This window comes from Microtus oregoni, unplaced genomic scaffold, assembly GCF_018167655.1.
Source record: "Microtus oregoni isolate MIOR12 unplaced genomic scaffold, Mior012 000007F_ref0000211, whole genome shotgun sequence".
Classification (NCBI taxonomy): Eukaryota; Metazoa; Chordata; class Mammalia; order Rodentia; family Cricetidae; genus Microtus; species Microtus oregoni.
In genome coordinates this window covers 11164807-11287477 of record NW_024543066.1, presented here as the reverse complement: position 1 = coordinate 11287477, position 122671 = coordinate 11164807, and the positions used below count along the sequence as shown (strand labels likewise).

The following is a 122671-nucleotide window of genomic DNA, read 5'->3' as shown; positions in this document are numbered from 1 at the left end:
TGTGCAGGATGGATAACATGTCTAAATGATGTTACCCTGACAGCTTGAGGTCAGGGACCCCACAGAACTCTCTAGATGTGCATCTGGTGTTTTGTCAAAATGCAGCATGGAAACCCTGCAGGCACCCGAACCATGGAAGTTTTACATTTCATTCATATAACTAAAGTTTTGTTGACCAAAAGTGGCTGAGGTGTTCCCAAGGCAGTGGTTTGACAGTTTGGTCTCCCCAAACTCACCCTTCACTCTGTGTCTGACTTCCCCAGGGCAGAGGCGATTCAGCCACCCACACCAGATCTGTATCACTAAGGCTGATGGTCCCTCATCCTGGAAAACAATTTTCCACTTTACAAAGCACTTTTGCAAGCGTTTATCTCCGGAGCCACAGCCCTGTGATGGAGGCAGACTGTTTACTGTTCTTATCTATCCTTTACAGATGAAGAAACCCAGGCTCAAAGAGGTTACCTGACTTATTAGAGGAGGTGCAGGCATGGCCTGATGAGCTGGGCTAGGAGCTTTGGCTTCTATCAGGTAGAAGATGCACTCCCTCTGTCTGCACCCTCCCTCTGCATCCTTCCTCCCTCTGCACCCTCCCTCTGCACTCCCTCCTTCTGCACCCTCCCTCTGCACTCCCTCCCTCTGCACTCCTTCCCTCTCTCTGCATTCTCTCCCTCTGCACCCTCCCTCTGCACTCCCTCCCTCTGCACTCCCTCCCTCTGCACTCCTTCCCTCTGCAGCTCCCCCACTCTGCACTCCTTCCCTCTCTCTGCATTCTCTCCCTCTGCACCCTCTCTCTGCACTCCCTCTGCACTCTGCCCTGCCTGCTGCTGGCCCAAATTCTTAAAGAGATCATGGTGCCCCTGAGCATCTATCCCTCACCAGCACCGCTACAGAAATCACTGCACCTTGAGCAGAAGTCAAGGACTGCTGAGAAGCCAACATGATGTCACTGTGTCCAGGCACTGAGGCACTGCATGGCTTTCAGAGATCCTGTCTGGCATCCTAGGAGCTGGAGGGTGCTAGTTTTTATGTCAACTTGAGGCAGCCTAGACTCATTTTGGAAGAGGATTCCTCAATTGAAAAAAAGTGTTCACCAGTTTGGCCTATGGGCAAGCCTGTAGTATATTTTTATTAAGTAGTGATTGATATGGGAGGGCTCAGTGCCACCCCTGAACAGGAGACCCTAGGCAAGAAGGCAAGCTGGCTGGGCAGTGGTGGTGCATACCTTTAATCCTAGCACTCGGGAGGCAGAGGCAGGCAGATCTCTGTGAGTTTGAGGTCAGCCTGGTCTACAAGAGCTAGTTCCAGGACAGGCTCCAAAACTACAGAGAAACCCTGTCTTGAAAAACAAAAAACGAGAGAGAGAGAGAGAGAGAGAGAGAGAGAGAGAGAGAACACAAGCTGTAGCTAGATAGTGGTGTGCATGCCTTTAATCCTAGCACTTGGGAGGCAGAGGCAGGCTGATCTCTGTGGGTTCAAGGATAGCCTGGTCTACAGAGCTAGTTCCAGGACAGCCAGCACTGCACAGAGAAAGCCTGTTTGGAGGGAAGAAGCTGAGCAAACCCTGAGAAGTTAGCCAGTAAGCAGCACTCCTCCATAGCCTCTGCCAGCTTCTGCCTCCAAGTCCTTTTGTTCCTGCCCTGACTTCCCACATGCTGGACCACAAGCTGTAAGATGAGATAAACCCTTTCCTCCACAAGTTACATTTGATCATGGTGTTTTAATAGACATCCCAATTAAGACTCTCTACCTGCCCTCCAGAGTAGGAATTATCACTTCTATTTTACCAAGGAGGAAGCAGTTTCAGATAACTAGCTTGCCAAAGTGACCTGGGTACTTGGAAAAATTACTTGTGCTCAGTGTGTGTGTGCGTGCGTGTGTGTGTGTGTCTGTGTGTGTAGACTAGAGGTAAATACTGGGGCCTCTTCCTCAAAATTGATCTCTACTTTTCTTTTTTCTTTTCTTTCTTTTTTTTGTTGTTGTTGATGTTTCCATTGTAAATTTTCTTTTTTTAAAAAAATTGTTACTATCAATGCATGCATGTGTGTGCACATTTGAATTTCACAGTATGCTTGGAGAAGTTGGAAGATAACATGGTGGAGTTATTTTCTCCCCTTCTACCTTCACGTGAGTTCTGGGGGTTGAACTCAGGTCACCGATCCTGCTGGCAAGTGCCTTTAGCAGCTGAGCCTCTTCCTTCATCTTCGCTGAGCTTGGAGCTTCCTGATTCAGCAAGGCTAGCTGGCCAAGGAGACCCAGGGACTCTCCAGTGCTGGGATTCCAAGGCTGCACCGTGACACCCGGCTTTTTGTGTGGGTTCTGGGAGGTTCCCCTCAGGTCTTCATGCTTGCACAGCACATGCTTCACTCTTTATTTATTTTTTATTTACTTATTTATTAAATGTACATTGGTGTTGTCTTAGGGTTTTTATTGCTCTGAAGAGACACCATGACCATGACAACTCTTATAAAGAAAACATTTATTTGGGGTGGCTCACTTATAGTTTTAAGAGGTTCAGCCCATCATCAGCATGGCAGGAAGCATGGCGGTGTGCAGGCAGATGTGGTGCTGGAGCTGAGAGTGCTACATCTTCCTGGTGACAGGAAGTCAATTGGAGGTCACACTAGTGAAACTTGAGAAAAGAGACCTCAGAGCCCACTCCCACAGTGTCAAACTTCCTATTAGTGGCTCTCCCTTTAGGGCATTTTTTTTCCAAACCACCACAGGTGTTTTGCCTGCATGTATGTCTGTGAGAGGGCGTCGGATCCCTCAGAACTGGAGTTACAAACAGTTGTGAGCTCCCATGTGGATACTGGGAATTGAACCCGGGTCCTGTGGAAGAGCAGCCCAGTGCTCTTAACTGCTGAACCATCCCTCCAACCTGTTAAATACTTTATTGACTCCATCATCTCCTAGCCCTAAAAATTTCCCAGCGTTGTTGGGGATGGTTCATAGTGCCTGGGTGCTGGCTCCTCCACCAGCTGGTTGACTATGACCTGCAAGCCCAGAGTCTGAAAATTCTGAGGATTCATGTCAGGGTCAGCAAAGGTTTGACTGACATCAAACAGATCCAGGAAGTTCCTAGAAGGTACCAAAGCTGTAGTGGAGTAGGCAGAAACTGCACTATGTCTGTATGTCCCATGATGCCCGAGGGAACCATGCTCTCCTCCCAGTATTCCTCCCTTTGGAGGTCTTGGCAGATGAGGCTCACCATCTCTTATGACGGACTTCAGAAAATAGGGTAAGGGACTGGGGGGTGGCTCATTTGGTAAAATGTCTGCTGTGTGACCATGAGGGCCTGAGTTCAGATTCTGCACACCTATTAAGAGGAAAGTTGACTCTAATTCCTGCACTGGTAGGAGAACTGAGGCAGGAGGATCTCTGGAGCTAGCTGACCCACTAGTCGAACTAGATTCAGGGGAGACTCAGTCTCAAAAACTAGGTGGAGGGTCTGGGGAGATGGAGGGGCTGGAGAGATGGAGGAGGGGCTGGGGAGATGGAGGAGGGGCTGGGGACATGGAGGGGCTGGAGAGATGGAGGAGGGGCTGGGGACATGGAGGAGGGGCTGGGGACATGGAGGAGGGGCTGGGGACATGGAGGAGGGGCTGGGGACATGGAGGGGCTGGGGAGATGGAGGAGGGGCTGGGGAGATGGAGGAGGGGCTGGGGACATGGAGGGGCTGGAGAGATGGAGGAGGGGCTGGGGACATGGAGGAGGGGCTGGGGAGATGGAGGAGGGGCTGGGGAGATGGAGGAGGGGCTGGGGAGATGGAGGAGGGGCTGGGGAGATGGAGGAGGGGCTGGGGAGATGGAGGAGGGGCTGGGGACATGGAGGGGCTGGAGAGATGGAGGAGGGGCTGGGGAGATGGAGGAGGGGCTGGGGAGATGGAGGGGCTGGAGAGATGGAGGAGGGGCTGGGGACATGGAGGAGGGGCTGGGGAGATGGAGGAGGGGCTGGGGAGATGGAGGAGGGGCTGGGGAGATGGAGGGGCTGGAGAGATGGAGGAGGGGCTGGGGAGATGGAGGAGGGGCTGGGGACATGGAGGAGGGGCGGGGGACATGGAGGAGGGGCTGGGGAGATGGAGGAGGGGCTGGGGAGATGGAGGGGCTGGAGAGATGGCTTGGCAGTGAAGAGCACTTGCTGCTTTTCCAGAGGATCTGAGTTCAGTTTCCAGCACCCATGTCAGGCAGCTCACAACAGCATATAACTCTGTTTTAGGGGATTAACCCTCTTCTAGACTCTTCTGGTAATCACACATACACATAAATAAAAATTTAAAAATGGGAGCATCTTTGGCCTCCCTCCATACACATATGCACACACCCACATAAACATATACATTGTACACACACGGAAAGAAGGAAGGATGGAAGGAAGGAGAAACGGGGTATAGCTTGCTTAAGGTTACATAGCCCTGGTAATGGGGGTTCTTGAAGCCAGTTTTGTATCTCCTGGCTACCAGGCAACCTGTCTCTCCTCTCTTCCTTTTTCTCCATCCTGGCATTTACTAGAGGATTCTACAGACCCAACTCAGATTCTCCACATCAATAAAAGCCCCAGGCCTGCAGGATGAAAACAAGGTTAGAGCCCAGAGCAGCCACGTTGCGTCTGCTGGAATGTGCTAGATATGAGAGATTCTGCTCCAACTGGGGAAAGCATAGCACGGTTGGAATGGAAATGCACAGTCATCCAAACAACGAGTATTGGGTCACACCCTGCTCCCGCCTGAGCCCACAGGCAGGGCACACTGTGTACTGAGCCTTCTAGCCAAGGGCAGTGCTTGCCAAGTTGAGGCAAGGGTTGCTGTCCCAGGAACTTACGCCATCTCTTGGGTGGATCCCAAGGTTGTCAAGGGGAATAATGTATGGGTGGGCATAGTGGGGCTCAGAGTAGAAGACAGGCCAGACTATCAGGAATCTAATTCCCTGAGCAAGGTGTGGACAAGCCACCTGGCTTTTTATCGATCCATCGAGCAATTTATTCTCACATATCCACTCGACGGCAGTACTGACTCCAGGCTCAGTGCTGAATCAAACTTACCCTCATGGAGCGCCCAGCTGGCTGTGGGGCCCATCTGCCTTAGCATCAACTCCTTGCCTACTGGATGGTTCTGGATGGGGCCATTCATCTACAGTGTCAGTGACTGGCAGTGTATGTTGGGTTCTGTCACCACCCTCTCTTCCATAGCTCTCCATTTCTCTTGGAAGTTTTGAGAAGCCCCGTGAAGGTCCTGGAGAAATGGCTCAGCAATTAAGAGTACTTGTTATTCACACCAAGGATCCAGGTTTGATTCTCAACACCTACGGGACAGTTCACGGCTGCCTCTAACTCCAGTTTCAAAGGACGGATGCCCTCTTCTGGCCTCTATGGGTACTGCAGATACATGCAGGTAAAACACCAGAACACAAATAAACCTTGAGAATAAAAAAGAAAAAGTCCGGTACAGCGTCCTTCTCATCCACCTGCTCCCTCTCACTTTCTCCTTGCTGTCTGATGGCCATGCTTCTTCCTGTCACAGGGCCATTACACAGGCCTCTTTTTTCCTGGTTGTTCCTTTCTGGCAAACAGATATCCAGGTGAAGCTCAAGATCCCTCCTCCTGTTGTCACACCCTTAGTGTGGGTGATGTGATGTCACACCCTCAGGCTTCTTCCTAACCAATAGAATGCAGCAAAGGTGCAGGAGGCCATTCCTGTCCTTAAGTTACATTAGACTTTTTATGGTCAGTCCATACTCTGCTCATTGGGGGGGGTGGGGGAGCGGAAATAGATGTTTCCTTTATATCTTCCCTAAAAAAGTCGCACAACAAGCTCAGGAGCAGAGTGTTCACCTAGAAAATGCTGTAGTCCCGTGTCTGTGTCCAGTCCCTGCCTCCCGGTCACTGACTTGGAAGAAGGAAGCTAGCTGCCAGGTGAATGGAGTACCAGCACTGTAGTAGCGCTGGCCTTACACCTTGCTTCAACACTAGGGGGCGCTCTGAACCAGGTTTGCCTGAATTCTGCTGTAGACTTTGAGCCACATAAATTAGGGAGCTTGACAGTCAGGGATGGGAGTTTTCAAAAAAACGACTGCTCTGAATCGCCTACGATCCTCCAGGTCACTGGAATAAACTCATTCGATCACCAAATTTGAGCCATCAGACTATTTCTTTGGTCTCTACCTTCCTCATTTAGGGGTAAATAGATGTTTTTTTTTTTTTTTTCTGTCTCTCTGTCTCCCTCTCCTCTCTCTCTCTCTGACAAGATCTCATGTAGCCCCGACTAGTTTCTAACTCCCTCTGTGGCTGAGGCTGGCCTGTAACTCCAGATCCTGCGGCCTCCACGTCCTCAGTGCCAGGCTTGCAGGGGTGACCACTATGGCTGTAGTTCGTTTTCTTGTTCGTTGGTTTTTGTTTTGGAGACAGGATTTTACTGGAGCACAGGTTGTCCTGGAAACTCACAGTCCCAGGTCAGCTTTTTGAGCACTGGAATTTTAGGTGTGAGCCACCAAGCCCAGCCCAACAAATGTTTTTGTTTTTAATGTTTCCTCAAAAAAAAAAAAAATCCTGAAACAAGTTCAGCAGTAGAACACTTACCTAGCAAGTATAGGCTCTGGAGTTTGGTGGAGGTGTGTGGGGCACGAACCAAACCATGCAGCAAGGCACTTGACTCCGTGAGTCCTACATCTGCCAGGAGATTTAATCCTGCCAACAACCAGAGTGAACATGGAACTCATCCCTCCCCCGTCGAGCCTCCTGACTGGCGCCTTCTCCGACGCCTTGCAAAGGACCCTCTGTGCAGAGACAGCTGGAGTGTAAACTGTTTTTGTTAAGTGTATTGCCCTCTCATCTTCCAAACGCCGTGTGAACTTGGCTCTTCGCCCTATAGGCCGCTCAGGAACCACCCATGCTCCTCTTTCTTCCTTCCTTGTTTCTACCCCATCTAGAGTCCTTTCCTGGGCAGCTCTCAGGGCACAGGAGCCTGTCCCCAACATGACCAGTTCTAATTGTGTCACTGTTTATCCACCATCTAACTTGTCACCAAAAGTAGGATCCTATGAGAGCAGGCTGTGTCTCTGCTCTGCACTGCTGGGGCCCAGCACAGTGCCTGGCATGTACAGCTACCCATCTTCTCTCTTTCTCTTTTAAAATTACGCCTGTCTGTCTGTCTATCTGGAAGGAGATAAACATGCCATGGTAAATTCACAGGATTTTCAAAGGTGAAGTTCAAAGGACAGCATATATGTGTGTGTGTGTGTGTGTGTGTGTGTGTAACACACACACATATTTCTTTCCTTCTATCTTGTGGGTTCAAGGATCAAATTTAGTCTTGGCAGCAAGAACCTTTACTCACTGAGCCATTCTGTCTACCCTAATTCCCTCCTTTTGTTCTGCTTTGAGACAGGTCTCACTGTGCATACCTGGCCAGACAGGGACTTTCCATATAGATCAGGCCAGCCTCAATTCAGAGAAATCCACCCACCCCTGCCTCCAGAGTGCTGGGATTAAAGGCGCATGCTACCATACCTGCCCCAATGGCTGCTTTTGAGTAGATATGTATTTATCGCGCAGGGCATTCTGGGTGAGACGGGGTAGAGATTGACTAGGGGCAGTTAGAGGCTACAATGGTCTAAGGAGAGGCTAGACCACGAACCCTCAGATTTGCCTTTACTGCGTGTGGCACAGGTGAACACGTCAAGTGTGCTTAGGGTCGCTCACGATCGTGAGAATTTACTTTTGGTAGAGCAATGGCCCTAAGCCACCTCCCGGGCTTGGCAGGAGCGTGATTCCATCAAAAGTTCCAGGCTCTTTCCTCTAGCACAGGAACACCTTGTATTCAGATCTGCAGGCAATACACTTGGCAATCTCTCATTATTGCACCTTCAGGGTCAGAGGTTGGAAAACTTGGAGGGAGAAGGCAGGCTGCAGGGAGGAGGAGATAGTCCCGGTGTGGCCATCTTAATGAAGGCCCACGAGTCAGGCTAGGGGGACTATGCCTGCAGTCCTAGCCAATGGAAATGCCGAGGTTAGAGACAGACTTAAGCCTAGAAGTTCCAGCCAGCCTAGACAAGAGGAAGACACCTAAAAAAAAAAAAAGGAGAGAAAAAAAAGAAAGGTCCAGGAAATGCCAGTACGTCAGAGTTCAGTGCGTGGGTTGTGTGGACCGGCCCGTGTCTCTTCAAAACTATCACTTGTGTGTGCTTGGCGGTAGGTGGGTGTACCTGTGTGTACACATGTGTGGCCACAGGTCAACCCTGGGTGCTTTCCTCAGCCCTCCACTTCTAGAGTTAAGATCTTTTTTGTTTGTTTGTTTTTTGTGAGACAGGGTTTCTCTGTAGCTTTGGAGCCTGTCCTGGAACTCACTTTATAGACCAGGCTGACCTCGAACTCACAGAGATCCTCCTGCCTCTGCCTCCCGAGTGCTGGGATTAAAGGTGTGCGCCATCACCACCCGGCTAGAGTTAAGGTCTTTTCATCATCCTGGAGCACACTGATTTGGTGAGGATGACTAACCAACAAGTCCCAGTGATCTTTCTGCCTCTGCCTCCCCAGTATTGGGATTCAAGGCATGAGCCATGAATTCTAGGTGTCTTAGGATTTTATTTCTTTGAAGAGATATCATGACCACAGCAACTCTTATAAAGGAAAACATTATTTTAAATAATTTATTTTTATTTTATGTACAAGTGTTTTTTGCCTGCATGTATGTCTGTGTGAAGGTGTCAGATCTTGGAATTACAGAGAGTTGTGAGCTGCCATATGGGTACTGGGAATTGAATCAGGGTCCTCTGGAAGAGTAGCCAGTGCTCCCAACTGCTGAGCCATCTCTCCAGCCCCATAAAAGAAAACATTTAATTGAGGCTGGCTTACAGTTTCAGAGGTTTAGTCCATCATTGCAGGAAACATGGCAGTATGCAGGAAGACATGGTGCTGGAGAAGGAGCTGAGAGTTCTGCATCTTGATCCACAGGCAGCAGAAGGAGTCTGAGTCCACACTGGGCATAATCTGAGCATATAAAACCTCAAAGCCTGCCCCCTTACCCCAGTGACACACTTCCTCCAACAAGGCCACACCTCCTAACAATGCCACTCCCTGTGGGCCAAGCATTCAAACACATGAGTCATTGGGGGCCATTCCCATTCAAACCACCACCACACTAGGCGTTAAAACACACTACCCCTTGAGATTCGTATGCTGAAGCCTGGTATCTTTGGAGACATCTATAGGGCCAAATAGATTATGACCAATGGACTCCTAGGGAAAGACTCTAGCTGGCGGCTGCTGCTCTGAGATCAGAAAGATGCCAGACTTCTCTGTTCCGGGTGAGGACACAGCCAGAAGGCCGCTGGCTACAGCCAGGAAGATGGCCTTCCACCAGGGGCTCCATCAACTCGAACTGACCACGGCCTTCCAGGACCTGGAACTGTGAGAAAATGATTTCCATTCTCTAACTCACAGCCTGTGGTTTTTGTTATGACAACCAAGTAGACTAAGACAGGAAGGTACAAAATCTCTATTTTTACCAACATTTTTGTCTGTTTCTTGAGACAAACTCATGCTATAGTCCAGACTGTTCTGGAGCTTGCTATGTAGCCCAGATTGCCCTTGAACTTATAAGAATCAATGTTCCTCAGACTCCTGAGTGCTGGAAATATTGGTGAGAGCCGCCATGTGCATGCTGGGAATTGAACCCTAGTTCTTTGGAGGAGCACCCAGGCTCTTTTTGTTTGCTTGTTTTGGTTTTGGTTTTAAAACACAGGGTTTCTCTGTGTAGCATTAGTTGTCCAGGAACTCACTCTCTGTAGATCAGGCTGGCTTTGAACCGAGAGATCCTCCTGCCTCTGTCTCCCTAGTGCTGGGATTAAAAGCAGCACCATCACGCCTTGCATCCAGGGCTCTTAACCTCTGAGCCATCTCTCCAGCTCCCACCTGGTAGATTTCTTGCCTCAAAAGAAGAATGAGGTTCAGGTGCAGACCTTTATCAGCCAACAGTAGCACTGGGTGATTTGATGTTCCCACCTCACAATGAGGATTTGAGTCTTAGGAGCTCTCTGAGCATGCATGTGCAACTCAGCCTCACCGCTGGGTGGCGCTAATACAGCAAAAATCAGGAAGGCAGCCGGCTGAGAGAGGGCAACAAATGCTTTTTCATGGTCCGTTTTTTTGGTAAGAATAAATCGAGTGAATCTTAACTTTTTTGTTTGTTTGTTTGAGACAGGGTCTTTCTACGTAGCTCATGCACTACCGCCCCCAGCTGAATCTTAATTTCTATCCAAAAGGGCAAGCCCTTTGTGTGTCGGCGAGACAAACTGCTCACGTGAGGAATTCCCTGCTTGTGGAGCCGTGTTGGTGCTCAGAGAGTTCTGGCATTTGTCTCATTTCAGATTTTGAATTTTCCGGCTGGGGACACAACACTTATGTGCCTTTTCCGACAGCCCCTATAACAAATGGACACAAAGCAGGCACTTAGTCACTTTTCACTTTGGGATGAGGTCTAGGTAAGGGGGACTCTGCAGGTGGTCATGGTAGGTAGGGGAGCGAACCTTGAAGAATGGAGAAAACTCAGTTCAGATCGACTGTCAACCCGGATCAAGACTTCAGGGGTCTGATCCCAGGCGATTCATTCCCAACAAACTTAAATACAGTATGATATGGAAAAAAAGTTTCGGGTGTAATATAGTCCCTGGTGAACAAGGAAGTATAATTACATGGAAGCCCCACTCAGGCTACGTGTCATTTCTTCCAAGAAGACGGGTTCTAGAGCTAGGCTACTTATACTAGCTTAAGGACCTAAGGAAGGGTCTGGCCCAGTCTCAATCATATCGAAAGCGTAGAGGTCATTTGAACCGTTAGCCACTTGGGTCCTGGTTGTAGGACCTGTAGGTTGATACGGCGTGGCCCAGCAGATAATACACATCACCAGGCTGTCAATCATCTCCAATTCTAGCTTTCTGGATGGGAGAGCAGGTTTTTTATCTTTCCTATTGAAAAGACAATCCCAGTGCTTAGCCTTCCTGGTTTCTCTGGAGATCTGTGGGCACACGGACCTTCGTGCTCTGCTCCCAACATCTAGGTATGTTGTCCAGTCAGTTCTTGAACTCGTAGGCTCAAAGACATCAGACGCCCTGAATAGCTAGGATAACAGGCATGCACCACTGTGCCCTGTGGGTGCTTCAGAACAACAGATACCCATTCTCTCACAGCTCTGGGATCTGGAGGTCAGAGATGAGCTTGACGGGTTGACAGGATTCGTTCCTTCTAGGAGGATCTGAGGCCTGAAGCTCTGTTCTGCCTGTTGCTAGCTCAGGTCCACCCACTGTCCCTGAATTCCTTGGTTTGCAGGAGCATCTCTTCATTTCCAACATCATGGTGTGCGGTACGTGCCCCTCCTCCCCTTGTGGGCCACCAGTCACACTCCGGTGTGACCTTACCTTCACTAATGAGACCTACAATGACCCTATCTTCAATACGACCATGTTCTGAGGTATTGTGGGTTAGATTTTTCTTTTTGTTTCATTTTTAACTTTTTCTTTTTAGAATGGTCTTATGTAGCCCAGGCTGGTTTGAATCAACTAGGTAGCTGTCTTAGGGTTTTATTGCTGTGGAGAGAGACCATGACTATGGCAACTCTTATAATGAAAAACATTTTTTCTTCATCTATTTATTTTACATCCTGGCTGCAACCTCCCCCCATCCACTTCTTCATGTCCCTCCCCCATATCCCATGCTCCCCTCCCCCATTCGCTCCTCTTCCGTCTCCATCCAGGAAAGGGCAGGTCTTCCAAGAGTATCAATAAAACATGGCATATCAAGTTGCAGTAAGACTAAGCACCTCATGTATTAAGGCTCGGCAAGGCAACCGAGTATGAGGAGTAGGGTCCCAAAAGCCAGTAAAAGAGTCGGAGACAGCCCCTGTCCCACTGTCAGGAGTCCCACAAAGAGGACACAAGCTATACAACTGTCACATATATGCAGAGTGCCTATGTCAGTCATAGCCTATGCAGGCTCCCTGGTTGTCTGTTCAGGCTCTGTGAGCCTGTGAGCCCAGGGAAACTGGCCTGGTCTCCTGGGATCAGATTGGTGCCTTGCCCAGTTGTCATCAGAAAGGTGCCATCCAGCCACTGATGGAGGCAGATGCAGAGACCTATAGCCAAACATTAAGCAGAGAGTTTGGAATTCTGCAGAGGAGGAGAAAGGAGTGTAGAAGTCAGGGGGGTCCAGGGAAGGCTCACACAATCAAAGGAAAATATTTAATTAGGACTGGCTTACAGTTTCAGAGGGTTGGTCCCTTATCATCATGGCGGAAAGCCAGGCAGCATGCAGGCAGGCATGGAGCTGGAGCTGAGAGTCCTACATCTTGAACCACAGACAGCAGAAGGAAAAACTGGCTAGACTTAAGCTTCTAAGACTTCAAAGCCCACCTCCACAGTGACACTTCCTCCAACAAGGCCATACCTCTAATAGTGTCTCTGTATATGGGTCAAACATTCAAACACATGAGTCTATGAGGTCATATCTATTTAAACCACTACAGCAGCTGAGGATGATCTTGACCTTTGAATTTCCCACCTCTCCCTTCTGTGTGCTGGGACCAGGCATACACTGGCATGCCTGGATTTTGAAGATCTGGGGACCAAAACCTTGCAAGTGCAAGCACTCTGTCAGCTGAGCGACACTTCCAGCTCCAGGAATTAGAATTAACATCTCTTTTAGGTGGACACAAACCCTAAGGCCCTAGAGCGCTGCCTAAGCCCCCTTACTGGCCAAATTCAATATTCATTCTCCAGACCTCCCCACAGTTAATGCGTGTATGCTTGTTAGAGAGTGAGACGATCTCATCTTGTTTGTCTTCCCCTATTCCCAGCAAAGGGTATGTGGCGATGTCAGGCAGCCATGTAAACGTTAGCAGGCCTGGAAGACACTGGGGCGGACTCCTTCCTCATACTCAGCAGTCTGGAAAACCAAGGACTAAGACTGCAGGACTCTATTGGCTGGTCAGAGGGATGAGACCTGAGTCCTTTGGCCCTGGGAGATGTGACAACGTGAACTGTCTGGAAGGTTATTAATAGACCTAGTCTGGAAATCCCAAGTCTCATAAGGTCCCTGTCTAGCAGGAGGCTTTCTGACAAAGTCTAGCGTATATAGCAGTGAGCCCGAGGTTCTGTCTCAAGGCAGAAGGTGAGGACAGACAGCAGAAATTGTTCTCTGATCTCATTTACGTGTGCATATGCCCATGTGCCTGCACTTACAGGTGACACCACATACACAGACACACAGAGATACACAGACATGGAGATACATACAGACACACAGAGACATACACAGAGATAGACAGACATACAGAACACACACAAACATACACAGACACACAGGCACACACACAGAGACACTATTTTCTTTTTCAATACAGGGTTTCTCTGTGTAGCCCTGGCTATCCTGGAACTCACTCTGTAGACCAGGCTGGCTTCTAATTCATAGAGATCTGCCTGCCTCTTCCTCTGAAGTGATGGAATTAAAGGTGTGCACCACCACTGCCCAGCTATTCTTTTTAAGTAAATCCAAAGAGGCACCTGAACAGGACAAATTCACTCAGGAAAAATTACCTGTTCTAGAGACTTCACAAACAACATAAGCCCTGCCTAAAAAGTAGACAGGTGAGTGGCCCTTGGGGGCCATTGTTTACTCTCACGCCTTAGGAGTGTGCTCTGCTCCATTTGGCAATAAAGACATCATTCAGCAATGTGTCTTGTCTCTTTACACAGAGCTCTCAAGGATGGAGAAGCAGAGGTGACTCCAAACCAAGATCCCAGGGCAGGTGTATCCCTAAAGGAAGATGTTGTATGACCAGTTTACTGCTTACTCTGGTAGGGAAGAGACTAGTGAATCTGGTCAGTTTCAGGGACTTCCTGAATTTATTTGTTTACCTTCCTGTTTAAGGAGGGTCCTGAAGCTATTTTGAATTGCTTATTGCTTAAGGAGGTTCCTGCAGGATGGGGTGTTTCAGGGAAGTTACACAACAGGAGGTCTGTGAGGTGGTTACATTTTAGAAGCTGTGGTCATGGTGGCTAGTCTGGGCATGGTGAGTAAAAATTACTGAAAAGAACTGCACCTTCTGCTAGACTGGAGCTTTGGTGATACAGAGAGGTTGGAATGTTGCTGGTCCAGAGCCAGGTTATTTTGTGGCATCATTATGCCCTTGAACAATAACTGAGACTGCCTGCCCTGTTCTATCTGGCCTAATATCTTTGTAGCCATCCCATAAGTCACTTAGGATGCCTGAACAGACCCATCGTTTCCAGCCAGCCAAAGACCTGATTGTCCTCAGACTATCATTTTAGGCCTACAGCTGACAGGTTTTTTCTCCCTCCTTTGCTGTAGCCTGTTTTTTTTTTTAAATATTTATTTATTTATTATGCATACACTATTATGTCTGTGTGTATGTCTGCAGGCCAGAAGAGGGCACCAGACCCCATTACAGATGGTTGTGAGCCACCATGTGGTTGCTGGGAATTGAACTCAGGACCTTTGGAAGAGCAGGCAGTGCTCTTATAACCTCTGAGCCATCTCTCCAGCCCCTGCTGTAGCCTGTTTACCTGGAAGAATTTATACTTGAAAAGCGCCTTGATTTATGATTTGGTTCTGTTGCTATAAAACCTTCATCAAGAGGCTGGAGTCAAGACGGCTCAACAGTTAAAGAGTATTTACTACCCAGACAGAGGACCAGGGCACAGTTCCCAGCATGTACATGGTGGCTTACAATTTCCTAGAACTCTAATTCTAGGGGCTCTGACCCCCCCCTTCTGGCCTCTGAGGGCACCAGAAACACAAGTGGTGCACAGATACACATACAGGCAAACATGCATAAATCTTAAAAACAAACCAAAAACGAAGCAACACAACTTCGTCAAACTGTTATCATGTTGGAACATGGAATAACCTATACCTGTGTTCTAGGGCTAGGGCTGCTCGTATTTAGCCCGAGGAAAAATCATCTCTGACCCCCCCCCCCCCTTTGAGGTGAGAGTTGTAGTTTTTGCGCAGCAGCTGCGCGGCACTCAACAATGCTCACAATGACTCCGTGAGGCCGGCATTTATAGACTTTAATTCCATGTATTTTGGGCTTTGGAGAGATGAAGTTTCAATGCGGCCTCAATTAGTATTTATGTTTTTCAAAGTTCCCTGATCTGGTGAACTCAGCCCCATCCGGAGAAAACTCAGCCTGGATCAGCATACAGAAGGTGTAGGTGCAAGCGCCCGCCCTAGCGCTCTGGCCGGGGTTGAGTCTACTCAAAGCGGTTCCTCCCTAGGTTCCTGAGCGCGCAGGAGGAGCTGGCGGTAATTGGTTCGCGCGGCCGGAGCTCCGGCTTCGCCCCGCCCTAGTTCTCATTTCACTAGAAATCTATTGGCCGAACGGCCGTGCGCGCAGAGCTGGCTGTCCCTTGGGCTCCGCCCCTCGAGCTCCGCCCCTCGGGCTCAGAACTTGCACCGGGTACCGGCGGCTACTGAGGGAGCGTGACTGCTGGGCGCAGGGTTCTAGGACGCTTTGTCTCCGTAAGTGCAGCTTCAAGCGGCCCACAGGCTTCGCGCCGCGCAGAGTAACGGTGGCCAGAGGCCGAGAGTGTCGGGCTAGGGAAGAAGGGAAAGCAGGGTCCCAGGCTTGGCTGCGTCCTTTCCCCTCCCCCAAGGCACCTGGTAGCACTGAGCCGCGGCTCGGACCGTGTTCTGAGTCGTGGACTCGCCGGTCTGAGATCGCTCGGGGGAGTGGGCGGCTCGTGGTTAGCGCTCCCGGATAGCCCACTTCCGTTTCTCCAGGGAGACGCCCGTGCCCACGGGGAGAGGCAGCTGCGCATGTCGCTCCCGGAGTGTACCTCTTCGCTCCTGGCAGCGTGGGACGCCCCCGGCTCTGTTTGCTTTCTTTGCCCCAGTCCCTGCCTGCCAGGCCAGCGCGGGGCTGGAGATGAGCAGCCACTGGCAGCGGTCGTGGGGTCCCTGGGAATCCTGTCTTTGGCCACTCTGTACAGTCATGGGCAGGTACGATCCGAGGATGCTCCTGCGGGGCTACCCAAACCCGAAGACTCGGAAACCAGGCGCCGACACGTCGGGCTCACTCTCCAGCCTGCCTGCTCTTTCTCCTGGGTGGGAAAGTGGGTCAATTCTGTTCTGGTCTCCAGTGGACCTTTGGGACTGCTGGGGTGAGGCTAAGCACTGTGCCCCTCACCTCCCCACATCAACTCTTGGCCTTGGCAGGGTTCCGAAGGCTGGCTGGAGCCAGCGGTGGGGCAGCTCATACGCATGGCTCCAGAGGCTCTGGTTGCTCCGCAGAGCGGCTGCCAGGCTCTAAAGTTCCCGGTTGACCACAACAGTAACTAAATATAGGACCATCTGGTGCGGCCGGAGTGTCGCAGTGTTTTCTTTGTAGAGATCTCAGGGCTGCAGATAAGGTGGTAAAGTTCTGGCCCTTAAGGGCTAGGTCAGTACTATAGTCAAGGTTTAAGTACCCAAGCCCCCATTTGGTGATCTGGCAGAGAAATCGCACAGAGCTCATAGTAGTCCAAGCTCCATCTAAGCAGAATACCATACACACCTTCAATTTATTATGTGAAGACTTCGAGTCTTTCTTGTTTGATTACCTATTGATTGTCATGCCTTAATGTGGGAAGCCCTTAATGGCTTGCAAAAACGCTTCCCCAGAAGTGATTTATCACCAATTAGTTTTTCTAACAGCACCGTTGAGGAAGGTAATGTTTCCTTCTTAGAACTGGGGCTGCCCCACGGCATTGAACACTTTGCAGAATTCTTCTCGGGTTAGTTGTGCCCCTCAGAGAGCAACCTTCTAGGCTTTCTCTGGCACGTCTTTTTTTTTTTTTTAATATTTATTTATTATGTATACAATATTCTGTCTGCATGTATGCCTGCATGGCCAGAAGAGGGCACCAGACCTCATTACAGATGGTTGTGAGCCACCATGTGGTTGCTGGGAATTGAACTCAGGACCTTTGGAAGAGCAGGCAGTGCTCTTAACCACTGAGCCATTTCTCCAGCCCCTCTCTGGCACGTCTTTGCCTCCCTGTTGCTGGCACCCAGTGATTCCACCCATGGGGTCTTGCCTCAGGCCTTCATGCCCCCCCCCCATCCCAGGCCATAACTGTACTGTACTGGCCTGTGACTGGCTCTTTCTGCTGGCCTGTGGGAAGCTTGTTTATCAGTCATGCCAATCTGTGGCCTGGGGGGCCCATTTGTCCCCGGGGGAGCTATGCCCATGTAGATGAGAATGCCATGTTGCAGTGACAAAAGGTGGTGACGCCTCTAGTCCCTATCCTGTCTCTGTCTTTTTGTTGCCCAGTGTGGATTTAATAGATGGTGACGAGAAGATTTCAAATTTAAGCATGTGCTGGGTTTGTATTACAAACTCGGGGGAAGGGCAGATGAGCAGTGGGAAGAGTTGATTCTCTGTCCAAGCACCTTGGGCTTTGGAGTAATTGCTTTGGTGATTTTGTCCTCCTCTTCTGTTTTTTTTTTTAAATTTATTTATTTATTAAGCATACAATGTACTGCTGGCAAGGAAGGCACCAGGTCTGATTACATTACAGATGGTTGTGAGCCACCATGTGGTTGCTGGAAATTGAACTCAGGATCGCTGGAAAAGCAGCCAGTGCTCTTACCTTCTGAGCCATTTCTCCAGCCCTCTTCTGGTTTTCTTTTTCCTCCTTCCTTCCCTCCCTCCCTCCTTCCCTCTCTCCTTCTTCCCTTCCTCTCTTTCTCCCTCCCTTTCTCCCTCCCTCCCTTTCTCCCTCCCTTCCTTCATTTTTTTGAGACAGGGTCTTGCTCTGTAGCCCAGGCTGGCCTGAGACTCACAATCCTCCTACTTCAGCTTTTCTCATGTTGGAATTATTGATACGTGTCACCATGGCCAGTCTCCTTGAACGTTTCCAAGTCTCTCCCACACAGTGGCTGGGATTGGTGGTACCGAAGCAGCCCAGGCCCCTGTGGACTATAGCTCCTGTTTTCCTCTGACTCTTGCCACCACCACCACTATTATGCAAAGGGTTGACCAGATCTCTGCTTCTGAAAGTCTACAACCTAGACCTGTGGGGCTGGCCTGGGGCCCATGGTTTGTGCTGGTTCCAGAGAGATGTCTAGTGCCTTGATTGTTCAAATAATGCTGATGTGCTGATTGTGAATGAACTCAGATTGTTTATATAGATTGGGGAGGGGGCAGCCCACTGTCCTGCCGCTTGTTTGGCTTGGACAGTTATCTGCTTCTCTGTAAAAACCTGCCTGTAAAATTGCCGGTCCTGTAGCCCTTCCCTATAGGACCTGCTATGCAAGCTGGGAACTGGCCTGGAGACTTAAAATCTCATACACACACAGATACAGACAGAGTGACTGAGACACTGGTCATCCTTGATACAACAATGCCAACTTGATTGAGCTCAGGGGCAACTTATATAGGGCTCTGGCCACGCCCCTGCTCTCAGGATCTTTCAGCTGCAAACCCATCAGAACTCACGCCCTTGCCATCAGGGTCTCGTGCTCAGAGCAGCTGCAGCCTGCTTAGAGCAGAGGAAAACAAGTTGTTTACAGGAAATTCAGGGTCTACTAGCTCCCAACACTTCTCTTTTTAAAACATTGAAATGGAAAGAAAAACAAAAACCAGTTATGTGCCCCATCCCATGTTTCCCATTCCTCACCAGTACTACTGGGATTAAACTCAGGGCTAGGAGAAGGGTCTGAATTGCCCTTGAACTTGCTTAACAGTCCAGGCAGGACTTGAACTTATAATTATCCTGCTTCAGCCTACTGAGTAGCTGGGCTTACAAGACTACGCCACTAGACCCAGCAAGGACAAATATGTTTTTCTTGTCTTCCATCCCATCCTTTGTCTTTGAGCTTCCACTAGATATTAAATAAATCCGTTTGTTCCAGCCTTTGGGGCCACAGGTGCCAATAAGCGCCATTGGATCATTTTCTTACTGCTTCTTGGTAGGGCAGGAGTCCACTCCAGCCCCCTCCAGCATGTTCTCCCTCGGCTCTGGAGCCCTGGTACCCTATCTTCGCCCTTGTACAGAATGTGACCTGCCATCTCTCCATCGCACAGTCTTGCCCGTTTTGTCATCTGGATTGGTGGAGCAATTCTCTCTTGTGGCGAGAAGAAGCTTTAGGTGACGTGTGAGTGGCTACCGGGCCAGCAGTGAGCATGGCGAATGTAAGTAGCTGATGTTTTAGATTTCCTTTGGACAGCCTAGGATGTATCTGTGCTGCACCCAGAGCGTCCTTGAAATAAGGGAGTCCTTCTTCCTAGTAAGTCTGACCCACACTGTGGGGTGTCCGAGTTTCTATTCCTGGTGGTTTTCCAGGAACTTCTTCCATCAGTAGCCTGCAGCAACATCGCCACCTGGTAGCATCTGATAGAATTGCAGGCACAGTGGTTAATTGACCGCTTAGTCTCGTCTTCTGGGAAGCACAGGCCCTAGGCATCTTGGCAATTTTTCTTTCCATCTTTGTTTTTGAGTCCAGAATTGTCCCGGTGCTGTTCTTTAGCAATTTCATCTTCAAAAGAATCACAAGTCAGAACTAAATCCTGTCATTATTTTTATTCTTATGTCCTATATACCTAACATAAATATCTATGATTGTTGGTCATGAGTATTGGAGAGGCGAAAGGAGAGAATCTGCCACAGCAAGAATAGCTAGCTCCAGGCTAAGAATTAGGAGACTTGGGATCTGGTCTCTGTTTCCATCTAGCCTGCTGGCCCCCCTTCCTTGATCCTCAGTTTCCCTGTTAATGAAGAAGTTAGGATAAATGACCTCAGAGCCAGCGAAGTGGCTCAGTAGGTAAAGCACTTACTGTCACACCTGATGGCCTGGGTTTGATCCAAGAACCTACAGTGGAGAGAACATTCTTTTTTTTTTTTTTTTTTTTTTTTTTTTTTTTTTTTTTCGGTTTTTCGAGGCAGGGTTTCTCTGTGGTTTTTGGAGCCTGTCCTGGAACTAGCTCTTGTAGACCAGGCTGTTCTCGAACTCACAGAGATCCGCCTGCCTCTGCCTCTGCCTCCCAAGTGCTGGGATTAAAGGCGTCCGTCACCACCGCCCGGCTTGGAGAGAACATTCTTTTGGAAGGTGTCCTCTTCCCTCCAAATGTGTCCCACAGCACACTTGTGCCTGCATTTACACACACACACACACACACACACATACACACACACGTAAAATTAAGGCCCTTCCAGAGGTCCTGAGTTCAATTCCCAGCAACCACATGGTGGCTCAATACCATCTGTAATGAGATCTGGTGTCCTCCTCTGGTTTGCAGGCATACATGCAGACAGAACACTGTATACATAATAAATAAATAAATCTTTAAAAAAAATTAAGGGCTGGAGAGATGGCTCAGTGATTAAGAGCACTGGCTGCTCTCCCAGAGGACCCGGGCCTCAATTCCCAGCACCCACATGGAAGTTCACAGCTGTCTATAACTTCAGTTCCAGGGGATCCAACACCTTCATGCAGGCACCAATGGCAAAACACCAATGCACATAAAAAAAGACTAAATAAGAAGTAAGATTAAAAAAATAAAGACAAGTACATCCCTTCAATTTTGGCAACACTAATTTATGCCCGGGGGTTTGGAGTAAGAGGCTACATATTGAAAGTGATGGGGTCCAGTTTGTCACAGTTCTTCCTTCACTGTCACTCACTGGTCCGTGCCATGCAGGCTACTTAGGTATCTGAACTTAGGATCCTTGGTAACTTGGACTCTGTCTTGGCCATGTTGGAAGAGTCATTTGATTTGCAGCGAGACTTGAAACCTACATTGTGTGTGTGGACCGTCAACATTGGAGGTACTCTCTAAGCATCTATACTGATGAGAGTGTGAAGAAAAACGTAGGGTGGATGTGTTCACAGGCCAGTGAGGGAAGGGAGATTTTTATTTTTTTATGTTTTTTTTTTTTTTGAGACAGGGTCTCTTTATTATGTAACTTGACTATCCTGGAACTCACTGTGTAGACCAGACCAGGTAGGCCTTGAACTCCCCTATTGTGGAATATTATTTTAAGATGTGTTACATTTGTTTCTGCTCTGTAACATTTGTTTTAATGATGCAAAGATGTGTTGCATTCTTTTTTTTAATATTTTTTATGGTTTATTTAACTTTATTTTATGTGCATTGGTGTGAAGGTGTCAGATTCCTTTCAGACAGTTGTGAGCTGCCATGTGGGTGCTGGGAATTGAACCCGGGTCCCCTGGAAGAGCAATCAGTGCTCTTAACCTCTGAGCCATCTCTTCAGCCCCGACGTGTTGCATTCTTTTATGTTGCATTTGTTGAACTCTGTGAAGCTGTGTTACTTTGCCAGTCTAAAACACGTGATTGGTCTAATAAAGAGATGAACGGCCAATAGCAAGACAGGAGAAAGGATAGGCAGGACTGGCAGGCAGAGAGAATAAATAGGAGAAGAAATCTGGGAGGAAAAGATCTAGGAGGGGGTGGTGGTGGAGGGCCTGCCACACAGCCAGATGTGAAGTAAGAAGGAAAGATATACAGAAATAGAGAAGGGTAAAAGCCCACAGGCAAAAGGTAGATGGATGGGACAATTTAAAGAAAAACTGTCTAGAAACAAGCCAAGCTAAGGCTGGGGACTCATAAGTAAGAATAAGACTTCATGTGGTTTATTTGGGAGCTGGGTGGTGTGCCCCCTAAAGAGTAAAGAGCCAAAAAGAGTAAAAAACAAACAACTACACTCCCCAGTGCTGGGATTAAAGGTGCATGCCACCACACCCAGCTGGAGAGAGAAATTTTGTAGCTCACAAACAACCCGAGTGACTTGTGCTTAGTCATTTAAGTACCACTGATGCTCAGGGGGAGAGAGAGCAGCCAGGGGACACGTTCTGGGAGTGGAGGGATGGGAACCACTCATTCCTCAAGGATGAGTTCTGCTGAGGTGTTTGTTCAGAGCCCCGTGGGTCATACCTAAAGCACGCGGCGCCCGTGTCACACCGGCCCGTGTCCTCCTGAATCCTCTTCAGCTGACTTCTGTTGAGTGTTTATGGGTCCTGGGCTCATCAAGAGAGGTGTTAGCTAGGCTCAGTGCTCAGTGAGACCTCCTCCAACACGTCCCAGCTACTCAGAGGTAGAGTTAGACTTGGGGACTTTCCCATCGTCAGTGTGTTCCAGCCCCCTTGTGTCAGCCTCTTGGCGGGACACACGCCATTGATCTTCTGCTTGGCCAGCTCTGGACACAGTCCCCACATCTCTGCTTTCTGTCCTTGTCACTCTTCTTCCTCTGACCCCTGACTAGGGTGGGTTTGCCGAAGCTCCTTTGCTGGAGTGACTGCTGAATTCAGGACTGGGGACAGGGCCAGGAGAGGCGAAGAAGAGGGCCTTTGGTCTTGACTTTGAGTTCCTTCTTCCTTGTGGGGATGTGGGTGACATCTGTGAAGAAGTGTGGGGCTACCCAGGCCTGAATGTGGCCCCCTTGTCTTGAGCTTGTCCTCATTACCTGGTCCTTGTGCTTTGATTTCTTTATCTGTAATAACAGGGTTTTGGAGACATTTTTTGATGACTTTTTTTATTTCCTTTTTATTTATTTATTTTTTACTTCTTTGCTTATTATTTACTTGAGGCAAGGTCTCATGTAATCCATGCTGGCATTTAACTTAGCCAAGGATGACCTTGAAATCTTAACCTCTAGCTCCCCAGTGCTATAGCTATAGGTGTGTCCCACCATGCCTGGTTTATGTGGTGCTGAGGATCAAACCCATGGCTTTTGTGACTGTTTGGTAAGCAGTTTGCCAGATAAGCTTCACCCCAGCCTATTTTTCCAATGCCTTACCAATTGCTTTTCTTACTTGTCTTTAGTTATTTTAAGTATCTGGTGTTTCGCCTGTGTGTGTCTCACATGCATGTCTGGTGCCCGATGCCTGAAGAAGCCAAGAGTATGTATGGTTGTGAGCTACCATGCAGTTGCTGGGACTTGGACCCAGGTCGCTGTGGAAGAGCAGCCAGTGCTCTTAACCACCGAGCCATCTCTCCAGCCCCACACTTCTTTAAGCATGTTCTCCCTAGTTCTCCACTTTCCCTTCTCACTTGCAGTGCTTCCTCTTTGCTCCTAGGTAAACTCCACAGCAGGCTGAGAGTGAGGCCTGAACGCTGACACTGTCCCCTTCCCTCCGCTCTGACAGACATGCAGGGCGTTCCTAGAGGCCACCCACCTGCAGACTCCAAGGTCCATGTGCCCTGGTACTGCCCTTCCTGCCGTGTTGTAGGAACCTGGTAGATGGGCAGCAAGCAGGTAGCTGGCCTCGTTATGTGGATTGAGCCCTGGCTGGGAGGCTGCAGAATAGACAGGTGCCTTTCCCTAGCAGTTAGCTGGGCCTGGCCTCTTCCCCAACACCCCACCCCACTTGCTGAATCACAGGCCATCTGAGACCTCATACCTGCTTGGCCACTGGTTCAAGATCTGTGTATGGTGAGGTCACATGTCTTGATCCTCTCAGGAAAGGAGTCAAGCCCAGCTGCCCTCACCCTCTGGGCGGCAGATTAGAGCAGCCCCTGAAGAAGCTAAGCTGGATGTGGCCTGGGCTTTGGAGGAGGTGAGTGGCCTGGGGACTTCCTGTTAGCTGCTGTTGCTTCTTTTTTTATTGTTTTTTTTCCGAGACAATGTTTCTCTGTGTAACAGCCCTGGCTGTCCTGAAACTCACTCTGTAGACCAGGCTGGCCCTGAACTCACAGAGATCCACCTGCCTCTGCCTCCGGAGTGCTGGGATCAAAGGCGTCCATCACCATCGTCCACCTTCTTTTAGCTTCTTAATGGCCTGGGTCCCTAAGGAAGACAGTTCTGGTCATGGGACCCTGACTGGCAGGTGGGTGCTTCATGGTCCTGTGTCTTCCCCAGGCACAGACCCCTTTGTGAGCAGCAGACCAGCCTGAAGGCTGGGAGCCCGACACCCACGTCTGCATGCTGAGGAAGATGGGTGAGGCCGTGGCCAGAGTTGCGAGGAAGGTCAACGAGACGGTGGAAAGCAGCTCAGACACCCTGGGTAAGTGGGGCCAGGCTCTCCTAACCTGTGACTTGCTTGTGAACTCAGAGATGGCACATAAGGAGATGAAGGGGTCATCCATGTGTGGCCAGGAGGACCGGCGCTTCATGGAACTTTGGCCACAGTTGTGACTGTTGTGGCTAGTATGTGTCTCACCGTAGACTTTGTTCTTTTTCTGGGTCTTGGTCAAAGAGATTGGAAGAGGTCTGAGCTGTGGATCCTGGCTGACTGAATGTCAGTGAGTTCTCTGTGTGTGTGTATTCCCTTGAACTGCTTCAAAACATCAAACTGGCCACGCTTGATTCATCCCATGTACAGGCCCCATGCCTGGCGCCTCTTGAGTGTTATGTAGTTGAACTGTCACAGTCTCCCTGGGGTGAACAATACTTGCCAGTCATGGCTAGCCTGTGTGAGCTTCTGGGTTCACCCAGCTGGAAGATAGCATCACGCTCTGCTGTTGTGACATGTATTTTTTTTAAATTTGAACTGATAATAGCCTTTTAGCCTTTTATTTACCCTGAGATGTCAAGCATTTAAGCAAGCCATCCTTCTAGTCGAGTTCTGCAGATGTGAATGAAAGAGGAGCCAGGGAGACCAAACAATTATGTCTGCATATGCATGAGTTTGTGTATGCCTTTGTGAGCATGAATGATTCATGTGTTCTGTATACACACGAGAGTGTGTGTGTGCACGTGTGTGTGTGTGTAAGCTCACAGGAGTGTCAGTGCCACTGAAGAGACAGAGGCATGTTGGCACATTGCAGGAACCCAGAGGGCTGGAGCACAGCCCTATATTGGGAACGATAGTGCATATGGCTTAGATGGGGTTTATCTGTGGAGAGGCATTTTCCAGACATGTGAGGGTTTGTGTGCACATGTGTCTGTGTAAAAGGGCAGCATTTTGGTGGTGTTTACTGCTGGATAGAGACCCAGCTGTAAGCTCCCCATCAGGTGTGTCTGGAATGCAGGCTCCACGTCAGAAGGTAACAACCTAGGGATTAAAGAGATAGTCAGCCTTCAGATGCGCCTTGCTCACTGCCTCTTCCAGGAAGCCCTCAGTTTTATCCTGTTCACCTTTCCTCCCTCCCTTCCTCCTCTGGAGTGACTCATCTGACATTCCCAGAGGGCAGGAACACTGGTCTTTTTTTTCACCCTGTCTCTCTGGCTGAAGGGGAACGCTGTGCAGCTCAAACTGGCCTTGAACTCACAGTGATGCACCTGTCTCTACCTCCTTAGTGCTGGCGTTAAAGGCGTGTGATGGACCATCGGCTCTGCCTCCCCAGCTCACCAGGCACCCTTGTGAGCGCTTTGCCAATCCTGACTCATTTAATTGCCATGAGAACTTGATGATGTTAATATCCTGTTGTAAAGATGATGAAACAGGCATGATGCTTTTTGTTTTGTTTTGGTGTTTGGTTTTTTGAGATGATCTTTGGCTGTCCTGAAACTCGCTCTGTAGACCAGGCTGGCCTTGAACTCAGAGAGATTCTGAGTGCTGGGATTAAAGGCGTGTACCACCACTGCCCCACTGACATGAGTATTTTTTATGTGTTGTTTCTAGCGTTCTGCTGTATAAAGGTGCCCTCTGTAAGGTTGCTTTTTGTTTTTTAGTTTTGTGACAAGGTGTCAGAGTAGCAAACTCATTAGACCCCAGACTCATGTAGCTTAGGCTGCCTTTGACCTCACTGTATCGCCCAAGATGGCCTTGATCTTATGGTGACCCTCCTACTCAGCTTCCTGAGTGCTGGGATAATCATGTATGACATCATGTTCTAAGCATGTGTCACATCATGGTACAAGCATGTATCACATCATGTTGTGGGAGTTTTACAGAGCTCAAGCTAGACGAAGTGTGCAGGTGACTTGCTGATGACCCCAGTGAGTAGAACTAAAACCACAGCTCGTCCAGCCCTGTGTGGTTCAGACTCTGACACAGCAAACACCCTGATGCCCCTGTGGGGGATGCAGGAGATGAAGAGCTGGGCTGAGAGTCAAACAGCTGGAGGCTACCCTGCTCCAGACTCTCTCCTCTCATGCCTCAGAAACACCACGGTGAGCCTGCCTTTTCCTTTCCTTTTCATTCTTTTTGAGACAGGGTCTCACTATGTGGGCCTGACTGGCCTGGAGCTTGCTCTATAGACTATGCTGGCCTTGAACTCACAGGGATCCTCTTGCCTCCTGTCTCCACCCTCCCAAAGTGCACCACTATGCTTGGCTTATATTTTTAGTTATATGTGCTTTTGTGCACATGAATGCAGATGCCTTCAAAAGCCAGAGGAGCACATTGGGTCCTCTAGAGCTGGAGTTACAGATGGCGGTCCTCTGAAAGAACAGCAAGTGCTCTCAGCGGCTGAGCTATCCCTCCAGCTCCTCTCCCTCACCCTTTTCATTTTTGTTTTGTGATTATCTCATCAAGTTGTCTAGTGTGGTCCTGAACTTGGAACCCTTCTGTCTCCCACGAGGCTGGGATTCCAGACAGGCAAGCCCACGCCCACCTGAGCTTTGCTTCCCTCTGTAGAACCTGTGTGACTCTCGTCCTGGCTCGTGAGAATCCACGCCTTGCTTCTCTCTCCCCTGAGTAGAATAAGTGATGCAAGCGTGTCTCTGTCTGATTGCCTCTTCCCAGGCAGGAGGACACATGGGCGATACCTAGGTTTCCCACGTTGTTAATGAGCCCATCAACACTGTCATGAAGGTTTTTCGTGCGAATTAGTGCCAGGAGCAGGGGCTGGGCTGCGTGTGGTGAGTGTGAACAGCCCCTCCCATGCTGAGAGTGCTGGTTTCTGCCTGAATTCTTCAGCACTCAGTACAGTTTTTTATTTAGTCTGGCTTTTTAGGGGTGAGACAACATCTCTTGTTGCTTTGTTTACAGTTATTTGATGACAAATGATGTTGAAAATCTTTACATGTCCCTCTTCGCCTGATCTGTCTGTCTTTGATGAAATCAGTCTTCTAGCCTTTTACTGACATTTTTAAACAAGCAACTTTTCTTGTTAAGTTTTGAAAATTCATATGTATATATATATATGTATGTATGTATGTGCATATATATATATATACAGATTTTTTTTCTTTGCGTAGCCCTGACTATTCTGGAAAGAGATCTGTTTGCTTCTGCCTTCTGAGTGCTAGGAATAAAGGCATGTGCCACCTTGCCTGGATCTATAAATATATATAGTTTTAGTGTGTTATACTTATTACTTATTTATTTATTGGGTGGGGTGCACACTTGTCATGGTGTGTTTGTAGAAGTCATCATGGTGTGTTTGTAGAAGTCAGAGAACTTTAGGGAGTCAGTTCTCTTCTTCAGCCATGTGGGTCCTGGGGTTGGAATTCAGGTCGTCAGGTTTGGTGGTTAATGCCTTTCCCTGCTGAGCCATCTTGCTGGTGCCCAGTTCTTTACACATTCAGGATCTGAGTTTTGTTTCACTTCTTAAAGTTTGAGTCAGGCTGGACTCCCAATGCCATCCACTGCCTCAGCCTCCTAAGTGCTGGGGTCCTCCGGCATGTGTTCTCCATCGTGGCCTGGCCAGATGTGTTTTGCTAATTCAGTTTCTAGGCTTTACCTCGTCTTTCAGCCTTTTAACAGTGCCTTTTGAGAAACAGATTTTTTAATCTTTTTTTTTTTTTTTTTTTTTTTTGGTTTTTCAAGACAGGGTTTCTCTGTGGCTTTGGAGCCTGTCCTGGAACTAGCTCTGTAGACCAGGCTGGTCTCGAACTCACAGAGATCCACCTGCCTCTGCCTCCCGAGTGCTGGGATTAAAGGCGTGCGCCACCATCGCCCGGCCAGATTTTTTAATCTTGATGAAGTCCAATTTATCATTCTTTTCTTCTAGACAGTACTTCTGGTGGTGCATATAAGTTAGCTTTGCCAAACTCAAGCCTGCGTGTTCTCCTCTTGGGACAGTCTGGAAGCTGGGCAAATGTTTGTGTTCATGGGCCCCAATGACTGTGAAATGGCAAGGTTCTCCCAGGCAGCACGTAGAGGGGATGCTTGTGAGAGGCCCTTCTTCCTTGAATTTCTAAGGTCGGAGCAGGCTCGTTACCTGGCCAACCTCTGGATATATATGAACGGTCACAGCGGGAGACTGAGCGTGAGTTGGGAGAGGCCGCATCCTAGGTAGAGCAAGGCTAGGGAGAGAAGGGATGCAGACCCCCGCCCCCCAATTCCCTTTTCCCTGGCTCTCCAGCCCCTAGCCACGTCCAGCCACACTTACCAGCAGATGGCACCCTGTCACCAGCAGGCCCGGCTGCTGCAGGATGTCAGTCCCACCGCCTGACAAAGGCCTCTCCTCAACCAGCTCAGCTTCTGTAATGTGTAGTTTGTCTGACCCGTGTAGGGACCACACGATCTGGACCCCCCTTCTTTCTTTCCTTCCTACCTCTCTCGCCCTTCCTTCCCTCCTCCTTACTATCCTCCCTCCCTCCCTCCCGTTTTTGTTTTATTTTGAGAAAGAGTCTCCCTGGGTAGCTCTGGCTTGCCTGGAACTCGCTCTATAGTCCAGGCTGGCCTCAAACTCACAGAGATTTTCCTGCCTCTGCCTCCAAAATGCTGGGATTAAAGATGAGTGCCACACAGCCAAGTAGAAACCCCTCTCTTTTATAACAGTATCTACCATGCACTTAATGTGATTTTCCACTGCTCCGGGGGTTTGGTGTGGAAACTGAGGCAAATCTCCCTCCACGTTCCTCTCTCCCTCTCTGTATACATACATGTGTAGGATAAGGGAAGCACCCTGGACTATAGCAGGAATTGCTTCTCTGTCCTGGCTGGGTGGTAGCCCTGGCCTTAGTTGAGGTTTAGTAACCTATAGTTCCTGTGGGTTTAGGGGTTGTATGTTTCACTGTCAAGTTTCTAGCCAGGGAAGTCCCCAGCGTCTGCCAGGTTCAACCCTTTCTGAGGTCATGCAGGTAGAGACAGGCTCCCTAGGCATCCCTCAGACTCCCATTTCTGCTCGCTCAGAAAGCCAGAGCTTTTGTCCTGCTTTCCTGGCCCCACTTCTGATGGGACAACAGGCTGGTTGCTGACTGGCTGTCCACTGCCAAGCTTCCAGCTGTTCTCTGTAGAGCCCCTGAGTTCCTGTGTGATGAGGAGCCTCCTCTCGGTCCTGCCTCTGTATGATGCGATGTGGAGGGGGTGTGAGAAACTTTCTATCTAAACTCCCGTTTCTGGACAGTCTCTCCAGATTGCGGGGTTTGGGAAACCAAGCCCGAGCCTTCCTCCAGGCCAAGAAAGAGCTTCCCCCTCCGGAGCTCAGGACCTTTTAATAGGAAAGCTTTGTGTCCTGGAGGGGGCACCCGCAATCTCACGCTGTTGACCGCTGAGCTGACCATTTCTCGGGAGTGTGGCTGCCCAGTGCACATAGAGTTCTCCATCCTCCCCGGCCCTGACCCAGAGTTGCCAGTGCCCTAGTACATTCCGACTCCTGAGATAGAGCACTGTAGCCCAGCTGGCTTAAAAGCAGCAGAAATATGGTTCAGGGAGAGGGCTCAGTGGGCACCATGCTGGCCATGCAAGCATGAGAGTCTGAGCCTGGATCTCCAGAACACACACAAAGCTGGTTGCTGCAGCGCAGATGGAGGCAGAGATAGAAGGCCCCAGAGCTTGGAGGCCAGCTAGCCTGGTGTATGCAGTGGTAGATAACAAGATACCCTGTCTGCAGGAAGGTGGAAGGTGGGGACTGACACCCAATGTTTGCTTACTTGGTCCTTTCCAAGAACAGTATACACTCTTAACTGCTGAACCATCTCTGCTGCCTCCTGCGCATGGATTTTTAAAGAGAGGTTATTTGTTTGTGTGTGCGAATGTATGTGCAAGTGTGTATTTGAATGTATGCACGTGCAGGCCCAAAGAGGATGTTGAGTGTTATGTAGCACATCACTGGGATCTGAACTGCGGTCCCCATGATTGTGTAGTAAGCATTCTTTCTCATTCATTCATTCATTCATTCACTCATTCATGGTTTTTCGAGACAGAGTTTCTCTGTAGCTTTGAAGCCTGTCCTGGAACTCACTCTGTAGACCAGGCTGGCCTCGAACTCAGAGAGATCCGCCTGCCTCTGCCTCCCGAGTGCTGGGGTTAAAGGCGTGCGCCACCACCGCCCAGCACATAGCAATCATTCTTACCCTGAGCGCTCTCCCCAGAGCTGTGTGCATGAAGTTTTAGCACACACATCTTTGGTTTTGTTTCTTCACTACTCAGAATCTTCCATGTGTCTGCCTGTAGATGTCTGTTACATGTATCCTTGTGTTATATTCCACTGCATACATGTGTTCCAGTGTGTTCACCAACACCACTGTTCATGAATTCAGGGCTAACAACAGTTCTCATATGTATGTAATTCTGTAAGGAGAAACCCAGGCTGTAGGCATCCTTTCTAGGCAGTGTGCGGCTCTAGAGCAGATACCGTTCAGTCTGACAAAGGCCTGGTTGTAGCACTGACAGGGAGGTAGAACCAACAAGTGGGACATATCCAGAGTTCCTATGGCCCCTTTCATCCGTCTTAGGATAGGCCTGTTGGTAGCAAGAGAGTTAGAGGCTTGAGCCTTGTCTTAGGGTTTCTGTTGCTTTGAAGAAAAACCACGACCAAAAAGCAAGTTGGGGAGGAAAGGGTTTATTTGACTTACACTTCAGCATTGCTGTTCATTTCTGAAGGAAGTCAGGACAGGAACTCAAACAAGGAAAGATCCTGGAAGCAGAAGCTGATGCAGAGGCCATGGAAGGGAGCTGCTTACTGATTTGCTTCCCATGGCTTGCTCAGCCCTACCTTCTTATAAAACCCAGACCAGTAACCCAGGGATGGCTCTACCACCATGGGCTGGACCCTCCCACATTGATCACTAAACGAGAAATTGCCTTATAGCTGGATCTCAAGGAGGCATTTCCTCAGCTGAGGCTCCTTCCTCTGATGACTCTGTAGCTTGTTTCAAGTTGACACACAAAACCACCCAGTACAAGCCTTTAGCTCAACCCTGACCTTGCTAGGTGACCTTGGCAGTCATTTCCCAATTTTGGTCTGAACTTCTGTCAGTTACACAGGTGCTGAGATACCAGCCCACTCTCCAAGGTGCCTTGGGCATGTCCATTGCCTGGCCCGGGGATCTAAGAAAGCAGGCGTGTGTGGGCAGGCTGTGGCGGCAGCGGCTGTCAATAAGCTTCCGAGAGTCTGCGGCTGGTGTCCCCGGCAGGATGTGCCAGCGTAGGTGGAGTCCTGGTAGGATGCGAGGGTATAACTCAGAAGCAAATAACCGGCTTGAAAAGGAAAAATCAATAGATTCACAGAAACAGAAACAGCTTTACCACCGGCAAATAGGCCTGGCGCCTGGGCCTGCTGGGCTTTAATACAGGACCCAGGCCTGGGGCGGCTCTTGTTTCAGAGGCTCGTGATTCGTGCCCGTCCTCCTGGGGTCCGTGGAGCTTCTGAACTGGTGTTAAGTGCAGCTGAGGCCCAGAACCATGAGTGCAAAGTCCAGGCAGTGGGCGGCAGGAGAGGACTCAAGGTTCCAGTACACCTTGTCTGCTGTCCTTTTCTTTGTGCCCAGGTGGTCCTGGGGCCCACCTAGACCCCTCGGCTTCAGGTATAGTGGTCCTCGGGGACAGGAAAGGGACCACTCCGAAGGGAAGCAGCCCCCATGGTGCAGAGTGTGGTCTGCCCCCGTGGTGCAGAGTGTGGTCTGCCCCCGTGGTGCAGAGTGTGGTCTGCCCCCGTGGTGCAGAGTGTGGTCTTGCTCTAAGGTCTAGCTGTGACTTTCACACCTGGAGGACAGCAGCAGACATGCTGGGAGGTAGCTCAGCCCGGAGAGCGTTTGCCTAGTAAATCAAGCCTAGTGATATTCTTGTAGTCCCAGCACTTGAGAAGTAGAGGCAGGAGGACCAAAGTTCAGGGCCATCCTCAGCTACGTAGTAAGCTCAAGGCTAGCTTGGGCTACATGAAACCCTAACTCAAAAAACAACAAAAGCCACTCACCAAACAACAGCTACAAAAACAGGCGCTAAGCACGGTAGTAGCTCCCGTAATCGCAGCGCTCTGGAGGTGGAGGTCATGAGTTCCAGGCTAGCTAAGGCTGCAGGGTGAGACTTGTCTTAAAAAGCAACCTTCTACCTTACCCCCACCCCAACCAGAAAGAAAAAAATCCAAACCTAAGCACAGAAGAAGCTGTGGGTAACTGTAAGCCTGGAGTGCTGACTCCAAGGCGGGGAAGGGTAGGTAGTGGGTAACCTGACTTTCCTTCCCTGCACTCTGGCCCCGCCCCTAGTCCCTTCCTCTCTGGCACAGTGTTTTGTGGGACCAGAAGAGCACGAGGCTCTTGGGGTCAGACTGGCCGGCTGTGGGATTGCTGGGACAGACAGTGGTCAGCTGGGGTCCTAGGCTGCCCCAGTTCGTCGCAGTGCTGAGAGAGGCCCCAGAGCTCCGTGGATGGGTCTCTCCCTCCCTTGGATGGCTAGATCTCTTGGAGCTCTGAAAGTATCGGTGAATGAGCCTCATCCACCCCATTTGGACATCACTGAGGCTGAGAACTTCAGACTGCCACACTTCCAGATTCCAGATTCGGTGCCCCAAGGACTTAATTGCCTGACCCCCTCTGTACCATGTTGCCCAGTCAGAGGACTTGTCCCAAGCCAGTGCCTGCACTGGAGAAACGAATAAGGCCCCATTCCCTTGTTCTCCTCCCCTCCATCCTTCCTCTTCGTATCCTAGTGCTGTGGAGATGGCTTGGGCGAGAGACTTGGTCCCTCTCAGGGTTGTCTCAAGGGAAACGGGGATGGTGGTGGTCCCTCTCTAGCCAGGACACTAGGGCCCAGATATGGCAGTGATTTGAAATGCTGCGGTCCATGGAGATGGGGCACCAGGTGGAGAGCTGGTCCTGTGGGCTGTACAGTCCTTGCAGAGGAGGGAGGGAGTGGAATATGAGCTCTGCTTTTATTTACACGCAGGACCGCAGCAGTGCACCTGCGCCGTGGACTGGGCATCAGTGCTTCTGAACCTTAAGGGCTAGTCGGGGCCAGGTGTTCCTGGTTAAAGGTGGGCGGTCCCTGCCAGGAAGGACAGGGCCACACAGACGGGTGGAGGAGCCAGTTAGGAGGTGAAGTGCTGTGACATTGTAAATAGCTGTGCAGTGAGGTCTCACCTTACACAGGGCCAAGATCTAAAGAGCCTGAAGGTAGAAGGGTCCCTTAGGATCAGAATGACTGTCAATAGGAAGACACAGCCACTTCCTGTCAGCTGCTGCACATACTCCCCGTTTCATCCTTAAAAGGGACCTGTTAAGCCTCCAACTCCTTATGTAGCTGAGGAGGACCTCGAACTTCTGGTCCTCCTGGCTTTGCCTCCAGAGTGCTTGGATTACAGGCTTGCACAGCTGTGCCAAATTCGGTTTTGTGCGTCCTAAGTGAACACTGACCAACGGTAACATTCCAGCCTCTGTGTTACAGAGGAGAAAACTGAGGCGTAGTGGCACTGAGCCACTTCCCAGGCCGTACCTCCCTGGTAAGGTGGGGAGAGTGATTTAAACCCAGCCAGAGTTCTCTCCAGGGTGCAGCAAACATTGTTACTTCTGAGGAGACAGTTGATTCTGTGTTTGGGAGCACTGGAGGCCCCACCAGAGGCCAGTAAGCCCATGTTGTAGGGAAATGCGTATCTTCAGTGTCAAGAGGCGCTCGCCGCCTCTGAAATCAGCTAAATGAGTACGTGAGCTGCCTCTGCTTTCTCTGATCTGGGTGTGACAGAGGTCCCTGGTGGCTTCTGAGCAAGAGAGCTGCGTGACCTGCTCAGGTCTGGAAAGGTTACCACTGGGCATAGGGCACACATGAAATCACCTAGGGATCCCAGGGGAGAAGCAGCTTGGCACCTTTGTGGGTGACAGGAAGGCCCTTAGGGGTGCTCTGTGGAATCTGGTTAACAAACTGGAGCCTGGGTTATTTGGAGTTGGTAGTGTGGGGAGTTCTGAGAAGTTTGGGTACCTTTGTGGGACACCATGGAGAGGCTCACAGCAAGGAATTGGACAGGTGGCTCAGTCAGCTGGCACTGGGGATTTCTGCAGAAGAAGCCACCGTTCCAGGAGCCCAGCCCACCTGAGGTTGCTCCCTCCCTTGATGGCAAATCTTTGAAATTGCAGGGCTAATGATGCAGCTTCAAAGAGTGCGTGCTTGCAGGAGAGTGAAAACGCCTGGCCTCAGAAATCGGCAAATAGATAATTTCACAGTATCAAAAGCTCCCGTTGCTCAGGCACGAAAATGTTAGCCTTGGGCAGGCAACTTAATGAGCAGACTGAGTAGTATATTAAAACCAAATATTTCCACAAATGCACATGTGACACTGGCTGCTGAGGTGGCCAGGGATGGAAGTCCAGGTTGGAGTGGACAGGCCAGGCGTCCTCTAGGCTCTCAGGGTCAACGGGCACGTGCCAGAAGCAATCTCTTGCCTGATAAAGTTGAGAAATTGTGATTGCTCACAGCGATGGTGCTGTCCAGACTCATTAGCCCAGAAGATGAGGGTGAGGTTAGGCCCCTTTGAATCGCCCTAGTTGACTGGATTGCCCAAACGTCTGTTTCTGTCACGCTCTGGTTTCTCTGGGTGGGTTCTTTGTCAAGTCCCCTCTCCTGAATGGTGTCTCACCCTGTGCTGTGTCTGTGCTCATGGCTCTGCAGAGGGTGGACTGGGAAGGTACCGAAGGGAAGGTATGATCAGGGAACCCTGCAGGTCCCCAGTAGGCTGCTGCGCTTGCTCCTTACTCCCACGCTGAGGCTTGCCTCACCCCTCCCTCTGTGGCCTGCTGTCCCAGGATACCCTTTTGTTTCTTGAGGACAGGTATAGCTAGCTGACCACCCTCTCAGCTCTGTGTGTCTTTTTACTAGAGCATGAACTAGCTCCGAATTGGTGGCAGTTGGGTCTAGCTTACCATTGTGTCCTTAGCCAGTATTAACACAGTGGCTACCCAGGAGAGACTTCTCAGATGAATGAATGAGTCAGATGAATTAATGATAGCTTTCAACAGTACTTGGTACTTCTGCATCACACAGAGAAAGAGAGTCAGATATGGTGGTATAGCTCTCAAATCCCAGCACTCAGGAGGCTGGCGCAGGAAGGTTGCCAGTTCGAGGCCAGCCTGGGTTATATAGAGAGAGATTTCTGAAAAATAAGTCCCTCAAAGCTCCCAAAGTTGGGGTGTAGCTCAGCAGAGAGTTGCCTAGCATATGGCAGGCCCTGAGTTCAAATTCTGTCATTGCAAAAAAAAAAAAAAAGGAAGTAGGGTTAGTTTTGACTCTCATAGCCAGTAAATTTGGTGTTGGAATTTGAACCTGAGTTTGTTGGCCTCCAGTGTACTCTTTTAACCTGCAGCCTGCCTCAGTGGGACCTAGTTCCTACTGCAGGACTCCAGCAGGCCTGAGCATGGCAGATATGGTGCCAACAGTCTTTGCCTTCTCCTTCTCCTTCATTCCCTCTCCCTTCCTAAAAAACATTAGATTACATTCTTCTTTTTCCTTTTTTATTTTTAAAAATTATTTATTCATATATTTTATGTACCTGAGTGCTCTGTCCTCATGCATACTAGAAGAGAGGGCATTCAATTACATTCTTAAATCTAGCAACCAAGGTCTGTTCCCTTATTTGGCCACTTCCTCCTCCTGAGGCCTACTACCAAGGTCCAGCTACCAAAGTATTAAAGTCCAGCAGTCAAGAGCCCCCTTTGGCTCACCTAATAAACATGCCCAGTCAAAATTAACCAGCTCACCTGTGGTGGTTTAAATAGATATGGTCCCCATAGACTCATATGTTTGAATACTTGATCCATAGGATATGACATTATAGGAGATGTGGCCTGGCTGGAGTAGGTATGGCCCTGTTGGAGGAAGTGTGTCACTCTGGGGGCAGCTCAAGCTATGTCCAGTGTGGACATAAATTCCTTCTGCTGCCTGTGGATCAAGATACAGAACTCTTAACTCCTTCTGCTGCACTATGTCTGCCTGCACGGTCCCATGTCCCATCATGATGATAATGGACTAAACCTCTGAAACTGTAAGCCAGCCCCAATTAAATGTTTTCCTTTGTAAGAGTCACTGTGCCATGGTGTCTCTTCACAGCAATAGAAACCCTAACTAAGATATCACCCTAACACAGGGTTGTCCCCTTTCCCTTTATAAACTGCCACATCTGTCTCCTCTATCCAGAAGCAGTCCTTTGTCCCTCCAGATGTTGGCACAGGCTAGGCAACTGGGTACCAGCATAGAGAGATGGTTCAATGATTAAGAGCACATACTACCCTCCAAGGGCACTTCGACTTATGTGCACATACCTGTACACATTCATGCATGCATGCATACATGCATACATACATACATACATACATACATATGAATAAAAATCAGATAAATCTTTGAAAAGAAATTGCTTTAGCAGTACACACCTGCAATTCCAGTTCTGGTGGGTTGTGGGGAGACAGACTGTCCAGTCACTCTAGCAACTTGAACTCCAGATTCATTTACAGTGATATCTGTAAAAATAAGGTACAGTGTGATAGAGTTAGAGACATAGGGGATGTGTGTGCAGGTAAGTGTGCACTTACACATATGTGCATGCGCATACATGTGCATGCGCATGCACACACACAGTGTAAGAGTCTCATGGGTGGAACATTGACCTTCATTGAGAACAAGAGCATTTATAGTCAGAGATCTAGAGGTGAGAACTAAAGAGCGACCTGCCCATGTTCACTGGTGAAGAGCAGCCGCAGGTCAGGAATTGAGTCCCCAGATTCTGCAGGGCCGTGAACTTCAAGAGGAAGACATCGCACCCATTCCCTATTTATGGTGTGACCTTGAGAATAATCTCAACTTGTCTGGTCTCAACTTCTTCATCTGCAGAGGGAATCCCTTTCTTCGAGGTGGTCATCAGGTTTAGTACAGTGATGTTCAGTCAACGCTGCGTGCCATGCCTTTGTGGAGGACCCTGGGTTCTGTGCCGTCCTCCACAAGACCACATGGCTTCTGCCGTGACCAGCTGAGGCCCCACAGAGCTCGTGGTGTCTGTGTTGTCAGCATCATCATGGCTGCTGTTCTGACTCCTGACTGTGGCTGGGATGAGTCATTGACTAAATTAAAATAATGGCTGTCTCAAATCAGAACCTCTGTGTCATTCATGGATTCTATATTTGCAAAAAGAAACTTTATTTTTTAATTTTTAAGTGAGTATTGGTTTATTTTTTTTCTTAAAATAGCAGGCAAGCTTGTTAGCAAGGAAAAGGGTTTCTTTTTTTTTTTAAAAAATGATGTTTATGCTAATTCTTTGAGAATTTTATTCAGTATATTTTGCCATATTCTCTTCCCTCAGCTCCTCCCAGATCTTCCCCCACTTTCCTGCCCATCCAAGTTCATATTCTCTCTTCCTCCTTCTCTCTCAAACCCAATCAAGTCCAGTTCGTGTTTGTGTTGGCTGACTATTCCTGACTATGGGGTCTGCCCTGCGGTGTGATCAGTGAACCAGATGTCACATCATTGAAGAAAACTGATTCTTCTTCCAGCAGCCACCAGATGCCAGTAACTCCTCCGCTGGGGGCGAAACCTTGTACTCACCTCCCTTCCTTTATGTTGGGATTTTGTCTGGTTTGGGATCCCTCCAGGCCTTATGCTTGCTGTCACAATAGCTGTGAGCTCATACATAACATCTGCTCTATTGTGTCCAGAAAACACTGTTTCCTTGACTAGATCCCTGTGCCTTTTGGGGAGGGGGGATAATACAGATGTTCCATTTAGGACTGGCCGCTCCAAAGTCTCCTACCCGCTGCATGCTGATCAGGTGTCGGTTTCTGTGCTAACTGCCGTTTGCTGCAAGAAGATACTTCTCTGATGAGGCACTGACCTATGGATATAGCAATACGTCATTTAGAGTCACTTTCCGTGTTATGTCCATTAGGTTCTCCCCTGGGGCCATGACCTATCTATCCACAGGTTCTTGACTAGGTTGGCAGGGTCAGGTATAAATTCCATCCTGTGGAGCTGGGTTAAAAAGTGGTTGGTTACTTCATTTACCAGTTGTGCCATTGTTGCACCCGTTGGCATATCTTGCTTGCAGGGATCATAGTGAGGTGAGATTGATGGGTACCTTTCTCCTCTGGTAGTATGTGTAGCACCTTCCAGCCCTGTGAGAGCTAGCCATGAAGGGTGAAGCTTCCAGTTGGGTACCAGCTGCATTTTTCCATATTCTATGTATGATGCAAGTATCTGATATCTTCAGCAACAGGGTCTTCTTCTTACCATCGAGTTCTAGAGGGCAATTAAGTGTTGGCAATAGCTTGCATTGTTTGGGGAGATTGTATGGGGTCCCACTGGCCAGCAACTCAAAAAGAAATAACTCATTCCTGGTAATAGGGTTTTTATTAGGTAGTGTATGGTTTCTTGTTGGGAGTATTGCCCCTCATTATAGGATAACTGCATTTAAACTTTTTTATAATGTATATATTTTAGTAGTAGGTTTCTATGACTTTTTCTTTTTAAAATATTTTTTTAAATGTTTACTTTTATGTGCATGTGTTTTGCTTGCATGTTTATATGTGAACCGTAAGTGTGCCTCATGCCTATAGAAGACAGAAGGCAATGGATCTCCTGGAGTGGTAAGCTATCAGGTGGGTACTGGGAGACAAACCTGGGTCTTCCACAAGAGCAACAAGTGCTTTACACCATTGAGCCATCTCTCTATTCCTTCATTTGGCTTTATACAAAAGCTCTTCAATATTCATGATTTCTCCCTCTATCCCACCCTCCTCTCCTCCACCTCATTTAATATCTCCAATTTCTCCTTTATCTGTTCTAACACTGTATTCTATTTCCTCTTCCTTGAAGCATCCCCTCCCCCTGCAACCCATGGACATCACAATCCATCCCTTGTCAACTTGGCACACAATCATATATTTTTATGTCATGATTAATTAATTTCCAAGTGGAAAGCAATAACCAGGCCATAATAATGCCTTAACATAATAACTATCCCATGTATAATCACAAACATGCTATATATTTAACCAGGTCATAATTACACCTAATGTGATATAACTATCCCTTGTACAAATGCAAATGCGTTATAAATTGAGAATAGTTGTAATGTTCTTGGGAGACATCTTTCTAGTATCTCAAATATGCATATGATAACCTTTTAATTCTTTTAATTGATGTTACAACATGATAAGGAAATTGAAAGAAAACACAGATATTTATATAAACACATTCTCAACAAAATAAAACAGAAGCACTTCTATCGGTTACAATCCTCTTCCTGCAACTGGTTATGTCACCTTGGCTGGTATTTAGAGCTACCTTCTTTTGCTGCCCATTCTGTATTTCCTCCACCCTCTGCAAGCACATCAGCAGGCCTTGGCTCTTTTCCTGGAGGAGTGACCCATCCCTTCATTCCTGGTGGGTCTGTGCCCTTTGTCATCCTGCCTGGATTAGGCTGTTGTAGCTTCCCATTGACTTTAATCACAGGGCATGGAGCACCAAGAGATGCCCTAAAGGATCTCTGGCACTCCAGACATAATCCTTCTTACCTCCATTGTGGAGAGGCGAGCCAATTTCCCTGTGGTGATCTGGATCTGTCACCCCTCCTAACACTGTTATTACCTTTTTGACATATTGGTTTAAGGGCATTAGAAGTCCAAAGTGATGAGCGTGTGTCTGAGCTTCCAGTTTGTGGAATGTTTGTTGTGGCTCCTGAAAGGAGCACTCTCCACTCTGGAATCCAAACTTCTGGCTGGGAGAATTTAGGGTTGTGGGAACAGGAAGCAAAACCAAGTGGGTCACTAGGGGTGACAGTGAGTGGAACTTTTCCCCTTTCCATCCCTTGCATCCTTGGTCTGTGGATCCTGGCTGTGGGAGAAACCGTACCATGTATTGAATGCTGATTCAAAGCACATACAGCCTTCTGGAGACTCCTGCCCCAGTCCCCCATGCTGCTGCCTCATAATTGGTCCTGTAACTGTCTTCAGAAGGCTATTCCATCTTTCTATGAGGCCAGCTGCTTCAAGATGGTGGGGAACATGGTAAGACCAGTGAATTCCATGACCATGGGCCCACTTTTGCACTTCTCTGGCGGTGAAGTGAGTTCCCTGGTCAGAAGCAATACTGTGTGGAACATCATGTTGTGAATCAGGCATTCTGGAGGAAGTGGTCCAATGTAGTCAGCCTGCCAGCAGGTTGATGACTGGTCAACCCGGGGAAATGGTACCATATCTGAAGCTCAGTGTTGGTCTCTGCTGTTGGCAGATCTGGCACTCAGCAGCAGCTGTAGCCAGTCAGCCTTGGTGAGTAGAACTCCATGTGGTTGAGCCCATGAATAAGCCCCATCTCTGCCACCATGGCCACTTTGTTCATGGGCCCATTGGGCAATGACAGGAATGACTGAGGATAAAGGTTGGTCCACAAACCATTTCATCTACTTGATTACTGAACAACTCCTCAGCTGAAGTCATCTTTTGATGAGCGTTTCTGTGGGACACAGTATCTCCACATCCTTTGCCCATTTAGAGATCTATCCACATACTTCCTCAGATGTCTTTCTCACCAACTTTCCGATCATGCTCTTTCCAAGTCCCTGACCATCCAGCGAATTCATTGCCAACAGCCCGTGACTCAGTGAACAGACAGACTGCATGACCCTGTGGACTGCCTGAAGTTCTGCCCACTGTGAAGATGTCCCTTCGGCAGCATCTTTCAGGATTGTCCCAGAAAGGGGTTGCAGTGCTGCAGCTGTCCACTTCTGAGTGATGCCTGCCTAGCATGCAGAACCATCACTAAGTCATTTCTTCCCCAGTCAGCCAATCATAGGGAGCCCTCCATGAGGTTATAGGGGCACGCTTGGCAGTTGGCGGCATTGTAATGGGAGTGGAAACTGTGGGCATTTGGGCAGCTTCTTCATGTAGCTTGCTAGTGCCTTCAGGACCTGCTCGGGCCTGGTCTTGCATATACCACTTCCACTTGAAAATTGATTGCTGCTGTGCACACCAGACTTTATGACTGGGTGGGTCCAGTAACACCCAGCTCATGATGGACAGTTCACGTCGCATGGTAACTTGGTGGCCCGCTGTCAAAAGTTCAGTTTCTACTAAGGCCCACTAGCAGGCCAACATCTGTCTTTCTAGGGAGCCTAGTTGTCTGCAGATGATGACAGAACCTTGCTCTAAAATTCCAAAGGTCTCTTCTGTCACTCACCTATAGGGGCCTGCCAAAGGCTCCAGACAGCATCCCTATCTGCCACTGACATCGCAAGTACCATGGGGTCTGCTGGTTCATATGTTCCGAGTGGTAGAGCAGCCTGCCCAGCAGCCTGGACCTGCTGAAGAGCCTTCTTGTGTTCCAGGCCCACACAAAGCTCGCAGCTTTCCGAGTCACCTGGTACATGGGCCGGAGGAATACTCTCAAGTGGGGAATGTGCTGTCTCCAGAATCCAAATAGATCTACTAAATGTTGTGCTTCATTCTTGGTGGGAGGGGCCAGATGCAAAAACTTACCCTTCACCTTAGAAGGAGCATCTCTCTGCATTGCCCCACATCCCCGAACTCCTAAGAATTTCACTGAAGTAGAAGGTCTTTGGATTTTGGTGGGATTTATCTCCCATCCTCTGACGTGTATATGTGTTACCAATAAGTTCAAAGGCTCCCTCCTGCTCACTTGGTTCCATAAGCATAATGCTATCAGTATAGTGCACCAGTGTGGTATTTTTTGGACGAGACAAATGATCAAGATCCCTTCTAAGTTATAACACAGGGCAGGAGAGTTAATACATCCCCGAGGTAAAACTGCAAAAGTTTACTGTTGGTCTTGCCAACTGAAAGCAAATTGCTACTGGTGGTCCTTATGGATAGGAACCAAGAAAAAGGCATTTGCTAAACCAATAGCTGCATACCATGTACCAGGATATGTGTTAATCTGCTCAAGTAAGGACACCACATCTGGTACAGCAGCTGTACTACCTGACTGAGTTTTTGATAGCTGTCATTCTCGTCAGTTCATCCGTCTTCTGCACTGGCCAGACGGGAGAGTTAAAGGGAGATGCGGTGGAAGCCACCACCCCTGCATCTTTCAAGTTTTGATGGTGGCACTAATCTCTGCATTTCCTCTAGGGATGCAATGCTGCTTTTGATTCACTGTTTTCTTTAGCAGAGGCAGCTCTAAAGGCTTCCTATTTAGCTTTTCCAACCATAACAGCCCTCACTCCACATGTCAGGGAATCAATATGAGAATTCTGCCAACTTCTAAATACATTTATTCCAATTACACATTCTGGAACTGAGGAAATAACTGCAGGATGAGTTCAGGGACCTACTGGACCTACTGTGAATTGTACATCAGCCAAAACTCTGTTAATAACCTGGCCCCAAAAGCTCCTACTTTAACTGGAGGGCTACAGTGTTTCTTGGGGATTCCCGGAATCAGCGTTAATTCAGAGCCAGTAAACCTAGAAGATCTGATTGTTTCCTTTTCCCCAGTGTACAGTTAAAGGGTTCAGATCCCCCTGGGGAAGAACTGTAGGAAGGCTAACTGTAAAAGTTTTAGTTATCTTATCGGGGTCCTTCCCCAGGGGAACCTGGCTACCCCTTCATTCAGGAGGTTCTGGTTCTGCAAACAGGCTCAAGTCTGGAAATGAATTCACTGGCCGACACTGTCTTTTGCCATGATCCAGGGCGGCCATTCTTTCACTTGAGACCTTTTCTGTTTAAACAGATGAAACAAAAATGCAGTAGGCTTATCTATTTCATACCTGGAAACGCTACGATTAGTCAGTACTGGAGGTCTGTACCAGTCACGCTGCTGTAAAATTCACCTTGCCTGTACTGACCCGTTAGGGGTTAGGCCATTATGAACATTGTTTTGTCTCGGCTGCCCATTACAGTCCCTACAGTCACCTTGCCTCTGGTAAACCCATTGCCCTTAATCCATCCAATTGAGCAGCAGCACCTCCAAGCCTAAGGTCAGGCACGAGGAGAAGGGAGACAACAAAGCTCTTCAGAGGTGCTGGTGCCCCTCTCACCATTGTGTGTCTTACAGGATTAGTGAAAGGCGTGCGTGTCTTCTGGGCCTTCCCACTGTGGAGGATTAGGTTTACAGGGTGCTGTAGTCTCTCTAGCATTGCAATCTCCCTGAGCCTGAGCCTTAAAATCCTCTCATTAGCACTAAGCCAAGGAATATCAGGCACCTCCAACTCCTTTATTCACTAGGCCATCGTTTGATAAGCACACCACCCAATTAACTTTTCACACCTTTTTTAACTGCATGCTTTCATACTAAACCTAGACTCTCCACTGAAAGGGTCCATATCAATAAACTCAGCCTAGTTTTATGTTTCTTCCACCATTATCCCAAACCCCCTTTATTTTTTTAAAAAAAAACTTATTTATTATGTATATATATATGGAAGAACAGTCAGTGCTCTTAACCTCTGAGCCATCTCCCCAGCCCCTATTCCACATTCCTAAGATTCATTCCCACACATATTCCCTAGATTTTTATTTGAACACATTAGCAAAATCGTTAAGCTGCTTAGTGGTGTAGCGCACTTCCTCATGGACTACACTTTCTACCTCTCCTCTAGGAGCCTGCTTGCCTTGAGCCTGGTTGTAGGTCTAGATGGAACTATTGGTGGGACTCGAGGGACATTGGTGTTGTCTTGCATGGCATTTCCTCCAGAAAAAGTCACTGCTGATTGAGCAGACCCTGATGGATTAATTTCCTCAGTGAACGGTGGAAAAAGTGGGGCTTCTCAAGGGGTGGGGCGGAGAGTACTACTTCCTCAGGTGAGATGAACCCTTGAGAATCTGAGGGTTAGGGGTGGGGTGAAGAGTCCTACTTCCTCAGGTGAGAGAAACCCCTGAGAATCCGAGGGTTCAGAGTTCTCAGCTTGAGTATGGTCCTCCCATGTATTCACATCCCAAGTGATATAGGATATCATCCTTTGCTAATTAATGCCCTTTAGCCGCTGACACCCTCTGAGGCCGAGACTTGAATTTTCGCTGTAATTTAGCCAACTTTTTAATGAGGGCTTCAGTTGGATTTTCTGAGCTCTGTGTCTGCTGGAGAGTAGATTCTCTCTTCCAGGGCACACTTAGAACCCTTGAGACGGTGAATTCGCGTCCAGAGCTGGTCAACTTTATCACTAAGGACATTGGTTTTCACCATATGCTGAGGTTCGTCATGGAGCTCACTCCTCTCCTCAGCAGTGTATCCAGAGATACTAAGAGCAACCAACCAGCAGCGTCATTCCCTTGTTTTTCCCCAAACTGTCAGAAGTTTCAAATTTCATGTCACAGAATCCATTGCCACTCACTGTTGATGAATCAAGGTCATCAAAGCCATTATCTCTTTAATATATCATTTATACTATGGGTTTTCAGCACTTCCCGAGCTCCCAGGAGAGAGAGACTGGAGAGGCTTTGGTAGCTGATGGTGCTGGTGAATTTGAAGGAAGGTGCAGGCAAATTAAGAAGCCAATCCCAGATACCTAAAAGATTCATCCTTGTACATCTGCTTCTCTAGAACCACTCTAGTACCAAAATCTGCGTTAGTCAGGGTGCTCTAGAGTCACAGAATTTACAGAATGAATCCTCCCTATCTATCTATCTATCTATCTATCTATCTTACAGGATGCAGTCCAACAATGGCTAATTATGAATGGGAAGTTCAAGAATCTAGCAGCTGCTCAGTCCCACGAGGCTGGCTGTCTTAGCTGGTCTACTGGGATCTGGAAGAACGAAATGAATGTGTGGATGGAGGTGAGGGCAAGCAGATGAAGAACATGCCTTCCTTCTTCCTTTGCCCTTATATTGGCTTCCAGCAGGAGCTGTGGCCCACATTAAAGATGTGCCTTGCAGCCTTCAGGTCTGGATTAAAGGTGTGTCACCCAGCCTCAAAATCCAGATGGCAAGTGCCCTCCATTTCTGGATTATAGTTCATTCCAGATACAGTCAAGTTTATAGCTAGGAATAGCCATCACACACATATTATGTATATATTTTTGTAGATGGATATTATTTACATGTATGTCCACACATTAGAAGATTGTATCCTATCCCATGGAGCTACAATTATGATGGTTGTGAGCTGCTATGCCAATGCTGGAAATTGAACTCAGGATCTCTGGACAGACATCTAGTACCCAGGCCGTGGTGGCGCACACCTTTAGTTCCAGCACTCAAGAGGCAGAAGTAGGCGGATTGCTATAGGTTTGAGGCAAGCCTAGTCTACGAGAGCTAGTTCCAGGACAGGCTCCAAAGCTACAGAGAAACCCTGTCTTGAAAAACAAAATAAACAAAAACCCCCAAAGCATTTAGTGCTCTTACTGCTAAGCCATCTCTCCAGCCCTGCATCTCAAATTTATAAGCTAACTTCACATATGAAAGAAAACATGTGGTGTTTGTCTTTCTAAGCCTGGGTTACTTCACTCAGAATGACTTTTTCCAACAAATAATATGGGCTTTTTTCTCCAGAAGTCCCATATCCCGGGGCCTGGGGAGGTGTCCATCAGGTAAACTTTCTGCTATGCCAACATGAGTCAATGCCCAGAACTCTAATAAAATGCTGGGAGTGGTGGCGGCTTGTTTGTAATCCTGGTTTTAGGGAGGCAGAGATGGGCAGATGCCTAAGCACACTGGCTGGCCAGCCTTGCTGAATTAGTGAGCTCCAGGTCCAGTGAGAGACTGGTTCAAAAATAAACAGTAGAGGACTCTCGAGGAAGACATACCCTACCTTTAGCACCTAGGAAGTGAGGCCTGAGCTGTCTCACAAGAGACCTTGTTTCAAAAACCAAAGGGGTTGGGAAGAGGACTCAGTGGATAAGGCCTTCTCGTGACTCCCCCCACCCCTACCCATTTAACGTTGAGCAGATGTGGCCACTTAGAAGTCTAGTGCTCGAGAGGAAGCTGTGAGGGTGGGGTGGAGTGTGGGAGAAGCGTTCCCTGGGGCAAGCTGGCTAGCTTAGAATAGCCAGAATCAGTGAACTCCCAGGTCATCTGGAGACCCTGGAACTTTGAACTTCCACGTCGATGCACGCACATACACCCATACACATATGAGCGTGCACACACACACACACACCCATACACACGTGAGCATACATCCACACGTGCCTTCACACTACACGGGCAAGAACAGGAAATAAAAGGAAAGAAAAACCAAACCAACAAGCAGATGAAGACCACCCCCAATATACATTGGCACGCACACACATGCATGCACACAATGCACGCGTACACACATGCTTGTAGCTCTTCATTTCATAGCAATGAATGCTGTTTATTGAATGCAAACTGCCTGATAGGTACTGTGCCAAACACCTTCTGTCAAATGCATTTCATTCCATGCCCATAAATTGGTGGTTTTTAGTGTAATTACAAGATTGTAAAGCCATTACCACTATCTAATTCCAAAACATTTTCATTACTCTAAATAGGAGCCTTTTACCCATTAGCTGCAGGCCCTCATGTCTCCATGCCCTCTCTTCTGGTCACCACAATCTGCTTTTTGTCTCTATAGACTGGCCTTTTCTGGACATTTCATGTAATATAGGACCATATATTGTTTATCCTTTTGTGACTGACTTCTTTAATCTCTTAAATATTTTCATGGTTCAGCCATGTTGTAGCCTGTGTTGGAATTCTGTCCATTTTTGTGGATGGATATTTTTTCCATTGCATGGATATACCTTGGTTCTTTCCTCTGTTCCTCCATGGCTAGGCATTTGGGTGCTTTCCAGTTTCAGGCTGTTGGAAATGGCTCAGCTGTGGCCATTCACAGACAGGTTCTGTATGGCTCGTGTCCTCACTGTATTGAAGAGGGGTCTGAGATAGAGTTAAGCTTCTGACCCAGCAGCACAGCCAAGAAAGAGCTGGCCCCAGAACAGCTTTGGTTTGGGCCTGAGGAGCTCTTCCTTCTTGGGCTTCTGTCTCTGCTGCTGTCTTCAGAGAGCATCCTGATGGGTACAAAGCCCTTTGCCTGGATCCACAGCCAAGTGTCAGCCTTTGAGATAGGCACCTACAGTCACCTTGCTCCCCAGTAGGGAGGGAACTTTGCACTGTCCAGTGCCTTAGTTCGGGTTTCTCTTGCCGTGAAGAGACACCATGACCACGGCAACTCTTATTAAAGATGATATTTAATTGGAGTGGCTTACAATTTCAGAGGTTTAGGCCATTATCATCATGGTGGAACATGGTGACATGCTGGTAGACACAGTGCTGGAGGAGATGAGAGTTCTGTGTCTTGATCTGCAGGAAGTGAGTTGTACTACACTGAGCATAATTTGAGCAAAGGAGACCTCAAAGCCCACTCCCAGAGTAGCATACTTCTTCCTAAAAGGCCATACCTCTTAATAGTATCACTCCTTTTGGGGGGCCATTTTCTTTTAAACCACCGCATTCCATCCCCTGGCTCCCAAAGGCTTGTACCCATATCATAATGCAAAAATGCATTCAGTCTAACTTTGTAAGTCCCCATAGTCTATAATAGTCTCAGACTTATTTAAAAGTCTAAAATTAAAAGTCTCTTCTGAGATTTATGCAACCCTAGCATAGCACCAGAGGCAGGAAGGCCAAAACTTCAAAATCAGCCTCAGCTGGAATCTGTGTGTGTGTGTGTGTGTGTGTGTGTGTGTGCGGGGGGGTGGGGAGGGGTGGGGAACACCGGACTGAGAAGGCATCAGTCTGACCAGGCTCTTAGCATCCGCCAGGGTAAAGTCACCACAGCTGGAGGGAGACCTGTTTGCTGTGATTCTCAAACTGGGCACCAGACACCCCTTGAGGCTGCCGAAAGCACAAGTGCCTGGGCTCCATCCCCTGTAGGTCCCAGAGTGGGGCCTGGGAATTTGCAGGACGATCAGAAGTTCAGGGTTATCCTCAGCTACACAGGAAGTATGAATCCTGCCTGGGCTACAGGAGACCCTGTCTCAAAACAGAAGAAGAAGAAGAAGAAAAAAAAAAAAAAAAGACGTAAAAACCAGTGCTTCAACAAGGGGCAAGAAGAGAACCCTGACTCCAGAAGGCTGTCCTCTCTGATTTCCACAATACCTTTAATTATTTTTAACTAAAAAGAAAATAAAAAATTTAAAAAGAACCAATTTTCAGTGTTGCAGCTCTGTGTGTGTGTGTGTGTGTGTGTGTGTGTGTGTGTGTAGGTCAGAGGCTAATAAGTCAGTTTTTTCCTTCCGCCATGTGGGCCCTGGGGGTTGAACTCGGGTCCTCTGGCTTGGCAGCAGGCTCCTTAACTTAATGAGCCATCTGGATGACCTGGGAGTTGTTTGTTTGTTTATGTGTCAGTCATTAATAAGTCATTTGATTTGAGCACGCCGCTTCCTCTTCTGTTTAGGGATAAGTAAGCACACTGCTGTGCCGACAGAGTGGAGCTGGTGAGTGTGGTGATAACAGGCCCAGAGCACAGAGCGGTGCTCAGCTTCAGTGAACCAAGGCAGTAGTTAATGTTGGACAGAACCCTGCAGGAGAGGAGCCAGAGTCAGAGCCAGGCGGCTTCTGCCTGTCTGAGAGGAGCGTCGGGAACCATGGCAATGCTGCTGCCTGGAGAAAAGTTTCTGATTTTCTCATCTTCCAGGGAGCCAGCAGCAGGTGGAAGGTAGGAGGCAGGTGTCTAATAAGAGCATAGCTTCAGATTTGCAAGGTACAAGCATTTTAGAGGTTGATGACATAGCACGTGACCTTACTCAAGGCCACTGAACAGCAAGCTCCAACATGGTTACATTGGTTTTTTTTTAGTGAGGTTTTAAGTTTATAGCAAAACAGAGGGGGATTTGGAGTCTCCACAAACCCTTCTCCCCTCAGCCTCCTGCTTTGATCCACATTACCAGCCAGCACAGTCCATTGGTCCGCTTCCTTTCTTACCACTGTGAGGAATACCTAACAGAAGCACTCAAGAAGAGAGGGTTATAAAGCTCATGTCTGAGGATACAGCCCATCATGGTGGCCTGAGCTTGAGCCTGCTAATCACACTGTATCCACGGTCAAGGAGCAGAGATTGATGAACACTGGTCCACTGCTTTCATCTTCTTCAGCCCAGGACCCCAGCCTTAAGGGTGGGCCTTCCCCCCTCACTTAACCTAGTCCACAAAGGCTCTCATGGACACGCCCAGAGGATTTTTTCTCCTGGCTGGTGAGGAATGCTGTCATGTTGGTAGCATTCACCATCACAGCTGTCCGGGTTAACTGCTGACCCTGCAGCCCACACTTTTACGTCCCACGTTGATTCGCTGGAGAGAGTGCATTCTCTAGTTTTGAGCAGGTATACGATGGCATCCATCTACCATTGCAGTACCAGGCAGTGTGTTCCCTGCTCCAAACACCCTCTGTGCGCTCCATCCCCCACCCCAGCCCTGAACTCTGAAACAGCTGCAACCCTGAAAATTGGTTCTTTAAATTTTGTTTTTTTAATTTTCCTTTTAGTTAAAAATAAAGTTATTGGTGCAGGGTGGAGGTCAGAGAGGCCAACTGCCAGGGTCGGGCCTCCCTTCTTGCCCCTTGTTGAAAGACTATTGACTTTTTTTTTTCACCCCTATCTTTTTGAGACAGGGTCTCCTGTAGCCCAGGCAGGATTCATACTCTCTGTGTAGCTGAGGATGACCCTGAACTTCTGATCTTCCTGCCTCTAACTTCCGAGCGCTGGAGTTGTGCAATAGTGTACCCAGTTCGTGCCTGCTGGGGGTTGAAGCCAGGGCTTCCTGCGTCTTAGGCAAGCGGTCTACTGACTCGGCCGTCTTTTCCAGTGCCGCCTCTGCTCAGCACACCCGACTCCTAGCTGCCACTCTGCCTGCTTTATGTGTGTGTCTTGGGACCCGTTTCTGCTCGCCGTTATGTATCACCAGGTCCTCACTAAAGCGAATGTGTTGGGTGGCCTTTCATAAAGCACCAGGGCCTTTGGAATAGAAGGCTCCTTTATTAGCACTAAGTACTGTTTTAATTAGAAGTTTGGGGTGTGCATTTCAGCCTTCTCGCAGTACATAAAATTACACGGCTAATTATGCCTGGTGTTCCTTGGTACAGTCTTGTAAGGAACGTCTCTATTGAAGCTTAAGTAGGTACAGCTGGGAGTGCTGGAGAAGAACACTGAGGTCCAGGTGTGCTCCAGTACTGATGTAGGAGCCCAGGGTTGACCCTGGCGCTTCATTACCCTCCTGCCTTCCCAGCCTCTGGTAGCGATCTGTGGATAAGCGCCACCAGGTAGCTCAGGATTTGGGCCGCAGGAGCCTTCATCGCTGAGCATTTATTTATGGGGCAAGGTGAAGAAGAAGAAGAAGGTTGACCAGAAGGTGGAGGTCTCATGGAGCGAGTCCTCAGGGCCTTTGCTTGTGCTGTTCTACTCCTAGGTTGCCCTGCTCTCTTCTCTCTGGACCAGTCCCCATCAGTTAGCCTGAATTGAGGGTGACTAAGCATCCCAGGGTGAGGGGGAATGCAGGTCTCTCCATAGTAACGTTGGGGAAGTCTTGAGCAAGTGGCTGTGTTGGTTGCTCTGCTCAGATCTCTGGTCTGGAATCGTCATGCTGATTTGTGAGTGGCCCTGTCTTACTGGAGTGATGGTGGATGATCTGCCTAGCAACGCAGCCCTAATCTTCCTGTTGAGGGAAGCTCATAGGTGGTTACAGCACAGCACAGCACAAGTGCTCAGCTCTGTAGGCAGCATGTGTTTTGCACTGGGTTGAATGGGACCTTTGAGTCCGTGTGTGTGTGTGTGTGTGTGTGTGTGTATGTGTGTGTGTATATATATATATATACATATATATATATGTATATATATACATATATATGTATATATATATACATATATATATGTATATATATATATATATCTTCTTTGCTGACCCTGGCCCAGGCCTCCTATTATGTGGTATATCCTTCCTCACTTCCTCTATGACATGGTGAACTCTTAACCCATCCTGTCTCATTTGAGGCCCCTTGGAGAATGGGATATTTTTCTTTTCTAAAAACCTTAAATTAGATTTTTACTTACTAATTTTGTGTTGGGGGGTGGCACATGCTACAATGTGCATACAGAAGCCAGAGGACAACTCTCAGGAGTTCCCTTTCCAATGTGGGCCCTGGGGACTGAACTTGGTCATCAACTCTGGTAGCTGCAGACTTTACCGTGCCAGCCATCTCCTCGGGCAAAGATATTACCAGTACACTCCTTAACACAGTGTTTGTAGGATTTTGTCTTTCTTTCTACTACTGGAGATTAAACTAGCCTCACTTATGCTGATCAAGTGCTCTGCCACCTGAGCTACATTCCCCAGCATTAGAACCCTCTCCTGAGGATGGCATTCTCTGTGCAGCCTACATTAACCCTTTCCTGCTTGAGGACCCTTTAACTTGTTCTTAATTGGGCCTGGTGACCATCCATATCCTGGCCGTATCTCTGGAAGCAATGTCACGCGTTCACATAATCAAAGACCCAACATTGAATTTGCCTTAGCTTATGGAGACCTTTAATTCCACACAAAACTGTAGAATGTGCTCAGCTTCTAAATTAAAACTTCAGAAAAACTCCATGAGAACAGAAAGTCAGGAAAGCCCGAGGGCCTTTCCTCAGATGTGCTGAGGGATCACAGACTTTGAACTGGCAAAGCCTCCAGGAGCTTGTAGCCACAGCTGCAGTTTCCCATTGGAAGCCCGACATGGATTTCTTTCTGTCTGCCTGACCCAGAGGTGGGTACCTGGACATAGCCTTGACCAAGCAGGTAATATAGCAGAGGGCTTGGAATGCAGGTACCCACCTCCCATCAAATGTAAATGTCATAAACCAGGCATGGTGGCCCTTGCCTTTAATCCCAACACTTGGGTGGAGTGTGGAAGGGCAGAGGCAGGCAGGTTGCTTTCTGTGAGTTTGAGGCCAGCCTGGTCTGCATAGGGAACTGCAGACCAGCCAGAGTTTCATAGAGAGACCCTGTCTTAACAAACAAAGCCAAACAAAATAAATGTACTAAAATCTTAAAAAAGAAAAAGAGACTCCATCTGCCTAACCTGGGTCCAGATTCACTACCCCCAACTCCTAGCCTTATAACCACCCCCAAGCTAAAGAATGGAGGACGGTGAGCAAGATGTGTGTGTGTGTGTGTGTGGTCCTAGTAACTGAGCCATGTTAGACAAGCACTCTCCCACCAAGCTACTCCCCAGCCCTTGAAAAAGTCACTTAGCAGCGGTTTCCTTATGTGAAGGGGGGGTTGGCATATGTGAAGTAATAAAGTGATATTACTTATGGCCATATGGTCACCATCCCTAAAAGCATAAACTCCAAGAATATTGCGTCTCATGTACTGATGGAAAGGTGACTAGACAAAGTGGAGGTTTGTTCCAGGATGCCTGGGTACCTGGATGTTCATGTTCTTGTCCAGAGAACATGACTTCTTCGCCTAGCAGGGATAATACTCTGTGCAGTGTGGCTGGAGATACAGCTGGATACATGCAGTATATTTGTATCAGGACCAGTGGACCTGTTGAAGGAATCCGCTGTCAGTGGCAGCCAGAATGCCCTGAGTAGGTACCCCACGCCTCTGGTAGGCAGTTTGGGGTTGCAGGATGCAGGGAACAGGTGGGAGTCCCTGGGAATAGTGACAACAAAATCACAGGAATAGGATACCTCTAGATGAGGGCCTGGCACTTAGATGAGCCTCCTTGCAGGGCCAGGATGGGCGGTCCAGTGACTTCCAGCAGTTGGCCACAGCAAGCTTCAGACACTTTGTGTGTTGTTTAACTCAGACTGGAAGAGTGGAATGAGATAATTTTCTTCCCTTCCTGTTGGTTAATTGTCTGACCACGGAGAATCAGTGGACCTACAACAAAGGGTGAGCGAAAGAAGGAGGAATTTCATTCGTGTGGGAGTGAAGTGGAAGGCTCTCCAGGGGCTGTGCTGGCTGACAGGAAGCTGCTTTGTCAGGGAATAGTGACAGCTTTGAGCCCTCACAGGCTGTGGGGCGCTGACTAAGAGGGACTAGAAGTGGAAGAGATGCTCTCTCGGTGGCCTTGGGTTGCCAACTAAGAGTGAGTCACCAGCTGGTTGCCTTCAGGAAGCTGGAGTCTCCCTGCTGAGAGCCACAGTAAGCCAGTTGTTTGAAAACAGGAACAGGTCTCCCTAAAGGCCCTGCCTAAGGATTTATCTAGACTCAGGTGGGCTGTGACTGGCTGGCCATCTGCAAATTCTGTGAAAAAGTGAAAATCAAATCATTGGATCAGTGGAGAGCTGGCCCGAACTGGGGGAGATTCTCAGTTATGACTGCTGCTCAAACCCGTTACCCCTTTTGATACTGCAGCAGAAGTTGAGCAAACGAATTGAAGAAGGTGGGTAAACACCCCCACCCCTACCCCAGAGCCCATGCTTCTTCCCCACCCCCTTTCCAAGTCTGTGTCTGCCTGCCAGCTCTGGTCACAACTGACTGGGGCCCTCACATCATTTTTAGTGGGAAAATACCTGTCGTAAATAAGTACATGGAGAATGGACTTACTCTGGCTTGTGGTTTCAGAGCATCCTGGTAGGGAAATGACATGGCAGAGCAGCTGGTTCTGGGAAAGAGAGGGGAGGACCACAGGTGTGCTCTACTAGGCTTTCTCCTTTCCCTGCTTTCCCTCCATCCAGGCTTCCAGCACTGAACTAGAGCATCCCCTTCAGCATCTCTCTCCCTAGCCGAGCTCCTCACTCAGATGTGTTTGCTAATCCTAGGCACCTAGCGAGCCCATCAAGCGACAGTCAAGATTGACGGTAACAATGGTGTGCGCCACCACGACCAGGTCTATTATATTCTTTTATTTGCTTATGTCTGCGTGGGTGCATGTGTGCCATAGCGTATGTATGGAGGTCAGGACAAGTTGCAGGAACTGATTCTCGCCTTCCATCAGGTCAAACTCAGGGTCAGACTTTGGTTGTCAGACCTGGCGGCCAATGCCCTTACTTGCTGAGCCATCTCAACAAGCTTACATGACCATTTTGAAACTCGGATTCTTTGAGTTTGCTGAGTCTTACCAGCCTTGCCCCCTTCCTCCAGCTATACAGAAGGGTCATGAGTACAGGCATGATGAGCAGGATGTGGGCTGGCCACTTCGGGACTCTGCTCAGGGTGACAGCCTACTTTGAAGAGCCTTAGAAATAACTTGAATGGCTTTATGGCTCTTCTCTGTGCCCACTTCCCTCACTTTGGGGACTGATGGCCCATTGTGCACTCCTCTACCTCACAGTTGCTGCCCTGACACTGTTCAACTGTTCCCGCCTATCTTCTGGGGGTCTGCTCCTCTCTGTTCTTTTGACCCTTTTTATTTTAAATTTCATTAAAAAGAGGAAGACGATGGGGTTGGGAGATGCTCAGTAGGCCGAAGTGTTTGCTGTACGGCAATAGCTCTGTGTCGGTGACCCTCGCGTGGAGGGTAGAGGTGGGCACATTGCTGGGGCTCACTGGCGAGCCATTTTATCAAAAACAGTGAGCATCAGTTCACTAAGAGACCCTGTCTCAAAAAATACGGTGAAGAGGGACTGAGGAAAACACCCAACCTTGACCTCTGGCCTCTGACCCACTTGCACACATACACACATACACACAAGATTACGATACGGTAAGTGTGGGTGTTGGAATAAAAATGGTTCCCATAGGCTCATATATTTGAAGGCTTGAGCTCCAGGGAGAGGCACTATTCGAAAGGATCAGGAGGTGTGACCTTGTTGGAGAAAGCATGTCACTTTGAATGGTCTTTGAGGTTTCAGGATCCCAGGCCCAGGTTCTCTCTCTGCCTGTCAATCAGGATGTAGCTCTCTGCTCCTACTCTGGGGTGTGCCTGCATGCTGCCATGCTCCCTGCTGAACTGTAAGCCAGTCCCCAGTTACATGCTTTCTTTTATATAAGAGTTGTCGTGGCCATTGTGTCTCTTCACAGCAACAGAACAGTGACTAAGACAAGTTACTGAATTACATTTTTTAAAAAAATCTGTCAAATGGCCTGGCAGTGGTGGCACACTCTTTTAATCCCAGCACTCGGAAGGCAGAGGCAGGTGGATCTCTGTGAATTCGAAGCCAGCCTGGTCTTCAAGAGCTAGTTACAGGACAGCCAGGACTATTACACAGAGAAACCCTGTCTCAAAAAAAAAAAAAAAAGAATCTGTCAAATGCTACAGAAATGCAAGCATTTATGGGCACTGTGGTATGTTCCTGTAATCCTTGCACTTAGGAGATAGAGGCAAGAGCTTAGGGAGTTCAAGGCCAGTTTCAGTCACATAGCAAGTTCAGGGTCATCCTGGGCTACATGAGACCCTGTTTCAAACAATAATTTTTTTAAAGCTTAATGTTTGTAGACATACTTATAAAATCGTGCTTCAAATAGAAGATTGTTCATGGAACACAGGAGCTCTGAGGACAACGCGGTAAGATTCACTTCTTTCTTTCTATCTTTGCATAGGTTCCGGGCTCAGATTCAGGGCATCAGGCTTGTAAAGCAATCACCTTTACCCATTGGGCCATCTTGCTGGTCCCATGATGCCCTATTTCTGATGCCCAATAGCTTTGCTTGCCACCAGCACCTAGTTCCCAAACCTGGGTTCTCACCCTTAGAATGGCATGCCAAAGTGATCTTACTGCCTAATTCCCGGACAGTCCTTCCCCTATGGGTGCCCTGGCTCCCTAACCCTGTCCCAGCAGAGGCAGGCATCCTGACCTGCGAGTAGATGGAGCATACCAGTGGCATCAACCAGCCTACAGTTCACAATCCCAGAGAACGTAGACAACAATGAGGACCCTAAGAGAGATATACATGGATCTAAACTACATGGGAAGTAGAAAAAAAAGGCATGATCTCCTGAGTAAATTGGGAGCTTGGGGACCATGGGAGATGGTTGAAGAGGAGAGGAATGGGGGGGGGGGCAGAGAACAATATGTAGCTGAATAAAAACAATAAAAAAAAGATGCACATGCTTATAAAGGTTAGACTGAACCAAAGGTGGTAGAAACTGGCTGCAGTGTAACAGAACTCTTCCTCCCAGGGAGACAACACGTGCCTGCTCACCCCAGATAGGAGGTCCATGACAGATCACAGTAAAGATGCTCCCAAAGTCCAACTTGGTGAACCAATGAGTTTTACTGAGGTTACTTGTAGGGAGCAGAAATAACTAAAGACAGCTGTAGGCCCACCCTACCCTGGGCAACAGCTCCCAGAAGCTGGAAACCTGGAGCACACTGATTCACGGTTGATCAATTTCACTCATGGTTTCCCAAATCAACAAACTTCTCTGCGAATGGTATATTTTTGTAATCATATCTAATGACTCCGGGCTTTCTGGTGGCATATACCAGAGTGTGTTTTTGGATATGGTAATGGGCAGTTCCCCGTAACTTCACTGTGACATTGTATAAAAAGTACCTCATTATAAGTCATTCTGTCTGCCTTAGCACTAATGACATCTTCCTAGATGCTTTTATTCAAATCATTCACATCTTCTTGAATAGGATTTCAAGTCTGCGCCAATTGAGAATGCCACCTAAATGGCTGTAAACTTGGGAGGCTAAACACACCATCAGTTACAGACACTGTGGAGGAGTGATTACCTAGACCGTTCCAGGATGCTTCAGACAGGCCTTGTTTTTCTGGCCTACCTGCTGCATGCGCCCATCCTCCCGCTCTGGCAGCTGGGCGCCGTGCCTTGTTTAGTCTTACACGAAAGTGACTGCCTAGGTCATCTTTAAATTTGCCAGGCTTTTTTTTTCCCCATGAAAGTTCATTTTGTGATACATAGATTTTTTTTTTCAGTCCTTGAAGTGCTACTGGATATTCCTGTCTTTGACAAATTGTTTTGTATAAATACATAGCAGTATTTTACTTAGTAAAACAAACATTGTGACAGTTCATGGTAAGAAACAATCAAATACTCTGAAATAATGGCTGTTAGAACTCTGGTTACTTTTCTTCAGATCGTCTTTCCCAAGCCTGTATACTTTTTATCTAGTTGAAACTGCTGTGTACATAGATTTTTTTTTTTTTTGAAGCACCATCTCTCTGTGTTATCGTGCTGGCTTTGATCTGCTAGGCTCTGATTGTCTCCCAAGTAGTTGAGATGACAGGCACACATTTTCACAGTCAGCTTAGTTTTAATATTTTGTTTAAAAAAATCGCCGATCTTGGGGCTCAAGATGTAGGTAGAGCCTTAGAGCCTTGCCTAGCATGTGTGGAACCCTGGTTTTCATCCCTGGCATAAAAGCAGGCCTGGTGGCACTCACCTGTAGAGGCAGGAGGATCAGAAATTCAAGGTCATGCTCAGCTATACCGTGAGGTAGAGGCCAGCCTTGCACTGAAAAAGAAAAAGGAAGAAAGAAAACAAGTATCCAATCTCTGTAATGTGAACTATAAAATTGGGAAGGCGTTGTGTGAACTCTGAAGTTGGGAAAGCGCGGGCTGTTGAATGTGAAAATAACCAACAGACGTGGGTAGACGGTTGTTGACGACCGAGCTTTACTCGGCTTTTAGTGAAAGCACTCCGGAACACCAAACGAAAAAACAAAAGATGTGAGCAGAATGCTCCACGGGGGAAATAAAGATGGTTAATTGACTATGAAATGTAATTAGTGTCATTACCCAAAGAACTGCAGAGTAGACCAGTGGATACCATTTCCCCCGATCGTATTAGCAAGGTATGTTTGTAAAGCACGGGGCTATTGTTCAGTAGATTTATAACTCAGCATAATGTTCTGGGGAGCAGCTTCAGCCCACGTAAGGCTGTGCATTTGTTTATGACTTATGGTTTCCCTTTGTAACTGTCTTCTGTTTATTGAATAGTTTTAATTTTTCTTTATACTATTGTCTTACGCATTTTCATTTTTCTTTATCTTACTTATAAACTCTCGCATAATCCATTGTTTGCCTTATTTTCTTTAAAAGATTTACTTTGTTTCTTTTCATTTTTTTCAAGACATGGTTTTCTCTAGATAGCCCTGACTGTCCTGGAACTCACTATGTAGACCAGGCTGGCCTCAAACTCACAGAGATCCCCCTGCCTCTGCCTCCCACCACTGCCTGGCCAAAAGATCTACAGACCAATTTTGTGTGTGTGTGTGTGTGTGTGTGTGTGTGTGTTGTGTATGTGTCTTTGTGTGTGCCATGTGTGTGCAGTGCCCCTTGGAAGCTTACAAGGACATTGGGTCTCTTGGTGATTATGAGCTGTCTGGTGCCGGGAACTAAACTTGGGTCCTGCGGTAGGTTAATAAGCACCCTTAACCACTGAGTTATTTTGCCAGTCCCTGCCTTGTTGTTGCTATTATTATTGTTACTACTTTATATATTTTTTGTTTTTTCAAAACAATGTCTCTCTATATATCCCTACCTGTCCTCACTCTGTAGACCAGACTGACCTCTAACTCTGAGAGATTCCCCTGTCTCTGCCTCCTGAGTGCTGGCATTTAAAGTCGTGTACAACAACCGCCTGACTATTTTTTTTTTAATATTCAGTGGTCTATCTTTTATGCAGTTTCTGCTCTGTTCCTTGTTCCTGTCCCTGTCTTATATGCGCCTTATGTGAGGTCACATAGACACTCTAACTCGGATTCCTTCTGAGTTGTCTGGTGGAGATAAAGAATTTGATTGTTCAGGGAGTCTCTTTTGTTTTCCCCAGCTATTATGTGAGGGAGCCGATGAGCATTTCCCTTCCTTGCTTTGTTTGTGAGGCTTCCATTAGTATTCAATTATGACATGTTTTCTTCTGTGCTAAACCTTCTGGGCTCAACATTTTCTTTCTATGATGTTTATCCTTTTGCCCTCTCGTAATTAGTGTGACTTCTGAAGTGACTGCAACCCTGCCTTGCTTTTCAGATCATTCTGTTTACTCACTGGGTAGAAAACACAGCAGACATTCTATTACATTCTATCACAATTTTTCTTTAAAAAAAGGCAATGTGGAGCTGGGCGCTGATGGCGCACCAACTTTAATCCCAGAACTTGGGAGGCAGAGGTAGGCAGGTGGATCTCTTTTTTTCATGCCAGTCTGGTCTACAGAGTGAGTTCCACGACAGCTAGGGCCATACAGAGAAACCTGTCTCAAAAACTAACAAACAACAGAAGACATCACAGGCTGGAAAGTTGGCTCAGTGAATGCTTAAGAGTCCCTGCTGCATTCAGAGGACCAGAGTTCAGTTACCAACATGCAGGATGAATCACAACTGCCTGTAACTTCAGCTTCAGGGGCTCCTACCCCCTTCACTGATCTCCTTGGGCACCTGTGCATCCATGCATGCATACACACGAAGACACACACATATGCGTAACTTAGAAATCAAATCTCCTTTTTGAAAACAACATCATTTAATACTTTTTCTTGTTATCAATGTCTTCACATACAAACCTAAAAATACCTGAAAACAGATAGAAAAATGTGTTAATAAAACCTCAGATTAAGTGCATGCCACTCTGGCTGGAGGAACAGCTGCTTAGGGCAGCGCGAGGCTTCATGGAGCAGGTGACATTTGACTAGGACTTGGACCAAAAGTAGAGATTCCCAGGGAAAGTGACTTGAGAAGGGTTTCAATTAGTGTGTGAGGAATAATCATGATTCTTATATGATCGTTTCCACGAGCTTTGTTCTATTTTTGCTCTTAGGAATAGGACCTTTAAAAGCCCTCTACTAGGAATATGGCGCAGTGGCAGAGCACTTGCCCAACAAGCCCAAGGACCTAGGTTCAATTCCCAGTGCTGCACAACAGAAAAATAACAATGAATGAAAACCCTTATTTTATTGTTGATGTACGGGATTATTATTGCACTTGTGCATTTATTCTGGAGCCATGGCAACCTATGAGAGCCAGGCTTGTGTGGAGAAGAGTTGAGATGGTGCTGCCACAGTTGGTGAGAGCCCCAAGGGCTCAAAAGACAATCACCAGCAACAAGGAAGCTCCAGGAAGATTCCCAGAAGAGGTCTGGAGGGAGCCAGTCTTGAAGTATAGAAAAGGTCTGAACACAGTGGGGTAGAGGATGTGGAGAGGGTAGCATTGTAACACACTAGTTAGGTGTCTGCCAGGCCCTTTGTGAGTTAGGATTTGATCATAGTTCCCCTTCCTGGCAGCTGCCAGTCAAATGCTGTTGCTGTTTTATAGAATGAGGAAGCTGAGGCTCCAGGAGCTTATGTACCCGGGGAGAGCTAGGCAGCCTAATAACATAGCCTCTGTGCTGTGTGTGCATGCAGATTTGTGGAGATCTAGTTTATCCATGTGACGTAGAGCGCTTGCCTGGCATATGCAAAGCGCTGGGTTCGATCCCCAACACTTTGTAAAACTGGCTGTGGTAAGGCACACCTGTATGTCTCGTTCTTAGGAGGCAGAGGCAGGAGGATCAGAAGTTGACTCATCCTTGGCCACATAGTGAGTCTGAGGCTAGCCTGCTTATGCTCCATAAGGCAGCGAAGACAAGAGGAAGAAAGGGAGGGGAGAGGAAAGAAATCCTTTTAGTGGTTTTCATTGTATTCAAGGAGCTGTAAAATTGCTGCCACCGGCCAATTTTAGAACATTTCACAGCGAAGAAACCCCGCCCCTTCCTCATCGCTCGCTTGCAGACCCTCTCTCCTGCAGCCCGCACACGCACCAGCTGTTTGTTTTCTGTCTGGGTGGATTTGCCTCTTACATTTCACATATGCAGAGTCAGGCTGATGTGTGGTGCTTTTGACAGGCTTCTTTGGCTCAGCCCCGTGTTTTCATGATTCTTCCATGTTATAGTATTTCTCTGTGGGCAGGGGGCCCTGTTCTTATCTACACGTGTGTGTGTGTGTGTGTGTGTGTGTGTGTGTGTGTGTGTATGTTGTTTCTTGGTTACCATCTATTTTCCCCTAGTTTCTGAGGTGGGTTATTCCCTGACCTTTAACTCAGGAAGTAGACTAGGCTGGCTGGTGAGTGCCAGGGCTAAACCTGTCTCTACCTCCCGAGCACAGGGATTGTAGACACACACCACCTTCCCCAGCCCCCGTCATGGGTTCTGGGCATCACATGCAGGCCCTGGTACCTGCAAGGCAAGTACTTTACCAGCCTCTGTGACATTTCTTCTGTGGCTGAGCAGTGTTCCTTTTTATGGGCATGTCACCCATTTTTCAGTCCGTGGCCAGCTGTATCGTTCTGTTTTCAGAAGACGCCTGCATGTCTTGTGTTTTCTGCATGGAAACACTTGTTTTCCTGTCTCCTGGGTATAGATGTGGGAAGGGTGGCAGCCCTCAACTATATGATGACTTTGTGGTTTGCCCTTGGGGAAGTATGAGCCTGCTCTGTGTAGTGGCTTCTCTGTTTATTGGATACAGGCCCGGGAAGATGGGCAAACCACAGAGTCTGAGTGTTGTGTGTGCCCAAAGCCAGGGATCGTGAAGTAGTCTTTGAGAGGCTGCCTCATTGTCAGGTCTTTGGTTCCAGAGGAATAGATTCTGTAAGTGAAGGACCTGAACAATGCTGCCCTGCATGGCATTATTATTATGACTTGAAGGTTCTGCCTCTTGGATTCCAGCTAATCAGCTGTGGTAATAGAGATGGAGACAACCCAAGGTTCAGAGTGTGGAAGGAGGGACAAGTGGGGCATAATGCTGGTGGAGCTATAGGCCAGGCCAGAAGGCACAGAAGCTGGAGGGCGGGAAGCTGGGGGGGGGGAGAAGCTGCAGGGGGAAAAGCTGCAGGGAGGAGAAGCTGCAGGGGGGGGGGAAGCTGCAGGGGGAGAAGCTACAGGGAGGAGAAGCTGCAGGGAGGAGAAGCTGCAGGGGGAGAAGCTGTAGGGGGGAGAAGCTGCAGGGGGAGAAGCTGGAGGCAGAGCTGGCTTAGGTCTGCGTGGATCTGGGGCGGGTTCTTCGGAAGCTGTGATTCATGGCTCTCATCTCTTTCTCCTTTTGCTGCAGACCTGGCTGACTGCAAGCTTGTGTCTTTCCCCATCTGCATCTACAAGGTCCTGAGGAACGTCTCCGATCAGATCCACCTCATCACACTGGCTAACAATGAACTCAAGTCCCTCACCAGCAAGTTCATGACCACCTTCAGTCAGCTTCGAGGTAGGCCAGAGATTAGCTCAGGCAAGGACTGTGTGACCAGCCCCTGACCTTCAGGGTCTCACTCCCTCCAGAGCTAGTCCTGGATCAACCAGACTTATAAAAATCATTCCAAGAGTAGGCTTTGAAGGTAGATTTGTGCCTAGAAGTGTTTGGGTCAAATTCTATTTCCAGCTGATTGAACGATAAGATTGACAGAGCCTGGCGGGGTGGTTGGTACATGCCTTTAATCCCTGGAGGTAGAGGCAGGCTGATCTTCGTGAGTTCCAGACCTACCTGGTCTACAGAGTGAATTCCAGGACAGCCAGGACTGTTACACAGAGAACCCTGTCTCAAAGTTAGTTTGGCTGAAGACAAGTCCTGGTTTGATGCTTTTATTCTGGCAGACCAGCAATCTGAGGAGACATGACTGACTGATCCCTTCTCATCCCCAGCGTTGTTCTTTCATGTTGCTTTCTCAGGGCAGTTGGGACAGGTGCCAGCAATGCTGGTTTATCTCTCTGGCACACACTGAGTGACTGGGTATGGCTCTTGGAGGGTGCTAGGCAGGAGGCCAGCAGGTGGGCGTTTTGGATCTTTTGCAGCAATATCTCTGGATGGCTGAGCAGGATATGCTGAGGCTGTGGTACTCACTACCGCAGTCTCTCTGCCCCATGGATGCTAGAGTGGGAGAGTGGCAGAAGGCACAGGACCCCTGAATAAAGGGACTATTGCTTCCTGGGACTCTCTGTCTGCCACGGGTATGAAAAGCATCTGTTTAGAGAAACAAACACAAAATACTGGTCCGGCATGAAGAACAAGCAAATATATCTCAGACCCCTGATTTCAGCTGGTCAAGTATACCGGCTTGTTTTGTGTGTCAACTTGACATAAGCTGGAGTCATCAGAGAGGAAGGAGCCTCGGATGAGGAAATGCCTCCATGAGATCCAGCTGTAAGGCACTGCTCTTTCAGTGATCATGGAAGGGGAGGGCCCAGCCCATGGTGAGTGGTCCTGGGTTCTATAAGAAGGTAAGTTGAGCACACTGTGGGGGCGCAAGCCAGTAAGCAGCACCCCTCCACGCTCTCTGCATCACCCTCTGCCTCCAGGATCCTGCCCTGTTTGAGCTCCTGTCCTGACTTCCTTCAGTGATGAACAGCAATGCTGAGCTGTAAGCCTGATAAACCCTTTCCTCCCCACGTTACCTTTCGGTCATGGTGTTTTGTTGCAGCAGCAGAAACCTTAGCTGACAGCAGGCTTCCTCAGGGAGCTGTGGGTGTTGGATAGAGATGAGAAGGCAGAGAGACAGGTATGAATGGGCAAAGCTTGGTCGCAGATAGGAAGAAGTGGTATGTCTCAGGGTGAAGCAGGCGAGAACCTGGTGAGGCCAGCGTCACTGTGCACACAGACGAGCACAGAGGCAGGCTTAGTCTGCGTGGCTCCTTCTGAGTGAAGGTCACAGAGCTCAGACAGTTGTATTTGAAAAGCTCTAGTGCCTGTGCTGGAGGGGGTGTGTAGGGAGGGAAAGCCGGGGCAGGGCTCGTTTCCCCAGAGGCATCTATGTGTATGTACTTCAACCTGGCTGGTTTCTGTTCAGTCTGTTTCCCAGCCTCTGTCTCTTTCCAGAGCTGAGGTGGGATTCTTGCCGCCAGCAGGCTCCTCAGACCGTCCCTTGACGACCCTAGGACCCTTGCTGTACTCGCCGTCATCCCAAGACCAGATGAGTTGGACCACCTGAGTGTGAGCCTGGGCCTTGGCACTGAGACAGGCTCAGACCGTCTTGAAGTGCTGACAGCCAAAGTCGAGACCCACAGTTCTGGGTGCATTAGCACAGATGTGTAGGAAACTAGTGCCTGAGTAATGAGTGACTTGCACTGAGTGTGTGGCAGGAAGTAGTGGGGACGTCCCCACCCACCACTGGTGTGTCACTCAGTGTGTATGCCGCAAGAGGAGATGGACTGGTGGTGATGGCCATTCGTCTGATCATGTATCCGATGATGTCCATTCTTCTGGTCATGTATCTGACTTGGTTTTCTTTTTGTTAATAGTTTATTTTTATTTTATATGCATTGGTGATTTTTGCCTTCATGTGTGAGGGTCCTGAATCCTCTGGAACTGGAGTTACAGACAGTTGTGAGCTGCCACGTTGGTGCTAGGAATTGAACTCAGGTCCTCTGGAAGGGCAGTCAGTCCTCTTAACTGTAGAGCCATCCCTCCAGTCCCCAATCTGATTTTCTTGAGACAGAGTCTCCAATAGATTAGACTGACCTCAAACTCACTACTGAGCCAGAGGCGACCTTGAACTTCTGACGCTCCTGCTTCTACCTCCCAAGCACTAGGGTCATAGCCATGCTCCCCCATGGCTGACTCCTGCTGATTATTTAATAGAAACTGGAAATAAACAGCGTGTGAGACTTTTTTTCAGGTTTTATGTAATGGGAAAACCAGTTAGATGCATTTGCAATGTAGATTTAGCTTGTAAAATACTGACATGACCTCTAGTTTTCCTCCTTCATGAAGGAGATGAAGAATCAGGGTAGAGGCCCTGGCTAAGAAAGGATCCAGAGCAGAACCTCCAGGGCTTTGACCCCAAGAGGGCCACCTCATGGGGTGCTTGTATTAGCTTAAAGGTCTTTTAGTGTTTTGACAAGGTCTCATGTAGCCCAGGCTGACCTAACTCTCTATTTAGTTGAAGGTGACCTTTAAACTTATGATCCTTCTGCCTCCATCTTCTAAGTGTTAGGATCATATGTCCATCTTATATGGTGTTGGGGGATCAAATCCAGGGCTTCATCCTGCTGGATAAGCACTCTACCAATGAAGCCACAGCCTCAGGCCTCAGTGTTTGCTTTCTAGAGAGATAAGTGGTGAGGTGCTCCGGGTCCCTGGAAGAGCAGTTGGGTTGAGGCTTCCTTGGGCAGAGGAGTTATCCTGTGTGCTTTTTGATCCTCAGTCCATCTCTTAAGCCCCTGCAGTCTTCCATGCCTGAGCCTGGAGGTGGGGAAACAGTGGTGGGCCAGGCAACCAGGTGTCTCCCTGAAGGAGCTCTGGGTGGCAGGATGTTCATTCTTACCACCGCCCCGCTCCCCGAGGTACCCGGACACTGGCAAGGAGAAATGCAGAAGGGTAGACTGCTAGGCAGAACTGATAGTTCCCGAGAGAAGTGTGGGCACTGAGGGCTGGAGGCAATGCTTTCAGAGGTCCCTCATCAGCAGCTTCGGGTAAATGCTGCTCAGGGCTTCTTCGTCGACACCATTGAACCCACTCCAATATCATTGGATCAGACACCTATTGAAGGATGCCGTCTGAACTCTCTTCTCTGTCCCCACCAGCTCCTGACTCCTCCATTCCTCAGCCTGGGGTTTCAAAAGGAAGGACCAGACCAACTAATTGGATTTCACACAATGGATTGTTGGCTGTGGTGGCTAGGAGCTGAGGATGGGGAGTTGTAGGGGCGAGTTCTGGAGCCAAGGCCCGTTTGCCTCTTAGAGAGGTAGCTCTGTCCCCAAGTCTTTGTTGTGATTTCTCTTTAAACAGAAGACACGCACGTGCGCACACACGCACACATACACACACGCACACATGCTTGCCCTGAGCTTTACGTGTGTGGAGGAGGAGGTATTGGCACTGAAAAGACTGCTGTGTCTTCTTCTGGGCTCTTATCAGAGCAGCTCCTGTTGCCATGTGTCCCGAGCCTGTGACCACAGGCTCCCAAGGGGAACCTGAGAACTCTCTCCATCAGACTCATGGCTTCCCAGGTTCAGGTCATCTTTGATTCCACCTTTCCACGTCCCCCACTCATTTTTATGAAATGAAAAGGCAGGACCTGATGTGCAGTGGCTTGTCTAGCCCCAGGTTCAACCCTTAGCACTGCATAAGCCAGCTATGGTGACACATCTGCTGCTGCTATATAGCACTTGGAGGCCAGCCATATCTTGTCTTAAACAAAACAGCAAGAACTGAGTGAGTGAAGGGCTGGATAGGATCAGTGTGAATGGCAGATGTGAAGGGGCTGGATAGGATCAGTGTGAATGGCAGATGTGAAGGGGCTGGGTAGGACCATTGTGAATGGCAGATGTGAAGGGGCTGGATAGGATCAGTGTGAATGGCAGGTGTGAAGGGTTAGGTAGAATCAGTGTGTATGGTGGATGTGAAGGGACTGGGTAGGACCAGTGTGAATGGCAGATGTGAAGGGACTGGGTAGGACCAGTGTGAATGGCAGATGTGAAGGGGCTGGATAGAATCAGTGTGAATAGCAGATGTGAAGGGGCTAGGTAGGATCAGTGTGAATGGCAGATGTGAAGGGGCTGGATAGAATCAGTGTGAATAGCAGATGTGAAGGGGCTGGGTAGGACCAGTGTGAATGGCAGATGTGAAGGGGCTGTATAGGATCAGTGTGAATGGCAGGTGTGAAGGGTTAGGTAGAATCAGTGTGTATGGTGGATGTGAAGGGACTGGGTAGGACCAGTGTGAATGGCGGATGTGAAGGGGCTAGATAGGATCAGCGTGAATGGAGGATGTGAAGGGCTAGGTAGGATCAGTGTGAATGGCAGGTGGGCCTGTGGGAAGGGATCTCAGTATCTGGGTGTGACTCTTTTGTATCTCTGTCTCCTTTCTTACTTTCTGGTCACTTGGCTCTTTTGCTTGAGTGTGTCTTGGGCCTGCCTGCCAAGTGAGAGGAGTGTGAGACATACCTAAGAGAATTTCCTTGCCCCCTCCCAACAAATGAGACACTTGGAGGTTACTGCCCTTGGCACCTGCTGTAGAGCAGGAAATCAGCCCTGTTATGTGCACTTGGCCAGGGCTCCAAGCCCAGGAAGGGAATGGGGAATGCTTCATAGTGGAACGAAAGCAAGGGTTTTGTTCTGAACAACTGCTTGGGCGACTGCTAGTGGCTTGCTAAGAGCAGGCATCTTTGGGAATGGACTACTAGAGTTGGGTAGAGATAGGTTTATCTTACTCCTTAAGGTCCCTAGTTTTATATGAAGTCAAAACTCAGGAAGACTCACCCAGGTGTTGTTGTAATAAGGTCGCTTGTTTGTCCCCAGCTGTTCAGCCCCAAAATAATCACACAGAAACTATATTATTTAAAACACTGCTTGGCTTATTAGCTCTAGCTTCTTATTGGCTAACTCGTACATTTTAATTTAACCCATCTCCATTAATCTGTGCATCACCACGAGGTCATGGCCTACCAGCAAAGTTTCAGTGCGTCTGTCTCCAGCAGTGGCTCCATGCCTTCTCCCTGACTCCACCTTTCTTTCTCCCAGCATTCAGTTTAGTTTTCCCTACCTACCTAAGTTCTGCCCTATCAACAGGCCAAGGCAGCTTCTTTATTTATCAATAGTATTCACAACATACAGAGGGGAATCTCACGTCAAGATGTGATAGCTCAAACCTGTAATCCCAATACTTGGGAGGTAGAGGCAGAAGAACCCAGAAGTTCAAAGCCAGCCTCAGCTACATAGTGAGTTTGAGGCCAGCCTGGGCTAAATGAGATCCTATCTTAACTCAGATCCACCTGTACCCCTTCCCCTTCAAATTAGAGAAGCTGTGGGTTATTGAGTTCTGACCTTGTAGAGCCAGTTGTAACGGGGTTATGGTTTGCCTTGTTGAAGGGTTGTTACAGACAACAGTTCCTATGATGTCTGGCTTAAGTGAGCAAGTATCTTAGCTGAGATTTCTGTTGCTTCGACAAAACGCCATGACCAAAAAGCAAGTTAGGGAGGAAAGGGTTTATTTGGCTCACACTTCCACACTGTAGCCCATCACTGAAGGAGGCCAGGACAGGAACTCATGCCAGGCAGGAACCTGGAGGCAGGAGCTGATACAGAGGACATGGAGGAGTACTCCTTACTGACTGGCTCATCATGACTTGTTCAGCCTTTCTTATAGAACCCAGGACCACCAATCAAGGAGTGGCATCACACACAATGGGCTGGGACCTCCTCCATTAAGCACTAATTAAGAAAATGTCTTATAGCTGGATCTTAGGGAGGCATTTTCTCAGCTAAGGTTTCCTCCTTTCAGGATAACTCTAGTTCGTCTGTCAAGTTAAAGTAAGACTAGCCAACATAGCAAGTGTCCTGGGCTAGTGGCTCCAGATAATTGGATGGCTTCCTGGGCTACTGGTTGTGGGTCAGTATTCTGTTTGAAACTGGGTTTCCCTGTTGTCTGTAAATTCAGTATTCCATAAGCCAGGCATGGTAGTACACAGCTGTAATCCCAGCACTTGGGAGATGGAGGCATGATGAATAGAAGTTCAAGATCATTCTCAAGTGCGCAGAAAGCTGAAGGCTAGCCTGGACTACATGAGACCTTATCTTAAAAATAAAACCAAAAAACAAAAGTCTGTCTCTCACACTCCCACCTTACCCAGTCCAGTGGATGCTCACAAGCCTCTGTCCTGGCTCAACTCATGGTATGTCTAAGCAAATAATAGCAGAGGAACCCCAGTTCACTGGGCACTCAGCTCTCCTGACCCCAAGCCTATGGACGCTTCTATTTTGAATTTAATTTTATTATTTTATGTGTATGAGTGTTAAGCCAGCATATATATCTGCAACACTTGCTTACCTGGTGCCCAAAGAAGCCAAAAGAGAGTATTGGATCCTTTGGAACTATAGTTGCAGATACTTGTGAGCTGCCGTTGTGAGTGCTGAGAATTGAACCCGGGTCCTCTGGAAGAACAGCCTGTGCTCTTAACCACAGAGCCATCTCCAGCTCTCCCCGCTCTGCCTGTGATTTGTCACTGTAACACCAGCATCATTTGGGAATGAGAAGACTTAGAGCTAGGTAGAGATAGCCCCTGAGGTCCTCACCATTTCACAGGGGACACAGGTGGACTAGACAGCAACCTGGAAACTTTTAAGGAGTTGTCTGCTGAGGGGTTGCTTGTGGAAGACCCAGAGTCGTGGGTGGGAACTCAGGAAGCTCCAGAGAAGTGGTTTAAAGTGGGCATGAGGAGGCGTTTGCCAGTTAGATAAGGGGGAGTTTCTATAGCAGCCTTCAGGAGAGAAAAGGTATGTTTGGAAAATAACTGCAAAAATGATAGAAGACCAAGTGGTCCAGAGCAGAGGGATGAAGCATGTTGTCAGGGACTGGCCAGATGGAGCCAGTGCTTAAACAGGAACGTTCCAGAAAGGTCCTGGCAGGATAAGTTGGGAGTAAGAAAAGGCTGTGTGGGACATTGAAGACAGGGACGTGTGAGTCAAAGTATAAAGCCAACAGATGCAGGAAATGGCGCTGGGCTTGAAGACCCATCTTCAGTCAGGTCCTAAGGGAGTCTCGTTCTCTCCACAGGCAGAGGCAGCAGGGCTTGGGCTGGCTTACAGTGTGTTGTTGTGGACAAACTGGGCAGGTAGGTTTAGGCTAGCTGGCTAGCCAGCCTGGGAGACTAAGCTAACCCAAAATCCCTGCTGTGGGAGAAAAAGAGGCTTGGTAGAGCTGGGCTTAGGGACAAGGCTCTTGATTAAGTATTACGAGAGGAGGGTGAGGTGACACCAGATTCTTACGGTGTGAAGTTGAAATGTCTTCTGGTTTCCAGTGACGGACTCGTTTGCTTGCTTAAGATAGTCTCAGGTAAACCAGACTGACGTCAAACACCATAGATATCCAGGGATGACCTTTAACTCCTAATCCTCCTGCCTCCACTTTCCCTGTGCTGATTTGACAGGTGTGCGCCACTGTACCCAGCTGTAATGAGTGTCTCTTTCTATGTCCTTCCCTAAGCGTTTGTTCTCTGAGCCCATGCTGACAGGAAGATGCCAGGGAGCCAGCCACCCTGGAACACCGTGCTGTGTGTACTCCTGTTCAGTCTGCAGGCCCCCTGTGGGGCTATCTGTTAAGGGCTTCAAGGCTCACCATGCTGTCATTGTCCTCACTGCAGGGTCTCCAGGCAGCAACTCCTTTGACTTTTGGTAGAGAAAATTACACTTTACCTCCTTGCCTCAGCCAACCAGATAGGCGCAGGAGTACTTTATCCTTTCTTTCTGGCAAGCCACCTGGTATGAGAGGTCTGCCCTGTCCTGCCCCAGGAGCAGGACAGACCTTAGGGGGTTTTGAGGGGACTGGGACGGTGTGGAAAGGGCCTAGGATGGTTTATTGCCTGATGATCTGGGAAAAGGAGGCTAGGGGTGGGTTCTCTGAGGCATAATACATCTCCCGAGCCAAGGATGGGTGGACCCGTCCTCACGTAGGCCATCAGGTGGCAGGATCAAGTGTGGCTGAAGTCGCAGGGCACTGGGCCTTCACTTCATGCTCTGCCTTAGCCCCTCGTATTTACTTTTCCTCAGCTCATGTCTCTTAGATGACAAAAGGATAAAGGCAAGGCTGGAGAAAGGCGCTGGGCAAGCCGGCCAGACGCAGAAGCGGTGCTGAAGTGGGTGTCAACGTTGTTCACAGGGACCAGTCAGACCTGCTGCTGGGGCACACATTTTCCGTTTCTTCCGCGTAGATCCTGATTAGTCATGGAACCCAGGAGGACCCATGTCCTCTGAGCATCCATAGGGACAGCCCCCATTGCCATCCCTAAGGATTGTACTAGGAATGGAGGAGGTGTCAGGTGTGGTAGCCTCCTGCATCAGCTTGTGCTTTCTGTCCTCATGGGTGTCTCATCCCCGGGGTTGCCTGGCTGTAAGCAACAGAATGTCTAAATGTTCGTGACCACTGTTTCTGGGCAGAAGGACCGTCTGCCAGAGGCCAACAGACCCATAGAGCTGGAAGAAATCAGTTCGCCTGCCTGTGGGGAGGGCCTGGTAGCAGCCTGGAGAGGTATACCTGACCCGCAAACAGGAGACCACCTCTTCCATCCTGCACCTTGGCTTCCTAGCCCTCTGCCTACCTAGCCAGGGCAAGTGTGCCAGTGTACATGGGGTGAGGCACACCCAGAACACCGGGGCAGGATGACTGAATTAGCTGTGTCTTCCGGCTCAGTTCCCAAGCTCACATTTTCCAAACCCCGAGTGACAATGGACTTTGCAATTTCCCTCTTTCCCCTTTTCCCCCCAAGCTCCCCGCATGGATTTCTTTGACTGCTGTGCTGCAGGGCCCCTCTGCCCCTCCCTCCCCCGCACTCTATCCATCTACTGGTTATTCAGGTCCCCGCCACACCTGCACCGTTCCACCACATCATTGGAAAGAATGGGCCCTGTCTGCTTGTGTACTTTGAATAGGCAATAGGCACACACAATGCAGTGGTCCAGTCAAAAGGAATAATAGAGGGAAATAAGTCTCTCTCCTCCCCCAGACATCCAGTTCCCTGCCCAGCAGCGGCTGTCACTGCCAGCTCTGGAGATGCCGCTGGCCTGTGAAATAGAAATGCATCTAGTGTTAGTAACATTTACAGCGTCCAACCAAGAGCAGGCATTGTTGTGAGCCCTTTCCAAGTATGCATTTATTAAAATTTTTAAAGCCCTCTCAACCTTTTCTTTTCCCTTTTCTGCCTCCTTCTCTGCCTCTCACTGTGTTTCTAGCTCTGTCTTCTCCCCTTCTCTCAGGGAGTGCAAGGAACCTGGCCAAGGTCACACAGCAAGAAGGTGGGCTCATACAGTTCACTAGGGAAGGATACATATACCGTTTTACATCACGGTTCTGTTTGACTCAGGGGTTGATGTTGGTCCACTTAAGGGTGTAGTTCAGTTGATAGAATGTTTGTGTGGTGTGCACAAAATCCTGGATTTGATCCCCAACGCTGCCTAAACCCAGCATGGCAGTGCATGCCTGTAATAGTAGCACTTGGGAAACAAAGGCACAAGGATCCAGAATTCCAAGTCGTCCTCTGCTGCCTAGGATGTTTGAGGCTAGCCTCGGCTGTGTGAAACAGGAACAGCAATAACAAAACTGCCTTAGTCTTTCATGGGGGCAGAATGATCAGCACTTCCTTCTAGTCCCTGGCCCTCTTACCATCCCCTACAATTCAGGGTATGTTTTCTGGAAGCTTAGCTTTTGTTTACTTTCCCGCTGCTAACACCCTTAGGAAGCCTTATCTGCTCGACCCAACACCACACATGGCCCTTTGGACGGCTGGCTCTTGCCATGGGGTAGGCAGGCACAGCTGTTCAGTGATGCAGGGTCAGAGCCCCCTTGTTGGCTGGACCTTGGTCTGCAGGAGTGTGGAGCTGGCACATTCCTTTGCAGAGCAGCTGCATTGACACTGGCCAGCCTCGCGTGTCCCCTAACAGAATTGACTGGTTTTTCATTTCCTATGGGGTTAATTCCAAGTAGACCCTGACGGCTGTACACCGTACAGCGGACTAGGAAGCGGTGAGATGAGAAAGGAAGGTTGCACCTGACAAAGACTGGAAACCACAGCTCAAGGGAGTCATCAAACAAAGAAACGTCGCTGCTCAGGCTGCTCTCAGCTAGGACACCTCCAGAATGGGATGCGGTAGGGTCTTCTCCCAAAACTCCTTTTATCTTTGGATTCCCAAATTGTCCAACTCTGAACCCTGGCTCCTCAGACAGCCCTTTTGATCAGAGCCCCTCAGCCACAAGACCCTGGGCAGAGGATCCAGGTGCTGTGACCCCAGGGTGAAGAGAGAGTCAGGCTTGGCTGTGGCAGTGTGAAAGGTCAAGTGGCTAGGACCATTTCCTCTGACATAGGAATAGTAGAGAAAAGCACCGGAGCCCAGAGCAGGCTGTTCAGAAGATGAGGCGGAGTCGTCAGCAACCTTGCTGGCCCCAGTTGGCCTCTCTAAGCCTCTCTCCTCCGTGCCAGTCTGTTCTGTGTTGTCCTAACAAAACACCTAAGCTGAAGAATGTCTGAACTAAAGAGGCTCGGCTCACAATTCAGGCAGCTGCACGGCTTGAACAGTGTGATTCTTAAGTGTCCTGGCTAGGATCCCAGGCTTCATCACAATGTGGCTAAGAGGCAGAAAGAGAACCAGCCATGGATATTGGGTGGCTTTGATTTTAAATGACTCATACTCTTGAAAACTATTCCACCCTGCAAGAAAGGCATGAATCCCTCGATTCTCAGTGCCTCCATGATAAACACCTTGCACTTGGTGTTGTGGTTCCCCCCCCCCCCCCCACACACACACTTTGAAACAGACAATGTCTTTCTGTCCTGGAACTCACTGTGTAGACCAAGACTCAAGCTCACAGAGATCTGCCTCCCGAAGTGCTGGGATTAAAGGCTGGTGCTGCCACACCCGGTACACTGGCTCCTCATGTTAAAGTTCCCCAGTACTGTCCTTCCCCAGGGGTCAGGCTTCCGGTACAAGCACATTGAGGGGACACACTCAAACCCGATCTGAATCAAGGCCAAGCAGGTATTCACTCCATGGTGATCCTGTGAGGTTGGGGATGAATTGTGTGGTGCTTAGTAGCCATCAACGTGACTGCATTCAGAATCACCATGGAAACATACCTCTGGGCATGTCTGCGAAGGTGTTTTTCAGAGGCTTAACTGAGGAAAGAAGACCCACCTCAAATGTGGGTGGCACCATCCCTGATTCCAGATGGAATAAAAAAAAAAGGAGAAAGTTGGCTGAGACCATCTTTAATTTCCTTCTGGTTCCTGGCCATGAGCAGTGTGATCCTTTACCTCACCTCCTGCCTCCACATCTTCCCTGCTATCATGATATGCTCCCTCAAACTGTGAGCCACAGTATGCCTTTCCTCAATTTACACTTTCAGCTGTTCTGCTACAGTGACAGAGAAGCAGCCAGTGCACCGGGTAGGCACATGAATGTTTTGATGGGCTGTGGTTCTGCTATAGAGTGACAGTCACATTGGGAGGCTTATTGTGTCTGTAGGGAGAATGCAGCAAGAAATAATAATAGTCACAGAAATAAGCCTGCACAGGAGAGACTTCGATGGGACCTGAACTGGATCTTAGCTGTCAGAGATGGGGAGCCTGAGATGGAGGTGATCTACCTGACCCACCTTCAGGCAGAGTCCTTAGGTTCCCTGGATCTATGGTCAAGGTCTAGGCTGTAGAAGCAGGTGCTTTAGTCAAATGCTAGCGACATGATTTGGCTTGAGCCATTGAACTACCCAAGCCTCACCTATCTTACTTGCAGACTCTGTTTGTGATGCTGGTGTTGAGCTTGTGGGACAGTCCCAGGAGTTTGCAGAGGCTATGCAGGGAAGGCAGTTAGCACACAGTGCAGGCTCTCCAGAGATGCTCGCTGGTGCTCCGTAGTCATTCAGAGAACTGAGGGCTTTGGGCATGGAGGATTCCCGATTGACCATAGGCGCCAGGTGGGTGTGACTACAAATGGTCTGAGCTTATGTACTGTTTCCTAGATTTGACAAATGAAGCATAGGATACCCTGTTAAAATGAATTTCAGAGAAGCAGAGAGTAAACACACCCCGTGAGACATATGGTGTAAAAGCACACTTTAAAAAAATCATTTATTGGCTGGGCAGCGGTGGCGCCCTTCTTTATCCCCAGAACTCGGGAGGCAGAGATGGGCAGATCTCTGAGTTTGAAGCCAGCCTGGTCTACAGAGCAAGTTCCAGGGCAGCTAGGGTGGTTATGCAGAGAAACCCTGTCTCGAGAAAATAAAACCAAAACAAACCATTTATTGTTATCTGAAATTTGACCTTAATTGGATGTGTGCTCTATTTTACCCTGAAATTCACATTCCAGTGCCCCTGAGGCTGGAGTAGACAGCTTAGTTCCCCTTGCTTTTGTCCCTGCCATTCCTTTGAGCCAAGACACATAGGGAAACCCCTCTCTGGTCTGGAAGGATGCCACACGAACCCCACTCCCATGCTGCAGATGTCATCCTGGGCCAGACCTGGGAATATGGGGTTCATGGTCAAGTCATCCCCCAACTTTTTATTTGTCTCTCCATTTCCTTATTCATTTACTTATCAAATGGTTCCTGTCTGTGCTGAGCACAGTGCCAGGTACACAGTATGCGTGATGCACCGCTCTGGTTTTGAACCCAGCTCAAGGGTCACTAGGCACCGCTGTCCCCTTTGCTAGACGGTAGCACTAACTGCATAGCTCTCTGGGGCTCTGGCATTCCCACACAGCCAACTGCCCCTCACTCTGTCTGCTGCTCCCTTGGCTGCTGACCTCTGTCCTGGTGAGCTGCTTTGCTGAGAGGTGGCAGGCACTTCTTTGCCAGTAGGTCACTAGTCCCCACAATGGACGGATCAGTGGTTTGGCTCCAACAAGAAGGTTGGAGCGAGGATCAGTGTTTGGCTTTGGGAAAGCCAGTAGACACTGACACCGACTGGTGCCCTCAGGTGTGAGAACTGGTGGACCTGAGCCCTGGGCATGGCTGACGTCAGTTAAGAGCCAGGAATGGGCAGATGCCCTTGGCTCTGCCTCCGTCTATGGGTCTTGGTGCCTTGGCAGAGGGCCTCACACCTGCTTCATATACAGGCAATCTCTTGATCTGAGTGGAGCAGCAGTTAAGACAGTCTCTGGTCATCACTGTCTTTGAACCGGACCCAAGTATGACCCTGACATGCTTCCTGAGCAAGTGAGGGATGATGAGATCCACAGCTACAGCCTTCATTTTTATCTCCCAGGCACTAGGCAGAGCCCCACGTCTGCCATCCCTGCACTGCACTGATGGATGATGGAGCTGTAGAGTTGTGAGGAAAATGAGGTTCCCTACCAAGCATGAGTGACACCTTGGTGGCCACTGGGGCGCAGAGAGGCTATGGGATGAGGCCTCTGAGACCTTCCAAGAGCATCCTTAGTGTTTTTCAGAAACGAGATACAAAGCCAAGAGGAGATGGATGGATGGACTGACACATAGATACATATGTCTATATATATATATGTATATACATATATGCACATACACACAAAGGGATACAAACACACATAAATACAAAATACAAATATAGAAACATGACATAGACACAGATATACAGGAACATAGCTATGTAGATACATAGAGAAATAGACACATAAACTAGATACATGCATAGTACTCACACACCACATACAAATACACACACACACACACACAGAGAGATATGTGGATACACATTCTGGCTCTGGGGCAAGCTCGCAGAAGACTTTCTTGTAATGTGCCTTCAGGGACTCATTTCTTATATTCCTGAACTATGCTGGGGCTGTGATAAGACTCAGGCCTGAATTGGTTTGATAAAGTCTTTTTTTCCCTTAATAACAATTTGATCGTGTCGGGAAATTAGAAGTAACAAAGTGGAGAAAGGAGAGTCTCCCCGAGCTTCTGCAGCCTGTGTAGCGCTTGCCCTGATCAACTGTGTGGTCTGTGTCTGTCTCCAGCAGTAGGGGACTGGGGCAGCAGCGGGTGTGAGACCCCTCACGTGGACATACCGTGTGGGGGTGATAGCATAGCTATTTTTACAAACTGTCACAAACACCTGCTCCCACGTTACTTGAGAGATGGTAGGACTCGCTTGGCTGTCTTCCCGTGGTCAGTGGCCCTAGCAGTAATAAGATTGCTTTTCATTCTGTGACTGGGAGCATAAGCATGCCCGTACCACCATATAACTCCTCATCTTCCCCAGGATTTGCTCCTCCCCCCTCCACTCACAGATTTTATCTTCCAGATTTTATGGCTGTCTATGCCCCACGGTGGGGGGGGGGAAGAGGCCCCTCTGCGCTTCCTCCCATGGTGCAGTGAGTGGCTGTGCACCATGGGGCTCACAAACGTGGGCTCTAGGGATTCAAAGTCAGTCTGGGTGTGGTGCATACATCTTCAGTCTCCACACTCTGGAGGTAAAGGTAGGTGGGCCTCTGTGAGTTTGAGGCTAGCCTGATCTACATAGCGAGTTCCAGGACAGCTTCTAGGTGGCCTGTTTGGCTTTGCAGGCAAATGGGAGAAAATTCAGCTGAGAAGCATGTTTCTGCAAAGTAGGCGCTTTGGAAAACACACCACATAGAATCCCCCTCCCCTGCTCCCAAGAGGTTCCAGGGCAGCCACCTCTGTCCTTTCCACCTTCCTCTCTGCTGTCTTCTGCCTGGGGTCTGGAGTCTTCCTCTGGCAGCAGCGTTCAGTGAGACATGAACAGCGGTACTTTTTATAGAAAGCAATAATAGGGTTTTTTTTTTTTTCCTTCTTGATAAAAGGAACAAATCAATTCAAGGAAGAACTACGCTGTATTTGGAACAGGAATTTTGCAGGGTTGTAAGGGCGACGCTAAAATCCATTCCCCTGTTCGTTTGTTTACTTGCCCAAGATTCTGGGGTACTCGCTGTACTGGACCGTTTGGGTGTTATCACGTGCACACTCTGGGCTGCACTGTTGGGGACACTTTCCTATGGAAGGCAGCTTCCGTCCTCACAGCAGGAGGCAGACAGAGTGCTGCCAAGCAAGTTCGCTTAGGAAATGGGGGCTCTTTAGGGGCAGGTCCTGAAGGGAAAGTGACCAAGAGGAGGGGAGTCCCACTTTAGGTGAGGTGATGTTGGCGTGAAGACACAGCTCGCACAAGGCTGCGGGGCTTACACATACTCAGGAGAGAACATTTGAGGAAACAGAACCCTAGGACTGCCCGCAACCCCAGAACTTAAGAAGCAGGGTCCAGAGGACTACACATAGTCTGAGGCCAGCCTGGTTTGCACAGTAAGTTCCAGGCAGGCAGGACTACAGAGTGAAACCCCGCCTCCGCGTGTGGGGTGTGGGGTGCTAGGGCGGTCGTCCAGTTGTCAAATGTTCACCTAGCATGCACACAGCTCTTGAGTTTGATCCCTGACAGCAAATATGTATGAGGTGTGGTGATGGACACCTGTAATTCTTAACACTTGGGAGGTCGAGGCAGGAGAGTCAGGAGGATCAAGGTCATGCTCAGCTACCTAAGGAATTTGAGGCTAACCCTGGCTGCAGGAGATCCTATTGCACCAAAAGAAACAGAAGAAGGGAGGGAGAAAAAAAGAGAGAAGAAATGAAAGGAGGAGGAAAGGAAGGGAAAGTGAAAGGAATGAATGAATGAATCAAGCAATCAGTCAATCAAACTATGAGGGCCCCAAGGCAGTAACCTGCTCAGCGTGAGGAAATGCTCTTTGGCCAGGGCATCACGAGCTAGACGTCTGGCATTGCCTCCAGCACTGTAACTAATAACCATTATCCACAGGCAGGCTTTGAAGGCTCTTATGAGACACTGAATTCCAGATGACTGAACTCCACAATTTTCCTGCCTGAGCCTCCTGGTTATTTGAATGACAGCTCTGTACCACCATCAGATAGGGGTGTTTTGTGCGTCTGGCATGGTTCTTCACGAGCCTAGCTGTGAAAGGGATCAATCTTTGGTTGGTTACATGGAACAGGCCTTGGATTTGATCATGGGACTTTGGGTTTATGATGTTGCCAAAGATAGGACACTGGGAGGCCCCACCTGATGTCCCCTCCCATCATTCATTGGGTACTTACTGAGTGACCACCACATCAGCCCTGAAGGAGGCTGGACATAGAAACGAAGAACCATGTGCAGTTCCTGCCTTAGCATAACACAGCAGAGGACTTAGTATGGCTAGAGGCGTGCGTGGGTGTGTGTGCGCGCGCATGCGCGCATGCACGCTTACAGAGGCCCTGCTGAAGGGGACAAGGAACCCTTACTGTGGCAAACCGTAAGGAGGGCTGTAGGGATCTCAGAACAGACCATCAACCCGGGTCCACATCACAGGAGCCCTCTGAGAACGTGGAACACAGAGGAAGGGACTAGGCTGGCTTCAGGGATGGAGTGCTAGACTCTCGTTCTGGGGGACGTGCCGTAAAACAAATAGAAAGCTTTGTTTGGCCGCCTCTCATAGCTTGCTGTGCTGTTTCCATTTTGCTACTTAACACCAAGGAAAAATAAAGACTTAAGATGAGTTATACAATTCTTCTTTCTGTCACACAAAACCTGTTTGAAGTGCAATTACAGGGCAGTTAGCTCACAGGCAAAACCCTGGAATTAGACAACTTGTGTTTCTACTTCTGGCTTCAGAGGTGCTCTGAGTGGGTCAAAGAGACCCGACTTCAGCCAGGCTCAGAAAGGTTAAAAGGCCTCTTTCCTTCCTTTCTGCACCGCCCCATATTTTACGTAGCTGTATTTCCGACAATTATGCTCTAGCCACACAGCCAACGTCTGCCTTATACTTATATTGTTCTTTGTTGAAAAGAATAAAATGCAGAGGCACATATGAAATGGACATAGCTAATTTGAGCATCGCAAAATAGAAGCCCTTCCTTTTGTGACAGCCTCTCTCCCCCATACCCCCCCCCACCTCCAAAGAAACAGTCAAGGCAGGAAGCCATGGAAGATCACTCTTAAAAATTGTGATGGGGCCGGGCGGTGGTGGCACACGCCTTTAATCCCAGCACTTGGGAGGCAGAGGCAGGCGGATCTCTGGGAGTTCGAGACCAGCCTGGTCTACAGAGCTAGTTCCAGGACAGGCTCCAAAGCCACAGAGAAACCCTGTCTCGAAAAACCAAAAAAAAAAAAAAATTGTGATGGGGTGCTGAACTGTAGCTCTCCACAGTTGATGGCTTCTGGTGGGGGTGGGAAAGGAATCGGCTCTCTTTAAGGGGCTTGCCACTAGGAGTTTGACCATGCTCCAGTAAGTATACGGGCAACACAAATTGGACTTTTTTTCTCTCCTCCTCCTCTTGTTTCAGGGATATTAAAAGGCTCAGGAGGTGTACCTGGGAGGACTGGAAAGTGGATGTGATGTCTCATGTGAAATTTCCAAACAATCAATAAAAATAGTATGTTAAATAGAAGCCTCTCAGGTTAGCCAGCTAGAGATCTTGCAAAGCTCCCTCCAAATCACTGGTATCCCTGCCTCCCTCGAATCAAGCTGCTTCCTGTTGTCTCTGCTCATTTCCTTCCTGTCCTCTCATGTTACTGCTACCATCTCAGGGTCTTGACAGAGTCCTTTCTTCTGTGAGTTAAAGAACTAAAGACTGGGGGGAAAAATCTCGTGTGCCATGTAGCAGTAAGGAAATTCTCGAACACAGCAGAGGGAGCCTTCTTCCTTCCTTCCTTGTTGAGACGGGGTCTCTATGTAATTCTCGCTGTCTTTGAACTCATAGAGATCCACTGACGCCTATCTCTCAACTGCTGAGATTAAAGATGTGCACCCCCATGTCTGGCCCAGGAGCCTTTTTCTTGAAGCTTTTCAGCTTCAGCCGTGGTCCATCTCTCAGTGCTGTCTGGGCCTCCTCATGAGAGTTCTTTCCAGAAGCCACTGGTTAGCTTCACAGTCACCACTCCAAGGGAGGAACCTGTCCATATTTTGTTGGTAGTGGCTGGGTGAGAAACAAGGACACCTGACAGAACTGGGCTACCCCAACAATCCTGGAGCAAAGAGGGCCTTGAAGAAAGGTCATGATCCTTTTGGTGCATGTCCTGGCATATCCCACAAGGCCTGTCTGAGGGAGCTATCACACCTGGACCTTAGGGCCCCAGATTCTGTCAGGAGAGCCTCTTATAGAGCCAAAGCGGGGATACCTCTGCCAGAGTAATGGCAGAAGGCCCTGGGCAGAGGTTGGGGCAAACAGACCTGGAGCCATCCTCTTGGGGCCTTCCTGTGAGGCAGGGTCATTCTCACTGTCCTCCTGGCCTGAACACTGACAGCAACGCTGGTGGCCTCTGGAAGGTTCTCCTTCCCTCACAATTTCTCCTTCTTCCCTCCTGTGGCAGAGCTCCGCCTGGAAGGCAACTACCTCCATCGCCTCCCCAACGAGGTCAGCAGCCTCCAGCACCTCAAGGCCATTGACCTGTCTCGGAACCAGTTTCAAGACTTCCCAGAGCAGCTGACCGCCTTGCCTGAACTGGAGACTATCAACCTGGAGGAGAATGAGATCGTGGGTGAGTATGGCTGCTGCTGTCTGAGGTTTGGCAGAGTACAGAGTGCTGGGATTTACTTTTTGTGAGCGTAAGGGAGGCTTGGCTTGACTTTGCAGGGCCAAGACCCCTGAACAGACAGTGAGCCTGGGAAGATCACCACGTCACAGCCCTGCCACCTGCCAGGTGCTAGCTCACATACACACTTCCGTCAGCAGCCCGGGCTTTCCCCATAGTACAGTCCTAAACTACTTGGGGCAGTGTGGGCCTCACGCCCCATCTCTCTAGATCCTCATATGCCACCCTCAGCTGACTGCAGTCCTTTTCCACCATCAGCCCCTTTACACTGAGCCCTACGTGAGTCTTCTCTCTTCCCAGAAAGTAGCAGGAGCCACAAACCGGTCATGCTCAGAACAGTCACTCAGGGCCCCCACCATGAGGAAGTGTCAGGCCAGTACCTCCTATAAAAGGCAGCCCCCAGAGACTGGGTTCTACTAAGGTTTAGAATGTGCCTGCCTTCCCATCGACGCAGTACCTCGCTATTACACCAGGACCTCACAGAACTGAGTGTCCTCTTCAGCTAGGAGCCTGACGTCCCCAGAGAGAGCAGATGTGCACTGTTCTCTCTGTGTCCTCAGCGCCTTGGCTCTTAACTCCACTGGCCCCGTCTCACCCTCTCACTGTGCCTCTATCATTATGGCTGTTCTAACGTCAGTCATGTTACCTGCAAGTGTTTTTGTGGTCCTTTCTGCCTCTTGATTAAAGGCAATGGCCTTTGAAGTGGTTCGGGCTGCAGCAGGGGAATGGCTTGCGCTCAATACTTGCCTTGTGTGGTAGTCAGTGTGCCTGAATATCCAGGATGCTATGGACAGGTTGCGAAGAGGTGAAACCAGCTCATCTTCTCAGTTCTCAGTCTATTGTTTAGTTATTGTTGTTCTTTAATTTTAAATTACATGTATTTATTTATTGTGTCTGCGTCTGTGTACATGCGCGCATGCTGGCTGCAGATTGTACATGAGGTCAGAGGGCAGCCTGAAGGAGTCAATTCTCTAGTTCTCTCCCAGCTTGTGCACACTGGGGATTGAACTCAGGTCATCAGGCTTGGCAAGTCCCTCCACCAGCTGAGCCATCTCCCTGGCCCCTGAATCTGTTCTTTGACCATTGCATCAAATGAGCTCCTAAGTGTTACAGGAGACCATTAGATTGCATGGAGAGACTGCGCAAGAAAAATTATGAACCTCAGCCCAGTGTCTGTGGTGACAATCCCCACCGCTGGCCCCAGAGAAACCTTTGGCCATGGGCACTCCCAAGGCCTGGGGTCCCTGAGCAGTCTGGCCTGAGTTGACTCACTAGTCACTTGGTCCTCTGTACCGTCTCTAAGCAAATAGAGCATCCCCAGGGTGCCCTCTCACTGCCAGGTCCCCTTCTGTACCACCCGAGTCACCCAAGCTGTGCTGAGCTCTGTCTCAGATTCCCGGTGCTGCCTTCTGCTTGCTCCTCACTTCCTCTGCCTCCACTTCTTCCTGCAGTGGATCCAAGTCAGCCAGCCATCGGGCAAGGGCTCCTGTGGTCAGTGCCCAATACAGAGCTGAGCAGGGGGGAGCCGGACAAAGTTCTGGGCAGCTCTCTGATATGTGGTCAGTGGCCACCTGATTCTCGGGTCATCTCTGGCCACCCCAGAAGGTGGTCAAAGACAAGAAAAAAGAGCTTTACTTCAAAGCCTGGGAGCAGACTAAATATCTGTACTGGCTGCAGCCAGTAATGTGACTGTCACTAAGTGAGACAAAACCAGGGGTCCAGGCACTTTGATTTTTCCTCTCCCTCAGGGTTGACAGTGTCCCTCAGCAGAGCAGTGCCACAGCAAGGACAGGCAACCTTGACTCATTGTGAGCTCTCTACATCTCTGCCTTCCTGTGAGTGACAGTAATGACAGTAATAACTTGTCACTTGTGCTTACAGCTCACCAAGTCCTTGACGCACATCCTCACTCGACACACAGAGAAACTGAGGCTCTAAGAGGTCCACCTAGCCTTTGTGGCCAAGTTCATATTGTACACGTGGGCTGGTAAAAGGGACCTCAGTGCCTAGGCTGTACCAGGAAGTAGTTTAAGCCATAGTCAGAGGCTAGTGCTGGGGGATACAGAGATGCCAGGGTAGGGAGGGAGCTGTTTCTCTCCCACAAAGACCCCTGGTTGTCCCCAAGCAGCAGCTGCTCTAGAGGTGCCCAGTTAACCTCGGTAGCCACCAGACTGCAGGACACTTGTTCGCAGGCAGAGAGGGGATGGGCCGAGGCAGCCGTCATATCCTGCTGAGTTGCCAATTCTCCCTCTCCCTGATTCATTCTGGTTTTCCAGTGGCTGCTCTGCTTCCAAATCAGTGGGAAGGCCATCTCACATCCTTCATAGCCCTTTTGGAGTAAGACAAGCCCCAGGGTAGGAGTGGGGGGCTGTCACCAGTGAACATGCGCATCCTTCAGTAAGTAGAGCTTTGTACCGTTTGCCAACTATAGCTCGTCTCCCACAGGACTGGAATGGCAGAGCTTGGGATGTCTTCAAAGTGATTTATTTCCTCTTAGAACTTTAAAACGGTGCTGGAAAAATAAAGCCAAATTTTTTTATGAAAAATATCTTTTTTTTAAAAAAAAACTTTTGCCATGGGATTTTTATTGCATTTATTTACTTATTTTATAGGGGTTGGGGCGTGAGCCCAGGTGCATACGAAGAGGTCAGGGAACAACTTAGAAGTTGGTTCTTGGCACATCTTTAATCCCAGCATTTGGGAAGTAGAGACAGGCAGATCTCTGTATTCGAAACCAGCCTGGTTTACATAGTGAGTTCCAGGACAGCTGGGACTGTATATAGAGAGACCTGTCTCCAAAAAGAAAGAAAGAAAGAAAGAGATTCTCTCTTCCACCCTGTGGGTCCTGGAGATCAAACTCCGGTTGTTAGATTTGGAGGCAAGCCCAGCACCTTCACCCCCTAAGCCATCTTGTCCACCCCAGAAATAGCTTTGAGATTTCTGAGTTACTGGAAAACTTCTACTCAGCAAGCAGTGTGAGCTTTGAGCCAGCTGTAAGTGTTTGGAGGGACCCCCCCCATCCCCCCCCCCATGAAAGGCTTACTCTCACCAAGCCTCCTATCTGGGCCCTAGAAGACTGATACTTGTAGTATCCATGGTCATCCCAGCTACCCCGTTCTTGCAGCTAGTGCTGCCTTCCGGTTCTACTCCTCACTTTGGGCTGTTCTGGGATGAAAGGAAGAGTCGGGGGTCCATTTCATGTCGAGAAGATGTCCAGGACCCTCTGCAGAGCATGCCATGCGGGAGGACACTTCTGCTTGCTTTCCCGAGGCCCAGGAAAGGGTGTCATCTGTCCTTGTTGTTTTCTGATGCCTGAATGTCCTCAGGTGTCACAGCTATGAGGCACTGGCTGCGCAGACAGCCTCTGGTCTGTGACCCTGCTTTCTCTGTGCTGTTCCCTCTGCTGTAGCTGCCTGCCTTTCTACCCCGTGGGCACTGCATGTGGCACCTGCAGCTTACTGGCTAGAAAGCACAACCAAAATCAGAGCAGGGATTTGGAAGCCTCACAGTGCCTCTAACGTCCCTAAGACCAAGTCAGCCTGATTATTTCAGTTGTAGGCAGTGATCCACTGGGGAGCTGTAATAGCAAATTAGTGGGTTGAGACCAGCAATTTTTTAATAGAGTAGAAAATATCAGGGTACATCGCACGAAGCACAGTAGGTTGTTACTTTGTGACTTTTAATTTCAGTTTTACTGTGTGTACACTCAGGTGTCTGTTTGGGGTTGTGGTGAAGAATTGTGTTTCTTACCATGGCCATAATAAAAACCACCAGGGCTGTCAAGACGTATTGTGCTTGCTACCCAAGCCGGAGAGAACCTGGCCACCTGCGTTTAATATAGGGAACCCACATAGAAGTAGAAGGAGAATACCAACTTGACCGGATCTTCCTTGAAGCCGCGCATAGTGGCAGGCACGTTTAGTCTCAGCATTTGGGGGAGGCAGAGGCAGGCAGGTTCAAAGCCAGCCTGGTCTACATAGTAAGTTCCAGGACAGCCAGGGCTATCTAAAAACAAACAATGACAAAAAGTTTTCCTTTGGCTTCTTGGCATAGATACACACAATACTATTAAATCAAATATTAAATAATAATAGTAATAATATGACCTACCCAAAGATACTTCAGAAAGTAGTTTTACAGGGAACAGAACCTCTGTTCTCAGCCAGGTTGGCCACCAGTTCCCACACTCCAGCCCATATTTCCTGCTGTATCATACAACCTTGGCCCCTATTATCCTGTAACTCCTCTTTGGTCTGTGGTCTTAGTCTAGAAGATCTTTTGTGTCTTAGTCCGCTCTCTACAGTGGCTAGATTTCCCAGAGTCTAAACACCTGGATCAGATGGACTGGAAGCGGAGGAGGTGAAGGGGCTGCCTCCCTCACTCCCTCCCTTCCCTGGCCCCTGGTGCTTCCCATACAGATGGGGAGTCTCTGGATTTGGGGGAGCATGGTTGTTTGTTGTTGGGGGATGGGCGTTGGTGGCTTAAGAGTGTTTGTTCAATGCCAGCCATGGTGGCACACACTTTTAATCCCAGCACTTGAGAGGCAAAGCGGTTTGAGGCCAACCTGGTCTACAAAGTGAGGTCCAGGACAGTCAGGGGTGTTACACAGAAAAACCCTGTCTCAAAACAAACAAGCAAAGAGTGTTTGTCCAAACAAGTCACCTAAAAATCTATGAGGTTTAAGATGGTCCCTCTATTTTCCAAACCAGAAAGTGCCAGTTGCCAGTGGGATTCCATAGGGGACAGGTGCCAGGACTCTTGAGGTTACCATCCCTGCAGAGATGATTCAGGTCCCTTGCACTGCTTACACACGGCCTCTCGTGTACTCAGTCGGCTCCCAGTGTAACATGTGAGTGAGTGTGAATACCGAGTGCATAGCTGTTACACCACATTGTATAGGGAATAGCAACAAGAAAATTCTGCCTGTGCGCAGTACAAACATGGTTCCCTAATTTTGGGCTGTGGCTGGTTAGATTGTTCAGTGGAGAATAAACGTATAGGGAGGACTGACTGTCTGTGGAGGCTTGTTAAGTGTTTATGAACAGAACTGCTTCGGGGAGGGGAACACAATTTCTGGAGAGGCAGGGGCTTCTCGTCCTGACCTCGCAGCTTGCAGGCAAATACCAGCTACACTGCTGGGAAGAATATAGCCACCAGGGGAGGGGCGGATATGCTGGGGCCCAGAGTGCAGGGGACTCCGTAGAACAGATGGCTGTCCTTGTACTTTTAGGGACAGGATTCCCAGAATGCTCCAGAGAGGGATTCTGAGGAGGTGACATGTTCAGTCTGACGTGAGCAGGGACGTGGGTTCATGCCAGGGTGCCACTCCCATGAGTCAGCCTTCCCACCTCAGGAAGCCGCACGTCCATGGCGGATCAGAGGAGCACAGATCATTACATTCACTTGGTGAGCACTCGCTGCTGCCTGCCAATTCAGAGCTGGAGTGTGTGGGGGTGAGGAGGAAATCACGCGATTCAGCGACTTCATTTTGCTAAGCAGGAGGCTCCCACTTCAGTTTAGAATTTGACTTTCCGTGCCCCTCAATTCCGGTGTTGTTCTGCACCTACACTGCTCCAGAGAGCAGAGGCGCATAGGAAAATCCATTCTTGTTGAAGACTTAGTAAATAGCCAGGCTTGATGGCTGCCTGTAATTCCAGCACTTGGGAGGTAGTTCAAGGTCAGTCTCAGCTACATGATGAATTCCAGGCCAGCTTGAACTACAGGAGACCCCATCTCCATTCCCTCACAAAAAAAAAAAAGGAATTTAAAAGCAGGAGCTGGGACGAGAGCTTAGTGGCCTACGGTTTGCCTGGTGCATGAGGCCTGCATTCAAAATTCAGTCCCTCAGAACTGCAAGGACCTTCACCTGCAGTGTCAGCCAGCTTTTATGCCAGCTCAACACAAGCTAGAGTCACCTGAGAGGAGGAAACCTTAACTAAGAAAACGCCTTCGTATGATCTGGCTGTAGGCAAGCTTGGTAGGCATTTTCTTAATTAGTGATTTATATAGGAGGACGCAGGCCACTGTGAGCGTGTCCACCCCTGGGCAGGTGGTCCTGGGTTCTATAAGAAAGCAGACTGAGCAAGCCATGAGGAGCAAGCCAGTAAGCAGCACCCCTCCAAGGCCTCTGCATCAGCTCCTGCCTCCAGGTTCCTATTCTGTTTGAGTTCCTGACTTCCTTTGGTGATGAACAACAATGTGGAAGTGTAAGGCAAAGAAACCCTTTCCTCCAAGGTTGATTTGGCCTTGGTGTTTCATGACAGCAATAGTAACCCAAACTGAGACATCTGCTGAGTCATCTCGCCATTCCCCAGCCCTTGCACCACCCTGTGTTTGAAGCGGGGTCTCTCAGTACTCTGGAAGTAGGCTAGACTGGCTGTCTCTACCTCCCCACCACTGGGATTACAAGCATGTGGAGGGGTTGTCCTAGGGAGAATGCTCCGTGGTCAGGAGCACTAGCTGTTCTCCCAGAGGACCCAGGCTTGATTCTCAGCACCCACATGATAGCTCACAAACTGAAGTCCAGTTCCATGGCAGCTGATGCCACCTTCTGACCTCCACAGGCACTGCATGCACGTGTCACACAGACAAGTGTGCAGGCAGCATACCCAGACACATGAAATAAAATCAATGTTAAAAAAATAATAATAAAAACAGGTATGCCTAGACCAGCAGTAGGGGCTGAACTGAGGTTCCCATGCTTGGAAGAAAAGTGTCCACAGCTCTTTGTAATCAACTGGCCCACAGCTCCCTGCCTGTCACTTAGTGATGGTAGGAAAGAAGATGGATGGGGACCTGAAGGTCTGTGTTTGACTCCCGCTTTTGCCATTTACTCTGTGAAGTCACTGGACTAAAGGCAGAGACTCCATTTTCTCATCTGAAGATAAGAAGGGGGTCCTTATCCTCACAGCCCTCTTTAGAAAATGGTGGACATTGGGCCAGCAAGATGGCTCAGCGGACAGAGGCTCTCGGCACCCGGGCCTCAGGACTGGAATTTGATCCCTAGGGCTCACACGGTGGATGGAGAGAAGCAGGCCTCCCAGGTTGTCCTCTGACACTTGCATGCATGCCATGGTGTGCACAAACATGTGGGTGTATACATGCACATAAGATAAACAAAAATGTTTAAGACAAATAAGGAGCTGGAGAGTTGGCTCAACCATGGAGAGTACTTGTTGCTTGAACACCAGGTTCAATTCCTTGCCCCCACATGGTGGCTCACAGCCATCTGTAACTCCAGTTCCAAGAGATCCAGCACCCTCTTCTGACCTCCGTGGGCACTGGGCATGCATATGGTACACATACAAATGCAGGCATAATACTCAAACACATTAAAAATAAATCTTTAAAAAAAATTTAAAAAGCTGGGCAGTGGTGGTGCACGTCTTTAATCCCAGCACTCAGGAGGCAGAGGCAGGCGGATCTTTGTGTGTTCGAGGCCAGCCTGGTCTACAAGAGCTAGTTCCAGGACAGCTAAGACTGTTACACAGGAAAACCCTGTCTCAAAAAGCCAAAAATTAAAAAAGAGACAAGGATATATATGTACATAGAGCCTTTTATTTAATTTACTTTTTGAGGCAAATTCTTCAATTTTGATCCCTGCATAGCCTTCCCTGTATAATCCTGGGGCTGGAATTATAGCCATGCATTGTCATATCTAGCCATAGCATTTTCTAAAGTGGAAAGTTCCTCCATGGACTTTCAGTAGCTTGCCTCCTATGTAATTGTATATTCACAGGGGCCCTTTCAGCCCTGGCTGGCAAATCATACCTCCTGGTTATAAACTTCCTTCCCACCGTATGTCCCGTCTGTCCTCCCAGACACCTGTTTGGGAAGTACACAAACAGAAACCACCAAGGGCACTTCAAGTCAAGGGGGTCTGTGGGAACTCGGACGTTTGCACAAGTATCTTAGGCTGGAGTAGCAGCTGTCGACTGAACCTCCATCGGCCACCCTTAGGTCAGCACTGGTGTGTGAGGAGAGGTGCTTCAGGTACCATGGTGCCTCCCGTTATCAGGAAGGCGAGAACTGCTGGGTGTGACATTATCTCTGTCTAGTGGTAGAACCCTTGCCTAGCCTGTCTGAGCCCCTCGGATTCAATCCCTAGTGCTGGAGGAAGGAAAGAACATGTATGAAGACGGAGAACAAGAGGCTGTAGGACAACTGGTTGAACCCAAGCCCTTCTGCAAGGCCTTGTGAGGTCAGTGGGTGACATTTGCACCGGGCAGGACTGGCATCCGAGACAGAACCCAGTACCCTGCTAATTGCTGCAGCATTGATTGCCAAACCTAACTGCCGGTGTTCAAGGAAATGTAGGGTTTTTTTTTTTCTTCTTCCAGGTTTGTTCGATGTGTGGGTGTCACCATTTCCTCCAGTAACTAGAACAATAGATTAAATGAGTTCATTGTATCTCGCTGACAGGCAGGAAGCTAGCTGTCTGTTCCAAAGTGGAGGCCGTGGCCTGTAAGGTAATGCAAGGTCAAACAAGGGCTTGTAGGATGTAACCATGATATCTTAATTACTTTGCTATTGCTGTAGAGACACCATGATTGTGGCAATGTAGAAAAGAAAACATTTCCTGGGGCTTAGCATTCCAGAAGGTGACAGACAGTTGATGATCATCATGGCAGGGAGCATGGCAGCAGGCAGGCAGACAGACATGGTGCTGGAGCAGTACCTGAGAGCTTACATCCTGAGCCACACAGCATGAGATGGAGAAGAAGAGCGAACTAGAGTAATGTGGGCTTGGAAGCCCCAAAACCCACCCCTACTGACACACCTCCTCCAACAAGGCAACACCTCCTAATCCTTCCCAAAGGTTCACAAAGTGATGATCAAACATTCAATATATGAGCCTGCCGGGATCATTATTTAAACCACCACATATGGACTGTTGGAGTGAGGCCAAACCCCAGTGAGTTGTCCAAGGTCACACAGTGACCTTGCTCTAGCTGAAGATGAGAGCCAGGACAGATGGCAGTCAGACCAACAGTCTCTTGGCATGAGGGTCATGTCTTCTTGCCTCACCACACGTACAGAAGGGATCGAAAGCCAGGGAGACAGCTCAGTGAAGTGCTTCCCCTGCAAGCAAGAGGACCTGAGTTCAATCCCCAGAACTCACAGAAACAAAGGGAAGCTGGGCATGGGCAGGTGAGGTGGCTCCTGGGGTAAAGGTACTGGATGCTAGGCCAGTGACCCAACTATGATTATGCTAGGCCTGGTGACCTGAGTGAGATCACAGATCATTTCCATCAACATGGCAGAAGGATAGAACCAACTGCTGTATGTTATCCTCTGACCTCCACACGCATGTATGTGCATGCACAAACACTCACATTTATACACACATACACACCAAAAAGAAAATCAAGTTGGGCATGTTGATATGCATGTAATCCCAGCATTGGGGAGGTGGAGACAGGCTAGTTCCTGGCACCAGCCAGCATGGATATAGTTGGTTTGGTTGTTGTTGTTGTTGTTACTCTTTGGGGGCCTGCCGCTACCCAGCTCTCAAATAAATACACAGAGACTTATTCTTACGAATGCGCAGCCTTAGCTTGACTTGTTTCCAGCCATTTTTTCTCGTTTCTCTCTAACTACATTTTGCCTCTGGGCTTTTTTACTTTTCTTTATTCTATTATGTCTTTATTTCCTTCTTACTCTGTGGCTGACTGTGTAGCTGGATGGCTGACCCCTGATGTCTCCCTCCCTCTCTCCTGTTTATTCTGTCTGCCTAGCAGTCCTGCCTATCCCTCTCTCGCATAGCTATTGGCCGCTCAGCTCTTTATTAGACTAATCAGGTGTTTTAGACAGACAGAGTAACACAGCTTTACAGAGTTAAACAAATACAATATAAAAGAATGCAACACATGTTTGCATCACTAAACAAATATTCCACAGCATAAACAAATGTAACACATCTTCAACTAATAGTCCCCAGCACCTGGCATATTTGATGAGCTCTAGGCCAGTACGAGACCCTGTTTCAAAAACTAAGGTAGATAGCACCTAAAGAATGCCCCCCAGAGATTGTCCTCTGGCCTCCAGATGTACACGGGTGTACCCAGACACACATACAATTGAAAAACAAAGTGGGGATTGGAGATGGCATCTTAGCATTGCAGAAGGGGGCATGGTCATGGTGCCCAGCTTCCAATCCTGGCAAAGATTTGGCCAGGCAGAGACCCTTGGTCTGGCATGTCTGAAAGGGCAAAAGCAAACGCTGGCCCTTCCATCTTGCCCCTGCATCTCCTAGCCTGCCTCGGAGGAATGGAACTGTCTTCCTGGGCCTGAGTTTGGAATTTTCCCTGATTTTCCAGACTCCTCTCTGCCTGGTGGCTGCGCAGAAGCATCCCAGTAACTCTCAGACGGTGGATGCCTGTGTGCACAGCAGGCACACTCCCCTCTTTCACCTGGCATCTGCAAAGCTGTGCATTGCTTCTGTGGACATCAAACAGTTGGTACAGGCACGGATTGTGCCAGCAGAGAGCTCACTGGACAGACAGTACGGGGGTGGGGGGCATCTGCTGGCCACAGCTGTGGAATCCACAAATGGGTTTCAACAGCAGTTAGTATAAAGAAGTCTTGGTTCTTGGGCCCAGGCAGAGAGATCCTATTTGCGGTCCTGACCCTCCACAGGTCCAACCACAAGGGACTAGCAGGGCCATGTCTAGGCAAAATACCTTTTATATGCTTAGTCTCTGCCCAAATGGCCTTGTCTGTCTGGCTACCGCGTGGCAAAGCCTTGATGGACAGCTCCCTCCAGTTAGCCAGGGTACTGTTGGCTCTTCTCTAGGGGCACACTGACTCGTCTTTGAGGTTCTTCAACACTTGTTTAAACTGGAATGAAGGCTTGCACAAGCTAGGAGTGTAGCTCCTTTGGCAGAGTGTTTGCCTAGCTTGTACCTCCGTACAAGGTTTGATTCCCAGCGCCCCAGAAACTAGGTGTTATGACATCCACCTGTAGTCGCAGCACTTGGAAAGCAGAGGCAGGGGGATCAGGAATTCCAGGTTATCTTTGGTTATATAGTGAGTTCCTTATGCTCCACTTACCCACCAGTCTCCCAACTCTAGCCTACTACCTTTGGCTCTACCTAGAGTGCTGGAGGGCTGTGTGATGGTCTGGGGCGTTAAGGCCAGCCTTGCAAGGATGTCTACCCAGGGCAGAAGCAGCTTGTTGGTGTCACAGACATGGCTTCTTGGCAGGTTATGCCAGACACTGAGCTGAGACTCAAAATCTTCCCATTCCTGTGGGGCTCCTGGCATCATGGGTATTTGTCAATGCTCCACTTAAATGTTTTCTGAGAGCCTTTCAAGGATGCTTTCATTTAATCCCCACTCCAACTTTGTGGAACAAAGAGATGGTCACGCCATCTGGACAGGGCAAGGGTTCTGACTCCAGCTCCATCGTGTCGTTCCTGCCAGCACTTTGCACAGGAATAGGGGAGTTTTCCACGGACCTCTGCAACAGAGAGTCCTGGGAAAGTTGTGGTCCAACACAGAACTGTGTGGTTGAAAGGAAACTCCGATGGGGCGGGGAGCGTATGAAGGGCTCTCTCCCAAGGCACACCCTGCCTGCTCCTGCGTGTTCAGTCCCTCACAGGGAGGCGGCAGTGCAGCATCACAGCACAGAGGCCCCCCCCCCCCCGTATCTCTAGCAGCTTCTCACAGATGGTCACGGAGAGAAGAGGTGGTGCTCACACCAGCCATACATTCTCATCATCCGATGAGCTTTTAAGCAATCTGAGTCCAGACCATATCCTCCATCAAGTAAATTAGAATCTCCCCTGGTGGAATTCTGACTCGTGGTTTTTTAGAACTCTCTAGATGTGGCGGAGGCGATGGCTCAGTTGGTAAAGCATGTGCGAGGCAAGCGTGAGAGCCTGAATCCCAAGCATCAGGACCCACATAAAGCCAGAGGTGGTGTGCGGCACATCTGTAATCCCGCACATGTGCAGAGAGGTGGAAGTGTGAGACAGGAGAATCCCAGAAGCTCATTTGCTGATGCGCGCGCGCACACACACACACACACACACACACACACACATTAGAAAATAAATAGATAAAATGCTCCAGATGATTCCAGTGTGCAGGCAAGACTGGAGCTGAGCTAAACTAGAATCTCCTGTGAATAAGCACCTGCCTCAGACATAGGGTCTTTTCTACTTGGAAACACACGTAAATCTAGACAAGACTTCATTTTGGCCTCTGGAAAAGCTGTAACTGCCCTCCCCAAAACCTCTGAGGAGTTGTGTGGTTCAGGACAAGAACAGTAGCCCAGTCCTGGGAGCTACCATTCTACTGGAGGACAGCTGAGTCGGGTGCTGTGAAATGTGTCTTCCTCCTCTGAGCCACCTCCTGGAACCCCAGGCATGGTGTTCTGCTGCCCCCTAACCCCCCGAACTCACTGCCTTGGTTATTGCTCTCAGCCTGTGTCCCACCCACCAGTCTAGGCATTTTGCTCTGACAGCCCCATCATGCAGTTCCAGGCCTCCAATTAGAGGCCAGTTGTGCCAAGGGAGGGAGTGGCAGACACTAGAGAGGCAGAAATTGTCGCTCTTTCTGAGGCCCTCCCTCAGAGTTTCTGAACCAGAGCCCTGGAGGGTTGGGGCTGCCAGATCAGAGTGAAACTAGCCTACAATTTGGGTTCATCATCCCCTTGTCACCAGAGGCCGGCTGTTATTTCTAAGGAGAACTGTTGTGATCAGACTTGATTGCATGTCAGACCTGAGTACAAAGAAATCTTGAAGGAAAGGCAGTGTGACTAGTGGCCTTCCGCAATTGCCCGATTATCGCACCAGCCTCTGGTGAGGAGGGGAGGAGAAAAGCCCGGCCTTTTCTGTTTTTCTTCCTTTCTAGCTGATAGTTCTGACAGGTTGTGTATGTGTGTGTGTAGGAGGCTGTTCTAGGTTTGTTATGGAATCTTAAAACACTGCAGGCTCCTTCCCGTGGCTACCACACACCTCTCAGTGGCTCTCTCCTCCCTAGAAAACAGTTTATGGTCCTCTTAATATCCCCGTGACCCCACCCAACAGACTCTGGGGTAGATGAGATATTTCAAAACCAGGTGCAGTGGCATGTGGCATATTCCTGCAACCTCCACCTTTGAGAAACGGAAGCCTTAGGGAGTTTCTGATTATTCTCAGCTACTCAGTAAGCCTGAGGCAAACGTGAGCTACCTGAGACCTCCTCAGAATACACACAGGTACTGGAGAAATGGCACAGTCAGGAAAGTGGTTCCCTTGCATGCATGGGAACCTGAGTTCAGATCCACAGCACCCATCTAAAGAGCCACGCATGGCTATCCTGGTTTGTTTTCTCTTGCTGTGATAAACACCATGACCAGAAGCTATCTGGGGAGGAAAAGATTTGTTTTAGCTTACAAGTTACATTCCATTGTGAAGGGAAGCCATGACAGGGTTCATAGGAGGAGTCTGAAGCAGAAACCAAGGAGCAAACAGTCCAGGCCCACCTGCCTAGGAATGGTGCCTCCCACAGTGGGCCGGACCCTCCTTCATCAACCATCACTCAAGGAGATGCTCCACAAAGATGGCCCTCTTTCCAGGTGGGTCAAGTTGACAGCCAACATTAGCTGTCACATGGTCTGAGGAAGCAGAGACAGGCACCCTAAGACTCACTGGCCAGCCTGCCTAGCTAAATGAGGGACTTTTCAGGTTCAGTGAGAGACCCTGTCTCTAAACGTGAGGTGAGAGCCACAGAGCAAGACATCTGATGTTAATCTCTGGCTTCTCCATGCATGTGCATGCACACACATACATGAAGACATGCACACCACAGGTCTGGTGGTATGCAATCTCCTGAGCAAGGCTTAAGCAAGAGGATCGTGTTTCCAAGGCCAGCTTGGGTATGCTCTATGGGCCTGTGTGAGGCTGACTGGAAGGTGGGGTCTCAAGCCCTGGTCTCTTCAGTAGCAGGGTTAGAACATCACACATAGCCTCCCAAATCCCTCAATATGAGGGATTGACTGAGGCCAGCTCTGTGCTTATCCCAGAAGGCAGGGACTATTCTATTCCCGTTGGCTTCCTGCCCAGAGCACTAGTAAGGTGGGAGAGGCTTAGTTACTCCGTTCTCTGGCTTCCATCCAGCCACTAGCGCAGTCTGAGGAACACGAGTGCGGCCCAGATGCAGCCGTGTTCCAGACACCATTCCGTGGCCCTGCTGGGTCATCTGAGTTCATCTGCTCGTCTGTGGCGTTTTGTGTGGGATGTGAAGCTAGGCTCTACATCCTTCATCTTAGTTGGTTTGGTTTCTAGGCATCAAGAGCTTCTATGATGCTCAAATGTGAAGTGAGGCCCCCGCTTCTGGCCAGCCTGGATTCCCAGGAATCTAAAGTCTTTCTGGATGCACTAACCTCTAATTAACTCTGCTGGGAACTCCCCACCCCTCTCCACTTCCCTGGGTCCAGCCTTCTCTTCCTCCTAGCATCCTTTCAGGCCGCGGGGGAGGGGTCACAGAGATGCACATTGCTCAGGGGATGGTGTTTACCATTTTGCCTCTCGGCTGGTCCCACTGCATCAAAAAACTATCAGTCAGTAGTGCTAATGAACCACAAGATGAAGTCAGGCTGACTTCAGGCAACGATGTCTGTAAATTCTGCCCACTTGGGTGCTGCCCTGATTAATCACCCAAACCTCCAATCGATAGCCAGAGTGTAGGGAGGTCCTCAACACTTTGAGGAGCATCAGGGAGGGCGGCAGAGCGTTTGTCCTGATCTGGGTCTTTCTCTGCAAGGTTTGTTAAGTCTTTGATTCCAGTCCCCGCCTAGGACACTGGGCTTTGCAAAAGAAGCTTGTGGACAGTCCCCTTCCGTACACTGGTGGACCATGAGAAATTTAAGAGAGTCTCTCAGGTTTTTGCTTGGTATGTATCCCAGACTCACCTCAAAGTCCTGATCCTCCTCCTGCTGTAGACCTTCCCTTTTTTCTTGACAGAAAGGGTCCCATGTAGCCTAGGATGGCCTGACCAAAGGTACCTTAAACTTCTGATTTTCCTGCTTCCACCTCCAAAATGCTAAAGTTACAGGCGCATACCACTACACCTGAGCTAGTTATGCAATGTTGGGGGTAGACCTTAGGGTGTCCTGCGTGCCAGGTGAGCATTTGTCTGCCGCATCCCTAACCCTGCCGGAGCCTCTCAAATGCTGAAATTATCAGTGTACGCCATCACACCTGGATACTTAAAGACATTTTGCTTTGGCTTCATGAGAGGATTCTGGAACTTTATATCATACATCCTACAGGTTTAGCTGAAGGAAACAGAGCTGCCCAAGAATGCCTCACTAAACCCATAGCTAAATGCATAGCATCTTAGGTGCCAGGATGTGGAGTAGAAGTTGAACGTCTAGCAGAAGCAAGAACAAAGGGTTTGTGCATCCCTACACTAGAGTCTTATGTCAAAAAGTAAAAGGAGGGGCTGCAGAAATGGCTCAGCAGTTAAAAGCATTGGCTGCCCTTGCAGAGGACCCAGGTTTAGTTCCCAGCACCCACATAGTAGCTAACAACCATCTACAACTCCAATTCCAGGATATCTCTGGCCTCTGCAGGCACCTGGTGCACACCTGGTACACAGATCGGCACAAAGCATCTATGCATAAAATTAAGATAAATTTTTTAAGTAAAAGGGAGCAGGGTACAATTGTGCCTGTAATCCCAGCACTTGGAAGGTGATGGCTAAAGGATTAGGAATTCAGGGTCAGCCCTGGCTACAGAGAAAGTTTGGGGCCAGCCTAGGCTACCGAAGACCTGGTTGCAAAACAAAAAACAGGAACCTGGAAGCATACCTCAGTAGTTAAGAGCACTTGCTACTTTTCCTGGAGACCCGAGTTTGGTTCCCAGCACCCACATCATGCTGCTTATAGCTGACAGAAATTCCAGCTCCAGAGGGTCTGATTCCATCTTCTGGCCTCCAAAAGTGCACACACACACACACACTCATGTGGGTGTGCACACTTCTTTAAAAATCTTTGAAATGCCAGTGGTGGCACACGCTTTCAATCCCAGCACTCGGAAGGCAGGAGCACTTGGATCTCTGAGTACAAGGCCAGCCTGGTCTACAGAACTAATTCTAGGACAGCCGGGGCTACACAGAGAAACCCTATCTTGATAAACAGTAACGGGACTGGAGAGATGTCTCAGCAGTTAAGAGTACTGACTGCTCTTCCAGAGGACCCGGGTTCGGTTCCCAGCACCCATATGGCAACTCACAACTGTCTGTAACTCCAAGATCTGACACCCTCACACAGACATACATGCAGGCAAAGCACCAGTGCACATAAAAAATAAAAAAAATTAAAAAAGAAAATCAACAAAAGAAAAACAAAAAAAGTATTTAAAACAACAAAAATGTTGTAAGAGTTTGAAGGGTGACCAAGGGACATGGCAGGAGGTGGTCTTGAGCTAATATTAAGTAGCAGAAGTTTAGGGGTGATTCACAGCCCTAAGAAGAAGTGCAGGCCAAAGTGGCAAGACCTTTTTCTGTTGTTAGTGCTATACTGACACCTGCTCAGACCCAAGGAAGGGCAGTTGACATGGACACATATGGTGTCCTCATCAGAAAGACGCAAGTTACTTCATCTCCTCTCCATCCTGCATCCATCACGGCCTCTCGTCCAGATGCAGGGAGCATAAATGATCTTTCCGAAGCTTCATCCTCAAGCTCTTGGCCGCCTTCTTGGGCTTGTCATCTGCTAGTTAGACTGTTCCGGCTTGTCAGTTCTGCCAGCCTTGACATGGTCTGCGCCTCCATAGCGCCTGCTTCTCGGCTGCTTCTGTCAGTTAATCACTGGAGAGAGAGCCAGCTGCTCTGTGCTTCATCAAGGAGATTCTCGGAGAAAGGCTCAGGCAGTGGAGAGGCCGGCTAGGCTTGGAGGTAGACGTGGGGAAAGCAGGGACCAAGGTATCCAGCCTCTCGCTCGGCCTGGAGTCCCCAGCGATCCTCCCAGGCTGAGCTGCGGCAGGCCTTAGTGCAGCACCCAACAGTCTGGAGCAGTGCCTTCCAGGGACCCCAGCCACCACGCAGACCACTGGTCTTCGTGGCAGACGGACAGAGAAGTCATGAAGTCCAGCATCGAGATGGGTTCTTAGCAACTCCAAGTTCAGTCCCCCTAGAGAAACTGAGGCAGGAGCTGCAGTCGCCAGTGACAGAAGGGGAGGGAAGCGCTGTGACAGTCAGGGTTAAAAGCCTGAGCAGCCCACCCATCATGACTACCTTCAGATATAGAAAGAGCCTGAAAAAACAGGCTAATGTCTTGACCCTGACTCCCTAGGTGGGTGTTAGGGTTAGGGACTGCCCTTCCTGTTTCAGTCACTGGCTCCATGACCTTGGTCACCAAGAGTCTGAGGCTCAATTCCTTTGTCTGCAAAGTGGATCGTTGTGAAGAACCTCCTAGAACAGGGCCTCAAACACCAGTTTCTTTGAAGTCCCTTTCTCTGCTAGGCCCTCTTAGACAAGCTGACAAGCTCCTGTGACAGGCACTTAGAAGCAGCTTTTGCTAAAAAGCATTAACTCCTTGCTCAGGCTCATGGGTCACTCAAAGCAAAACAAAAGCCTGGCATCTATGCCTTTATCTATGTCTGTCGCTTTGACTTTGACTCCTGCCTGACAGGCATGTTAGTCACTCAGGAATGACTGTTGAACACACACACACACACACACACACATACACACATACACACATTCACACACTCAGGCTGAAGGCACAGAGATGAGTCACTGTCTTCCCTTGGATTCCAGGAATAACAAAGACTGGCAGGACAGACCACCATTCTCCAGACGTAGGCACCTCCCAGGAGCCCACCATCTTGCCAGAACTATATTGGTCCCTGTCAACAATGACAGCGGTTGACAGCTTAGTAGTTCATTTGTGAGGCCCCTTGGAAAGAGCGGGACTGTTTAATTATATGCACGCCTCTTGCCCTTTCCCCAGTTCTTCCTTTTCTTAAACCTGAGGTTCCTATCAGTACCCTGAGGATGGATTTTGTGTCTCTTTGTCTCTGGGGAGCACAGGGTCCCTTGTGCATGCGTGCTCTTGCTCGGATGGTTGAAGTGGTTTTAAAGCGGATTAAGGCAATTAGGGCCGCTTCATGGCAGTCTGAGCGAGAAAGCAGGGCTTCCTCTTGGCCCCTTGGCCCCCGTAGCTTTATCCTCCAAGCATGGCCATTGAGCTGAAGGTGAGACTTAAATGGGAAAATGAGAGAGTTCGCTCTGGAACCAAATATGAATGACAGTGGCCTGAGAATGTCAATTCAGATAACCGCAGACTCCAGTATTCCACCGCGGTAATGGTGTGAAGTTTTTATAGTAACAAAATAGAATTGTAATGAATTGCTTTTCAAAGGCATTGGTGGAAACGTTGAGCTGTGTGGGTCTCAGAAAATTGGGAAAAATCTCAGCTATAAGCCTCTGATGCTATCTGATAACTTTCAGCCCTCGGATTGGTAGGAACTAGGGTCTGTCTGGACATTTCTAACGATTGATCTAATTGTCAGGAAGGTGCTGGGTCATATAGAGATGAGCCCGTGAAGAGGGTGAGCCTGACCCAGGATAATTCGCCTCGGAACTCATAGTCTAACCTCTGCACCATCATTGAAGTTCTAATCAGTCATTGTGCCGAAGGTTCTTTTCTGGAACGTGTGTCTCGAAAAATCAATGGTGATTTAAAATTTTAACAGAGAACATTTAGATAAAATCTTTACAGAGTCTGACATGGTAATTATCTCAAACATAAAAATCCTTGTTTTTTTTTTTTATAAATGTTACTAAGAACAGATCAGTAACACCATTTTAAAAATTATTTTGATTTTGTGCATATCTGAGTATATGTCTGTCCAGTATCTGAGTTCAGTGCCCTTGAAGAGCAGAGAGAAGAGAACTAAATTCCCCTGGGACCGCAGTTACAGAGAGTTGTGAGTAGCCATGTAGGTGCTGTGGGACTTGAACCTGGGTCTTCTAGAAGACCATCTGAACCATCTCTCCAGCCCCAGTAACTCCATCTGTGAATGAAAACCTAAGGAACTCTAGAGAAAATGTGGGCATAACACAGATAAAATGTGTTAATAATTTTGGAAAACATTTCTACTTTTTTTTTAAAACGAGCAAATTAACTAGTTAGATTTGCTTAAGTTTTGTGAATTTAGAGGAATTTGAACTAAGTTCATGAGCTGCCTTACTCTTACTAGAGGCCTGCTTTAACCAAAGCTTTTTGGGGGAACTTTTATCATATAGTAAAAGGTGACACAGAAATCAGTGTGCTTGCACACCGGGATAATACGACTGTGATGTTAAGACTCTGTTGTGGGGAGATGAAGAAAGAGATAAGTGGTTAAGAGCACTGGCTGCTCTTCCAGAGGACCTGGGTTCAATTCCCAGCACCCACATGATGTATCACAACCATCTGTAACTCCAGTTGCAGGAGTTCCAGGAGTTCTGGCCTCCTTGGGCACGGCATACATGTAGTGCATATCTATGCAGACAAAACATGCATACTTATTAAATATCTATCAAGAATAAAAGGAGTATATGCTGTTCTTGCAGAGGACCTGGGTTCAATTCCAAGCACAACCACCTGTAATCACAGCTCTAAGGGATATGACAGCCTCTTTTGACCTCCATGGGTGTTCGTGCACACTCTGCAATGCACACACTGCGCGTGCACACACATATACACACATAATTGGTTGCGAGACAGAATTATGCCGTGAAACAGATTTACCCATTTATAAGGAATGTGAACTTAAAATTATAACAGAGTGATACAGATTCAGAGCAACCTGAAGCCTTCTGCTGTTGTTAGTGTAATTTTTTTCCTTGTCAGTGTTTATTTAGTTTTTATTGAAATCATCAGGTCGAGAGAGCCTGATCATTTATGCTGCACAAAGAGACGCCATGGCGTTTTAAAGAGCACAGGCTGGTGTTTCCTTCTCATGGTCTGGAAATCAAATTTGCCTCTGTCCTTTTTCTTTTTAAGATTTAAAAAAAATTATTATCTTTATTATTTTACATGTATGGGTGTTTTTTCTGCATGTATGTGTGTGTTCCATATGCATGCTGGGTGCCCACAGAGGCCAGAAGGGGATCAAACCCAGGTCCTTTGAAAGAGCAGTCAGCAGTCTTAACTGCTAAACCATCTCCAACTCCGAAGATTTATTTGATTTTTAGTTGTGTGTTTGTGGGGTGGTATGCTTGCAGAGATCAGAAAGAGAGCCTTGGTTCCCCCGGAGCGGGAACTGTAGGTGGTTTATGAGCCCCCCCCCCCCCCCCCGCATAGGTGCCAGGAGCCAAACTCCCGGTTGCTCTCACTGCTACGCCATCTCTCCACCTCTTGCCCCAGTTCTTTAGGACATCCCAGAGGTGAGTCTGCAGGGATAAAATGGCCTGTGGCACACTGAAACAAGATCGGTGACCCTCATTCTTAACAAGGTGTTCCTCCTCTCAAAAGGACCACCTGCAGCCAGAGAGATAATGGGTACAGACCCTTGCCACCAACCACAAATGACCTTAGTCATTCCATTTGATCCTTGGACCCCACGTGGTGAAAATAGAGAACCGATGGTGGCAGGCTGTCCTCTGACCTCCACAGGTATGCCATAGTGGGTGTGCGCACGCGCACACATACACACACACACACTCACACGTACACACAGTATGATCATTTCTTTTTTAAGGTCTGCATGGTGCTAGAGCCAACAGTGGAAGGGCAGAAATGCTGGGCCGGCTTCTGAAGGAGAAGATGTCCCATGCTGTTGTCGCAGGGAAATCCTAGGTGACAGATGAATATTGTCAGCACCATGGCCACAGAGAAGGGAGGGAAATAGGCGTGCACAGACCCACGCAGTAATGCTGAGGCTACTTAGTGCTCGCTGTTTAGAACTGGGTCTGAACAGGAAAACAGTAACTCTCTCTCTCTTGTGCGGTAAGCTATAAGCTGCCATGGCCTGAGAACCTCAGTTGCCAGAAGAGGAGGACATCTCTGCTCAGAGCTGTCCCCTAGGGACAGACTCCTGAGGCACATGGGGAAAGTTCCCAGAGGAGGCGGGGTCCCTCGCCCACCCATCAGGGTTCTGGCAAGTGTGAACTGGAGTAGGGAGGCCCTCCACAGACACCAGGGTGGAGGGAGTTGCATAAGGGCCATTCCGTGGTGGGGATAGGCGGGCTGATGAAAGAATTCCTCCCAAGGTCAGAGTAGGAAAAAAAAGCAGGCTTATTTAGTATACTGCAAAGATACCAGAGGGCATGGTGGTGAGGGAACTACTGGCGTGTATGATGGGACACAGTCTCTGTTTCTGTGGAGTCCTCCTTCAGTTAGGGTGAGCCTCTGTGGATGAGGACAGCTCAGACCAATCAGTGTGTGTTTCTGGGTGGTTAGGGGGAGTCACCTGTGTGCAGGTTCCCTGGCCAGTGACTCCTGCCATGCAAATGACGGACAACCTGGACTGGCTCTTGTTTGGTGCTAACAACGGTTAGTTAAACAGGCAGTTTAAGTGAGCAATTTCACACGTAATTTCTTGTCTCCAGCACATAGATGAGGGCAGCTCTGGAGTTGGCTGTAGCTAATCTTGTTTGTCCTGGCCATTCTGTCCAGTCCACTGTTTGGGGTGTCCTTTCTAGGCCAGATTCATGGAGACCTTTGGGCTTTCTGGTCTCCCAGTCAAAGTCTCTCTACAACTGGTCCATCTTTTCTGTTGCTGTTATTTTGGTTTTGGTCTTTAAAGATAGGGTTTCTCTGCATGGCCCTGACTGTCTTGGAACTCACTCTGTAGATCAGGCTGGCCTCAAACGCAAATCCGCCTGCATCTGCCTCCCAAAAGCTGGAATTAAAGGCATGTGCCACCCCACCCTACTGCAGCTGGTCCCTCTTTAATCTTGCAATTAGTTCCTCTTGGCTGTACATCTGAGGGCCAGCACTTGGGGAACGTGTTCCCAAAGAGGCTTTCATCATAGTGTTTGAAATCTATCTCTGTGTTAAAAATCTTTCATTCCCTATCCAGTCGGTGGTAGTAATCATGCTAGTCTCAGATAATTCCCTGCGAGTGGATGGTGGCAGAAGACCCCTTTGCTCCCCTCCCCACTTCTTCAGTTCTTCCTGGTGCTGATAAAAACTCAGCTCTCTCTTTAATGGGCATATCAGATGGGGGATGTCCAGCCTAGTTTGTTGGGACTACAGGAGCCTGGGATTTTACCGTAACCCGCCAGTTACATCTGGGCCTTGATGTCCCTCTGTGCCCCATGGAAAGTTAGTTATCAATGAAATGACTCGATCTCATTAAGTCAAATGCAAGGGGCTTCCTGATTCTTGGTGCGGGGGGGCCTAGGGGTTGTGTTGTCTGCCTGCCTTCTCTCAGTTGCTATCTGAGATGATGAGCCTAAAGAATGAGCCTTTTTTCTTCCCTGCCATTAGCCCTGCAGCCAATACGGGGCTGCAAGGAGCTTTCCAGGGTGCTGCCCAAGAGGAAGTCCAAGGAAAGTGGGTGGGCACTGGCAGATGTCAATCAGTTTGCTTTCCCTCCACTCCTGGGGTTAGGTCTGTTTTACCTGCCTCCTGCGAGAGAGGGTATTTACCCTGTACTCTGTCCTCGCCCTAGTCTGTTAGGGATCACCCTGCCCTTCGACCTGCCGTAGTTTCTGCTTGCCAGACAGTGAGGACACTCTCGCATCTGTCTTGTGGATCTGGGTCCCACTGTGCCAGCTGTACGCCGAAGCCCCCGAATGAGGCCCTGATCTAATGATACCCAGCCCTCCCTCCCTTAGTGGCCGATCGCCCTGAAGTCTAAGAATGGGTGACGCTCCCTTTTCTAACACCTTCCACCTGAAGGTTTGGCCGCCCGCCCCGTGTGTTGCTCCTCTTCTGATTAAGCCCACTCAGCTGAGGAGGGTGGCAGAAGCCAGCTTGGAAGGCTGCCTGGGAGATGGCACAAAGGACACAGGGCCAGTAGCCAATCAGCCTGGCATCCATCATCCATCCCCTGGTTTACTACCTAGCTGAATTTTTGCCTCCCTACCACCCCGCGCCCCCCCCCCCCCGCCCCCTCGTGTAAGTCTTTAGCCTCTCCAGACTTTATTCTACACAGAGGCTAGAGATAATCATGGTATTTAGGACTGGAGAGATAGTTCAGCAACTAAGATTGTTTGGTGTTTGTTTTTTTTTTTTGTTTTTTTTTTTTTTGGTTTTTCGAGACAGGGTTTCTCTGTGGCTTTGGAGCCTGTCCTGGAACTAGCTCTTGTAGACCAGGCTGGCCTCGAACTCCCAGAGATCCGCCTGCCTCTGCCTCCCAAGTGCTGGGATTAAAGGCGTGCACCACCACCGCCTGGCAGCAGCAACTAAGATTGTATAATGCATTTGGAGAAGACGTGGGTTTTGGTTCCCAACTGTCAGTGTTAGGTGACTCACAATACCCTCCGGCTCCAGTTCTAGGGAACCCAAGGCCCTCTTCTAGTCAATGTTCGGGTGGAAGCTTCACCCGAGCCCCTGCCATCCACATATCTAAAGAGTCCAGAATGTTCATCCAAGCCCCCTCCCCCATCTCTCTCCAAACCCTGTGTACCTCAGAAAGCCTGCCAAATGATGGCCCCTCCCTCAGAGATGCTCAAGAGCACTCCCACAGGGTATTTAAAAGGCCTCCCAGAAAACAGACATGTGGTTTTCCGGTCTTGTTTTATCTCCTGTCTGGGAGGCTGGAAAATCATTCAGGAGTGGTTTACTCATTAAACCTAGGTTTTTTCTAATTTGGTTTGATTTGGTCTGGTTTGGATTGCTGCATTGGCGGAGAGGCTTTTCAGGGTGCAGAAACTTTTCTGTTTCCCCAGGGACACATGCACGCGCACACACACACACATACACACACACACACACACACACACACACACGTTCTCCCCAGGCATATGGACATACACACTTGTTCTCCCGAGGCACATATGTGCATACACACGTGTTCTCCTGAGGCACATGGACATACACACGTGTTCTCCCGAGGCACATATGCGCATATACACGTGTTCTCCCGAGGCACATATGTGCATACACACATGTTCTCCCGAGGCACATATGTGCATACACACGTGTTCTCCCGAGGCACATGGACATACACACGTGTTCTCCCGAGGCACATATGCACATATACACGTGTTCTCCCGAGGCAAATATGTGCATATACACGTGTTCTCCCGAGGCACATATGTGCATATACACGTGTTCTCCCGAGGCACATATGTGCATATACACGTGTTCTCCCGAGGCACATATGTGCATACACACGTGTTCTCCCGAGGCACATATGCGCATACACACGTGTTCTCCCCAGAAGTGTACATGAACTCGTACACACAGCATGTGCATAAACAAAACCTTTTAAAAAACAAATGCTACTCAGCTCATTCGGTTATAGAAAATGTTAAGTTAAAAATGTTAATAATCCATGTAGATCATAAATTGGCACGCCCTTGATCCATATTCCCTAACTCCATGGCTCCATTGGTAGAATGATTACCTAGCATGCATCACGCCCGGGGCTCAGTCCCCAGCACTGCATAAACTGGAAGTGATGGAGCAGGTGTGCAATGCCAGCTACTGGGAGGTAGAGACGAGTGATGGAGGAAGGTCATTGGTTAAATAAAAAGAAACTGCTTGGCCCTCATTGGTTAGAAGATAGGTGGGAGGAGTAAACAGAACAGAACACTGGGAGGAAGAGGAAGTGAGCTCAGACTCCACAGCTCTCCTCTCGGGAGCAGACGCCTCAGAGAGACGCCATGCTCCCAGCTCCCAGGCAGACGCACGCAATGAAGCTCCGACCCAGGATGGACATAGGCTAGAATCTTCCCGGTAAGCGCACCTAGGGGGCGCTACACAGATGATTAGAAATGGGCTAAATTAATATGTGAGAATTAGCCTAGAAGAGGCTAGATAGAAATGGGCCAAGCAGTGATTAAATGAATACAGTTTGTGTGTTGTTATTTCGGGCATAAGCTAGCCAGGCAGCCGGGGTGCTGGGGACGCAACCCTGCCGCCCTTATTACTACAGACGAGATGGTCAGAAATCCAGTCATCCTTGGTTACATGGCCTATTCAAGGCCAGCATTCAATATACGAGTCCCTGCATGAAAATAAAAATAGTAACAACTAAAAATACTGTCAATAAAACGAGTCCGCAGAGGTCCTGGAGTCATTGCGCGGAGTCCTACTTTGTTAGGCTGGGCTGGGCTTAACAGCTTTGGAGAGGAGGCCCCTGGGAAGCGCCACAGACATGGAGCCACCTACCTATTCAGTCATGGAGCCTTGGATCACTTTCTCCCACCCCCATGCCTACAGAAGATGCTTTGGAGCCCCATACCCGGCCCCTGCTCTGCTTCTCAAATGTCCTTGAGCTTCAGGCTCCTCTTCTGTGAAGTGGGCAGAGGAGCCCCTGAGCTGCCTCGACTTCCTCAGTTTTGTAAGCTCTGGTACATGCGCAGGGAAAGACCAGCCAGAGCTGTTTTCTTCCTAGCAGTCAGGGCTGCGGGGGAGGGCAGTGGTCTGTGCTTTGGGAGTCTTCACTGTCCACCATCCCTGAAGAACTCCAAGGTTTGTGTTGAGGGAGAACAAGGGACCTTGTTGAAGGTCTAGGGTGTATCTCTGCTATGGTTATGAGGACAGCCAGGCCTGGGCTTCAGTTGAAAGCTTTGGGGAGACAGGCTGATCAGATCTAGAGTCCAGGAACCATCAGAGGCAGCTCTGTACACACCCTGTGATGGAGCCTTTGACTGTGCTGGCCGGCAGCCAATGGCATCCTCAGACTAGCCTTTAGGGACCGATGATCAGCCTATGTGTCCATCTCTGGCAGAGTAGAAGGGAAGATGCAGAGCGGAGCAGAACACGGCCCCCTTGGCTGCAGTTCAAAGCCAGTGATTATGTGTGTGGCGGGCCTTGTAAACGGATCCCACAACAGGATTTAATACATCCCAAAATCTTGGCCACTTGCCAAGCCAAACCATCAGGGCCGGGGGCGGAAGTGCAAGACAGAACACTTGCTAGTAGGCCCCAGTCCCCAACACTACAAGATACAAAAACAAAAGCTGTCAGGAGCCAGGTTGGAGGGGCTCCCGCAAGCCAAATCTGGAACAAATTGAGCAACAGATTAATTAAACACAACAGTCAGGAATCAGTAGAAGCGTCGAAGTCCCTGTTAATAAACAGATGGGCAGCCAAGAAGGGCAGCCTGTGTTAGGCAGTGCGGGGCCGAGCAACTTCAGGCGCTCAGTTTATAGCCATCATAGAAATAGCAAGGCCCATCCGTGGACATCGAGGCCGTGGCAATGGGTGGGAAGTGGTGAGGCGACTCGGTTGCCTGCTCTTAAACTGTGTCCCCACAGAGTGCTTGTTATTTGCAAATGAGGGAGAAAAAATCCCGAAAACAGCAGTAATTATATGGTGGAGGAATCCAGCACCACACTGACAGGGTAATCACAACAGCCTTCAGGACGACTGTGCACCTGCCAGGCGCGCACCACCTGTGCAAGCTTGCAACCGTGGGCCTGTGTTCCCACCGAATGACAGGGCTGAGGAAGGTACGGCGCAGGTGGGGCTAGAAATGATTATGGAGGAAAGCTGGGCTGTCCGTGGGCTTTCTGTTCAGCGTTTTGTTTTTCTTCCGTGTGTGCCTATTTTATCGTGTTTGTATTGTTTTGGTTTTCTTGAGACAGAGTCTGTGTGGTCCTGGCCGTCCTGAAACTCACTCTGTAGACCAGGCTAGACTCAAACTCAACAGAGATCCACCTGCTTCTGCCTCCCCAGTGCTGGGATTAAAGCACTCGCCACCACAGCCAGCATTATTTGGGGGGCTTGTTGATTGACGGTGAGAAGGAGAACACACCATAGCATGCCTGTAACAGTGAGGACTTGGGGCTCTCAGCTCTGTGCTTCCACCGTGCGGGCTCCTCCGTTTGCCAGAGGAGCCATATCACCCGCCACCTCGTGTATTAGAACTCAAGTCGGGTTATCACTTCCTCCTTTTTTTTGACAAAGTGCCCTGGGTGTGTTTGGAGAAAGGTCCTATTACCTTTGGATAAATTGAATGGGTGGTAATTTGAAACCTGATGCCCACATTCTACACATTAGCATTCGGGACCCAGAGCTGTGACAGGAAAGGTTGGCTCTGATTCCTGAGAACACCTAGCCTCTATTTAACCATCCAGGGCACTCCTGCAGGCGTGTGACACAGGGGACATGCTGTGGGGAGGCCTGATGATGTCAGACCTTGAACCAAGGTGGCCGTGAAGGGCTGCTGTCCTGTCCAGGATCTCAGCAGTACTGGTCTACAGGTGGGTGGAAGGAAGCCCGGAACATCCTGGATAGTTCTGCTTTAGGGACTCCTCAAGGGCACATCGCCTCAAGGTTTATGTTCCCATACTGCTTATCTGTTGGTGGATATCAAGCGATTGTGAATAGCTCTCCTGTTCTCTCCACGGAACAGTATTTCAATCTATGTAAGAATAAAATTGCGGCTTATATGGTGATTGTATTTTTTGAGATGCCTGATCTAATTGCCCCCATAACTAACCTGTTGGTTTTGAAACAAGGTCTTGGGTAGCCCAGGCTACCCTCAGACTCACTGTGTAGTAGAGTGATCCTCCAGCCTCTGCTTTCTAAGTGCTGGGATTACAGACACAAGCCTCCATGGCCAGACTAGGTCCTCATTTATTAATGTTTTTCCACATATGGCTGACCCCTCCCTCAGAGATGGGACCCCTGAGCTGAGCCCATACATGGTGGTCCACAAGCAGCAAGCCCATGCCGGCTCTTCGTGCTGCCAAGTCTTCTTGCTCTGTCGTCTTTCCAGGCTGCTCGCTTGCTCGCTCACACTCCTGTAACCTGTCCCCTTTCTCCCCAACAGATGTGCCTGTGGAGAAGCTGGCCACCATGCCAGCTCTGCGCATCATCAACCTGCGCCTCAACCCCCTGAGCGCCGAGGTGCGCGTCATTGCTCCGCCTCTCATCAAGTTTGATATGCTCATGTCTCCAGAGGACGCCCAGGTCCCTCCGCCTTAGGACACACCCCCTGGGCTCACCCAGCAAGGGACGAAGGCTACTGGCCTGCCAACCTGAGAGGAGGGAAGCCCATGGGAGGCCAGGCTTGGGGAGCGGGGTGGGTGGGCCAGACAGCATACAGTGGGAGGGGACGCAACTAAGCCAAGATAAGGTAGCTTAGCACTATAGTGAGCCCTGGTGCCCCAGAGGAAGGAGGCTGGGTGAGTCTAGAGCCTGGGCTCGGGGGCCCCCACAGCTGCTGTGCTGACCTAGGTAGGTTTCTTTCTCTCTCCAAGCTCGGTTACTTGGGAGGAGGAATGGCACTGGAGAGCCTTTCCTGCTTGGGGCCCCTCTGCGGTTCTGCCTCCACACCGTCAGACACCCTCCAGGCTGGTGGATGAGCCTTCTATGGGTGTTTTATGGACCTTATGATCTGCTGTGAGAGCCAGTCACCATCCTGAGAAGAGACCACCTCTGACTCTGTCGCCTTCTGAGGACTGAACACAGCCCTTCTTCTAAAAGATGCCCTTCATGGTGCCGTGTCCTGACCATCAGAGTGCCTGGACTGGTTGGAGCCTGAACTGGAGTTCAGATGCCTGCATCCTATAGTTGGATCCTGTGGCAGGAGTGTCTATGAAGAAACCTATAGACATCTGGCTGGGGTACAGAGGGTCAGCTCCAGGGAGCTGGGAAGACAAGGGAAGGAAGTTCTATGCATGCTTATCTGTCCTTCCCTGGTAATGGCCCGGTAGAGCCAGGCATCATCCCCAGAGCCACAGGAGATGTGGCCCAGAGAAGACAAAACCATCTTCACCTGTGACTTTGACCTGAGGTCCTTGGGTGAACTCCTTCACCATGGCCTTCCTCTGGTAGCAACTTGGTTGCCTTGTCTTGGCCCTGGACCAGCAGCCTCAAGGCTATCACCATAATCACCTGTCATCTCAAAGACCTTTGTCTGTGGCCTGGTGGGTAGCCAGAGAATAGGGTGGCTGTCCCAGTCTTCTCAGAACTGTGGAATTTCCCAGGGGTGGCTGGGCACTTTACCCCCTTGGGGACATCCCTGCCCCCTCTCAATCTCCATGTGTCTACCTCCTCACCTGAGCAATTAGTCCTATCAGCTGCCCTGGCCCTGGCTGCTTTATACCTTTGTGTAGGTCTGTGAAGGTCATAGAGGCCCCAGGGCACAGGTAAGGCTGGGCCACTTTGTCTCCAAGGCTTTACAGTATAGAACTGGCACTGCTGCTCAGAGAAGACACGTGTCCTAGAGTTTGTCTGGGTCCCTGCCCTCTCACAGTGCTCCTGGATCTTGGTAAGGATGGCATGGGGCACTGCTGGTACCACTGAGGGCTGTGTATCCTGAGAGAAACCTCGCTCATTCTGCTCTCATCCCAAGGCCAGCCAAGGGGTGAGTGCAGCCAAGACTGAGTGGCTTCTCCTACCCTGTGTCCCTAAGTTGGGGATTTCACCTTGTTGAAGAAGATAGGGGCTTCTCTGGGGTGTAAAAGGGATCCCATGGTTAGAGCCTGGCAACTCCCAATGTGGACAGACTAACACACTAACACCTGTGTTCTGGAAATGTGGCCTCTGATGGTGTGTATCTGTTAGTCCAGCACTTGGGAGGCCAGGACTGCAAGGTTGTAGGTGTGAGGCCAGCCTGTGTTGCACAACGAGAGCCTGTCTCAACACCACGACAGCAGACAAGGTAAGAGAGAAGAAAAGCAAAGACTGTCTGACGTGGTGGTGCCCACTTGGAATCCCAGCCCTCAGAAAGTGGAAGCAGAAGTGTCAGGAGTTCTAGGCCAGCCTCGGCCAAGAACTGGCGTCTCTGGGCTGTGTGAGATCCCATCTCAGTCAAGTAAAAGGGAAACTAAAATGCAGGTTCTCGGGCCTCACACTGGTTACCTCAGTGGGGTCACAGAGGGCCTGAGTAGCCTGTATAAATAGAGACTGCTTGTTTATTTCCCTGCCATTCAGGCCCAAATGAAGATACGTTAATTACAACACTGTTTAGCTCAGGTTCCTTATTAAGTAACTCTTACATCTTAACCCATTTCTGTTCATCTGTGTATCACCATGAGCCTGTGGCTTACTGGAAAGGGTGTAGCAGGCATCTTTCTCCTTCGGTGACTACAAGGCATCTCTCTGACTCCGCCTACTTCCTATATATATCTCTGTTCCGATTTCCTGCCTGGCTCTATTCTGCCCTGCCATAGGCCCAAAGCAGATTCTTTATTAACCAAAGGTATTCAGAGCATACAGAGGGGAATCCCACATCATGCCTGGGCATATCCCAATACCACACACACACACACTTCCATGAATCTGAGTATATGCTTAGCCTCCCACTAACAGTACTGGAAGGCCCTTAGATCATTTCTCAGTCTTTGCATCACTGGGATGGTCGCTATAGTGATCACCAGATGATGGTTAGGTGTGTCCTGTCATCCCACCCAACCTCTGGTTCATCTTGCATGCCAGTTAGGGTTGCTCCTGGAAGTTGTCTGTGCTGCCTAGACATTATGATCCGGCCTGTCTGGGCAAGCTTAGTCAGAAACCTCCAGATCCAGGCTCAGAGAGTGAGGAAGCCGTTCGCTTCAGTCTGCAATAAAGGATGGATGTGTTAATCTCATCTGCCTGGGTAGTGTTTGGTTTTTCCTTCTCCGTTCTTTCCCAGTGTGAATGTGTGAAATTTGATTCATTCCCCCAGCACAGACTCTGGGGGTCGGGGTCCGGATGTCATCTGCCCACCTTTGAAGGGGGGGCTGGTCCTGGTGGAAAAAGCTTGAGTTACAGAGTTTAGTTCTCCAAGCATCAGCTGCTAGTCATTAGATCAGCTGGGCCTGCCTACCGAGTCCTTCAGGAGTGAGCTGTGAGCTGTGGATGTTCCCTCAGGGAAGGAATTGGGAGAGAAGGCCATTAGATCCAACATCTGAGATGCCAGCCGCTCTCCGAGCCATCTGTATGCAAGTCTGTAGGCTAGGGAGTGTTAACCGAGAGTCTTCCATCGGTATGGCTACAAGGAAGTCATTATCTATGCTGTGTAAAGACTTTGTAGTGAGGCTTTTTTTTGGGGGGGGGAGGTCACCCACACTCCTATAAGCAACTCCTCACCCGGGCTCTGTAAAGGAACTTGAAGGCATAAGTCACAAACAATGCCACACCAGTTTGGAATTATGATTAATAGGGTGGTATTTATTTAAAGGGGAAAAAACTTACAGATCACCGTCCCAGCCCTCTGCGCAACCAGGAAGGGAGTCTAGTCGCTGGCAGAGCAGGAAGTGAAGAGAGAGAGGAGAGGAAGTGGCCGTTTTTTTTAAAGGGAGAGAGACCACGCCCCAATGGGCTGGTATTTCAGCAGCTATAGGTTGGAGGAGCGGGAGGACCTCCCGCAACACCTCCCCCTTTTGTTTAAATAAGAGAGTTCTAAACCTACTATGAAATTATATACAATAAGTACAAATATCCTATTCTAACTAGCTTAGGTCTTGTATAATAAATAACTTGGCCAAGTCATGAGAGAAAGTAACTACATTTATATAGTCTTCAACCCCATCAAAGATCTGAAAAGGGAAATAATGTTACCTGGGTAATTAGGAAGTTCAGTAAAACAACTTCCAAAACATGCAACAAATCACAGAGACAACTAGCTACCTGGGCAATCACCCAAAGTCACGTTAGCAGCTTTGAAGCAACCAACTTTGGCTAAGGCCTAACATAACTGACATACCATTTTCAAAGGCAAGCAACTTTTCAAAACTATCTTACCCTGTCTTGGCAGGATATGACAGTCCTGTTTTATCCATTGATGCACGCTCTGTATCTCTGTCAGTGGTTGAGGTATGGGCATTTCTTTGCCCAAAGGCCAGTTCTGCCAAAAAGAAAGGCTCCAGGTGGAGTGTCTTTGGTGCTCAACATTCTCTCGGGAATAGAGCGGTGTTGCCAGGAGCAATTGTGTCTCAGTACCACAAAACTCTGAGTTAGATTAAAAGCCATTTTCTACAGCTCTTTGAAGAAGTTGAAGATCTATCTATACTGAGTATAATCTCTATATATCTAAAGAACCTGATTAGTCTAATTATAAATGACAAACTTAGATGACTATTAATCTATATAATTCTCAATATCTATCTAACTTAAAGACTAAGAAAATAAACGACTGTGAAACAAATGAGGACAATGACCTCCAAGTATAAACAATGTACAAATATACATTGCAGTAGGTAAATATATATCAATACACAAACATTATATAAGTATCTTAATCAGAGGTAGAAGTGTACACTGCAATATGGTAAATATATACAATATATATATGAATACAATATATGTCAATACATAAAAAATGTTTTAAACAGAGGTAGAAACATACATGCATACAATAGTCAATATAATTTAACTTTGTATCAATATACAAGAATCTATACCAATATATTTGTCTAAAAGCAGTAACTCACAATTACAAATCTATTATCCCATCATCCCTCTTTTTTTTTTTTCAAAATGATCCCTAAGCTTATAAAATTCCTCCCCCAACCCTCAATCATATACTAATTATAATCAACCCCTAAATGATGTCCCTAAACCCAAGGGCAAACTTTACTGGGAGAGGGGACATCGTCCTCTAGAATTACTTCCAGCTGTCATAGGGGCGACGTTCTTTCTGGGGGATCCTGTGAAAGTAAAATGATGGTTAAATTTCAAGATCAATGTCTTTTAAAATTGCCAATAGTCTCTGAATATTTTGTGCAGGCCTGGCCAAAATGTTGTATAAGATGTGCACCATTTCAGCTAACCAAGTTGGAACTGTCTTGTGCAGCTGATACCCAAAGCAGGTCTTGTAGTAGCGCTATCAGTATCATGACGTCATATCAACCAGGTGGAGTTGTTGTTATGGGGCCCCATCTTCTTCCTGGAAACTTCAAATGTCACTTCAGGAAAAACTCATTGTTCATTGTGAAAAACTTAAACATTAATCATATAGACATATATAGACATATATATATATACATATTCACTGAAAGGCATGATAGATATATTCAATGAAAAGTATGATAGATATGAAGAAAAGCAAAGATGTTTTCTAAACTCATATTTCTTTCTGTCCCATATCATGGCTCTTGACATGAGACAGAAACTCTGGGTTTTTCTCTTACTAACAGGCTTGGAATTGGAGAGGGACTGAGCCAGAGTCCAACTTCAAAACCAGCTTTATAAATTTAGAAATATGGTTTAATATATTTTACTTACACAACTCATTCAGTTTTCTTGATATTTCCTATTGGGCAGGTATTTTTCCATCTGTCAGTATCCAAACATCCAGGGTCCCTTGAATTTTTCAAAGATGAGTGTTTTTCTGTGGAGATAAGAACAGAACCCTGCCCCCATTTTATATGTTTTTCTTACCACCTGTATGAATATCATCATTGTGGATGAGTTGTCATTTCTCCTTTCCAAGAGGTTCCTCCTCTTCAAATCGAAACTTTATTAATTTTGATGGTATCCACAATTTTTCTCCTTCTGTGGAAACAAGAGCAAAACCCCTTCCCCAACATAGCACATCTCCTGGCTTCCATTGAGAGGTCAGCACATCTTTGAAATAAATCGGTTGATTTAGTTCAGCAGACTTTTCCATTATCCAATGTCTTTCTGCTGCTGTAGTTCCTTTCTCATTAGCGTTAAGAAAATTCAAGGTTAATAAAGCATTATGTAATCTATTTCTGGGGGTATTTTCGGTCCCTTTCTGTTTGTTCAGCATATCCTTTATAGTACGATTTGATCTTTCTATAACTGCCTGACCTATAGGATTATTTGGTATACCTGTAATGTGTTTTATATTATAATAATCAAAAAAGCGTTTCATTTTCTTAGATACATATGCTGGACCATTATCTGTCTTTATTTGTGCAGGTATACCCATGATGGCCATAACTTCCAATAAATGTGTGATTACTGAATCAGCCTTTTCTGAGCTCAGGGCAGTAGCCCATTGAAAACCTGAATATGTGTCTATGGTATGGTGTACATATTTTAATTTACCAAATTCCATAAAGTGGAACACATCCATCTGCCAGATTTCATTTCTCTTAGTACCCTTTGGGTTACTCCCTGTAGGCAATGGTGTTTGATTATAGAAAGAACAAGTAGGACATCTCTTTATAATGTCCTTAGCTTGTTACCAAGTAATGGAAAATTCTTTCTTTAGGCCTTTACTATTGACATGATGCTTCTTATGAAATTCTGAGGCCTGCAACACACTTCCAATCAATAATTGATCAATCTCAGTGTTGCCTTGGGCTAGAGGACCAGGCAGACCTGTATGGGACCGGATGTGTGTTATATACATCGGACAAAGCCTGTTCCTGATTATGTCTTGTACCTGGATAAACAATGAAGTCAACTCTGTGTCATCTGGTATAAATTCAGTGGTTTCAATATGCAAGATAACTCTTTCTGCATATTGTGAATCTGTAACTATATTAAGAGGTTCTTTAAAATCCCTTAGCACCATAAGAATGGCATATAATTCTGCCTTCTGGACAGAATTATAAGGGCTTTGTTCCACCTTACTCAATTCATTTGACTTGTAATCTGCTTTCCCTGATTTATTTGCATCAGTATACAACGTATGGGCTCCAGTTATTGGAGCATCACGTACAATTCAAGAAGTTCTTTTTATGACGTTAAGTCTACCACTTTTGGGATAGTTGCTATTAATTTCTCCCAAAAAATTAGCACAAGCTCTTTGCCACGGTTCATTGTCTTCCCATAACTTTTTTATTTCTTCAGTAGTAAAAGGCACTATAATTTCTGCTGGGTCTATACCTGCTAGTTGACGAAGTCTCAGCTTACCTTTTATAATTAATTCAGAGACTTTTTCCACATAAGTTTTTAATTTTTTACTTGGTTCATTAGGTATAAATATCCACTCTAAAATAATATCTTCCCTCTGCATTAGAATCCCTGTAGGAGAAATTCTGGAAGGCAATATGACTAGGATGCAGCTAAGATTTGGGTTCACCCTATCCACATGTGCCTCCTGTAATTTTTCCTCAATCATTGTCAGTTCCTTTTCTGCTTCAGCTGTCAGTTTTCTTGGACTATTCAAATCTTTATCACCATCTAAGGTTTTGTTTAAATGAACTATTAGATCAGGTGTTATCCCAACAGCTGGTCGTAGACTGGAAATGTCTCCTAACAATCTTTGGAAGTCATTAAGAGTCTTTAAGCGGTCTCTCCTAATTTGTGCCTTTTGCGTTTTAATTTTCTCTAACCCTAGTCTGTAACCTAGGTAATTAATAGAATTTCCTCTTTGAATCTTTTCAGGGGCAATTTGTAATCCCCACCTAGGCAAGACTTTCTTTACTTCTTCAAACATCCTTTCTAAAGTATCTTTATTTGAATAACAAGATGTCATCCATGTAATGATAAATTATGGACTTGGGGAATTGTTTACGAATTATTTCCAATGGCTTACTTACAAAATATTGGCACAATGTAGGACTATTGAGCATACCCTGTGGGAGGACAGTCCATTGATATCTCCTATTAGGCTGAGAATTATTATAATTAGGCACTGTGAAGGTAAATTTTTCTCTATCCTTTTCTTGTAACGGTATAGTGAAAAAAAATCTTTCAAATCAATAACTATAAGAGACCATCCTTTTGGTAACAGAGAAGGCAAAGGAATTCCAGATTGTAGTGGGCCCATAGGTTGAATTACTTTGTTGACAGCTCTTAGATCTGTCACCATTCTCCATTTACCAGATTTCTTTTTTTACAACAAACACAGAAGAATTCCAAGGGCTGGTTGATTCTTCAATATGGTGAGCATCTAGTTGCTCTTGCACCAGCTGTTCCAATGCCTGAAGTTTATCTTCAGCTAGAGGCCACTGTTTGATCCATATTGGCTTCTCAGTTAGCCATTTTGAAGGTAGTACCTCTAAAGGTTTGGTATTTGCTGTATGTTCTTGTACAGCCTGAATGGCTGGTGACCTTTCCCCATAATACCTCATCATATCCTTCCCAGAATTATGAGTTCCTGGAAATACAGGAATGTTAATCTGGGTATTCCATTGCTGTAGCAGGTCACGGCCCCATAAATTTATGGCAATATTGGCTATATATAGCCTTAGTCTTCCTATTTGCCCTTCGGGTCCTATGCATTCAACCCATCTTGTGCTTTGTTTTACACGAGATAGGGTTCCAATTCCCAGGAACTGAACATCTACCTCTTGAAGAGGCCAATTCGGATGCCAAGATTCTGGGGTAATGATACTTACATCCGTACCTGTGTCTAATAAGCCATTATTAAAAGTGCCATTTATATAGACTCTTAGTTTTTGGTCTTTGATCATTAATAGAAGTCTGCCAAAATATACGTTTACTCTGTCCTACTTTGTTTTTTGACTCATCCTCCATACGTAATTCATCATTTAGACCAGTATTACTTTTTACAGCAGAAATTGGAGCTTTTAATTTTCTTGGTGGGGCACGTTCTCCACTGTGACTGGGAATGACTGGGCCACTGTTGGCTTGGGGGGCCTGCGAGAGGCCCCCCCAAGAAGTTTCCGATGATATCGGATTGCCCCATCTGTCTGTTGTTGACCTACATTCGTTGGACCCATGCCGGCCTTTACCGCATCTCCTACATATACCTGAAGGCCAAGGTCTCCTATTTTTGTCATTCCCAGAAGAGATATTATTCCTAGAAATTCTTGCAATCCCTTTGCAAATGTCCTAATTTACCACAATTAAAACACCTGGCAGTTTGATGTCTCCTCATTGCTTTGGAAATCGCTTCTCCTACCCAAGATTCATCATTATAGCTAAACGTCTCAACATTCATCGTATGCTGAATCCATTCATCCATAGGTGCTGATCTAGACTTTAAAGGCCCAATTATCTTTTTGCATTCTATGTTTGCATTCTCAAAAGCTAGAGATTCAAGATGTATTCGTCTAGCTTCTGGGTCTGTTACCCCTATGTCCAGAGCCTTAATTAATCTTTGCAAAAAGTCAATAAAGGGTTCTCTCTGTCCCTGCCTAATTCTGGTATATGATTCAACCCTTTTTTCTGAATCTTGTATCCTATTCCAAGCATTTAAAGCTGCTTGGTGACATAGACACAGTACTTCATTGTCATAAAGAGCTTGGACCTGTGTATCAGCATATTCTCCTGCACCAAGAATTTGATCTTGGGAAACCTCAATACCTTTTGCTCTTCCTTGCTGTTCCATATGTTTGGATTCTTCTCTGAAATAAATTCCAAACATCAAGGAAGGTCCATTATCTAAAACTGCAGACACTAACTGATGGAAATCATGGGGGGTAGCTCTAGCATTAGAAGCCCAAGTCCTTATCATTTCCTTTACATATGCATTTTGCAAGCCAAAATTAACAACAGCTTGCTTAATTTCTTTCAGATCATTCATTGCTATTGGCGTCCATCTAGCTTCTCTGACTCCCTTTGAGCCTTTAGAAGTTGACGCTTTGTCAGAATTAAGTATAGGGTATGTCGCTAGAACCCTGGGTAAGCCAGTTCTAATAGCTGGTGGAGGCATTGTATCCTGTCCTTGTGCCTCCTTACTCTGTTCACCAGCTGCAATAATTTCTCCAATCTTTTCAAATCTTTTTATCATTGTCTCTCTTAAATCCTGAATCTCCTGACCTGTATATATTTCCAGTGATTTCACTGAGGTATCAATTTTTTGGTCCCCATTCTGCACCTGTGATTCCAAAGCTTTAATTTTTTTCCTTCAAAGATAACATGTCCTCCTTAAACTTTTCTTGTATATCATGTAGATTCCCATCTTGGAGGTACATTCTGTCTGTTACCTTATCAAAACTTTGTGATAAAGTCTGAAGGTCAAATTCAACAGCCTGAACCCTTTCAGGTAACTTTCTAATACCCTTGGATATGGAGTCAATTTTGTCTGTCATAGTATCCACTTGTTCAGATAACCTCTGAATTTCAATAATTTTAATCCTGTCAATTAGTTGTTCATTATTAGTTCGTAAAGATTCTATCGTTCTTAGGAGTGCCATATTCTTCTGTTCATTATTAGTTTGTAAAGATTCTATCGTTCTTAGGAGTGCCATATTCTTTCTTAATGATAGAATATGGAAAAGAAAACTGAAACCTAGTAACAAGCAAATTAAGGTATCCCCATAATCATATAAACCTTGTATGATGTAATCCATTGTATTAGTAAATATAAATTTACTAATCCATTGTATTAGTGAAAACAAAGCAGTAAAATTTGCGTTAGAAACGAAAACTGCCATATTACCTATTATCCAGCAGGTTGCGCTGTTGTCGAGTCGCGATGAAAACGGGGTCCTGTTTCAGTGCCTTAGTAGATGTTAAAAACTGGAAAATGCAAGTTTCTCAACAAAGTAAATGTAATTAAATCAATTCCAGAGAAGGAACCAGAAACCCAGAATCCAGGGGTAGAGAAGAGCAACCTGGAAGCCGCTTATGCCTCCATGTGACAGAGTCACCCTGAGGGGTTGCAGCTTTCAGCAACCGCGTGCTCTCGTTTGCGCCACTTAAGAGCTGTGCTTGAAAGGGAGATTTAAAAACGACTCAGAAAAGAGCAAACCACGCGGGCAGAGACTACGCAGGCCTGTGGAGTTTAAATCCATGTGGGGAGGCCAAGGTCGCCGCTGCAAGGCACAGGCGGCGGCTGAGGAAGGGAGGGCTCCTGCCAAGCCGAACTCGCGGCCCTGCAGCCGAGCGGGGAAAGGAGAGGTTCTAAAACCAAACGTTGGGCGCCAACTGAAGGCGTAAGTCACAAACAATGCCACACCAGTTTGGAATTATGATTAATAGGGTGGTATTTATTTAAAGGGGAAAAAACTTACAGATCACTGTCCCAGCCTCTGTGCAACCAGGAAGGGAGTCTAGTCACCGGCGGAGCAGGAAGTGAAGAGAGAGGAGAGGGAAGTGGCCGTTTTTTTTAAAGGGAGAGAGACCACGCCCCAATGGGCTGGTATCTCAGCAGCTATAGGTTGGAGGAGCGGGAGGACCTCCCACAACAGGAACTCAAACTCATTGCTTCCTCAGATTTAACTTTGGTGGGATCATACTTTGGTTTGTCAAATTCTCAAAACCACAAAGGAGAGGAAGCCGCATTGTACCCTGGTGGTGATAGTTGCATGCCTTTAATCCCAGGCAGAGGTAAGCAGATCTTCCAGAGAACCCTGGTTGAATTCCTAGCACCCACATGACAACTCACAGCTCTCTGTAACTTCAGGATCCAACACCTTCTCACAGACACATATTCAGGTAAAACACCAATGCACACAAAATAAAAAATAAAAGAAAAGGCTGTATTGGGGCAAGCACACAAATGTACAACCCACAGCAGTGCCCTGCAGAGCAAAGGGATGGGTATGGACCTGCAGAAGGCTGTGTCTTCAGAAGACTGGTCAGCTCATGTTCCAGTTGCCCTTACTAGTGCCAGACATTGCATCCTATGTTACTCAGTCTTCCGGGTCCCCGGTTTTCTAAGCAGAGTCTTGGCCTGGGATAGCAGGATACTGGCTAGAAGTGCAGCAACTCCGCTCACCCTGGGGCGCAGCTTCAGAAACCCAGGTTTGGCTCCTGCTCTCCAAACAAACCCTCCCGATGGCTTTGATGGCTTTGATGTTCCAGCTAGAGAACTCTGTTCTGGAGTTAGGCTTTTTTTTTTTTTAAGTTGAATTGGCCAACTTGAATTGACTTGAAATTGTAAAACCAGATATACCACGGCTTTTATTGACCAGACACAGAGCGCCCAGCAGGTACCAGGCTCATTCTGGTGGTTAACGTGTTTATCCCTTCGTGCTAATCTCAGCAGTTCTGTGATGTGCAGAAATCCGTGCCTGCCTCCAAGCTTTGATTCCCACCTGCAAAATGAAGGGACCAAACTAGGAGAATCCTGAGGAGCTTTCTGGAATCACACAATCCCCGTTGCTTAGATGCTAAAGGTTCTGCTATTAAATGTCCCCTGCAAAGCAGGCCTTTCCTGTCAAATGCCAGCCTTCAGGATTTCAGCCAGTGACCTGTGAGCAGGTCCTATAGCGAGCGGGTCCTATAAGGAGTTTCCTCTGAGGGGGCTGAGACTTGGAGTTTTTTATGTAGACAGGAAGCCTTGGTCAATTACAGCTTAGTTTAGGATGGATGGACTGATGAGCAACGGTACCAGACCATGATGGGGAAACCCAAGGAAACAGCTGACCTGAGCAAGTGGGAGCTCACTGACTCCAGACTGATGACTAAGGAACCTGCAGAAGACCCAACTAGGCCCTCTGAATGTGGGTGACAGTTGTGTGGCTTGGGCAGTGTGTGGGGCCACTAGTAATGGAACCAGTATTTATCCATAGCGCATGAACTGGCTCTTTGGATCCCATTCCTTATGAAGGGATACCTTGCTCAGGCTAGACACAGTGGAAGGGCCTTGGTCCTGCCTCAAGTGATGTGACAGACTGCTGACTCTCCATGGGAAGCCTCACCCTCTCTGAGGAGTGGATGGGGGCTGGAGTGGAGGGGAATGTGAAGAGCGGGAGGACTGGAGTAAGAGGGAACTGGGATTGGTATGTAAAATAAGATTGTTTTGAGAAATTGAAAAGTAAAGATGGGTGGACTGGACTTGCCCTGGACTGTGGTGGTGCATGCCTTTTAATCTCAGCACTGGGGAGGCAGAGGCAGGCAGATTTCTAAGTTTGAGGCCAGCCCGTGGTCTACAGAGCAAGTTCCAGGACAGCCAGGGCTACACAGAGAAACTCTTGTCTTAAAGAGTAGACATGGCAAGGGATCATTTGGGGGATTGTCGCTGCTGTTGATACAATTTGACTCTTCCATTAAGTGACTCTGAAGGTTTCTTGTGGTTTTTTTTTTTTTTTTTTTTTTTTGGTTTTTCCAGACAGGGTTTCTCTGTAGCTTTGGAGCCTGTCCTGGAACTCCCTTTGTAGACCAGGCTGGCCTCGAACTCACAGAGATCCTCCTGCCTCTGCCTCCCAAGTGCTGGGATTAAAGGCATGCACCACCACCACCCGGCAACTCTGAAGGTTTCTAAGTTGAACATGAAGATATTTGTTGCTTTTATTTCCTGGGTAAGAGGTTCCTGGAATGGAACAGTTGTGTTGAAGACGACAGAATAATGGGGTTCATGGCGATACCACAGTGTGGGACCAGAAGGTGTAGATTGCTAATTTCCCCCGAGAAGAACATGTTGGACCCCTAGAATCGGGCCTCACAGCTACTCTTTCACTGAAATGTGCTTTTCTCTTCTCAGAAAGCCAGTCAAGAGATTGGAAAGTTGACATTTACCTGAATAGAGTCCTGGGAGAGGGGCCAAGGCCAGGAAGAGCAGGCGTAGGATCAGAGGTTTGAGAGGAAATGTTCTCAAACAGCCAGACCATACTTTCATGCTCTGGTTAGGATCTCCGGCTAAACAGGCCAGACCCATCCCTAAGAAAGGAGACACGGGCTGCCAGTGCTCATGCGTACCCAGTGTCCACTTGTCCTTAGAGGGGACTCGTTTCAGATTTTTTAAATGTTTTGGTGTATGAGTGTTTTTTTGGCTGCGTGTATGTGTTTGTGTGTGCCTGGTTCCCAGAGAGGTCAGAAGAGGGCATCAGATCCCCTGGAACTGGAGTTAGGGATGGTTGTGATCCATTAGGTAGGTGATCGGGATCGCACCTGAGTCCTCTTCAAGAGCAACAAGTGCTCCTAACCACTGAGGCCTCTCTCCAGCTCCCTGTCCCCAAGGGACTTGTGTTTCCTTGTTTGCTGTGGCAACATCACTCTCTCCCAGCAGACAGGGCTGGAGGGGTGAGCACAAGTCCAGGAAGCATCAGAACCAGGGCTTTAGGATGGGTTCGCTCTTTG

At 48.3% G+C, this 122671-nt stretch overlaps 1 protein-coding gene across 2 annotated transcripts; it reads left to right on the top strand.

The window, feature by feature from the left end:
* The first annotated feature begins 15442 nt into the window (after positions 1–15442).
* On the top strand, positions 15443–110915 carry Lrrc20 (leucine rich repeat containing 20). 2 transcript variants are annotated; one of them, XM_041655235.1, is made up of 5 exons: positions 15443–15525; positions 23865–24009; positions 61857–62006; positions 80566–80733; positions 108666–110915. In XM_041655235.1, exons 2-5 carry the CDS (start codon positions 23928–23930, stop codon positions 108818–108820), a joined length of 555 nt encoding a protein of 184 aa, XP_041511169.1. In that variant the 5' UTR covers positions 15443–15525; positions 23865–23927; the 3' UTR covers positions 108821–110915. The 2 variants fall into 2 exon arrangements, with proteins under 2 accessions (XP_041511169.1, XP_041511170.1); XM_041655236.1 differs by lacking the exon at positions 15443–15525 and adding an exon at positions 23261–23562.
* Positions 110916–122671: the final 11756 nt, after the last annotated feature.

Excerpts from the sequence above, each read along its gene's own strand:
- Lrrc20 (XM_041655235.1), top strand. The coding sequence starts at position 23,928 with ATGCTGAGGAAGATGGGTGAGGCCGTGGCCAGAGTTGCGAGGAAGGTC. Across the intron at positions 24,010-61,856 it reads AAGCAGCTCAGACACCCTGG|ACCTGGCTGACTGCAAGCTT; the intron begins GTAAGTGGGGCC and ends CTTTTGCTGCAG. Across the intron at positions 80,734-108,665 it reads GGAGGAGAATGAGATCGTGG|ATGTGCCTGTGGAGAAGCTG; the intron begins GTGAGTATGGCT and ends TCTCCCCAACAG.